Source organism: Drosophila kikkawai, chromosome 2R, assembly GCF_030179895.1.
Source record: "Drosophila kikkawai strain 14028-0561.14 chromosome 2R, DkikHiC1v2, whole genome shotgun sequence".
Taxonomy (NCBI): Eukaryota; Metazoa; Arthropoda; class Insecta; order Diptera; family Drosophilidae; genus Drosophila; species Drosophila kikkawai.
In genome coordinates this window covers 6,487,879-6,631,450 of record NC_091729.1, presented here as the reverse complement: position 1 = coordinate 6,631,450, position 143,572 = coordinate 6,487,879, and the positions used below count along the sequence as shown (strand labels likewise).

General features: G+C 37.9%; 9 protein-coding genes, 1 long non-coding RNA gene and 1 pseudogene across 22 annotated transcripts; 5 read left to right on the top strand and 6 right to left on the bottom strand.

Moving 5' to 3' along the window:
- The first annotated feature begins 25,973 nt into the window (after positions 1–25,973).
- Positions 25,974–33,993, top strand: LOC108083407 (nuclear valosin-containing protein-like). The gene is made up of 6 exons (XM_017179164.3): positions 25,974–26,821; positions 28,169–28,496; positions 31,753–33,171; positions 33,234–33,566; positions 33,632–33,856; positions 33,922–33,993. Exons 1-6 carry the CDS (start codon positions 25,974–25,976, stop codon positions 33,991–33,993), a joined length of 3,225 nt encoding a protein of 1,074 aa, XP_017034653.2.
- Positions 33,994–35,721: 1,728 nt separating this feature from the next.
- LOC138928037 (tyrosine-protein phosphatase 99A-like) lies at positions 35,722–36,799 on the bottom strand. Its single transcript, XM_070284134.1, has 3 exons — positions 36,586–36,799; positions 36,368–36,528; positions 35,722–36,299 (listed from the first exon to the last, which is right to left on the bottom strand). Exons 1-3 carry the CDS (start codon positions 36,628–36,630, stop codon positions 35,861–35,863), a joined length of 645 nt encoding a protein of 214 aa, XP_070140235.1. The 5' UTR covers positions 36,631–36,799; the 3' UTR covers positions 35,722–35,860.
- Position 36,800: 1 nt separating this feature from the next.
- On the bottom strand, positions 36,801–40,298 carry LOC108083399 (kinesin-like protein KIF21A; annotated as a pseudogene).
- A 44-nt stretch (positions 40,299–40,342) lies between these two features.
- On the bottom strand, positions 40,343–44,455 carry LOC138928153 (uncharacterized). The gene is made up of 3 exons (XR_011444637.1): positions 44,291–44,455; positions 44,056–44,226; positions 40,343–40,470 (listed from the first exon to the last, which is right to left on the bottom strand). It is a non-coding gene; the product is annotated as an uncharacterized lncRNA (long non-coding RNA).
- Positions 44,456–44,748: 293 nt separating this feature from the next.
- On the top strand, positions 44,749–46,965 carry LOC108083428 (E3 SUMO-protein ligase ZBED1-like). 2 transcript variants are annotated; one of them, XM_017179187.3, is made up of 4 exons: positions 44,749–44,768; positions 44,817–44,903; positions 44,963–46,566; positions 46,628–46,965. In XM_017179187.3, exons 2-4 carry the CDS (start codon positions 44,870–44,872, stop codon positions 46,808–46,810), a joined length of 1,821 nt encoding a protein of 606 aa, XP_017034676.1. In that variant the 5' UTR covers positions 44,749–44,768; positions 44,817–44,869; the 3' UTR covers positions 46,811–46,965. The 2 variants fall into 2 exon arrangements, with proteins under 2 accessions (XP_017034676.1, XP_017034683.1); XM_017179194.3 differs by having other exon boundaries at positions 44,755–44,768; positions 44,824–44,903.
- Positions 46,966–47,927: 962 nt separating this feature from the next.
- spag4 (sperm-associated antigen 4) lies at positions 47,928–49,328 on the top strand. Of its 3 annotated transcripts, none has more exons than XM_070284059.1 (4): positions 47,928–48,173; positions 48,230–48,789; positions 48,863–49,012; positions 49,069–49,328. In XM_070284059.1, the coding sequence occupies exons 1-4, from the start codon at positions 48,021–48,023 to the stop codon at positions 49,094–49,096; spliced, it is 891 nt and encodes a 296-aa protein (XP_070140160.1). In that variant the 5' UTR covers positions 47,928–48,020; the 3' UTR covers positions 49,097–49,328. The 3 variants fall into 3 exon arrangements, with proteins under 3 accessions (XP_070140160.1, XP_041632977.1, XP_017034631.1); XM_017179142.3 differs by having other exon boundaries at positions 47,930–48,173; positions 48,230–48,793; positions 48,846–49,012; XM_041777043.2 differs by lacking the exon at positions 49,069–49,328 and having other exon boundaries at positions 47,929–48,173; positions 48,230–48,793; positions 48,863–48,999.
- A 4,456-nt stretch (positions 49,329–53,784) lies between these two features.
- LOC108083418 (uncharacterized) lies at positions 53,785–59,999 on the top strand. Its single transcript, XM_017179175.3, has 5 exons — positions 53,785–54,151; positions 54,227–55,672; positions 55,747–56,034; positions 56,105–56,231; positions 59,463–59,999. Exons 1-5 carry the CDS (start codon positions 53,828–53,830, stop codon positions 59,618–59,620), a joined length of 2,343 nt encoding a protein of 780 aa, XP_017034664.1. The 5' UTR covers positions 53,785–53,827; the 3' UTR covers positions 59,621–59,999.
- A 1,133-nt stretch (positions 60,000–61,132) lies between these two features.
- On the bottom strand, positions 61,133–62,638 carry CycK (cyclin K). The gene is made up of 2 exons (XM_017179208.3): positions 62,587–62,638; positions 61,133–62,524 (listed from the first exon to the last, which is right to left on the bottom strand). Exon 2 carries the CDS (start codon positions 62,408–62,410, stop codon positions 61,190–61,192), a length of 1,221 nt encoding a protein of 406 aa, XP_017034697.1. The 5' UTR covers positions 62,411–62,524; positions 62,587–62,638; the 3' UTR covers positions 61,133–61,189.
- Positions 62,639–66,381: 3,743 nt separating this feature from the next.
- Positions 66,382–120,039, top strand: LOC108084782 (serine-rich adhesin for platelets). Of its 9 annotated transcripts, none has more exons than XM_041777082.2 (9): positions 66,384–66,933; positions 83,440–83,885; positions 84,776–84,934; positions 84,993–89,008; positions 102,528–103,114; positions 107,381–107,581; positions 110,007–110,230; positions 111,402–111,552; positions 115,193–115,356. In XM_041777082.2, the coding sequence occupies exons 2-9, from the start codon at positions 83,807–83,809 to the stop codon at positions 115,206–115,208; spliced, it is 5,433 nt and encodes a 1,810-aa protein (XP_041633016.1). In that variant the 5' UTR covers positions 66,384–66,933; positions 83,440–83,806; the 3' UTR covers positions 115,209–115,356. The 9 variants fall into 9 exon arrangements, 8 of the variants coding, with proteins under 8 accessions (XP_070140592.1, XP_070140593.1, XP_041633016.1 ...); XM_041777079.2 differs by having other exon boundaries at positions 66,385–66,933; positions 111,402–111,542; positions 115,193–120,039; XR_005991123.2 differs by lacking the exons at positions 111,402–111,552; positions 115,193–115,356 and adding an exon at positions 107,801–107,873 and having other exon boundaries at positions 66,382–66,933; positions 110,007–110,082.
- On the bottom strand, positions 97,379–98,371 carry dunk (disrupted underground network). Its single transcript, XM_017181110.3, has one exon. The coding sequence runs from the start codon at positions 98,280–98,282 to the stop codon at positions 97,515–97,517; it is 768 nt and encodes a 255-aa protein (XP_017036599.1). The 5' UTR covers positions 98,283–98,371; the 3' UTR covers positions 97,379–97,514.
- A 16,516-nt stretch (positions 120,040–136,555) lies between the features above and the next one.
- Positions 136,556–139,622, bottom strand: Clamp (Chromatin-linked adaptor for MSL proteins). Of its 2 annotated transcripts, none has more exons than XM_017181085.3 (7): positions 139,338–139,622; positions 138,841–139,011; positions 138,571–138,771; positions 138,066–138,504; positions 137,739–138,015; positions 137,485–137,688; positions 136,556–137,416 (listed from the first exon to the last, which is right to left on the bottom strand). In XM_017181085.3, exons 2-7 carry the CDS (start codon positions 138,994–138,996, stop codon positions 136,981–136,983), a joined length of 1,713 nt encoding a protein of 570 aa, XP_017036574.1. In that variant the 5' UTR covers positions 138,997–139,011; positions 139,338–139,622; the 3' UTR covers positions 136,556–136,980. The 2 variants fall into 2 exon arrangements, with proteins under 2 accessions (XP_017036574.1, XP_017036576.1); XM_017181087.3 differs by having other exon boundaries at positions 136,557–137,416; positions 137,485–137,673.
- Between the last annotated feature and the right edge of the window lie 3,950 nt (positions 139,623–143,572).

Here is a 143,572-nt window from a genome sequence, read left to right as displayed (position 1 = left end):
AATGTCCTTTCCAAAGGCTTCTTTGGTTTCCTTGTTAATGGTATTTATTGCTTGTAAGGGTCTGTTGCTTTGTTTATTTGGTGGGTTTATGTTGTGTGTGTTATTTGGTTTATTTGTAAATAGTGATGAAAAGCTCCTATCCTGTGTTATCTTTTCTGTTCCAATATTTTTTAAGATTTGTGTGTTTACTGTTTCTTTAGTTTTGTTTCTTTTCTCTGACAGTTTTTTAACTATACTGATTCTAATGGGGCATATTTTTGCGTTGGCCGTATGGTCTCCCTTACAATTGATGCATTGGGGTTTTGTGCTTTGTATTTCATTATTGTCTGGTTTTTTAATTTCACATTTCCCTGGGCCATGCGGCTGGATGCATTTAACGCCTCTGTACGGCATATTGCAGTTACTCGCTACATGCGAGAAACGTTGGCAGCGTTTGCACTGCTTTATACTGTTAGGATGTGGTCGATTTTTTAATGACTATTAGCCAGAATTTTTCTTTGAATGGTTCTACACTAATTATTTCTAGTTCTGGCACCGCTTCATTAAGTGCCTCTTTTACTTCAGTTTTATTAAATACTTCAGGGGGTAATTTCTTAAGGATAATGTTGTGCGGTTTAAGTTGTTTAGGGGTGTAAGTAAAAAATAACATGTTCTTTTTTGTAAGTGTATCCCTTGCCATATCTAGGCTTTCGATCGTATACGTTTTTATATGTATTATGTTTTTGCTAATTATGTTGAGTGTATGCTTAATATTAAGTGTATTTCTAAGTGTCTTAGCATCTACATTATATATTACGATTACCGGAAGATTCTGAAGATGTTCGTTTTCTGTTGTTTCTGCTCCGTCTGTTTTTTGCGCTGATGTTGACGTTGCTGCTGGCGACGTCATCTTCGTCTTTAGGGCTGGAAAATCACGAGGTATGTCGTGCTCTGCTATGGGCAGGTAGTAGTTTGTTGAATTTGTGTTGTTGTTGTTTTTGATACTGCTGTTGTTGTTGTTGTTTTTGGTACTATTGTTGTTGTTTTTAGCATTTTTGTTTTTATTGTTGTTTTTGGTGTTGTTGTTATTGTTGTTGGTTTTATTTTCGTTTGCTTTGAGTTGGTTTTGAAGTGTTTGGTTTTGGTTTTGTAATTGTTGGTTATTGTTTTCCATTTGTTGCACTGTGTGTTTAATTTTTTTGAGTTCTTCTTTTAATAGTTCGAACTCTTCATTTGGGACAGTTTAATTTTCAGTGTCCATTTCACTGTCACTGGAGTCATAATTTTCATCGCTCTCTTCAGAAGTCGTCTCATAAGGACGCTTATTTGTATCAATATCCACTTCCATTATATGGACTGTGGGTTCAGACTCAGAGTCTTCACTATTTGATTTTGTTTTTAGAGATGCTTTTTTTGCATCTGTCATTGTGTTGCATTTGTTGCGGCGCTTCCCTAGCACTGTTTTAGTGCTGGAATTGCCTAAGGCACTTGTTGTTTTTTGCTGTTGCTTTAGCAGGAGGAGGGGGATAATAGATAAGCTTGTCATTTTGATCATATATTATGCCTTTTTGTTTTAGGTGCTCTAAATGATGTGGGGTGGCTAGTTCTGGTGGGTATCTGGGCGATATTTGTGATTGTTCTATATTGTTGAGGTTTATGAATGTTTCTAGTGTTTTAAAAGCTAGTTCATCAATTGGCTTAATGTTTGTTAGTTTGTATAGTTCTGTGTTTTTTATATATCTATGGTTTGTGGTTACTGATTGTTCTCCTAATATTTTTTTAAGTGTTTTTCTTTCAAGTACTTTGAGTTTCTGCATCTCACTGGAGCTCACGCTCATCCATGCTGTATGTCCATAGGTGAGGGTTGGTTGTATTAGTTTTTTGTATATTTGGGTTTTTATTTTGAGTATTTTATTATTTTTTATATTATAAATGTGCTGTATATATTTTGTTTTTATTATTGTTTTATTTATGTGGGAGTGATTTCACATTATCACTTCCTACCTCACGAATATTGACGACGCCCTGGACAACGAGAACGAGAAGACGACCCAAGTAAGAAAAACGGCAACGACGCAAAAAGACGACGACGACGATCGACAGGGAGAGGCCCTGCCCCAAGCAACGACGAACAGGGAGAGGCCCCGTCCTGAGCAACGACGAGCAGTACGAGAGGCCCCGTCCTGAGCAACGACGAGCAGTACGAGAGGCCACGTCCCGAGAGAAGACAGGCAGTACAAAAAGCCCTCTGCCGAGAGGGTGAGGGAGAGTTCTGCACAAGTGAAGACGAGAGTAAGACGTATTTATCCAACGACGCGACGACGATTATTGAAGCTGAAGAAACAAACATTTGTATTAACCTAAAGTGAACTTAATATTAAAACTAAATAAAACTATCACTATAAATAAAAACACCCCACATTTATTATTTCTTTTATGTGTGTTTTGAAGTTTAATTGGGTGTCATATGTGATTCCTAGGTATTTTATTTCTTTTGTTTGTTTTATAGGTTTGTTATTGTTTATGTAGATTTTTGGCTTGTAATGTCTGTGGTTTTTATATAGGTTTTCTAGTTTTCTGCCTTTGAGAGTGCAGCAGATGCATTTGCTCGTGTTGAATTTGAGGTGCCATTTCGTAAAATATTCAGAGTTTATCTAGATGGCTATTTAGTTCATTTTCAACACTGGTCATGCGTGCTCCTGATCCTAGTATTAATATGTCATCTGCATATATTAGTTTCATTATTCTAACTGTTGTGTTTTGATTTATTACGTATTCGGGGATGTCGTGCAGGTAGATGTTATATAGGATTAGTCACAGGATTGATCCTTGGGGAACTCCTGCCGTATGTCTCTTCTGATAGAGTTTTCATTGTTTGGGGTTGTTACATAGAATGTTATATTTTTTAGGTAGCTAGATGTTATTTTTAATGTGTTTTTGTCAAATTTTAGTGTTTTCATTTTATGGATTAGCCCATCAATCCATATTGTGTCGAATGCTTTTTAGAAATCTAAGGCGCATGCTATTGTGCTTCTTTTTATGTGTATATTGTCGAATATGAATTTATTTGCGTCCAGAAGTGCGTGGTTTATTGAGATACTTTCTCTGAATCCATATTGATTGTTTTTTAGTATGTTTTTTTCTTTTAGGTGTGCCCTGATTTTTTGTGCTATTATTTTTTCCAGTAGCATGCCTATTGCTGAGAGGATGGCTATGGGTCTATAACTTTTTAGTGAATGTGGGTCTGTTTTTGGTTTTTGGATTGGTATAATTTTACTGTTTTTCCATTCTTTTGGATAGTAAGAGTGATTTATGCAGTGGTTAAAAATGCTATTTATTTCAGTTATTTGTGCTATTGATGTTTCTATTTCTGTTTTGTGGTTTCTTAGTGATGTACTGGCTAGTGTCATGTTGTCGTTTTGTTTGTGTATTTTTTCAAAGGACCAAGCTAATCCATTGATTTTTTCAAAATTTGTTGTTAGATGGGTGCTATTTGTGTTGAAGTCAATTTCTTGTTTTTCTGTGTTATCTAGTATGATGGTTGTTTGTAGTTGTTTTTGTGTTCTTATGTGTGGGCTTGTTTATTATTTATTAGAAGATTTCTTCCTAACGCTACAAGTACAAAATACTTATAAGTTAATGCGCTTGTCACACAGGACAAGTTCCTTATCAGATCACATCTATATGTTATACAATTTTTAATTATTCTTATACTAAAATTAAAAACTACGGTCGCTTTGCTTTATTTTATGTCACATTTTGTTATTGAAAGTGTGCAATAAGTTTTGCCTTAAACTGTGCGGCACTGCTTATATTTCTTAGATAGCTTGGTAATTGGTTCCATAATCTTATAGCATAGATAAAGTACTGTCGTTCAGAAAGCAGGGATCTGTGCCTTATTTGTATAATAATATTTGACCTTCGTGAAGTGGAGAATCTAAGTGTTTCATACAAATAGATTGGTAATTTGGAAAAAATTATTTTTTGTAAGTAAACTAACACTCTCATTTTTATCCAATCTGCCAAGTGGAGTTCAAATATATTGTATGATAGTCTAGTTACGTGATCAAATCGTCGCAAATTAAATACGAATCTTGTAATGCTATTGAAGGCCATTTTAAGTTTGTGCTGGCTGTTTGAGTCGCAATTAGCAAATAATTCGATCCCATAGAATAGTGTTGGGATCAGGCAAGATTTCGCAAGCAACATTCTTATATTTAGGGGTAGAAAGTTTCTAACCAAATAAAGCGACCTTAGCAATCCATACGTTTTCCCAACCGCGGTGTTAATGTGATCACTCCAGTTTAGCGTATTATTAAAAATAAAACCCAAATTGGTCGCTCTCTCTACGTATTCAATAGGACTGTCATTTAAAAGTAAGGGCCCAATGTTAAGACTGAGTTTCTTTTTATAAATAATTTGTTTGTTGTAATATTTTATGGTTTATTTTATTTGTTTTAATATTTTTTAGGCGGTTGCTGATTATTTCAAGTTCTTTGTTTTCTATTATAATCAGCGTTTGAAAAACTACGCTACTCCCGTAGTATTTCGTTTTGCTATTGCTACCGCTCTCGCTTTGACGAGAGCCGTAGCAGAGCCGTAGCAGAAGATCGGCAAAGCCTATGCTCTGCTCTGCTCGTAGTTTTCTCGGATCAAAAACTACGGCTTTTATGAATTTTGCTGCTATGGAGTAGTAAATGCAAACCCTGGTTGTTGTTGTAATGAACAGGTCTATTGTTGTGTTATTTTTTCTACCGGGATGGGTTGGTTCTTCGGGTGTGCATATGATTAGGTCTGGATTATTTAGAATCCAGTTGTGTAGTATTTTTTCTGCTTGGTTTATGTGTTTTATATCGTAATGTGGTTTATTCCACGTGGGATGTTTTGCATTTAGATCGCATCCAATTATTATTTGCTTTATTTTTGGAATATTTTTGAGGCTATTGTAGATTAGATCCAGGTCTTTGGTTTCTAGGTGGTCTTTTGGTCTATTGTAGAGGGTTGCTATTATTATGTTTTTGTTATTGTGGAAGAGTTGCAGGGCTATTACTTCCATTGTTTCTGTTTGTTTAATGTATATTTGCTGATATTTTATATTATTTTTTATGCAGATTGCTACTATATTATCTTTTTTATGTTTTTTTGTGATCGTGGTTTGACTGATAAATTTGTAGTTTTTTAGCATGGCCTGGTTGTTTTTTTGTAGATGGCGTTCTGCTATGTGCATGATATCCGGGTTATATTTATTTAAAAAATCATTTAGTTCTGCTCTTCTTTGCAGTTGCTTTAGTCCGTTCACATTTAGAAAAATGCATTTCATGCATTATTTTTGTGCTAAGATATATATAAATTCTAGTATTATTAGTTTCTTGTCAGCACTATTGTTCGTTTTCGGATAGTTCAATAAGGTATTTTTCATGATTTCTATGCACGTGATTAGGTTTTTTCCAAAGGCCTCCTTTGTATCATCATTTATTGTATTTATAGTTGTTTTAGGTGTGTTTTTATTTTGTTGATTATTGTTGTTGTTGTTTATGTTAGTGCTATTATTGGTTGGGAATAGAGAGGAGAAAGATCTGTTTGGGGTTATTCTATTTATTTGGGCTGTTTTGACGATTTTTTGTTTCATTATTTTTTCTCTTTTCGGCTAATTTTTCGACTAGGCTTTTCCTGAAGGGACATATTTTTGCGTTTGCTGTGTGCTCTCCTTTACAGTTTACACACTTAGGTTTTAAAGCTTGTGTTTCATTATTATTTTCTGGTTTTTTGACCTTGCATTGCCCTGGGCTGTGTGGCTCAAGGCATTTGACACACCTATACGGCATGTTGCAGTTGCTAGCTACGTGCGAGAAACCTTGGCAGCGTTTTCATTGTTTTATGTGATTGGGATGGGGTTTATACCCTTCTACTTCTACCTTGCAATTTAGTATATATTTTATTTTATATATGTTTTTTATGTTTTGTGATTTTTTAATAGTAACTAGCCAACATTTTTCTTTGTAGGGCTCTACTGTTAGTATTTCTAGTTCAGGTACTATGTCATTTAATGCTTGTTTAATCTCATTTTTGTCAAATATTTCTGGGGGTATTTTCTTAATTATAATGTTGTGTGGTTTTAGTTGTTTTGGCGTGTATGTGAAGTACAGTGCTTTGTTGCTTGTTAATATATTTTTTGCTGCATTTAGATTTTCTAGCTTATATGTTTTAATATGGATAATATTTTTATTTATTATATTTAGGGTGTGCTTAAATGGTATGAGGTTTTTAATTTTCTTAGCATCTAAGTTGTAGATAACAATTACCGGCAGGTTCTGCAGGTTCTCTTCTTCGGCTGGTGCTGTGTTCGTTGTTGGTGTTGTTTTAGGTGTTGTAGCTGATGTTGATGTTGTCTTCTTTGGCTGTGGCTTCGATGCATTTGAGGTTGAGGGTTCTTCTTGGTCTGCTATTGGCAGATAATAATTTGTTGTATCGTTGTTGCTATTTTTGTTGTTATTGTTGTTGCTTTTGTCGTTTTTGGCATTTTTGTTTTTATTGTTGTTTTTGGCGTTGTTGTTATTGTTGTTGCTGTTCCTGGTTTTGTTTTCGTGTGCTTTGAGTAGCTGTTGGTTTTGGTTCTGTAGTTGTTGGTTTTGGTTCTGTAGTTGTTGTATTTCACTTTTCATTTTTTTAAGTTCTTCTTTTAATAGTTCGAATTCTTCATTTGGGACAGTCACAGTTTCAGTGTCCATTTCACTGTCACTGGAGTCATAATTTTCATCGCTCTCTTCAGAAGTCGTCTCATAAGGACGCTTATTTGTATCAATATCCACTTCCATTATATGGACTGTGGGTTTAGACTCAGAGTCTTCACTATTTGATTTTGTTTTTAGAGATGCTTTTTTTGCATCTGTCATTGTGTTGCATTTGTTGCGGCGCTTCCCTAGCACTGTTTTAGTGCTGGAATTGCCTAAGGCACTTGTTGTTTTTTGCTGTTGCTTTTTGTTGTTTTGGGTTGCTGAGTTTGTGTTTTTTGTAGCAGTTGTTGTGGTTGCTGTGTTTGGGTTGTTATAACTTCGATTAAATCATAGTTTATTTGTTGTTGTTGCTGGTTATTTTTTATTGTTTGATTGTTTGGTTGTTGATTATTTATTTTTGTTGTTTCTGTTGTTATTGTTTTTTCTTGTTCGCTTTCCATTTGTTTATTAATGTTGACTTTTGCTTTTGTTTGGTGGTTTGCGGCTGCATAAGCAGCCATTTGCCTTTCGGCGGCTTTAATTTCGACGTCTTCCGTCTCACTCACTTCGCTTTGTTTTTCTTAGTCACTATCTGAATTAAGGATCCTCTTGGGGTTCCGTTCACTTCACTTCACTGTTGTCTTTCTCTTTCTTTTTCACAAGCCTTTGCCTCCTTTATGCCCATATGATACACTAATGCAGTTTTCATTAATTAGCTACTTCATTAGAACCTTGAAAGAGACCACTATATGTGTAATTTTGTGTAATTTGGCTTGAATTTTGCTTGGATTATTTTGGTAATACGACTACGGTCACACCGACCGTAAAAGGTAAACAAAAAAAACGGCCGCCATTCGAGGCGTATTACTATGAATTTCTGAATTCCTCGTCGAAGTATTCTTGCATAAATAAATGCAGAATCCTTTAAATTTATGTTTTTAACCTATAATGCTTAATTTTTTTTAAATTATTACCAAAAAAAATTTTTTAATTTATTTTACAGCGTAAGAACCTTGCCCTCGCAAAACATATTATTTTTGCTAATTTTTATACCCTTGCAGGGTATTATAATTTCAGTCAGAAGTTTGCAACGCAGTGAAGGAGACGTTTCCGACCCTATAAAGTATATATATTCTTGATCAGCATCAACAGCCGAGTCGATCTAGCCATGTCCGTCTGTCCGTCTGTCCGTCCGTCTGTCCGTCTGTCCGTCCGTCTGTCCGTTTCTACGCAAACTAGTCCCTCAGTTTTAAAGCTATCTGAATGAAACTTTGCATATAGTCTTCTATATACTCTCACTGCTATATATGTCGGAACGGGCCGGATCGGACGACTATACCATATAGCTGCCATACAAATGTTCAATAAATTTTTAGAAAAATAATTTTAACTTGGCTGTTTTTCAATATTATTCCATCATTTTTGAGATATAGCCTTTTTATATTATTCCAGAATTTTGGTAAAAATTTTATGACAATCGGACGACTATATCTTATAGCTGCCATAGGAACGATAGGGAAAGTAATAGAAAAAATTATAACTTCGTTGTTTTTCAATGTATTTTCATCTACTCTGAGATATGAGCTTTACTTATTATTATAGAATTTTGGTATACATTTTATGAAAGTCGGACAACTATATCATATAGCAGCCATAGAAGCGATCAGATGTAGAGAAAATGTAAAGCTGGGAATGTATAACTGTAACTGTCAAACTGCAAACATAATAAGTATAGGTAAAATGGTATGTAACTCAGTTTAGTGTCTGTTTTCGGCATTATAATTTATGACATAAATATGAAAACCAATCTGCAAGGGTATACAAACTTCGGCGTGCCGAAGTTAGCTTTCTTTCTTGTCTAATATATTTTCAGTTCAAAAAACAAGCGAAATGATATAAAAATAAAATTCTCATTGTGAGACCATACTGTCAATGAGCTGGCTAATACATTTTTCAATTACAATTTTCTTCATTAAACCCGTATTTTGTTATCGAATATCTAGTATATAATATGTAGATCTATCGATTATCGCGGCAATGAAGTAGCTAATGCATTATTCTAATGCATTAGAGCGCCATATAGTCGTCTTGCTCGCACTTGTGTAAAACGCTATAGCGATGTCAAATCTTTAATGAAGTCTCTAATTAATGCGGCAGTGTCATGCCAGTATTACCGCGACCAGTCATTTTGTACTATTTTATTTTTACACTTCGAAAGTCACCACTGAACTAATTTCTCCAGTGCCGTGGCCCGCTTTATAAAGGGCTCGGCGAGGCCCTAGTGTGGCCAGCTCCCTTGCCGGTTCTTGGCCTCCGTTAGTGTGCCCAGCCGTCGTATAGCCAGTGTGGCCGTTCGTCGAAAGTGCGCGCGCGCGCGCTTTTGATTTAAATTCGCGTGTGTCTTCCTTTTCCCCTCTCTTCGAGTTTGTTCGATTGAAATACAGTGCCGCTCAACTGAATAGGTTTGACTTTTCTTTTAAGTTTGAAACGGTGTATCTCTGCAACAAGCCCTCCGATTTGATCGAAATAAATTTTTTTGTATAAAGAAAACTGTCTTTTGTGAAATAATAAAAATTGTGTCTTGTCGGGTTTGTTGTTATATTATTTTTATTATTTTTTCAAAAACATAACAAAATGGCTGCATTTTTTTTTGGCTCAACTGAATAGGTTTAACTACTAAATTTATTAAATTTACATGTATTAAACAAAATTTGAAGGCACTAGGTAATTGAAGTAATAAAAGACACTGTTTTAGCAATATTTAATATTTAGTCTGCCCACCCTTGTTCTTAATTATTTCAAACATACGGCTTGGTAAAGAATCGTAGTATTTTTCGATTTCATTTAGTAAAATTGTTGACCATGCTTTTTTAATTGCATCAACTAGGGCTCCAGAGTCACTAAATTGTCTTCCTCCTTCGTATACTCTCCAAGACAAAAGTCTCCAAATGTTCTCCATGATGTTAATGTCAGGAGAGTAAGGTGTCCACTCGAGCAATTTGACATATTGGTCCTTAATCCACTGCTTTACAACCCGAGCGGTATGGATGGGAGCGTTGTCGTGTTGATACGTCCATGGAATATGACCATACGTCTCTAAAAACTGGGGAAAAGCCGTTTGGAGCACAGTTATGTAAAGATTTGTGTTCATCTTCGAGGTGCCAAACTGGAGATAGCATGTTCTATAAAAAGATAGGGCTCCCCATACCATTACTCCACCGGCACAAGTGCCATAATGACTTAAAAACAATTCTTTTCTAATATCGTGAAAATAGTAGTTATAGCCGTCTGATCCATCGAGGATAGCCTTCTTTTCGTTGGAGAAGACCACATTCTTCCACTCCTTCTTCCACGTCATGTGTTCCCGAGCAAATCGAAGGCGTGCTTCCTTACGAGCATCATTGAGAGGTGTTTTTTTTTATATTTGTAATCTCTTTAGGTGTTCGGCGCTTCGAATAATTCATTTTACCGTAACCACACTAGCATTTACAGCGCATTTTTCCCTTATTTTACCAGCAGAAAGGTGGGAATTTCGGGCAGTTCGAAGGATAAGTCGCCTCTTATATGCTGTGGTTGCATAATTTTTTTCTCCTTTAATTTTTTTTCCATAGTCTGCTTCATTACGAAGAAAATTACTAAACGTTTTAACTTCGACCTATTTTTTAGGGTATTTCATGGTGTTTTAAGCCAGATTCAATATAACCGTTTATGTGACCCTTTTCAAAATCGGTTAAAGGTTTTCCGCGGCCCATTTTACAAAAAACTGATAAAAAATGCTTTAAATTTTGCAATACAAAAAAATTTACTTCTTTTCTGTCACGCAGTCAAACCAAAAGCAAAGTCTAAAGAGTTAAACCTATTCAGATGAGCCAAGAATAGAGCACGCATTTGGCGAATTTTACGTTAAAAGTAAAATTCTGAATATGCGTTGCATTTGTCCCGTTAATTTTTTCTTGCATACAGTGCCTAAACAAATAAAGGTTCAAAATAAAAAGAAATAATAATAGTTGGAATAAAGGGAGAGTGAAAAATGTGAGAACGATTTTTCAAACCTATTCAGTTGAGCGGCACTGTACTTCATATTTCCGTTCTTTTGTGTTTATTGTTATACCCTTGCAGGGTATTATAATTTCAGTCAGAAGTTTGCAACGCAGTGAAGGAGACGTTTCCGACCCTATAAAGTATATATATTCTTGATCAGCATCAACAGCCGAGTCGATCTAGCCATGTCCGTCTGTCCGTTTCTACGCAAACTAGTCCCTTAGTTTTAAAGCTACCTGAATGAAACTTTGCATATAGTCTTCTATATACTCTCTCTGCTATATAAGTCGGAACGGGCGGATCGGACGACTATATCATATAGCTGCCATACAAATGTTCGATAAATTTTTAGAAAAAAAAATTATAACTTGGCTGTTTTTCAACATTTTTGCACCATTTTTAAAGATATGGTTATTTTTTATTATTCCTGAACTTTGGTAAAAATTTTATGAAAATCGGACGACTATATGATATAGCTGCCATAGGAACGATCGGGAAATTATTAGGAAAGAAATTATTGCTTCGTTGTTTTTCAATGTATTTTTATTTACTCTGAGATATAAGCTATTTTTATTATTATAGAATTTTTGTATAAATTTCATAAAAATCGGACAACTATATCTTATAGCTGCCATAGAAGCGATCGGTAAATGTATAAAATATTTAAAGCTGGGAATGTAAAACTGTAACTGTCAAACTGTAAACATAATAAGTATAGATAAAATGTAATGAAACTTTGTTTTGTGAGTGTTTTCAGCATTTAAATCTATAATATAAACCAATCTGCAAGGGTATACAAACTTCGGCGTGCCGAAGTTAGCTTCCTTTCTTGTTTTATTATTCTATTCTGTTTTCTTTTCAGTTTAGTTTCTTCATTTCCTTTTTGTTTTCTTCTCAGTTTTGTTTACATTTTGTGTTCTTATTGACTACTATTCATTTCCTTTGTGCGCGCAGCGTCACAAAATGTTATTGGGAAAATTATCAAGGCCGTTAGGATTACTTCCACCTTGTGAGATAGAAAACAAAGTTGACCTGGCAAACGTGAGAGCGCAAGCTGAAAAGAATGTTGTATCTACTGCAGTGTATGATAAAGAACGGTTTGATAAAAGTAAGGCGAAAGTACGTAGACACAATGTTGGAGATTTTGTTTTACTAAAAAACGAGGACAGGCATCAAACTAAGTTGAGTCCAAAATTCAAGGGGCCTTTCGAAATAACAGACGTATTAGAGGGTGATAGGTACGTTTTAAAGTCATTAACCAGTAAACGAACTTATAAGTAAGCGCATGAAGATTTAAGAAAGTTACCAGAAGGGAAAGTACCCGAAGAGCTGAATGTGTTTGATGACTATAATAATGAAAATAATGAGAATATTGAGAATGTTGGAAATGTTGAAGTTATTGATGAAGGAGAAGTGTCCCAAGGGTGGCAAAGATATGTTGGAAATGGCAGAGTACTTGGATGGTGTAATGTAAGCACAAAAATGAAATGTTTGAAAAGAGAATGTAAAGAATGTAATATTAATGTAAGCACAAGTGCAAAATAATCTGATGTTTGTTTTGATCGTGTGGTGCATTAGATATTTGGAATATTGAATTGAGTTAAAGAATTGGATTAAAGAAAAAGAAAAGAAGAAGTCTGTATGTGTGAACATGAAACATTATTTTTGAAGACCTGAAGTATTAAAGAAACCCAAACAGAATGGTAATGTTTATGCTAAAGTTTGTTTTAAGAAAGTTTGATACTATTTTGATTAGTTGACATTAGTTAAGAAAGGTAAACGTTCAGTTAATTATACACGAGGTCGTGTTAGAGTCAGTATGGACGTGTCGGCGAATGCATATACCATTCGTATACCAGCGTATGCAGAATGCTAGTTCCTGGAAAGTTTGTCTTACGCGGAACTTTGGCATTCTTGGTTCTCTTCTTTGATTGGTCCTCTTCGTTCGTTGTGGCGCGACACAGCTGCGCTGTCAGTTCCCTTTTTCATAGGAATCGTTATAGCGAGGCGGCAGCGTCGCGTCGCTGTCGCCGTGTGTGGTTCGAAGCAGTTCTTAGGCAGAACGATCGGTCGTCGCGATCGTCAGCCAGTCGAAACTCACTCCGCTAGAAAATGGACCACTAATCGACATATATATATGTACAGTGGATCCCATTAATATTCGGTTTTTTGTTTTCTCAACTTTAAACCCAAATAAATTGTATAAGACTTAGAAAAAACACTATTTAAAAAAATGGAAAATTAAAGGTTTTTTTATTACCCATTCGTAAAGGTGCATATATATAAGGTTTTAATTTAAAATAAACGAAAAACATACAAAAACAAAAACAACTTCAAAATATGAGTATCATTAATATTCGGTTTTCTCTCATAACACTTAAAAAAACATAGTTTTTCTTAAAAATGAAGATATTTTAATATTTGGTATGATACCCATTATTTTTTAGGGTATCGTTTAGCCTTTTTGGCATATTTTCGATAATTTTTTTTGTGTACTCTGCGCCTATTTTGGCCCACTCCTCCTGAAGCCGTTCCTTTAACTCCGGTATGGACGATATCGGCGTTTTGTGGACACGGCGGTCCAACTCACTCCACAAATTCTCAATCGGATTGAGATCAGGCGATTGGGGCGGCGTTTCCAAAACTTTGGGGCAGTTGTAGAGCAACCAGGACTTCACTTTATGAGCCTTGTGCTTCGGGTCATTGTCTTGATATAGTTTAAATGTGTTGCCAATGCCCATTTTCTCCGCCGATTGTTTTAAATTTTCTTTTAAAATTTTCAGATATTGATCCTGGTTCATTATCCCATCAATGAACACGAGATTCCCGACTCCTTTGGTGGAAATACAGCCCCAGATCATAACACTTCCACCGTCGTGTATCACGGTTGGCCTTAGATGCTTCCTCTGCAGCTCAGTATTTGCCTTCCGCCAAACCATGGTCTTGCCGTCACTGCCAAAAAGGTTAAATTTGCTCTCATCCAGGAAAATGACGTCTTCCCACCAGCTTTGGTCCTTCTTGGAGTACTCCTGGGCGAAATTCTTCCTTATCATCCGGTTGCGCTCAGACAGCAACGGCTTTTTCCTAGCCACTCTGCCGTTGTACCCTTGTTTTTTTATGGTACGGCGAATGGTTTGCGCGGAAACGGTCTTCCCGTGGTCATACTGGCATGACACTGCCGCATTCATTAGAGACTTCATTAAAGATTTGACAGCGCTATAGCGTTTTACACAAGTGCGAGCAAGACGACTATATTGCGCTCTAATGCATTAGAATAATGCATTAGCTACTTCATTGACGCGATAATCGATAGATCTACATATTATATACTAGATACTCGATAATAAAATACGGGTTTAATGAAGAAAATTGTAATTGAAAAATGTATTAGCCAGCTCATTGACAGTATGGTCTCACAATGAGAATTTTATTTTTATATCATTTCGCTGGTTTTTTGAACTGAAAAAATATTAGAAAATTAGGAAAAATAATATGTTTTGCGAGGGCAAGGTTCTTACGCTGTAAAATTAATATAAACATTTTGTTTGGTAATAATTAAAAAAAATTTAAGCATTATACGTTAAAGCCTAGTACTCTGACGAGAAAAATCCGCTGTATAAATTTAGACAGCGGCCAAACTCCATATAAAAAAAACGGTGTCGAAAAAAAAGAAGAAGAACTTTTAGACACGTCGTTTTTTTCGGTACTCTGACGACGAAAATGAAGCCTGCGAAAATTGAATGGCGTTGCCAGATCAAGATAGTAAACAGCTGATATCGCGCTGTCTAAATAATTCATTTGATTTATTTAGACACCCCTAATGGAGGGAAAGTTGAAGGAAAAAGGTGGCATTGATAGGGGCTGTCAAGAGGAAGCCCATAATATGGAATTTAACCCACAAAGGACATTTTAATGCCATATTTATTAATATTTTTAATATTTTTTTTAAATATTTGTTTACAAACAGCTGTCCAGTGTGACCAAGGAAAATCCTTAAACGCCATAAAAAGTACATTTTCATGGAATTTCCTTAATTTTTTTGGTCACACTAGCTCGGGAGCGAAATAAACAGCGATTCCGCTGTCTAATTTAGACAGCGGGTTTTTCTCGTCAGAGTACTAGGCTTAAAACATAAATTTAAAGGATTCTGCATTTATTTATGCAAGAATACTTCGACGAGGAATTCAGAAATTCATAGTAATACGCCTCGAATGGCGGCCGTTTTTTTTGTTTACCTTTTACGGTCGGTGTGACCGTAGTCGTATTACCAAAATAATCCAAGCAAAATTCAAGCCAAATTACACAAAATTACACATATAGTGGTCTCTTTCAAGGTTCTAATGAAGTAGCTAATTAATGAAAACTGCATTAGTGTATCATATGGGAATCAGCAAAGAGTTCCGTCTTCAATTCCGGAGCACTTAGTCGAGGATTCTTCTTCACTTTGCGGACTATTTCGGCTTCTTCGCGATCAGTTAGTTTTTTTGGTTGTCCCGTTTGCTTAATTGAAGCCACTCTTCCACTCTCTTAAATCTTCGGACAATGTCACCGACCGTATTCGGCTTCATCTCCAGGATTTGGGCAGTTTCCTTATATGTCTTGCCCTCTAAATGTAGCTGGAGGACAAGTTTTCGCTGCTCCAAGGAAGAATTTTTACTTTTGCGGCCCATTTTTAAAATTGAGGATAAAACTAAATGATTTCCGTTTATTTTTCTCCCAGTAAATGCTTGTCGATGTTGGCTTTTCTGGGAAACCCATTTTTTGCGCGAATTTTGGCTTTTTAGAGTGGCTACGTGGCTTTGTAATACGAAATCCCAATAATACCGAATATTAAAGTTACGTTAATTTTGAGCTTTTTTTTGTTTAAGTATTTTTACCATTTTTTAAATGTTTTATTTACCTAATTTTATACATTTTATTCGGGTTTGAAGTTGAAAAAACAAAAAACCGAATATTAATGGGATCCACTGTATGTATATTTATTTAAACTTTTATTATTTACAGAGCTCCGAATTATAGGCAACTAAAATCTTAATTATTTATAATTCGTTTTTTTTTTTTGTCTAAAAAAATTGATTAAATTTGGTAAATTCTTTAGAATTAATTTATTATTTTTTAAAATATTAATTTGAATAATTTTTTAGTGTATTACGCGTCGACTAGAAACATTCCGTGGACGCGAACCCCTCGAAGGACCACCCACAGCACAGTTATTATCCGCAGCCTGGAACGCTTACCAGTTGACCATCCAAAAATGATGATAAAACTTCAGCTTCCTTGACCACCAGACGCCCTTTTCCAGCCTTGTTGTTTTTCCCTTATAAATAACAGGCGACCGAGCGTGTCCCAGCTGCAAATAGTTATCAAGACTACTGACAAAGTTTTAAAAGTTCTTTTGCTTATTGGCCACCACCTAGAACTCGCTAATACACCAAACCTTTGCGAAAAGAAATAAAAAAAATCTATGTGGGGTTGCAAACAGTAAATATATTTCGAGTATACAAATATAAGCAAATCACGTATTTGTTGTTGTTTAAGCCTGAGAAAGCGGGTGGATTATAATAAAAGTGGACGGGGATGTCTGAGAACCTAAAGAAATTTGGAGATAAAAATGAAATTAAAAAAAAAAGAGGAAGAAGACTAGGAAAAAGTAAAAAATACTCGCGGTAATGGAAATAAAACTTCGAAAGCACAATTTTTTCACTCGTATGTAATTACTGACCAAAATATGTCTAACAAACCTAATAACTCTAACTAAGGCACCTGACTGCCTCCCTTGTCGAGTGAATGATTTATAACGGTATTTAAAAGTTATTAGATATTAAACTGAAGGTGAAAGCAACTTCGAAAAGTAGCGCCTCTAGAACAAACACCGTTGCAAAAATTAAAAAAGTCGTCGTCACAAAAACGATTTTAACCATACTTATTCGACAGAGCATTTTCCAAGGATTCAGAATCTGCAATATAAATCAATTGTATGATTTTTTTGTAGAACATACGAGCACTTAAAGTTGAACTTTGTTTCCATTTTTGTATCATAAGAAAAATAAAGGGGAAAATTAATTGGCTTGCAGGTAAAATAACATAAAAATAGATTACCTATCGTCATGTTATTTGCTTTAAATAATAGATACATTCATAAACTGTAAACCAAACCAAAGGGCAGCGACTACACATAACTACGACCTCCGTGGATATTTTCTGGACCAAAATCATCAACTGCGATGCTTTTGGGGAAATTCAATGGCTTAAATCAAAACTACTACTACTGGGAACCCAGTAGATCCCCAATATTGGTTTGTGACTATCGCACAGTAGCGCCTCTCGAACAATTAGCGTTGCAAAAATCGAAAAAGTCATGTTCGCAAAAACGATTTTAACCATACTTATTCGACAGGAAATTTAACTAGGATTCAGAATCTGCAATAAAATCAATTTTAAGATTTTTTTTTGTAGAAGTTATGAGCATTTAAAGTTGAACTTTCTTTCGTTTTTTGCATCATACAAAAAAATGTGTAAAATGGTCGACTTTCAGGTAACATTACAAAAAACCCATAAAACCAATGGTCTTGGTTTTTCTTCAAATTATAGATACATTCATAAACTATTAAAGTACCTAAAAAAAAAGACACTTTGATTTGGGCTTCTACAGGTAAATCGCTACCTGCCAGGTGTCCATTTTTTTCACCTTTTTCTGCCCAAAGTAGTCTATAACTTCTGAAGCCGATGAAAGCTTCTATGTCTACAAGTTACGTGGATCTTTCCTGGACCAGAATTAACTTTTATCGGCTGCGTCTGCGGAAATGCAACGCAAAAAACCAAAACAGGGTAAAATATACCAAAATACCGACATAATTTCATACATTCCAAGAAATATACTAACTGTAGCGCGTGGCGGTTACACTTTGAATTAAAAAAAAAAATTTTTTTTTGTTTTCAAATTATTTTTATTTGAGCAAATACATAAAAATAAACATAAAAAATTAAATAAAAAATATTTTTTAAAAATTGTTTTCATTGAAAAACAATTATTTTTTCACTTTGATACCCTTTAAAAGGCGTATTTGTGGGCGTGGTGCATTATGCAGTACATACACATGCCAGAAAAAGTATGCGTACAAACTCGATGCCTAACTATGATCGCTAAAAAAACATATATATATATTTGATATCGACTTAATATTTTTTTTATATTGTTTACACGTTTATTGATTATATATATTTTTAGTTTTTATTGTCATAATAGCTTAACTTTATTTATTAAAATTAAAAAACGAAAAAGTGACGAATTTTTAGCCAGAAAAAGTTTGCGTACAAATTTGAAAAACGATTTGTATTTGCTCTGTATGCAGCTTTGGGCACCGTTAGATTACTAAAAACGGTAAACAAAGCTCTAAACACTCCTTGGCATTCGTCCTTTGAGTTAATTTCTTCACTTCGTGGAAAAAATCGCAAAGGGCAAGAAGACAAAAGAAATTGATCCCGATTTAAGGATATTAATTGTAAAACTCCGAGATAAGGGGAAAATTCTGCGGGAAATCGGGAAAATTGTTGGCAGAGCTCATTCCTCTATACAAATAGTGCTCAAAAACTTTGTTTTAAACGGGTCAATTAGGTCAAAGCCACGTTTTGGAAGGCCAGCTAAGCTGACGGATCGAGAGAAGTGGGACGTTTTGAACGGCGTGAAGCTGAATCCTCGATTAACAGCTTTTAAAATTAGTCAGGACATCAAGGAGAAGTACAACAAAGATATTCATAAGGATTCAATCCGAAAAAATTGGAAAAAATAAGACTTACATGCCCCTACTGCGCGGAAGACACCCTTGATATAGCCGGCAAATAAGAGAAATCAAACGGATTTGGCCAAAAAAAATTTTTAGGAGCCTGTAGTGCTCTGGAACAAGGTCCTATTTAGCGACGAGAGTAAATTCTGCATTTTTAGTATAAAACAGAATACTATATATATATATATATATATATGTAAAGAGTGGTAACACTGGTTAGCGGCAGGCACACACTTGCAGTGTGGCCAGAGTTTGTGGAACCCAAAAACACCACAGAACGAAAGGCGAGAAGAGATAGCAGCGTTAGAAGGAAGTTGGTCACACTTGAAGTCGTCGATCGTGAGAAGTTGCAGCAGAAAGTCGTAAAATAAGTCGTCGCAGTTATTCACAATTAAACATCATTTTCTATCATTGTTAATACTAATATAACTAAACATACTTTTAATAATAAATACTCTACATTTGGGGGCTCGCCGGTCCAATGAACTAGAAGGTGATTTGTGAAAAGAAAACAGTTGAAAAGTGGCAGAAAAAGCTGAAAGTTGTCGGAGCCAATTAATTCGTTAATTTTTCCATTAAGTTGTGAAGTTGATCAGTCGGGAAATTATGAATCGAATTCTATTGACCGAACAGTCGTAAAAGTTGCCAAAAAAGTCGGAAACGAAGTTGCAAAGCTGAGTACAGTTCCAGTGAATTTTAGAATTCTCGGAAAGTGTGAGTGCACAAATCCATTCGCAGAAAAAGCCGAGCGTCGTTGTGAAATTCTGTCGAGTTTTCTACATTCGTAGAAAAAAGCCGAGCGTCGTTGTGAAATTCGTTGGCGTGAAAGAGACGGCAAATACGTAGACAGAAGCGAGCGTCGTTGTGAAATTCTGTTGCGGGAAGTTGAAAAGTTCAGTACAGTTCCAGTGAATTTTAGAATTCTCGGAAAGTGTGAGTGCACAAATCCATTCGCAGAAAAAGCCGAGCGTCGTTGTGAAATTCTGTTGCGGGAAGTTGCAAAGTTGAGTACAGTTCCAGTGAATTTCAGAATTCTCAGAAAGGATCGTGCAAATACATTCGCAGAAAAAGCCGAGCGTCGTTGTGAAATTCTGTCGAGTTTAAGGAGTGCACAAATACATTCGTAGAAAAAAGCCGAGCGTCGTTGTGAAATTCGTTGGCGTGAAAGAGACGGCAAATACGTAGACAGAAGCGAGCGTCGTTGTGAAATTCATTCTTGGAATATTCACGTTTAAACAAGATCGTTTGTGAGTTGTATTGTGAAAAAAGGCATGACGCGAACAAGGCGAACACCAGCCAAGAACAATCAAGTTAAAGCTGACGAAGAAGAAGACAACCAACTTAATTTGCTGGATATTGAAGTGCCAGACGAAGAGGGCAGCAAAATAATGGCGGCAAACAAAAATAGTGAGGTGAAAGTGACAAATAACAGCGGTGCAAGTGACCAATTGCAGCAGTTAATTCAACTGTTGGCATTAAAAATCGAAGTTGATGAGCGCAAAGAAGATCGCAGCACCGGAAAAATCTCTGTAGACAGTTTCGAAAAAATTATCAATGAATTTGACGGTTTTTCGGTTCCTGTTGATAAGTGGTTTGAAATTTTTGAGCGCAATGCGGATGCGTACGAGTTGTCGGACAAACAAAAATATGTGCATGCCAGAGGAAAAATGTGCGGAGCTGCCAAACTTTTCCTAGAATCCGAGTGCGTGTGCGATTTTGAGGAACTGAAGACCAAATTAAGCGTCGAGTTCAAATGCAGTCGAAACAGTGCCGATATTCACCAGTTGTTGCGCGAACGTAAAAAGAAAAAGTCGGAATCATTTCATGAGTATTTGCTTCAAATGAAGAAGATCGCGAACATCGGTAGCGTGGAAGAATCTGCTTTAATACGGCATGTTGTGAATGGGCTACAAATAAAGAACGAATATAAAGTTGCTATGTATCGTTGCCACTCTCTGAAAGCGCTTAAAGAAGAGTACGACATTTTCGAGTTGGTACAAGATTCGGATGAAAAGAGCAGTGAAAAAAGCAAAGTTAACACGAGTGTCAAGCCGAAAGTGTTTGAGAAGAAGAAGGACTTCTGTTTTAATTGTGGCTCTGCGGAGCACAAAAGAAAAGACTGCCAGTCGCAAACAAAATGCTTTCGTTGCAACGAGTTTGGACATATTTCACGGGAGTGTAAAAAACAACAGGAAAACACAGTTCGGGTTGTGACAAGCAGCAGCCGCCTCAAGAACATTACAATAAATGGCGTTGATGTTGAGTGCCTAGTCGACACGGGTTCAGATGTCTCGATAGTCAGAAAAAGCGTGCTTCAGAACTTAAAAAACGTAAAAATGATGGAAAGCGAGTCGGTTTTGCGAGGCCTGGGTAACAAAAGCACCAAGCCAATCGGATTTTTCAACGCTTGCGTAGTCGTTGATCAGCTGCAGACTGATCACAAGTTTCTGGTCGTAGACAACTTTACAATGGACTGTAATGCGCTTCTGGGCTACGATTTTCTTCAAAAGTTCAAGTTTTCGACCGACTCCCGTGGTTTTCTTTTTCAATCCCTTGAGCAAGAAACTGAATCAGTAGGTGAGTGTGATGCAGATGTTTACAGCGTATTTGAGAGCCAGCAAGTAGTCTCCGCTCCTCCCGAGTTTCAAAAGAGCGTGGAACAGTTGATTGAAAAAAGCTATGAGAGTCCAGTAGAGCGATTGCAATGTCCTATCGAGTTGAAGATTATTCCGGATGGAGTCGTCAAGCCGTTTCGCCAATCACCAAGTCGCCATTCTGCAGAAGAAGCAGAAGCTGTAAAGAAACAAGTTGAGCACTGGCTCCAGCAGGGCATTGTTACCAAATCTTCGTCGTACGTAGCAAGTCGAGTCGTCTTTGTCAAGAAGAAGGATCAATCACTCAGAGTTTGCGTGGACTATAGAAAGCTGAACAGTATGGTGCTTCCAGATTGTTTTCCAATTCCCATGGTCGAGGAAGTTCTCGAAAAGCTTCAAGCAGCGAAGTTTTTTACAGTACTGGATTTGGAAAATGGATTCTTTCACGTGCCAGTTGAGAAAAGTAGTCGTGCTTATACAGCATTCGTTACGCGTGAAGGGCTCTTCGAGTTTAATAGAGCTCCGTTTGGTTTTCGAAACTCTCCAGCTGCTTTCATACGATTTGTAAACCACATTACCCAAGGCCTGATAAACGAAGACATCATGCAGCTTTACATGGACGACATAATTGTGTACGCAGTCTCCGAAGAGGAATGTTTGCAGAAGACTCAGCAGTGGGCTGGGAAAAAATCGATGTCAACATCGATTAAATCGATTCTTTCTTTTCGGTCGATGCATCGATTCGGTTTAGAAAGAATCGATTAATCGACAAGGTCCATGCTTTGCTCTATCTGTGCGTTTCAGCTAGCTCAACAGAAGCAGAGCGAGTATTTAGTAAGGCTGGATGTATTATAACCGATAAACGTGCGGCTTTAAAACCCAAAACTTTAAATAAGCTCGTTTTTGCCAACAAAAACCACTGGCTAGTCGAATTTTGATATTTTTATAATTTGAAAATATTTTTGGTTTTTTGTAATCTCATTTAATTTAATTTAATTTTTCTGGAAATATCCAGTAAATAATTGATTTTGATTTTTTGTTTTTATATTTATTTTGCTTCTTATTTTATGAACCTTTATTTTAAATATTTTTGTTTAAAATAAGTTACTATATTTAAAATAAAGGCTTTGAATAATTTTATTTAAAATAAAGAAACAAAATATTTTTATTAAAACAAAAAATCAATTAATCACTGGTTATGGCCAGAAAAATTAATTTGATTTATTATGAATACATTTTGGGTTTATTGTTTAAGAATGATTATGTAAATAAATTTAAGTTCTGGTTTTTTCTGAATTTATTTGAAGTAAAAAATAAAAAAGTTTTGTTTTCGATTTAATCGATTTAATCGATTTTATTTTCTAAAAAATCTAAAAAAATCGATTCGCTGAGAATCGATTTTTTCCCAGCTCTACTCAGCAGGTTTTGGAAACAGCTGCCAAATACAATTTGAAAATGAAGTGGAAAAAGTGCAGTTTTCTTCAGCAGCGAATATCTTTTTTGGGTCATTTCGTCGAGAATGGTAGAATTTGGCCGGGAACGGAGAAAACCACTGCAGTAAGCCGCTTCCGTATGCCCAAAAACATCAAAGCAGTCCAATCTTTCCTGGGTCTGACCGGATTTTTCAGAAAGTTTATGCCGAATTATGCCCAAATCGCTCGTCCACTTACGAACCTGTTGAAGAAAGACGTCGAATTCAAGATCGGACCAGAAGAAGTACAGGCGATAGATCAGCTGAAAAGTTTGCTCACAAGGGAGCCAGTCCTTCATATATATTCACGAAGTGCCCCAACTGAATTGCACACTGATGCGTCGAAGGAAGGTTATGGAGCCATATTGTTGCAGAGTTTCGAGGGAAAGTTGCATCCTATTTACTTCTGGAGCAAGAAGACTTCGGCAGCAGAATCCAAGCAGCACAGTTACATCTTAGAAGTGAAAGCAGCATATCTGGCGTTGAAGAAGTTCCGTCACTATCTTCTTGGAATCCGTTTTAAGATGGTCACAGATTGTATTGCGTTCAAACAAACTACAACAAAGCAAGATGTACCAAGAGAAGTTGCACAGTGGGTCCTCTATCTACAGGATTTCAGCATTGACATGGAACACCGATCAGGAAGCAGTATCAAACACGTCGATCACCTGAGCAGATATCCCTTGAACGTGTTTCTGGGCAAATCTAACTACCAGCAGCAGAATCGCTATAGACAGACTTAAGTGCTTTATTCACTGGCTTTGGGACTGTGGCATCGTTACCAACACTGCCCTGAATGACATTCAGCTTGGCTACTAAGGAAATATACAATATTATACAAATATTTGATAAACAGTAAAGTTATAAGTCATACCTTTCTTGGCAACCACCTGCATCTCTGGCTGATCGCTCATTAAGCGCTTCAATGCGTTGCCCTGGGTAGGTGCTGCTACTGCTGCTGCTCCCGATGCAGACGCAGTCAAAACAGGAGGCACATTTGGACCCGTAACTTCATTTACAGTCTTAGCGAAACTGTCGCCATTTAGGTTCTTTGTATCAATGTTATCGAGGTCTTCATCTCCACTGGAAATTTCAATAAGTTCACCCTCTGAGTCCTGATCTTCATCTCCACTGAATATTTCAATGGGTTCGCTAAATGATGGCAACCTATTTATCATGTTGCTCATCACACAATTGTTTGTGGTGGGTTGGGCCTCGGAGTACTGGCTGGAAATGCCTTCATCAAAGCTTTCCATCTTGCCAACAATATAGCTTTCCGAGAAAAAATGCTCTCAGGCCCAGGCCACGTTTTTTAACACTTTTTTTTCTCTGACCTACGAAGATTTATCGATGTACAAGTTATCGCCATAGAATAGTTTCGAACTGACTTTACACAGCCGGCATTTACATTTGCGATACATTTACACAGCAGCATTAGTAGCATGTAATTTTCCATATATATTATTATTATAAAGTCTGTTTAAATATATAAGTGGCTTCAGTTGGGAGGAAGAGTTAAGAATGTTGCTTAAAACTTAAATTAAGGATATATTAAAAAATTATATTTATTTGATATTAAAAACTGTTTCAAAACGAGTTTAAAGATTTAAATTTGAGGAAAATAAATTAAAAAAGTTGAACAATATAAATTTTTTTAAATATTAATAAAAAAATACATTTTCAGATATATTTTATGATATTATTATTAGTATTATTTTAATAACAAAAAATGTTATTTATTTTTGCGACATATATACATTATATACCCCTTTTCCCTAGATACTTCTCTACGCATCGATTATTTTGTACTATTTGATGCTTTCGGTTTAAAAGAACTCGAGTTGTATCTCATATACTTTCAAGTTTCAAATAGAAATTAGATCATATCAACCATGTCATCATAACCCCGCCGCCAAGGGACGATTTGCAGCAGCAGCAGCAGATACACCAACACCTTCACTCTCTTGACCGACACCCTGTACTCTCCCTTGGCACCCGAGCTGACCTCCAGTGTGGCTCCTCTGCACCATGACTTTTAGTATTCTAGTAATTACGCGGATTGTTTAATTTTATCTAGTAATTACGCGGATTGGTTAATTTTGTCTAGTAATTACGCGGATTGGTTAATTTTATTTAGTAATTACGCGGATTTTATCTAGTAATTACGCGGATTGGTTAATTTTTATCTAGTAATTACGCGGATTTTATCTAGTAATTACGCGGATTGGTTAATTTTATCTAGTAATCACTCGGATTTTATCTAGTAATTACGCGGATTGGTTAATTTTATCTAGTAATTACGCGGATTGGTTAATTTTGGCTAGTAATTACGCGGATTGGTTAATTTTGTCTAGTAATTACGCGGATTAGTTAATTTTATCTAGTAATTACGCGGATATTGTCTAGTAACTACGCGGATTGGTTAATTTTATCTAGTAATTACGCGGATTGGTTAATTTTATCTAGTAATTACGCGGATTTTATCTAGTAATTACTCGGATTGGTTAATTTTATCTAGTAATTACTCGGATTTTATCTAGTAATTATTGGTTATTTTATCTAGTAATTACGCGGATTGTTTAATTTTATCTAGTAATTACGCGGATTGGTTAATTTTGTCTAGTAATTACGCGGATTGGTTTATTTTATCTAGTAATTACGCGGATTTTGTCTAGTAATTACGCGGATTGGTTAATTTTATCTAGTAATTACGCGGATTGGTTAATTTTATCTAGTAATTACGCGGATTTTGTCTAGTAATTACGCGGATTGGTTAATTTTATCTAGTAATCACTCGGATTTTATCTAGTAATTACGCGGATTGGTTAATTTTATCTAGTAATTACGCGGATTGGTTAATTTTATCTAGTAATTACTAAGATTTTATCTAGTAATTACGCGGATTGGTTAATTTTATCTAGTAATTACGCGGATTGGTTAATTTTATTTAGTAATTACGCGGATTTTATCTAGTAATTACGCGGATTGGTTAATTTTATCTAGTAATTACTCGGATTTTATCTAGTAATTACGCGGATTGGTTAATTTTATCTAGTAATTACGCGGATTTTATCTAGTAATTACGCGGATTGGTTAATTTTGTCTAGTAATTACGCGGATTGGTTAATTTTATCTAGTAATTACGCGGATTTTATCTAGTAATTACGCGGATTTTATCTAGTAATTACGCGGATTGGTTAATTTTATCTAGTAATTACTCGGATTTTATCTAGTAATTATTGGTTATTTTATCTAGTAATTACGCGGATTGTTTAATTTTATCTAGTAATTACGCGGATTGGTTAATTTTGTCTAGTAATCTGTCTAAGAATCTGCTTTAATACGGCATGTTGTGAATGGGCTACAAATAAAGAACGAATATAAAGTTGCTATGTATCGTTGCCACTCTCTGAAAGCGCTTAAAGAAGAGTACGACATTTTCGAGTTGGTACAAGATTCGGATGAAAAGAGCAGTGAAAAAAGCAAAGTTAACACGAGTGTCAAGCCGAAAGTGTTTGAGAAGAAGAAGGACTTCTGTTTTAATTGTGGCTCTGCGGAGCACAAAAGAAAAGACTGCCAGTCGCAAACAAAATGCTTTCGTTGCAACGAGTTTGGACATATTTCACGGGAGTGTAAAAAACAACAGGAAAACACAGTTCGGGTTGTGACAAGCAGCAGCCGCCTCAAGAACATTACAATAAATGGCGTTGATGTTGAGTGCCTAGTCGACACGGGTTCAGATGTCTCGATAGTCAGAAAAAGCGTGCTTCAGAACTTAAAAAACGTAAAAATGATGGAAAGCGAGTCGGTTTTGCGAGGCCTGGGTAACAAAAGCACCAAGCCAATCGGATTTTTCAACGCTTGCGTAGTCGTTGATCAGCTGCAGACTGATCACAAGTTTCTGGTCGTAGACAACTTTACAATGGACTGTAATGCGCTTCTGGGCTACGATTTTCTTCAAAAGTTCAAGTTTTCGACCGACTCCCGTGGTTTTCTTTTTCAATCCCTTGAGCAAGAAACTGAATCAGTAGGTGAGTGTGATGCAGATGTTTACAGCGTATTTGAGAGCCAGCAAGTAGTCTCCGCTCCTCCCGAGTTTCAAAAGAGCGTGGAACAGTTGATTGAAAAAAGCTATGAGAGTCCAGTAGAGCGATTGCAATGTCCTATCGAGTTGAAGATTATTCCGGATGGAGTCGTCAAGCCGTTTCGCCAATCACCAAGTCGCCATTCTGCGGATTGGTTAATTTTATTTAGTAATTACGCGGATTTTATCTAGTAATTACGCGGATTGGTTAATTTTATCTAGTAATTACTCGGATTTTGTCTAGTAATTACGCGGATTGGTTAATTTTATCTAGTAATTACGCGGATTTTATCTAGTAATTACGCGGATTGGTTAATTTTGTCTAGTAATTACGCGGATTGGTTAATTTTATCTAGTAATTACGCGGATTTTATCTAGTAATTACGCGGATTGGTTAATTTTATCTAGTAATTTCGCGGATTTTATCTAGTAATTACGCGGATTGGTTAATTTTGTCTAGTAATTACGCGGATTGGTTAATTTTATCTAGAAATTACGCGGATTTTATCTAGTAATTACGCGGATTGGTTAATTTTATCTAGTAATTATACGGATTGTTTAATTTTATCTAGTAATTACGCGGATTGTTTAATTTTATCTAGTAATTACGCGGATAAATATATATAGCTTTCACTGTGATTTAAATTTATTTCTTCTAGATGTCACTGCGAATTAATTTTATTTTTCTAGTGAATGTCACGGGGGATTTAAATAGTTCTAGTGAAAGTCACGCGGAATTAATTTAAATTAATAATTCCAGTTTCACCAAGACGACGGACTCCGGGCAATTGCCCTCGGAGTGCTTGGTCACCAGATTCGCCGTTGCGTGTGTTGGCCACCGGATGTGGCCTGCAACTCTGCGAATTTGCCTTGTGAGAAATGGGTGTGTTAACTTGTAAAGGTGGTATTATTAGGTAGGTCGGGAACAAGGAGATTTTCAAAGCATTTTGGAATCTCAAGTCGACTCGTAAGTCTTCATTAAATTGCAATTGCAACGGCCTCCTCGTAGTGTTCCCTGGATACAGATTTAAATACATATATTACTTACATACACCTGTGTTTACAAAAATATTAACAAATATTGGTACAATTTAAATTATTAAATTATTTTCATTAATATATTACTTAAATAAAAAATGAAGATTTGTATATTGTTACATTTACCTTTACAAAAATATAAAAAGTATTTTGAAAATTTTATCTAAATTAATTTCTTTTAAGTTTTGAAAAAGTTTAAAAACTACTATTTAACACAGGTTTATATGTATGTATATTTATCGGTAACTAATTCGAGCAGCGACTTTTAAATAAAGAAAATATTACAAAAAACAAACATACATACAAATATATACAGCTCGATATAAAATAAATAACAATAAACCAAATTCATATTTCCATATTGGCCACTCTAATCTGAAATGTGTGCACGAAGAACGAATGAACTTGAGCGCGCGGCATTATTCTGATATAAAAAATAACAGTGCGATCTGCAATTATTGCAGTAGGAATAAAGCACTTAAGTCTGTCTATAGCGATTCTGCTGTTAATTCGGGCAAATCTAACTACCAGCAGCAGAATAATCATCAATCGAATCGAGGCTCCTCCAACCGACACCGTAAGTACAAAAAAGAGATAGATGTGCAGCACATCACGGAGTGTTTCCGCGAAATTGGCGGCATGGAGGATACGCTTAAGGAGCTTTGCGAGATGTTCATACACATTAAGTCGCCGGATTTCTATTTTCAATTGGGACTGATGCCCTCGAGGGGTATCCTGCTGCACGGACCACCCGGCTGCGGCAAGACCTTTCTGGCCCGTGCCATAAGTGGAGTGAGTTTTGTAGATACTAAGCCTTTATTTATTTATTTATTTAATGCTAATTAATAGTTATAAACTAATAGTTAACAAAAGATTAATGAGCAATGGCTACCAAGGCCTTCCGCTCTATAGTGTATTAACAAAGATATGTGTGTGGAATATGTTATAATTAAATTTTATGTATGAGATTCGTTTTGTGTAGAAAGTATATGATTTTATTAGAGTTTGCTGCTGTTGGATTCGCAAGGAGATGGATTGGGTTATCATTGGAAAAGCAAATTGTTCTAACATGTGAAAGTGCAGTCTATTAAAATGTGTTGGATGTCTATCGCTGAGGTGTTGCAAAAGGGACAGATACTTGTTAGGGAACTATTCATATAATGGGCGTTTGTGAGTTGTGTGTGTCCTAGTCGTAGTCTATTTATTATAATTTGTTGTTGTCGGTTGAGGTTTGTGGTTTTGAAAGAGAAGTTTGTTGGGGTGTTTAGTAAGATCTGTTTGTACCATTGGGTAGTTTGTGCTTGAAGACTGTTCAGTTTGTCGGTATAGTGTTTTTTAAGGAGTTGTGTGATGTCTTTGGTGTTGAAGTTGTCTGTAAATATTAGCGGCTATTTGTGTGTTTCTTTTGCTGCTGTGTCTGCTCTCTCATTGCCTTGTATACCTGTATGGCTAGGGATCCAAATTAGTCTGATTTTGGGAAAGAGTTTGGTAATAAGGGATCTTATCGTATTGGGGTAGTAAGAGTAATGGTTTACGTTTGAAATGGATTTGATTGAGGATAAGGAGTCCGAGCATATATCATATTTGCCAGGTGATCCAGAGCAAATTTTGATAGCTTCATGGATTGCAATTAACTCACTAGAGATTACGGAGGAGTACTGGGGAAGGAGTCCAGATTTGATTATGTCAGTATTGTTGGTTACACTGTAGCCCACAGTGTCATTTGTTTTTGAGCCGTCTGTGTAAATGAATTTGTGATCGTGTAGGGAGTTTTTAATAGAGTGGAAGAGCTGGTGGTATGTTATAGGTGAAGTTGTGTTTTTGTTGTATAGGGAAAGGGAGGTGTTTGTGGCTTTAAGAATTATTCCCGGATTGTATTTTTTTGATGTGTAGAATTTGGCGGGAGAGAATGGAATGGAAAATGATTTGCAGGAGTCGATGATTCTGTCTAATGTGCTGGGGTATCTGTAGTTTCTTTTTGTTTTGCCTATGGATTTGGATAGTTTGGGATATTGGGAAATCATGAGAGAGAATAAGTTTTGTTCCGAGCTTGCTTGTTAAAAGTTTACATTTGTTTTCTAGAGTATTAATTTTAGCTTCAATTAGCAGGTTATTTATAGGAGTTGTTCTAAAGGCCCCGAGGGCTGCTCTTATAGCAGAGTTTTGGGTCGATTTAAGGCAGTTTAAGATGGAGGTGGGAGCTTTCCCGTATATAGGTAGGCAGTAATCAATTTTTGAGATGAGGAGAGAGTTTACAATTTGTATGAGGGAAGTTTTGTTGCAGTTGTATTTTCTTGAGGAGAGGTGTTTTATGATATTTAGGGGACGGGAGAGGGATGTTTTCAGGTTGGTAATGTGATGATTCCAGCTGTATCGTTTGTTTATCGTGAGTCCTAGGATTTTTGTTTGATCAGTGGTTGGGATGTTAATGGAACCAGTGATGATGTTTGCTCTGCAACTTCTTTTCCGGCATATGTGGAGTAGTTGACATTTATCAATTGAAAGTGAAGAACCTGAGTAAGAACACCATTCTCCGATTTGATGAAAAAGAGTTGAAAGGTTGACTTGGGGATTGTTGTTACGGTTATGTTGCAATATTAGATGAAAGTCGTCAGCATAGGCTGTAAAAGTAAGATTATTTGGGATGGAGATAATGTTAGTTAGGGAGTTGTAGGCGATAAGGAAGAGGATAACGGATATAGGGGATCCTTGAGGGATACCATTATCTAGTGGGAAGTTTATGGAGAGAGATGTGCCGTTTTTAACTATTATTTTTCTGTTCGTCATGAAATTCGATACGTATTTTATAATTCGGGGACCAAGTTTCCATTTTTCTAGTTTGTGAATGAGAGAATGAATGCCTATTTTATCAAAAGCTTTTGCAAAGTCGAGAGAGATAATAGAGATGTGTTTTTTTAGAGACAATGATCTTGTTGCAAGGTGGTCCACATAAAGTAGACTGTCTAGAACTGATCTGCCACGCTTAAAACCAAATTGATTATTATGAAATAGTTTATTTGAAAGGACAAACCACCACAACCTATTTGCTACGACTTTGTCTAGGACTTTGGCTAAGCATGGGTTAAGGGAAATGGGACGGTAGGAGTTGGGGTTGGTTTTGGGTTTATTGGGTTTAAGGATTGGTAACACAAGGCTGAGTTTATAGGATTGGGGGATGTGGGAATCAAGAATGTCGTTGAAGTGTTGTAAAATTCTAAATTTAAATGAGATGGGAGTGTTTTTAATCATGGAGTAAGAAATACGGTCTAGTCCTGGTGTGTGTCCCTTAAGTGAGTTAATGGCAGAGTTTAGTTCTATTAGATTTATGTGTTTTTCTATTTCTATGGCTGTTGGGGTTAGGGCATATGTATTGTTGGGAGTAATAAGCATTTTGTTAGTGCGGAATTCTGGGGAGAAGTTGGAGTCTTTTGCCTGTTTTGACCATAGGTCTCCGAGTGTGTTAGCTATCTCAGCTGGGTCTATTGTTGTTGTTAGTGTTATGGGGTTGTGGATGCTGTGTATATGTTTAGTCGGATAGATACCGCAAAGTCGTTTAATGTTTGCCCACATTTTTGCAGGATCAGAGTTTGGCTGGATTTCGGAAGTGAAGTTTATAATAGAGGCTTTTTTAGCATCTCTAATTGACCTCCTGAATATGGCATTAGCTCTTTTATATTCAATCATGTTTTCTGTATTGATATTGTTTCGAAGGTTTCTCCATTTGAGGTTTTTTAATTTTTTTAAGAGGGTTAGGTTTTGGTTCCACCAGGGAACTTAGCTATTATGTTGCCTCTGGTATTGGCTCTAGGGGAGCCCCAATATGGATGCCAGCTGTTAAAGTCGCCCAGGACGATAGCATATGGGGTAGATGGGGCTAAAACATTTTCAAGATTTTTTAGGTTAAATTGTTTTGAAGGAGAGATGTATGCTGATATGAGATCTATATTTGTTTTTGTTTGAATTGAGATTTCAACGGCTTCAAAGTCCGTGTTAAGAGATTTTTCTGACTGGTTATAGCTTATGTCTCTCTGTTTACCGTCTCCTGTAGCAACTGAAGATGCCGCTGCTTGAAGTGCCGGCCACTGAGCTAGTTGGTGGCATATCCGGTGAGTCCGAGGAGCGCATACGCGAGGTCTTTGAACAGGCCGTGTCCTTTTCGCCTTGTGTTTTGTTCATTGATGAGATCGATGCCATTGCCGGTGACCGCCAGCACGCTGCCAAGGACATGAATCGTCGCATTGTATCGCAGCTGATAAGCAGCTTGGATAACATGAGGATGAACGAGCTTGGCCACTCAGTGATAGTGATTGCTGCCACCACGCGTCCTGATGTCCTAGATCCCGGCCTGCGTCGTATTGGTCGCTTTGATCACGAATTTGCTTTACGCATACCGACGCGCAAGGAGCGTCGCGAGATCCTCCGTCTTCAGTGCGAAACCTTGACCGTTGATCCTAAACTGAACTATGACAAGATAGCTGAGCTAACACCAGGATATGTGGGCGCCGATCTAATAGCCCTCGTTTGCCGTGCCGCCCACGTGGCGGTGAAGAATAGGTCCCTCAAGAAGTTCCGGGAACTTCACAAGGCCAATGAGCTGAATATGACCACTGTGACGCTGGATGACGATGAGGAGGCAGCGGACAGAGTTTCCGAAAAGGAAGTGGATGTAAAGCCAAATGGTGACGTCGAAATGAAAGTCGAAGCTGATGGCGAGAAGGAGGAAAAGGAGAAAGAGAAGATTGAAAAGGAAGCCGGTGCTGAGAGCGATAAGGAGGAAAATAAGGAAGCGGAGAAGTCGAAGGAGGTCGAAATAGTAGTCGCAGCTGAAACCAAGAGTCCCAAAAAGGCAGCGCCAAAGAATGACAATGAAAAAGATAAATCTAATGAAGATAAGGAGGAGGAGATGGCAGCTAAAACCGAAACTAAAGCCTCCAAGGAGGCCGCGCCGACTAATGGCCAAATAAAGAAAACAACGGACTCTAAAATGGAGGTGGACGAGAAGAAGGACGAAGATGAGAAGGAGGACGAAGACGAGAAGGAGAACGATCCTTCCAAGGAGAGCTCCTCCGAAAACGAATATTACGAGCCTACACTGGCTGAGCTAACCAACTTTCTGGACAATCGCCCCGACGACTTCTCCGATCCAAACTTCTGCCTCACCCTGGCCGACTTCCTGGAAGCCATCAAGGGAATGCAGCCATCCGCCAAGCGTGAGGGCTTCGTTACGGTGCCGGACACTACTTGGGAGGACATTGGAGCCTTGCATGATATTCGCGAAGAGCTGAAGCTGGCTGTGCTGGCGCCGGTCAAATATCCGGACATGCTGGAACGCCTCGGACTGACCGCTCCCTCTGGAGTCTTGCTCTGCGGTCCGCCGGGATGCGGTAAAACTCTCTTGGCCAAGGCCATTGCCAATGAGGCTGGCATAAACTTTATATCGGTGAAGGGTCCAGAGCTGATGAACATGGTGAGTTACTGGAAATCGAAATACTCTTCAGGTCAAAGCTAATCCATCCTGGAATTTTGCAGTATGTGGGTGAGAGCGAACGTGCTGTGCGCGCCTGCTTCCAACGTGCCAGGAACTCGGCCCCCTGCGTCATCTTCTTCGACGAGTTCGACTCGCTCTGTCCCAAGCGTTCCGAAGGCGGCGATGGCAACAACTCAGGGACACGCATTGTCAACCAACTGCTGACCGAAATGGATGGTGTGGAGGAGCGCAAGGGTGTTTATATTTTGGCGGCCACCAATAGACCCGATATAATCGATCCAGCCATTCTGCGTCCAGGTCGTTTGGACACAATTCTCTACGTGGGCCTACCGGAGGAAAGCGAGCGTGCCGATTTTCTAAAAGCCATCACAAAGGTTAGTTGATTGGAATCTCTGTCAGGATTCAAATATCTAATAAACTTTAACCTTTTTTTTTATAGAACGGAAAGCGTCCTTTGCTGGCTGATGATGTGAATCTTGACAAGATTGCTGCACAAACTGAAGGCTACACTGGTGCCGACTTGGCGGGATTGGTTAAGCAGGCTTCCGTGTTCACCCTGCGTCAATCTCTGAACGATGGCAACACAAACCTTGACGATTTGTGTGTGCACAACCAGCATTTCAAAGAGGCTCTACTTCAGCTTCGCCCCTCAGTTAATGAACAGGTAAAAAAAATCATGGTTCTTGAAAACTGCTTGAAACTAATTTTTAACTTTATTTTTCTCGATAGGATCACAAGATTTACAAGAAACTGCGCGAGAAATACGCTGCACCCAGGGTGCCAATCGTTAATAATAAGTAACTTTCTCAACAATAATGGATTTGTTGTATTAGTCTTTAAGTATTTTCGCTATAAAGCATATACATTGTAAATTTGAGCGACTTAACATATGATTTTCAATATAAAACACTATGTCGTTACAAAGAAACCAAATCTGAGTTAATTTTATGGACATTACCCGCGCATAAGGCCAAGTGCGAACTTGTACAATTATATTAAAAATAAAAACTATCGTACAAAAGACACTATTAACAAAATGAGTAAGTTTTATAGACATTTCGGCTAAGGTTCTTGGACTATAATTGGTGCAAGTGTTGATTTTGAAAATTTAAGATAATTTTTAACAAATTTAAGAAATTTCATGCAACAGAAGCAGAATTGGAACAACTCTTAATGCCACTATATTAAAAACAAAGATTTTAGAGAAGTTAATTTTCTTTGGCCGCGGTTTACATTTCTGCAGAAATATCCTATGTACTCATTTTTGAAAAAGAAACTGCTCTATTATTCAAAATAATTATCCGATAAGAGCCCTAAAGTTCGTAGACGTACTGCCAAAAGGCAAGATCTTATATTTGGTGACACGGAATTTATTTATCAAAATCTTTACTTTAATTTAAAACAAACATTTAGGCACTAATCACGAACAGGCTCCCGTTTAGAGAAACACACCCAACGGTATTATCGAGGAAATGGGCGGCTTGCCATTCGTCGTTAGAAACAAGTCATCACCACCGCCTTAAGGGGGGATGTACATGTAAACCAAAATTTTTTGGGAAAATTTTTAATTTTGTTTAAAAAATAGCTTATTACTTAAAGAATATACTGCGTAAGTTTCAATATCGAATTCAAACTTAAAGTGTCTCAAATCAAGTATGCACGCAAGGTATACAAGTGTTAACGTGTGCGCATCAAAAACTTTATACGTATTTTTCTCAGTTTTTAATTTTTGCATTTTTACCTATGCTTTGGACACGATTCACAAAAAACTACGTAACATATCACAATGAATCAAAAAGTATTATGATCATCATGAAATTATCTTCTATTTAAACCTAAATGGTTGTTATAAAACTTAGTATTACTATTTTTTAAGAGGGTGGGAAGTGAAAACTGATCACCTGAAAATGACATTTTTTCATTCAAATCTACATTTAATTTTTTTGTCTTGATTTCTTTTTGGTTTTTTAGGTTCAAATAGAAGGTAAAGGTGTAATGAATACAAAAGTTTACGAATTTCGGACAGGAGTTACGAGCTCTATCGTGTCCATAGTACGGCAACTCAAAGCTCGAGGCGCTACGGCATATGTTCCATAAATCCACCATTTTGTAAAATATTGTTTATAACAAATTTTTTTTATCATCTCTGATTCTACTTTTAACTATATCAAAAGTTTCACGACGATTGCTCGACTATTTCTTATAACAAAAAATTCACGAAAAATGGCCAAATTTGGACCGCTTACATGTATATCCCCCCTTATAACTACTTTCTAACTTTTGATATTTTTTTTCGATAGCATTGCAAGTTCTACAACAAACTGCCAACCGTCAATGATAAGTAACATTGTTTATAGACAATGTCCGGTACTTCTTGCCATTGTTCATTGTTTGTACCCAATAACAAAATGAATAAAATTTAAAAAAAATTTCTTGATATAAAATTTATAATTCAATTGCCAGATAAAATTTAAACATAAGTATGTATATACTCAATTTATAAAATTTAATTGATTTTATATTGAAATGACTTAAATGTTAATAATTACATCGCTATGTAAAGCGAAGAAAGCAGCATGACAGTCTGTGCATTGTGGTCCCAGACCATCTGCCAGAAGTCTTTTATCATATGAGCCATTGGATGTTGGGTGACTATAAAGTCCCTCAATCAGTTGAAGCCATGCAGCCAGAAGGCGTTGATATAGTCATTGCCATCCTCGCCCGACTTCGGAGTCAAATGCACACGACTGCTCTCAACGGGGAAGATTGCACCGCGATTCTTGATCGAGTTCACTTGCTTCCTGGCCGATGCAACGTGTATGTCCTTTGGTTGGAATTGGATAATGTTCTTGTACTGCTGCTCCAAGTATGGGGTATAGTTTTTCAGCTCCTCCACTTGCTCGGCCAGCAGGTTCGTCTCCCGGGAGGCAATGGCCTCCATCAAAGCATCGTGCAGGGATATGTACTGCTCCTCGGTCTGGACGAGAAAGTTCCTTTGTGCTCGAATGTGGCGCAGAAAACTAAAGACATTTACAATATATTTCTGTTGGATTTGCTTGAGAATGGCGTCCAAGACGATGTAGGTTACAGTGCGACCAACACCAGCGCTAAATTTAAAACCAATTTAGAATTTAGATAAAGTAATCAAAGTAAATTTTAAATATTAAATATTCACCTGCAGTACACGACTATGGGCCCAGCCTCGGCGGGATTGGCAGCCGAAGATTTCTTGATAAAATTCAGTACGGGCAGGGGGTGATCCGGGGTGCCATAATCCGGCCAGTTGGTATAATGATATTGATAGACCAGCTTCTCCGTATTGCAGTGTTTCTTATTCTTGAGGTTTAGGGTTTAATTTTAATTTATAAAAATAAGTCAATTAGAAATACATACGTTTGAGTGCCTGATCTGCAGAGTGCAAACCGTGAAGGTGAGCATCAATTCCTACTCAATGAGCTTGACCTGGATCTGGGGATCTGGGGCTCTTGCCACTTCCGGTGCTTGTAGTGTCCAGCATATGGTCAAAGCCTACGGCGCAGTGCTGATCCTCACAAGTCTCATTTCTTGGGGAAATGAAACAAAAATTTAATTATTATTAGCCTGCTGAGTTAAATCATTGTGTTCTTTAAAAGGTAATGAGAATAATAATAAGAATTATGATTTTATCAGATCTTGAAATTCAGTGTCACCAAATAGAAGATCTTGCCTTTTGGCAGTACGTTTACGAACTTTGGGGCTCTTATCGGACCTGTTAAGATCAGAAAGGAAATTTTGTAAAAAACATGTAAAAATGTGAAAGCAAATAACTGGAGGAACAAAGTCAAATAACAAATTATTTGCGTAATTTAAATATCGTTAAAAAAAACTCCATATTCGATCAAATGTAAAGGTATGATTTATAATTTATAATATGCTCTTTCTTTAATAATAAATAAAAAATAAAACAAAATGCTTCTGGTTATTTAAATCGTATTAAAATGCGTTTTACGTTTTCATCAATATGCTGAAATAAAATCCTCTTATGTTTATTCTTACGCGTCTGTGTTTCCAAATGGCGAAGGGCTTCTACTCGACGTCCTGTGCAGTTCCACATTCGAAGAGTCTGAAAGCTTGTCATCTTGCGGTATGCCGTAGGTTGCATTGCTATCTAATGACTTTTGAGAGCTCGGATTCGCAGTATTTAAAACACTACTGCTTTTGAGATTTAACGAGTCGAATATCTGTTCCGAGCTAGGAAATGTTGTATTATTTGCTGTTGGATGCTACTCTCTTGTTGGGCTTCATTCAGGAGCGATTGGTGCTCCTGCAAATGAAATTGTGCTATTGCAAAATTACACGTCATTACGATGGAATCGTCGGCAAGCTTTTCCAAAATGATGTAAAGGCGTTTTGCTGGCGACGCTGCTCCTTCAATAATTGAGCGATTTCTTTTGTTTTTCGGTTGTCTTCCTGTTTGTGACGACTTGTTTGTGCCGACATTTTTTTCAATAATTTTACCTAGAATTATTATTTATATTATTATAATTGTAAATACGTAAGGAAAACTCCATTTAACTCGAGTTAACAAGCCTAAATATGACATAAATACATATTTTACTCACTTTTGCAAACTTCAATTCAGCCACCTCGCTGCGTAACGTGTTCATCCGCACAACGTTGGACTTGAGCTGTCTCTGTTGCAGCTGGTGTTCCCGCTGCGTCATCTGTAACCTTTTCAACTTGTGTTGCATTTGCGAAATTCAACTTTACTCTTTTCAAACTGTCCTTTGATGGGACTGAAACAGAGGCACCTACAAAAGAGTTAATATAATTTATATTTTTAAAGAAACCATGAAATGGTAAATACATACTCATATTTGTCAACATTTCGTCGCGTTCCTTTTCCGTATTCGCAATTTTGTATTTTAGCATCGTCAATTGTTCTTCATATTGCAATTGCATACACTTTAATCTCTCCTCGCTCAGCTCCAACTGTTCGATTAATTTCGATTTGGTCTCAATATCATAATCAATCTCCTCCATGTCTCTGGCTGTTCGCTCATCTGTGTATAGGCAAGATTTAAGGTAAATAATTAGGTAATGCTTACCAATTCAAATTCAATATGTTTACCTTCTGTATCGCTACTACAAGCTTCTGCTTCTTTCAAACCGATGTTTGGTTATTGATTTCCTGACAAGGAACGAGACATCAAAAGCTCTTTTTCCCGTTCCAAGCCCCGTTTCGCTTTGCTTTTGATATCTCCTGTAGATTTTGGAATATGCAACAACTAAATTCAGATATAATTTGAGATATTTTAGTATATACAAACCATCAAAAACAGGCGGTTTGAGGCTTCTGGGCACAATTTGGCGTTGTATTTCCATAGACTCCATTAGCTTAGTCTGAAGTTGCTCAATTTCCAATACATATTTTCCCATCAGTTTGGTTGTTTCCACATCGGAATTATGATCACTAGACCACTTTTTGGAATCCATTTCAAGCTGCAAATGTGGCATTGCGCATTCCCAGCTGCGCAGCTGGGAAATTGTTCGGGATCTCTGATCCTGGTTGATTTCAAGCTTGTTCTTAATATTTCGTGCTCGATTGGCATACTTTATGGTGTTTTATGTCTTCATAATGTCACGATCACTGAATGAAACACAAGCTATCATCAGAGTCTTACTATTTCCGCCCAAAGAGTCTTGCAGCAGGCGTGTCAGCTTTGAATCTCGCTTTAGAATGTGCAAGGCTCGCTTGGACTTGTCCCCTAGAGAGGAAATACAATTATCCAGGGCCAGCAGACCATAGTTGATGGATATGCCCTCGCGTGTCCTGTCGCCCGTGGCCTGGGTCCCCTTGAGTCACTCGGAGCCCGCTGGAGATATCTAATCGTTACATAAAAATTAATAATAATATTTTTTATTAAAAAAAAAAAAAAAAAAAAAAAAAAAAAACTTACTTTAATGCATATTGTTGATGTGAAATGGGTTTGATCGACGCTTCCGATATAGTTATCTGTCCAGTGGCATCTTCGTGTATTCGATATATTGAACCGCTAGACTGAAGTGCGGCGGACTGCTAGCCTTTCGATGCCACTGAAGATGTGACGAACAGAGTGTGGAATAATGCCGAGTGAAACGGACACATACATTTGGCATAAGTTTTTCCTTGCAGGTGATATTGCAGTCGTTCTCATCGCGTGGAATTTGGCATCTTGATGTCCTTTTTTATTATAATTTCTGTACCATAACCCGTGAGGTAAGAGCGCTGAATACAGGGCAACTCTTCGTTCTAGTTGGTCCAGTAGATCATGCCCAGGCAAGGTTCCACGGCAATTCCCCGCGGTTTGTCCTTCTCCCGGAAATTTAGAACGTTTTTCACATGCTTCTGGTTTTGATCCGCCTGCTCGGCGAGGTGACGCAGCTCAATGACTCAATGAACATCCCCAACGTCTTCTAGCAGCGCACCTAGGGTCCATGCCCGTACCGCTTCTGCCACCTCCCTTCCCATATAATGGGCGTTCGTTTGGGAGTTCAACTTGAGGCCCATGGCCTCAAGTTTGTCGTTGTTGGCATGTTGAAATGACAGGATTCTGTCAGCTTTTAATTGAAAATAAAGTTGACACGCTTCCTGTATACATTGCAGCTGTTGGCGGCATAATATATATGCGGATTCGCTGATCCTGCCTGATATATTCAGCTGGTGTTCGAGCTTTTCTATAAATTTGATCAATTTTGATTCGAAGTTGAATGCTTCGAATGTTTCGTGGCGGTATATTGACCGCAGGACCTCGCCAGCGTCCTGTCGAGATGTGTATAATCACACAGGACCGGCATGTGCAGCTGCTTTATCATCGCTTATTATCGCGATAAGTTGGCAAGCGCTCCCCATATTGTTGGCCTCTGAAATGCACTCTGCAACAGCTAAATATGTGTCGGTAGCTGTGCAGTATGGATGATTATGGAACTGTAAGAGAAGGGAAGGAAAAGTTACAATTATTAAAAAATATTATTAAACGATGTATACACAATTTCTTACCCATTTCAGATAAACAACTCTGTTTGTTGACCCGTCCATGGTGGCCGCCATTACTGTGAGGCACTGCTCCTGGCCGAAATGAAGCGCATCGACTGTCAAGAAATATGGTACACTTAAATTAAGTCTATCATATCTATTGACAGTCGATGTTGACTCCATTCCGTCCAGGCTATTGGCGTACACATTGGCCCTGCCTCCAAGGTTGCCTTTCTGAATGCCAAATGGTGCCAAATTGGCTATTTCTTTAAATGTCCTCATATCTAAATATATAAATGTAAAATATGAATGTTATTGACTTCAGGTTAAAGGGGCAAATTGAAAGAGTAAATAGAAGTCTAGGTCCAATAATAGCGAAGCTAAAGAACCAATGATTCATTAAACAAGAAAACTAAAATTTATTCATAATAAATCAAATAAATTTTTCTGGCAATAACTAGTGATTAATCAATTTTGTTTTTTTTTTATTTTATGAAAATATTTTCTTTCTTATTTTATTAAGCTTTATTTTAAATAAAATTATTTAAACCCTTTATTAAAAATTTATTTGATTTATTATAAATAAATTTTAGTTTTCTTGTTTAATGAATCATTTATGTAAGTAAATTTAAGTTTTGGCTTTAATTTTTAATTTATTTGAAGTAAAATATAAAAAAAAAGTGTTGTTTTCCATTTAATCTATTTTATTTTCTAAACAAATCTATTTATAATTATACATAGATAAAACAATGCAAAGAAAAACTAAAAATGTATCAAACGAATGAAAAACCAATTTTTCCTTCTTTGATCAAAATTGTAACCACTGTAGTATGCACATATGTGGAAACATGTAGCGAAGGTATACTGTACATAGCAGCAATACATTGTTGCAATAAATGCAAATAAATAAACTCAAGTGAGTGCGGAAGGCAAAAATGCCATCTTTATCGTCGTGGGAGGTATCTGTTCTTGTTGAGCAAATGGATGCACCAAGTCTATAAGAAGCTTTAGAAGTGTGTCCAAACGATGGACCTCGCCCCCTCACAATAGCTGAGTACAGGGCGCGCCAAGAAAATAAGAAACCAGCAACAAAAAGGAAAAGGAGCGGTCAGAGGATCAAACTCCTTCAACACAGGAGACTAATCAAAAATTGCGGCCACAACCGAAGAGCAGGAGGCACATCATATGAACCTAGAGGTCATCGAATCAAAGCTTTGCAAACGGGCAAAGTAACGCAACAAGGGCTGCATTTATGCCAATGCCTGAGGTGCCATTAATTTTTAATAACTTGAACCTCAAGCCGATGCGCGAAAGCGCTGCTCGATAAACACTAACCATTGTTAGTGTTTTACTAAAAACATGTAACTGATATTCAATCATATAGTGCAAAATATTGTAAATCAGTTATATGTAAATTAACACATTTTTTTTTCTTCCTTTTCTTATATATATTGTAAAACCAATATTTAGTTAAATAAAGTTTGTATTTTTTTAACTTATGAATATCGCAAGTATATAATTGGCGCAGTTGGTAGGATCCTAAACTAAAAGAGTCCTTAAAGTACGGTACTGGTGTAACTAAAAGGATATGCTATATAACTAGCAGCCCTAACACTAGCGAATTTTAATAGTGATTCTAAAATTTAGTGATCCACAGAAGAATCTACGTGATTCAAAGTGTCAAAAAATCCCGTGTGGACGGAAAAATAATATCGACAAGAAATTATTTAATTCTGAGAAAAACTGAAAAATCCCGTGTGGTCAGAAATAAATTCTGCAAACAACTAATCTAACCAATCAAAAAATAAACTATCACAACTGTACATAACCCATTAATAGTTGCACAGAAGCAACAGGACACGCCAATAGTGTCCTGTACTTCAGAGGTCAACAAAGCAATAATAGAGGTAGCCGTGGAAGCTACCGGGGAAGAGCCAGTTACCACAACAACGGCAATTGCCGATACTATAACAACAACAGAGGCAGAAGTCAGTACAGAGGAAATAACAGAGGTCGCGGTAGTTGAAGTCGCGGTCACGGTTACAATAACTCCTCTAACTCCCAAACGAACGCCCATTATATGGGAAGGGAGGTGGCAGAAGCGGTACGGGCATGGACCCTAGGTGCGCTGCTAGAAGACGTTGGGGATGTTCATTGAGTCATTGAGCTGCGTCACCTCGCCGAGCAGGCGGATCAAAACGAGTCACAAAAAACAGTTCGGAAAACTGCCAGACACCTTTAGATACTCAAAATTAAATAAAAAAGTATACACAGTAAACACATACACCACTATATACCCTACAAGGGAAGACTGGAAGAGAGGGAGAGTAACCGAACCGGACGAAGTATCACTCTACACCGACGGCTCAAAGATGAGCGACGGAGTAGGGGTCGGAATCTACGCCGAGAGCTGGAAGGTGGAGGAATACTTCCACCTCCCAGAGTCAACGACGGTTTTCCAGGCGGAGGTTCTCGCGATACTGAAAGCTGCCGAACTTTCGCTAGACCGAGGCCTCCGGAATACCAAGGTGAGGATATACTCAGACAGCCAGGCGGCGATCAAATCCCTCGCACAAGCACGGACGAATTCAAAACTAGTGGCCAAATGTAAAGGGGCACTAAACAGACTAGCAGAAGACAACAGGGTACAAATAGCCTGGGTACCCGGACACAATGACATAGACGGAAACGAGAAAGCAGACGAGCTGGCCAGAAAAGGGTCAGAAGAACACTCATCAACAACAGACATACAGATCTCCCTGAACTCAGTCCAGACGGAAATTCATGACTATTTCAAAAAACTAGCCAGCAAGGAATGGTCGACGAAGGCAGAGCACAGAAGATCGAAACTATGCTGGCCAGAATTCAATAGGAAGAGAACCGCAGAACTGATCTCCAAGAGCAAAAAGGACATCAGGAGGATAGCGGCAACCATCACCGGCCACTGGCCAATAGGCACGCAAGCCTGCAAGATGGGTCTACCCTACAACCCACAATGCAGAAGCTGCAAGGAACCAAGCGAGCAGGAGACACCAGAGCACCTGTTGTGCCACTGCCCGGCACTCAACAGACAAAGAGCCCGACACTTCGGAGCACACCAACTCGAGTCACTAGGTGAAGTTGGGAGGCAGCCAGTAGCGGCCATCCTAGCTTACCTGAATGACACGGGTTGGTACTAAGAAGGGCGCAGACAACAGCAAATCGAGGGTGTGGATCAAAACGGAGCTCTGCTCCAATTGGAGGCGGCCAGGGCTGCCTCACCACTTTACCTACCTACCTACCTATACACAGTAAACCTTAGTCTGAATATGTTTATAACTTTTAAAAACATTTCTACAAATAGTACTCTTACATTTCTGCTCGACACAGGAGCAGATATATCACTAATTAAAGAAAACTCAGATGTCTTTGATAACATTGAGAAAGAAAAAACAATAAATATTGAGGGCATTGGACATGGCATTTTCACGTCCAATGGCTAAGTCCAAATCCATCTGTCTGTTTGTAGCTCACAAACAGACAGATATATTATTCCACATAATTTCCATTTAGTCCCCAAAGATTTTGCAATACCATGTAATGGAATAATAGGAATTGACTTCATAAAAACCTTTAATTGCAAACTAGACTGTGAACCAGAAAAGGATTGGTTCATATTAAGACCAAATAATCTAAAATACCCCATATACCATATGTCCCCATAAAATTCAGTTCCGGTAATAATTTAATACTATTACAACAACAATATGTATATGAGTATAATAGCCCTCTTCTATTAGTATTGAGTTTGATTATTTTAAAGGTTATTTGACAAGAAATAAAATATTTTTAATGAGGATAACAAATTTATTATTTTCTCATTTTCTTACCACTGTGCGCTTTAAGGGTTGGGCTTCGATTCTTGAGCGTTTTTTTAAAACGAAAGAAGCAACTCGGAGGCGGATTGCAAGATCCCAGAAATGCTTAAGCTTTTTCCTCGCTTTGTTGTTGCTATTTCCGCCGCGCGCACAAACACACACTGATGCTGCCGCACACGCACACTAAAACAAGAAATAAAATATTTTTAATGAGGATAACAAATTTATTATTTTCTCATTTTCTTACCACTGTGCGCTTTAAGGGTTGGGCTTCGATTCTTGAGCGTTTTTTTAAAGCGAAAGAAGCAACTCGGAGGCGGATTGCAAGATCCCAGAAATGCTTTAGCTTTTTCCTCGCTTTGTTGTTGCTATTTCCGCCGCGCGCACAAACACACACTGATGCTGCCGCACACGCACACTAAAACAAGAAATAAAATATTATAAGCTTTTTCCTCGCTTTGTTGTTGCTATTTCGATGTGGTTTTTGTTGTTATCTGCCGCACACGCATACTAAAACAATCACGCAATTTATTTTTTATTCCGTTTCGCTTAAACACGTCCGTCTTCTACGAAAGTACTTTTTTCAAAGCAGTAGAGCTGGAAAAAACATCGGCGATGTATCGATACATCGATGTTTTTCGAAAATCGGGAAACATCGAGGTTTCAAAACATCGATGTTCGATGTTTCCTCTTTACCCATCACTACTTGGCAGGAAAAAATCTTGGTAAGCTGAGCACGTTTTTTGTAAGAAACTTAAGTAAATAAATTATAGATTACAGTCTGATTCCGAAATTGGTTTGATATTGGTGTTGGCGGCGCTCAGAAATGGAGAAGGCTTTGAAAGAGCAGAATAACAATGGTAACTAGAGCTATTATTTACAATCATATGATTTGTAATGTAACTTTTGTCCAATATAGTTGCCTGTCAAGAGGAAGAAAGAGACAGTACGGTCCCAAGTAAGCGGAAAAAATATGGGAAGTCTTCTGTGTGGAACTTTTTTAACAAATCGGCTGATGGCAGGACAGCCAAATGTATTAAATGTGGCAAAACGTACCAAACAAGTGGCAATACGACAAACTTGTCTTGCCACTTGAAAAACATTCATCCTAATTTAACAATTAGTGAATTGCCACAAATACAACAGCCGTCAGTCCTTTCATTTATGGAGAAAAAGTACGAAAAGTCGTCGAACCGAAAACAACAATTGGATAGTGCCTTGTTCTATTATATTACATCCGACTTGCGCCCTTTCACAGTGGTGGAAAATAAAGGCTTCCGCAATTTTGTAAACCTCCTCGATCCAAGGTATGAATTGCCTTCACGTACCACCTTAAGAAATGTTTCGATGGCAAATGCATACGAAGAAAAGAAGGCCAGGTTGTACGCCTTTTTACAAGACGTCAAGCACTGTGCAATCACTTCAGATTGCTGGACGTCAAGGGCCAACGAGTGCTACGTTACTGTGACGTGCCATTTTATAACTGCGGATTTCGAATTGCGCAACGCTGTTTTGTCCACTGAGAAGCTCCTCGACGAAAGGAGCCATTCTTCCGAGAGTATTGCAAACTCAATACGCACAGTACTCGAGGAATGGAGCCTTTTAGGAAAGGTCACCGCTATGGTCACAGATAACGCCAAAAACATGATAAAAGCATGTGAGATACTGCAAATAAGACATATTCCATGCTTTGCGCATTCAATTAATTTGACTGTCCAGGACTGTTTGGCTTCAGAAAAAATTAGGCCCATTCTTGAAAAATGTAAGCGCATTGTTACATTTTTTAAAAGTAGCACAATTGCGTATGCCAAATTTAGAGAGGCCCAGGAATGCGATCGTCCCTATAGTCTTAAACAAGAATGCCCTACACGGTGGAACAGCGCCTATTATATGGTGGAACGAATTTTAAACACCAAGGTTGCCATCGCAAGTGTGCTTTTAAACACGCCCAAAGGGCTAATGCCCCTAACTTCAGATGAAATATCCATTCTGGAGGACCTTAAAGAAATACTGTCACCGTTTGAGCACGCAACGGTGCACACATCCGCCAGTACTTATGTCACAGTGTCTTCAGTGATTCCGGTTATTTGTGGAATTTTACACAATTTAAACTCCACAAAAACCAAACTCCAGACTAAGGTGGGTCGAGATGTCTGTGATGACATACTTCAAGGGGTCAATACAAGATTGGTCCCCTATGAAAATCATACGGTAACAAGAATGACCACGATTTTAGACCCTCGCTTTAAAAAGGAGGGATTTTGGAATCCATTTAATTCCTCCCAAGGAGTTAAATCATTAGAGGATGAACTGTCGCACATCAATGCTCAATCAAAAGCTTCCACATCTTCAAGCCCGCCAACACCAGAATCCACAGCAGAGTCCAACCAACTATTCAGTTTTTTACAAACAAACAAAATTCAAAAAATCCAAACCGGTCGCGTGGATTCCATATTAGCTTTGAGACAATATTTAAATGGTACTAATTTGGAGCCTGCACAAAACCCTTTGGATTATTGGAAGGTAAAAAAAGATAACAATTTAGATGGTAACCAACTTAAAATCCCATTTCTTCTTTTAACAGATATCAAATGACAACGCTTTCAAAACATGCGTTTTTAAATACTTCTGCGTTCCGGCCACCTCTACTGAAAGCGAGAGGATGTTCAGTAAGGCCGGGCTTATTATCAGCGAAAAGCGAAGCTCGCTTAAGGCTAAAAACGTCAACATGTTATTATTTTTAAACAAAAATGACTGGATTTCTTAAGTTAAGTTATTCTTTTGAGTAGAACTCGATATTGTTTTTTTTATTTTAATTTTCATTGAATTGTGATTTAGTTTTTATTTTGGTTTTTGAAGGAAAGAAAAGAAATATAAGCTGAATATATGGATCTCAAATAAAGCCTCATTATTTATCAAGACCTTTAACAAATTTGATTTATTTATGGTATTGATTAATAATATGATATGGAGAAAAATACATTTTTTCAAAATCACACCTTAAAATAATTCGATGTATCGATACATCGATGTTTTTTTCTGAAAAACATCGAAACATCGATGTAGGGAAACATAGATTATTTTCCAGCTCTACAAAGCAGTTCTGACGTAGCGTCGCAGGCTTTTTATAATTACTGGCGTGAGAGAAAGAGAGGCACATATGTATGTTTCATAACCTTTCGGCAGTAACAAGAACGCGCAAGCGCAAGCAACTTTTGAACAAAATTTATGAAATATTTGCAGCCCTGTAGTTTGGCGGTTAAGGAGGATCTACTGCTGCAGGAGCTGGAGCAGCAGTTTTCGTCTTAGGAAACACCCGCACATGGGTAATGACGAAACTTGAGCCGGAGGAACTAGCCCGTATTGTCCTGCCCCCGAAAAAAAATTTCACTTTTTTTTTTTTTTTTTTTTTTTGAGGGGGTGCAGACACGCATTCATTAAATTAATTAGTTTACTTACGTTTTCGTCCATTTTTAAGAGTTTCGACGAATTTCGACGTATTTTTAAAGCTTCTTTTTGTTTTCACTTTTTAAATTTTAAAGCCCTTAAAGCGTTTCAACGAAATAAAGTTTTTTTGTTTTCACAAAGAACATTTGAATATTTACTTGTTCAAAATGTGAACACCTTGCGAATTAGTGCGGCAAATATAAAATAAATTATGTACAGTCACAGGGAAAGCTTAAAATTGTAAAGAATTTAAACATCTAATAAAACTAATAATATTATGGTCATAATAGCTTATTTATATATTGTAACAAAAGTGCTCTTTATTATACAAAATCTTATATTTTGATTAGCGTCAGGAAGCTGTCCAAGTGCTTGCTGAGTAAACGCTTTCCCAAATATTCATACATATGTACGTATGTACATATGTGTGTATTCTGTCAAATAGAGCTACCTGTCACTTTGATTGTCTGAATTGTGAAAGGAGAAAAAATAAAATAGAATACTTATTAAGGAATAATACAATTAAGCCAATGGACTGCTACCGACGAGCCGGCAGTCGAGTCTGCCTCACCTATTTGGTGTCATTTGTCCTGCTTTCAGTGTTTTTCTACTACTTAATGGCGTATAACGGTAGTAATAAAAGGGGAATAATAAGGCTGCAAGAGGACCTGGACCATTTATCAGTAAGGCAGTATGTGTTTACTTTTTCATAGAGGAGTTCCCAAGATATCTATTTCAGCACATGCTCCGAAAGCAACAGGTTGATTGCAAGGAAGCCCATATCTCTCAACACGACACGAACGAAAGACCGAAAGCCATCGCGTCAGGGAGATGCGACAAGCGGGATGTCACCGAATATGTGGACACGCTGATCAAGCGTAAAATCGGACACCTCATGGACGACGTGTACAATTTAAAAAATCAGATCATAAACGCTGATTGTATGGCTCGGAAGGAACAACCCATTTCTGCGAAAGAGTTCGCACATGTGGTTCCGAATCGCATTAACTTTGCTTGCGAAGCGATGGGTGCCAGAATCATTCATGTGATTGCACGCCCCATTGGTGGCACCAATATGATCAAGAGGTTTCTGGGCCTAGAATTTAGTGCAAATCCACCGGTAAATATGCTGCGTCCCAGCCTAGCTCCAGGAGCGTGTTTCGGCTTTAGTGGCAGCCAAGCAACGGTGGTCCTGCACTTGGCCAAACCTATACTTGTAGAGGCTATTGCCCTGACTCACGTATCTAGAGAAATGACCCCAAGTGTGTGTGTTGACAGCGCTCCCAAGGACTTTGACGTGTATGTGAGTCTTAATCGTCCTTGTTTTAATTTACAATAACAATAACTTGCACAAGGGTTTGCCCGCGGATAGCTCCAAACGGAACTTATTAGGACAGTTAACCTTCAACAACGACGCCAATAGGCGTACTCAAACTTACAATGTCAACAGCAACAGTTTCTATCCGAAGTTGGTCTTAGCTTTCCGCTCCAATCACGGCGCCAATTCTACTTGCATATACCGGTTAGTAGACCAAAACGATTATAAGCTTACGAAATGCATCGTATTCTCATTTGCAGCTTAGAAGTGTACGGAAGACCACAGTAATTCTAACTATTCTAAGTACAGCTCAACGATGGATATATGTGTTATAATTTTAAAATGTAAGATTGCCAAATGTCATTAAATATAACGCAATCGTTTCAATGATTTAGGGAAGCTTTATAAGTGGATTATAAAGAATCGATCCAGTTGCACCAATTCACAATAAATGACAATTTTTTAAGTATTCAGAAAAGTGTAAAAGCTACCTTAAATAAATTAAATATTTTTTTATATATGTTATTAGAAAAGAACTTAATCTGGTTAACTATAGAAAGGCCTATTTCCTATCATAAAAAAATAGTTTATATAAGAATTAAAGCTTAAATTCATTGAAATGTTGTTATAAAACAAGATTTGACCTTTTCTGAGAAAACCAATAGAAAAAAAAAAAATATTCAAGTTATCGAAGATTTTTTTACAACAAAACTTTAGCGCGCATATTTAAATTATAAAATAATCAATAAAAAAATTAGCTTATTGATGTTTTGAGGCATCAATTTGGAAACGGCAAAATAGTAATCTTTGTGTTGTCGAGATGTATAGATAATATGCACTTAAAACTTGACATTTTGTACATGTCAGCGTATATTGAAGAAAAAATAAAATAATATGGGTTTCCCTTGACTGAGGGGAACTACACAAAAAAAGTCAGCCCCTAAATTTTCAACCAAAAATAATCCCATGCCCTTGCATTACCCTACATATAAAATCTTAAAAAGGTTTTAAGCTACTGGACCTTTTCTTTAGCAGTCTAAAACTTCGATTTATCCGACATTTTTAGCTTTTTCAATGACCTGAATATCTTGCTAAAAAATAAGGATGGCATCCGCATAGTTGTTATCTTGATCGATATGAAGCATAACTCGACCAAATACAACAAGAAAGGAAGCTAACTTCGGCACGCCGAAGATTGTATACCCTTGCAGATTGATTTTGATATTTATATTAAAAACTTAAATGCTGAAAACACACACAAAACAGAGTTTCATTAAATGTTACCTATACTTATTATGTTTACAGTTACCGATCGCTTCTAAGGAAGCTATATGATATAGTTGTCCGATTTTTATGAAATTTATACCAAAATACTAAAAAAAAAAAATAATAAAAAGCTCATATCTCAGATTATATAAAAATACGTTGAAAAACAACGAAGTTATTTTTTTTCCTATTAATTTCCCGATCGTTCCTATGACAGCTATAAGATATAGTCGTCCGATTTTCATAAAATTAAAACCGAAATAATACCTTGCAAGGGTATAAAAATAAGCAAAACATAAACGATTTAACACAAATGTTTACACAGGCTTTACATAAGCCAAATTTCTATAAATTAATCAATATTTTAACAACTGAAAAAAAAATTATTTTTTTAAATTTATATTTTATTATTTAAATCCAATATCTAAAGAGTGTTTTATAAATGTATACACAGACCTTAGCCAAATTGAAGAAGTCGTGGGTAATTGAACAGACAGCTCTCCTAAATATTTGATATTATCGGATCACCCAGTTCCCTTTAGCCTCATTGTTTTTATTACATTTATTAATTCTTCAATATTTTTAAATTTTCGAAATCGGCCCACCCAGTTCGCCAAAGTACGTTTTTTAGTGTACTTCGGCACCCTGTATCTCGGAAAGTTTATCGGACCATATTGTTTATCCGGATGTTAAAAAAGTTGATCCTCACGCTGTTTCTTGCGCCCGGCCGTAGTATCCCTTCTAAAATGTAGATGGCGACACCTGCATATCTTGATTGGTAAGCGATGGCAAAACGCCATCTAGAAGTACATATTCAAACTGAAATCTTGAGTGGTAAGCGATGGCAAACCGCCATCTAGAAGTACATTTTCAAACTGAAATCTTGAGTGGTAAGCGATGGCAAACCGCCATCTAGAAGTACATTTTCAAACTGAAATCTTGAGTGGTAAGCGATGGCAAACCGCCATCTAGAAGTACATTTTCAAACTGAAATCTTGAGTGGTAAGCAATGACAAAACGCCATCTAAAAGTACATATTCAAACTAAAATAGTCGTAAAGAGGCTCATAATAACTGTTCCCATTTTATGGGTTTTCCCCCAATATTGAGTGGGTTTTTTGTTTAAGTCCTAAGGTGAATATTTAGGTGGAAAAATTTTTAGGGGGAAAGGGAAAGGTGGCTTCAAAACCGAAGTACAAATTGTTTTTTTTTTTTAATTTTGGGGACATTTGGATTTTTAGGGGGAAATTTTAACTATTTTAAATAATTGTATTTTTACATTAATAGAAAAAAAAACTGAAAATATAAAAAAGTCGTACATTTATACATAGCATATAATAATTTGAATTTGATAAAACTAAAACAAAAAAAATTTAATCGTATAAAATGAACTATCAGGCCTGTTCTAGTTTCCACTCGGAAGTGAATTTGATAACATTTGCGGATTTCCCTTTAACATAAGCGAATTTCCCTTGGTGATTTAAGGAAATTTTTTAAATTTCCCTTAAATTCCCAAACAAAATCAGCTGGTCGCTTTCAACAAAAGGAGATTCCCTTGTCTAAGATTTGCTAAAAGGGGCTGATAAAATTTTGGCCCGCTGTAGTCTCCAACTCATAGATAGTAATGAAGCACTAATTTAAATAATAAAATCTAAGGAATAAGCATTAAGACAGGAAATAAACATTTTGAAATATTTGTAATTGCAATCAGCTGTTCTGGTGGCAAAATGCTCGAAAGTAGAGTTGCCGAGGGTTTAGAAAAAATTCCCTTCGCATAAAATTTAGTTCAGTTTGTGGATTGAATTGGCTGGTATTTTAAAGAAAAACACTTTTTCTTATACTTTACCTAATAGCAGATATTTTAATTGTAAAACAACATAAAAAGTAATTGTTCGAAATTAATCTTAAATATATGTCGTTTTTTTTTTTGAAACGCTGACAACCCTTAAATGGTCCCTCTCAAATACGACACAGCGGCAGCGGATTTGCAATAATGTTGAAGGTTAGAATCGAACTGATTTTAAGGTGCACCCACAAAATAATTATTTATAAATCAAGTACTTTAGTATTAGCTAATTCAATTATGCAATAATGTTCCCAAAACCTCTAGGAATATATTACAATTAACATTTGTAATATACATAATCGCATTGTATTTTAAAATAATTAATTTCTGATTTTGCGGATTTGAATCCGCCGGCCAAATGGCACACGGAAAGTTTCCGTGCGTTTCGTCTGCAAATTAACAGAGACTTAACAGAGGGAAATACGAATCCGTAAAAATTTTTCGGAAGTGAACACTAGAACAGGTCAGGGAAATCCGAATCCGAATAAATTTTGCGGAAGTGGAAACTAGAACAGGCCTGTATATTTTCGATTTGAAATATCTTATATAAATATATGTTATGCTGAAAAAAAACAAAGTAATACCAAGTTTCATTACATTTACCTACACCTCTTATATCTACAGTTTGACAGTTACAGTTTTAGATATTTCTCTGTTATATACAGGCCTGTTCTAGTTTCCACTTCCGCAAAATTTTTTACGGATTCGTATTTCCCTCTGTTAAGTCTCTGTTAATTTGCAGGCGAAACGTTCGGAAACTTTCCGTGTGCCATTGGGCCGGCGGATTCAAATCCGCAAAATCAGAAATTAATTATTTTAAAATACAATGCGATTATGTAAATTACAAATGTTAATTGTATTTTATTCCTTAAGGTTTTGGGAACATTATTGCATCATTGAATTAGCTAACACACTTGATTTATAAATAATTATTTTGTTGGTGCACCTTAAAATCGGTTCGATTCTAATTTTCAACATTATTACAAATCCGCCGCCGCTGTGTCGTATTTGAGAGGGACCATTTAAGGGTTGTCAGCGTTTCAAAAAAAATCATATATTTAAGATTGATTTCGAACAATTACTTTTTTTGTTGTTTTACACTTAAAAGATCTGATATTAAGGTAAAGTATATGAAAAGGTATTTTTCTTTAAAATACCAGCCAATTCAATCCACAAACTGAACTAAATGTAATGCGAAGGGAATTTTTTCAAAACCCTCGGCATCTCTACTCGCGAGCATTTTGCCACCAGAACAGCTGATTGCAATTATAAATATTCCAAAATGTTTATTTCCTGTCGTAAATGCTTATTCCTTCGATTTTAATAATTAAATTAGTGCTTCATTACTATCTATGAGTTGGAGACCAGCCGATTTTGTTTGGGAATTTAAGAGAAATTTAAAAACTGTCTTTAAATAACCAAGGGAAATTCGCTTATGTTAAACGGAAATCCGCAAATGTTATCAAATTCACTTCCGAGTGGAAATGAGAATAATTATTCAAGTTCTAGTTTCGTCCGCAGCATGTTATCGACAGAGAAAATGCAATAAATAAGGAAAATTACCAAAAGTAGCCGAATCATTTTAAAAATAAGCTAGATTTCTAGCTAATTGCATTTCACTAAATCTTATAGCTTTTGCATTTTTAAAATAGCTAAATGTGGAATAAAATTGCTAAATTGGCAACACTGATCGAAATCAGTGATCGTGTTGTTTTGGTGTGACCGTAGTCGTGTTACCAAAATAATCCAAGCCAAATTACACTCTTTCAAGGTTCTAATGAAGTAGCTAAATAATGAAAACTGCATTAGAGTGTCATACGGCCATTGATGGCTACAAAGTAATCGATAGTATGTACAATCGACAATCGAGTTCCAACTTGGTATCGTTATTGCGCTGCCGTCAAGGGAATGGATTTTCGTGAAATAAATAGACTAAACTGGCGCTTGCATCTGACCAACAACAACAATCTCGTTCAGTACACTGCGATCAATAGGTACAGCGATCCTGATGCTGATGCATCGGGCGAACGCCACGCAGAGGAGCTCCTACGCAAACAAATCGATTGTGCGACGGGGGCAACAGCAAGAATGGGTACTAAACAAAAACAGCCAGCAACAACTCTGGTGCAGTCCGTAGAAGCAGAGGATTGTGGGGGTGGGTGTGGTATCGGAATTGGAGCAGGCGAATGCGCCGCGGCTGCAATAGTTGCAAGCGAATGCGGCGGTGATAAGGTGAATGTGATTTTCTTCTTTTCCATGTCTATATGTATGTGACAACTTATCCATACTTATTCCTTGTTTCTGCAGGTTGGAGGCGCGACCTACTGCGATTTTGAAATAGACTTGGCTGATGGATATGGACAGGCTGCCGCAGCTCTCTCGCCCACCGATGCGGTAGGAGCCGGGGTCGGGGGCCTTAGCTCCAGTCGCACCTCTATTAACAATTCAACCGAGAATCTAAGCTATGCCAGTGACAACTTTTACGGTGACGACCTTATTTTGCTGGATGATGACGACGATGTCGAGGCGGAGGAGATATCACTAAACTCAGACGATTGCGTTTACGCCTATCGAGGTGACGGGGCGGAGTTCGACCAAGCCCTGGAGGCCACTGCAATGGGCCGGGGAAGGCAGCACCAGCTGGAAATTGGCCTTGGGCCCAGCACCACTGGTGGTGCAGGGTGTGGCCTGATATGCGGAGACGACGAGACAGAGTTCCTAGAAATGGACTTTGAGCCGGACCCATCGTCGGAGCTGGAGTTTGCCGGCGGAGGAGCTCAGAATCTGGGATCAGCCTTGCCGCAGGCCAATCTACTTTTAATGCAGCGAGACTACAGCCAAATGAGTGGCGTCGTAGGGGCGACGCCCACGCACGGCAGGCAGCTCTACAGCTCCCCCATTGACGATTTTCCGCTGCAAGAAGATATCCTGCAGCAACAAAAGCAACGCCTGAGTAAAAAATTTGCCCGCATTAGCTTGAACTTGGATCAGATCAAAGACGGAGGGAGAGGCGGTGGATGCGGGGAGCATATCGACGAGACAATGAGCGGCGGCGAAGAGAAGAAAGTGGACACCAAACCCGGGGGCGAGTCATCGTCCCAGGCGCACTCTCTGCCAAGCACATTGTACACGAGTGCTAATTTCGGAAGGAGTACCAGTGTCCCCAGCCACCATGCAGAACCTAAGTTGACGGGAGCAAAGCCAAAACGGCTGTCCCATTCTTCGTCCGTGATGTCGAAAAGCAGCGCCAGTGCCTCCACGAAGTCGCGCCGCTCTCAAAACTCGGCCAGTTTCGATGAACGCTGTTACAGCTGCACCGATTTTCGGGCCTCTTCCAATCAGCATCACCAGCAGTCAGCAGCAGCGCAGCCAGGTGCAGAACAAGGTGCAGCCACCATGCTTATGGCTGCTGCGGCCATGGTAGCGCTAGCTTCTTCCCCCTCGTCTATAGCCCACTTAGACAGTGGTAACGAAGAAAACTGTTTGGACTGTCTTGAAAAGGAGTTTCTGGCAAACACCATCGGCAAGGCCCTAGATCCGAGCACGTGTCCGAAGTGCCGGAGGCGAACCGGAGCCCGTGGAAGCTGCATGTCACTCTACACCCGGGCAGAGCAGACACGATGTCGCAGCGGTTCGCCTGGATACTTTGATGAGGGCGGTAGTCTATTTGCCGGCTGGCACAGCTCTTCGGGTGTCGGAAATAGCAACCAAAGGTTTATTTCGTGTGATAATAATTTCTCCAGCGGCGTTCAGGTGAGAGTGTGCTTTGTGAACCTAAAAGAATTAATTTGCCAGGAAAAAATGATTTTCCCTTATTCAAACCGCAGATGATTAAGAAAAAAATTTCGGCCGCGCCTCTAGTTACTCGTATATCGACGGATGGGACGTGCAACGAGGAACACCTAGTGCAGGCACTAGACAATCTGCACGTGTCATATGACCAGGCGCTATTGCGAGGCTACTTTGAAAACTTGGTCGCGCGGCGTCACGGCGAAGGCAGTGGGAATCTCAAGCAGTTGTTGTTGCAGAACTCAAAGCGCCAAGGGAATCATCGCAAGCTCAAAAAGCTTATCGAGCTGGTGACCCAGCACCAGCTAATTGTGCAATTTAAGCCGGTTCGTCTTCTATTATTGTTAAAACATTTCAACATTTTTCATCATTGCTATTCCTTACCTACTTTTACAGGCCAAGGAATGTCAAACTGATCTTGTGCCTGTAAAGGTGTCTGATATACTGGAGGCCTGGGCATGCAAGCGCGATCTTTCTATGTTGCGGCAACTAGATGCGCGCTTTCATCGCGCAAATGTGATAGGTAAGATTATTTAATAATAATAATATTTAATAATAATAATATTTAATACCGAGCTTAAGAGTTCAAACCAACACTTGACGTATTTCTTGAATTGGTTCTTCACTCCGTTTTTCTCATTTCCTAGTAATATAATGGAAAGTTTAGCGTGTTGATGGTTATAGTTATTTTATAAAATAAATTTACAATACGACAGAAACATTAAAAAAGTGCGCGAAAAGTTCGGTTTACGGAAAATCCGTCTCTATTGCAAGGATTCGGATGTGTGTTCGCGATCGCGAGAAATGTCCATATGTTATTAAGGGACAAATAAATATTTGTTAAGCTGAAAAATAATTATAATTGGCGTCTTACTGCCCTTATATACTAAGTCTTGCGTCTTTGTCAGCTAATTATTAGGTGTACAAGTAGATAACCGCCGTTTTTTTCATAATTTTATTCCCAAGCTTTTTAGGCGAAGGGAAATTGATTGCTGAGTCACACCCAAGGAAACCGCGAGTTCTTGTTGTATCTGACAAGAATCTTCACCCAGCAGAGGCTCCAAATCCGCGCCTTCAAACTTTTCCACAGGACCCGGTCGATCCTTGTCTTCCACGTCATACTCGTCATTTTTAAACTTCTCACCATGTTCTTTCACTCACACACGATTCACCATAAGTTTCTACGAGCATTCGACGCGCTTCAGATGCCGATTTTTTCGAATTGAACGCGAAAAGCAAAATCTCCCGCAAATGACGCTTATTCGGTTCGAATTTCGACATTTTCGTGCACCAACAAAATGATAGACAATAAGAATACACGAACGAGACAATGTAGAGTTGTTGACCGATATTTTAGCTCGCCATTTGGCGTTCCCGATCAAAATTTCTCACCGTTTTGTGAAGGTGGCACCACCTAGTCGAAAACGGCGGTTTTCTACTTGTACACCCAATAGAAAGACGAATTTCATGGTTGCATTTGTATTGCTAAAAAGCATCAGTAATAGGCTAAATATCTTTTATAAATATTATAATTTATTATATAATCGGGATTTACAAAAAAACTTTCCCGATTTTCGTAAAAAAAAAAAATATATTCTAAAAAAAAAAAAAAAAATTAACACCGTGCCACCTAATTAGAAAGATTTGAAACTTGTAGGGATATGTAGTGTTTTCTAATTATTTTCCACTTTTTTGTCATACTATTATTTATAAAGCCATTTTTGATTGGTATTAACAATTTTTGTTGTTAAGAAGTCCTCAAACCTGGTCAGGATTAAGTCAAGTTTGCTGACTATGTATTTAGCGAACATGTTCGCCGAATTCTTCCAGACTACATACTCACAAATTAATTTCGATATTAACTCGGAGTATTTTTTTCCACTTTCGCGCTCCAATTGCATTTTTATGCCTGTAATCAGTGAAGATGATGATGATGATGTTCTTCATAATCTCAGAACAATCAAACTTTCCTTCTCCTCTGGTCCAGATCTTGTACCTAGCTGTGTTCTGAGAAATTGTGCCAGCGCATTATGTAGACCACTGTCTAGACTTTTTCAGTCATCATCATTCAAGCATTCGTTTTTCCCCGAAGTTGGGAAAGAATCTTTTATTATTCCGCTTCATAAAACGGGCAGTAAATCTAATATTGAACACTATAGAGGTATAGAAAAACTTTGTGCATTTCCCAAATTATTCGAATTTCTAATTACTACTTAGCTTCAGCACCAATGTAGCTCAATAATGTCCTCCTCACAGCATGGCTTTATGAAACGCAGATCAACGTCTACAAATCTCCTTGAGTTTGTGAGCGTTGCCTTTTGTTGGCAAGCGTCTCCTCCACCTTGTTGGCGAATCAGCCAGTCGAACTCATGTGGGGGAGTTTTCTCCTCAGCCCAGGTAAGCTTTGCCTTCTCCTCTGGGGATAGGGCGGCCTTTTCCTGGAGCCGATCCTGGATGCGGAGGGCAGCCTTGTACAGCGCCTTGGCCTTCATTCCCTCGCTTGACCGCTTTGGCCTGTCCCTGCGCTGGGAGCTGGTGCCTGGTTTCGGTGAGTGGAGAAGCTGCAGGCTCTCAAGGTCCGAGTCTGTATTGACTATGGCACGTGAGCGGCTCAACTTCCCCTGCGTAGTTTTTTCGGCAGTAGCGTTGCAACTGACATGACCTGCTCCCGTTACATCAGAGGTGTAACCGCTGGCGACACGCTGAGAGGTAGCGAATGGTATCTTTTATGGGGGTACCGCCCACTTGCGTTTTATGCCGTCCGCCAGGCATCTCCACCCATGGCTAAGGGCTCACTTCCTTAGGCTTTTTAGGGCAGAAGGAGTTGAACCGTGGCCTTTGCTAGACACTCTATTATCGCGGACGGGAGAAAATGTAAAACTGGGAATGTAAAACAGTAACTGTCAAACTCTAAACATAATAAGTATAGGTAAATTGAAATAATATCTGCAAGGGTATACAGACTTCGGCGTGCCGAAGTTAGCTTCCTTTCTTGTTATTCGTGGATTTCATTAGGGTACATTTTTGTCAAAGCTCAAACTTGACCCTTTGAATTAAAATAAAAATATTCTACCGGTTTTGAAATATACAATAAAGTAGATAATCGATTATCGAATTAGATGGTAATCTGGTTTTAAAAATACGCGACATTGCGTGACAATCGAAACACAACAATTAATGCCCCAACAAGATCGAGTTTTCAAATTGGCTGGTAAGAATTAAGTATTAACATAACAATAAAGAAAATCGCAGCTTAACCATCTACCTATAGCTAAAACAGATTCTACAAATTCGGCTATTGTGCTTTCATGCATGAACATTAGCATGAGCATGAGCCTAAGGTATGTACATACAATGTATGCAAATGCAATCAATGCAACCAAAGTTAAGGGTGACAACAATTTCGCTTACGCGTAAACGTTCACAGATCTCTGAAGCCTACATAGAATCCGACATTATTTTTCCGGTGTCTCAATCGATTCTTGCTCTTCCTGGTTGATTGGAAACGCTGCCTCGCAAGGATAATCTGTCAATCATCCTCAACTTTTTCTTCATCCGTACCAATGTCAAAATCAATCAAATTCAAATCCGAAAGAGCTGACAGCATCACTTGTCGTTCCATAACTACAAAAGCAATTATTTGCACTTATGGATATACAACTTCCCTTTACCCTATTATGTCTATATTTTTATTTTTTTTAACAGAACAAACACTAAATATTCATATTTGGCTTTTCTTTATTTTGGCTTTCAGGAAAAGTCGGTCACATAGTGCGGCAGGCTACAGCGGCGACCTCCTCGACGGCTCTTGGTGCATCTTCCTCCTCAACATTCAAACGCGTCTTGCCCGAGTTTCTCATGATCCCACAGTATTACGAGAGTGGGGAGCTGACGCTTACCCGCAAATGTTAGGATAAGCTCGTCGCATACTCACTTCCAGTACACAGATTCGCAGTCACAACATTAAATTGTTCATTTACCTACATATGTACTATGCTAGATTGTTTTTTGTTAAGTTACTTAATGAACGCAACATTTCGGAGAATATTTACTCTGTACCCGCAGGGCTCAAGACTGGGTCGAAGCAGCTCCGAAACTATACAATTACTGTTAAATGAACAATATATTTTAGCATGTGTACGTTCATGGAGTAACCGGCATTGCAATATTTATATACTCTCTTTATCCATGTATGTATATGTCAAGAAACAAATACCCCGTCTCGTATATGCATAGCCTAGCTTGTATACAAGAAATCTAGATCTGAATAAATGATAAGTGTCTAAAATTACCACCAAGTACTCCACAACTTAAAAGGGGGTACCGTTCGGTACAAAACTAACCACTTTATATAAATTTTGTTGTGGCGAAATGGCTATTAATTGGGAAACCTACAACAAAATCAAGTATGCAGAATCGAAGCTCAATGACACCTGCTTAAAATGTGATTTCTTTATCTCTGATTGGATCTCGCCTGAGTTTTTGAAATTTGGTGATAAGAAAACGCGTTCTACCAATTTTTCGCATTATTTATTCTTAGCTTTTTGTCGTCGGATAACAGGCGCTTTATTTAAAATGTATTAAATTGTTTTCAGAAATATACAAAATTTATTTGAATCCAGAACTTGCTATCTAGCCGGAATAGTTTAAACATGGATGTCGCCGTCTAATTAGACCGCATTCGTTTCACGTGCTTTGTTATTGTTTCCTTTACGTTGAATGCTCTACAGTTTTAATTTCAGTTTAATGTTCAAAGCAACAAATAAATATTGTCAAAAATCAAAGATAAGCAAGGTAAAAACTTGGTAATATACCATGTGCTTGCAAAAGTGGCAATCATTTCCAATATTCAGAAATAAATAAGTCCTAAAATAATATACATGTATTTAATTGTAAAGTAGCTATTGTTCATAATTTTCATATTCTAAGCCGAATTTTTTAAGCTTCAATTCTGCATACAGATATATGCATACAAGTGTATTCTATAATTGTAAAGTCCTTGGTACAGGTGTATGAGTTACAGAGAAGCTTGTGTTGTCCTTTCATTCTAAATGTTCACAAAATCAACCGATATGAAAAAGAATATGTATTAGTTAAAAGGCAACTGTCCTAAGGTACTCCGTTGTTTTGCATTTTAATTATTAATGAAAGTTGGAAGTCAAAAACCAAATTTCGAATGGCTTGGCCAACTAAATTTTGAGTTAAAGTTTACCGTCTTGTAAAATGACAATTTCAGAAGAGCGCTTTAAATTTTTAGATGCTCATGCATCGAGTAAAAACGACCTCTGTTCAAAAATGATCGATGCTTAACTTTGACACGAATTTTCTAATAAAAAATACAAATGTTAAATACCTTACCCCTGGTGGCGCATCCCGACTACAAAGAATTTAATTTGGACCATTTAATTTAGCTTTTTAATAAAATTGTGTTTTATTAATTATTAACCTTCTATAATCTGCATGCCGATATTAGTCTGATCTCTAGTATCGGTTCTGGCGTCCGGTGGCATTGTAATAGCCGCCAGCACCGGGTCCAGGCGGTAGGCTGGCAGGAGGTATCGGCGGAGGGGGGGCCGCTGTTGCGGCGCCGTAGTGCGTCAGCAGCGGTTGCTGCTGGACGCTCCACCCTGGTGCGCCGGGGTAAGGGGGCATAGGCACTACAGGTGGTGGCGGTGGAGGAGGAGCGTGATACAAATGGTAACCGCCTGTTGCCTGACCATGTGGAAGCGACGGCAACGAGTCGCTAGAGGAACCCAAGGCGGGCACTGCACAGGCCAGCGACTTTATGATCTGAATATTGTTGACATCCAGCAGGCTTCCATTGCCACTGGCTGCTGGTGGAGGCGGCGGTGGCTGTGGCTGCGCGGCAGGTGCTAAGAGACCTGCTGACTGATTTGTCGGTTTGCCCAACGTGGGACTGTCCGCCCGACTGGGTGGCTTCTGAGGCGGACTGCCAGGCTGGTGGGCTTCCTTCTGGGTGGACTGATACAGGTCTAGCACCTGGTGGCAAATGTCTTCCAGTATTTCCATTGTCACGTCAGAGACGAACATGTCCCACCACCGCTGGTGCTGTGGCTGGCGGCCGTCCCAGTCCTGCACGGTGAACTTGCTGAGCTTGCTTGCCAAGTGGATAAGAGCCACAGCAATGATCTCCGGTTCCCATTGTAGGCAGACAACTGTGCTGAGCGAGTCGTTAACAAAATTCCACGCCATCTGTACCATCTTCTGAAGCTTTTGCTGGTCTCCCTTAAAGCACTTGGCGTACTTGAGCAGGAACGTGTACGGATGCTCCACCTGCAGATCGAATTTTATGGTCTGTAGCAGGATTCGCTCCAGCGTCATTACTTCCTCCTTGGGATCCTCACCGAAGGAGTAAAAGTAGTTGTCACTTAGTATTCCACGCGCCGTTTTAATGATGTCGCGGCACTTCTTAGGAGTCTCCTCCACCTTGCCGGCGAAGAACAGGCAGCAGCAGGCTGTCACATAGCGTGGAAAGCTTCGGAACGAGTGGAACATGTAAAAGCGGTGAAAGTACACTACACCGGTGGCCATTGTGTTGTGGCCCAGGCCCATTTTCGTGCCACACTCCATAATGAAGCGGGCGCCCTCTTTCCGGTAGCGCCGCTCAGTCTCAAAGGTGATTCCATCTAGAATCGAAGGTGTCTCGCGAAGTTCCTTCTTGTCGTAGTACCAACACGGCATGTCGTCGGCCGATAAGAGTTAGATTCCCGTTTGTGAAAATGCGTGTTAGGGGTGCAGCCAGGAGAGCAAAGTTAGCATGACAAGGTTGGTGAGGCAGTCGGAGCTCAGAGTGGCCTGCGATGTGCAGTATTAAACAAAAGAATTAATTCTATGGCTGGAATAAACTATATTATTACTTGTGTGCGACTTTAGAGATGGGTCGACTTCTGCCGATAGTATCGATCAATGGAGCTGCAAGAATATTAGGCGTATTCCATAAAGAGGTGGAAAAACATCGACGTTCATTGGCAACTATCGATGTTTTGCCGCAATACTTAAATCCATTTTTGGGACTGGGTTTCGGTTGAAAATTTAGGGGTGACTTGTTTTGTTTGTCCCCAATTGTAAAAGAAAAGTAATAATAGGGCGCAAATTAGTTATATTTATTAAATTATAAATAAAATACAAAAGGAATATAGTTGTGACCACTGTAGTTGTAATACTGGCATGACACTGCCGCATTAATTAGAGACTTCATTAAAGATTTGACAGCGCTATAGCGTTTTACACAAGTGCGAGCAAGACGACTATATGGCGCTCTAATGCATTAGAATAATGCATTAGCTACTTCATTGCCGCGATAATCGATAGATCAACATATTATATACTAGATACTCGATAACAAAATACGGGTTTAATGAAGAAAATTGTAATTGAAAAATGTATTAGCCAGCTCATTGACAGTATGGTCTCACAATGAGAATTTTATTTTTATATCATTTCGCTTGTTTTTTGAACTGAAAATATATTAGAAAATTAGCAAAAATAATATGTTTTGCGGTAGCAAGGTTCCTGCGCTGTAAAATTAATTAAAATTATTTTTTTTGTAATAATTAAAAAAATTTTAAGCATTATAGGTTAAAAACACAAATTTAAAGGATTCTGCATTTATTTTTGCAAGAATACTTCGAAGAGGAATTCAGAAAATCATAATAATACGCCGCGAATGGCGGCCGTTTTTTTGTTTACCTTTTACGGTCGGTGTGACCGTAGTCGTATTACCAAAATAATCCAAGCAAAGTCCAATCCAAATTTCACAAAATTACACATATAGTGGTCTCTTTCAAGGTTCTAATGAAGTAGCTAATTAATGAAAACTGCATTAGTGTATCATATGGGCATAACTGGATAAAGCTGGCAACCGGAATACAATGAAAGTTCAGATATACCAAATTAATTTTAAGAACTGTATTTGCTCTTATGAGCTATTGTTTAATTTGTTGCAAAACGGGACGTTTTTCAAAAAAATTTTGTGACGAAAAGGATAAAGTTAGCTTATTAAATTTAACAACTTATAATAACATAGGGACTTCATTAAAGATTTGAAAGCGCTATAGCGTTTTACACAAGTGCAAGCAAGACGGCTATATGGCACTCTACTTCATTGCCGCGATAATGCTGATATGACACAGCCGCATTAATTAGAGACTTCATTAAAGATTTGACAGCGCTATAGCGTTTTACACAAGTGCGAGCAAGACGACTATATGGCGCTCTAATGCATTAGAATAATGCATTAGCTACTTCATTGGAGCGATAATCGATAGATCTACATAAAATATACTAGATACTCGATAACAAAATACGGAAAAGTGTATTAGCCAGTTCAATAGAGCGCGAAACTTAAAGTGGTCTCACAATGAGAATTTTATTTTTATATCATTTCGCTGGCTTTTGAACTGAAAAAATATTAGAAAATTAGGAAAAATAATCAGGCCTGTTCTAGTTTCCACTTCCGAAAAATTTTTACGGATTCGTATTTCCAGAGGGAAATAACAGAGGTTAAGTCTCTGTTAATTTGCAGACGAAACGCACGGAAACTTTCCGTGTGCCATTTGGCCTGCGGATTCAAATCCGCAAAATCAGAAATTAATTATTTTAAAATACAATGCGATTATGTATATTACAAATGTTAATTGTAATCTATTCCTAGAGGTTTTGGGAACATTATTGCATAATTGAATTAGCTAATACTAAAGTAATTGATTTATAAATAATTATTTTGTGGGTACACCTTAAAATCGGTTCGATTCTAACCTTCAGCATTATTGCAAATCCGCTGCCGCTGTGTCGTATTTGAGAGGGACCATTTAAGGGTTGTCAGCGTTTCAAAAAATATCATATATTTAAGATTAATTTCGAACAATTACTTTTTATGTTGTTTTACAATTAAAATATCTGCTATTAGGTAAAGTATATGAAAAAGTGTTTTTCTTTAAAATACCAGCTAATTCAATCCACAAACTGAACTAAATTGTATGCGAAGGGAATTTTTTCTAAACCCTCGGCAACTCTACTTTCCAGCATTTTGCCACCAGAACAGCTGATTGCAATTACAAATATTTCAAAATGTTTATTTCCTGTCTTAATGGATCTCCTATGAACAATAATTTGCGGAAAAGTTAATGTAATTAAAATGCAATTACAATATTTTTGGAATTGGGCAATTATATTCATTCGCATGGAAGATGGAAGGGCTTAAAATAATACATATGTATAAAGAAGGCCATAATGGATAAAATGGGACAGATCCACAGTTCATTTATCGCCTTGCCGATTTCGAAAATCTCGATGCACCTGGCACAGGTTGTTTAACTGCCAGGCATTTCCCAATTTATCAACAAAGTAAGACCGCATTCTTTTTCCTCATAAAATTTCGAAGAACTAGTAAAAGGACTTTGCGGCAATGGCCTCCCAGCCATTGTTAATACAATTTAAAATAAAATGCCTTTTGTGGGCTAAATCCCATTTTATGGGCTTTGCCTTAACTGAATTTAATAATTCCACTTTCTTCACGCGGGAAGACAATTTTTGTATTCTAGAAATATTTTGTTCTCTCAATTTTCCCTTTATAACACCTTTAAAAATAATTCGATTGAATTATTTTAAGAGAAAATTCACAGCTGTTTAGTTAAGTGGTTCGCAACTAGAAATATTTTGTTCTCTCAATTTTCCCTTTATAACACCTTTAAAAATAATTCGATTGAATTATTTTAAGAGAAAATTCACAGCTGTTTAGTTAGTATTCGAGAAAACCCATCATAAGAATGTTCCTTTTCTTTCTCTCTTCGCTGCGTTTATATACCCTTGCCGGGTATTATAATTTCAGTCAGAAGTTTGCAACGCAGTGAAGGAGACCATTCCGACCCTATGAAGTATATATATTCTTGATCAGCATCAACAGCCGATTTTTCTACGCAAACTAGTCCCTCAGTTTTAAAGCTATCTCAATAACTTTGCAGATATTCATATAGAAAAAAAAAAAAATTATAACTTGGCTATTTTTCAACATAATTTGATCAATTTTTGAAAATATTATACTATTTTAGAATTTTGGTTTTAATTTTATGAAAATCGGACGACTATATCTTATAGATGCCATAGGGAAATTAATAGAAAAAAATTATAACTTCGTTGTTTTTAAACGTACCGGTAGATGTAGAGAAAATGTTAAGCTGGGAATGTAGAACTCTAACTGTCAAACAGTAAACAGCCGTTTTCGACGAAAACTATAGAATGTAGTTGTCTGATCTGGATTAGCCTAGGGATATGGAATTCCGATGGGTAAAACCTTATATTTAACAGATATTATCTACTAAGCTGAGAGAGCTGTTATTTTATTTAAAAAGGTCGAATGCCCAATAGTGCTGAGTGAAATTCATAGCATGAGCACAGGCTAAGGGTGCAACGACGCTGAGAAAGCCTTCATAGATTTGTTGCATTGTGGGCCCGATTCTTTGGGGTTTCTTTCAGTCGCTCCCCGAAGATCGCAGTATGGGATCTGCAAGTAGCTTAACCAGTTTCTTTGTTCACCTCATTCTTAGCTTTTACTTCGTCGTTTTTTCGCTGCCGGTTTCCCTTACTCGGCGTTCTCTCAAACGCGTCCAAGACACGTTTGCAGCTCCGGTGCGCTCCGCTCAGTCGCTCTTCGTTCGTTGCCATTGTCAGTTTGCCAGCGGAGATCGCGCGCTCTTGGCTAATAGCTTGGCTTGTTAACGTTAACTGTTTTGTCTACTTGTATGTATACTGGCAAGCTTTCTTGCCTCTCTCTGGCATAATATAATCCGTGTTCGGGCCGCGTTCACCTTTTGCTACAATTGTACACATATACAGAAAATGTAGCTCTAAGTGTCAAAGAAACCATCATCACAACTACAAAAAGAAAAAAAAAAAAAAGAAAAACGGGCGTCGTAGGAAAAGTGCTTACCATTTCATTTTTGTTCATTTTCTAATACACATACGTATGTACATTTGTATATATGTACAAAGAAAACACGTTCGAACGTAAAAAAATTGCCCTGAGAAAAGTTATAAAATACCAAAAAGGTTATGCAGATATCTCCCCTATGTATACTCCCACGCTAAACTTTTACCTCTCTTCACACATACATACATATGTATAAATAATGCATACGGTTTCTGATTATATTCGGATCACAATTGGAATACTTTTTACGTTATACCCTGACTATAACGCTAAATAAGTAAGTATGCCCATGCATTTATACAAACATTTGTTAAGAATAAACCCTAATTAAAAAGAAGACACCAGTGACTATAAATAAAAATATATTAATAATAATTATAAAAATATATTTTTTGTGTTTTTCGTTTTATCTGTAATATTGGATCTTCGTCGTACAAATAATTTTGCAGATTGAATCGTAGATACACTTAGCCACGTTCACCAACTTTTGCCGAACATCTCATCTTTCGGTTGATTTTTGTACATATGTACATATATATATATTTATACATCGTTGTCTATGTTATTTATAATAAATTGAGGAATCAAAATAACAAAGTTATGATTATAGACATCCTTAACATGAAAAGTAAATTGGAATTAAGAGAGCAAAAGAAATTTTATTACTTATTAAATGGCTCAACATAATTAATTTTCTTCTGATTCTTGAAACTAATTTATTTAGGGTTAGTAATTGAGATTGTAATTTTTCTTTTCCCATAATGGCTTTTTGAAACATGTACATAAATGGTAAAGACAATGAATTAGTCTAGAGAGCAAAGACTAAATTTTATAAATTTGCATTACAGTACATAAAAATTGAATGCAAATACGTCGTTATAATACAGGTATGAAAAAATGGTGTAAAACCACAACTTTTTTCTTCATTAAGTATGCTGTGTTGTTCATTTCGCAGGCTGCATTAAAATTTTACTGAGGGTTGTTTCACAATATGATAAAAAATTTGATTGCGTGGTACTTGCATTGTTTTTGGCTCGGATTTGTTGCATGTTGCAAATCGTATTTTTGGCCGTAACACCAACTGACTCTCGGAGGCTTCGTAGCATGAACGATTTAAAAACAAGTACGAAAGTTGCAGTCATGTATGCACGACTGTGGGATACCCAAGTGGGATAAATCAAGTACAAAAACAAGATAGGAAACTGCCTTCGGCACGCCAAATTTTATACACCCTTTGCAGTGATAACATTCACCCTCGCCATATGTTATTAGATCTCAAACAAAAATCATTTTAATGGGTTCCCTACATTTTTCAGTATAGGTTTTTTCTTGATTACCTTTTAAGAAAATGTAATATAGAAATCAAAAATGTGTTCCATAAAAAACAAAAAAAGATAAATATATATATTTTTTAATTTTCCGTTTCTGGACACACGGATATGGCTAGATCAACGCGGCTGTTAATGCAAAAGTAATTTTTATTGGTTGTCCCAAAAGCTGCGCTCTTCAGGGCTTAGCGCACAGAACTATTAACTTTTTTAAGCCCTGTTGTTATAGGGTCTACAGGAATTCCCAACCGATCTTAATGAAATTTTAGAGTGGGGTCCCGGATACAATTTACCACATTTTGGATTTAACGTCATTCGTGTTAAATCCATTATTTTTTTTATATTAATATTAAATATTATAAATATCGTCTTTGGCATTTCGCCCTTTTAAATATTAGTTTTTTATAAATTAGAGCACAACTAACCAAAGTGAATTAGTGTCCATGCACGTTTTCCTCCAAAATGCTTGGGTATCTCACAGATGACAATTCACATTTATTCCTAGAGCACGCCGGAAAGGACGTGCAGAGTGTTTAATGTTGTTTCTTAAATAATCAGTTGAAACAGAAATATTTTAGCTAAATCGGTTTGCTATTTGCAACTTCTCCGTCAGCTTAGAAAACCGGTGCCTAAAGCATTCCCTCCAAATGACCTTGTTCCCACCGAACTTAATTTGCTAAAGTCAGCAACTGCCAACGGAAGAATGAAATGAAACCAGAGAAAAACTAAGAGCGACTGAAAGTCTGAATCAGAGCTCAGTTTAACTTACGATCTGGGTGAGCAAAGCTAGCTTTCTTTGGATCTGGAATACCTTTTTTATACCTTTATGCCATATTCCGCGATCCTTAGTGTGCCTTAGTCTGCTGCTTATATACATATACATATGTTGGCTTGGCAACTTCCTTCGTCTGATCCTCTATAAATCAGAAATTGAGGTTGAGAATGCATAATCGTCTTCTTTAAGTTCTACTAGCTGAACTTCAAAAAAACGTTATTTACATCCTGCAAGATACAAAGAAACAAAATAAGAGATAAACACAAAGGGAAGTCAAGTTCGGGATGCTTGTATTCCCTTGCAGTTTGCAGCTCAATACAGCTTAGTAGAAGGAGGAAGCTTCCTTTGGCTCGTTCCGACATATGTATGTATATAGCAGTGAGAGTATATAAATGACTATATGCAACGTTTCATTCAGATAGCTTTAAAACTGAGGGACTAGTTTGCGTAGAATCGGACAGACGGTCAGATGGACAGACGGACATGGCTAGATCGAATATATATACTTTAAAGGGTCAGAAAGATCTCTTTCACTGCGTTGCAAACTTCTGACTGAAATTATAATACCCTGCAAGGGTATAAAAATTCAATTGTGAACAATTTTTATAATAGTTGGAGTAGGTTTTTAAAATAAAAGCGAGTCCGACACGAAAAAGAAAGTCTGGAGTGTGAAAAAACCTAGCGAGCGTGTGACTTTTTGTTTAATTTTTTGTGAAACGCTCAAGTTTATTACACTTTAAACTTTGACTTGTGGTGTATACAAAGCTAAGCAACCAACAAAACCATGAAAGGCTTTAGGGGATTCTTTTACTTTAAAAATAAGGATGTGAAAAATAGAAAAAAAAAACATACATTTACATTTTGCCCAATGGGAACAAAGTTAGTTAAAACCAAATATATCTATGTATGCAAGTAACGGTAGAAGGAGCCATCTCCAACCCCATAAAGTATTTATATTATAAGCTAAGAAATCTCTCAGTTTTGGAGCTATCTAAATTAATCTTCTCAAATAGCGCTATTTATTATAATAGTATATAAGAAGGTTTGGAAGGGCTATATCGGACGAAAATAACAGTTTTGTACTTTGTATATATGTATGTACGTTACCTGTAGGGCATAATGGTATTATAGCTTAGTATGAAACGAGAATGTAAAAGCAAGACTATAAAGTACACGTCGTACAGTAGCGCCTTTTCTCAATTAGCGTTGCAAAAACCAATATCTTTTGAACCAAATAAGACAATCGAATAATTAAGAAATATATATTTTTTATTTAAGTTTTTATCTTTATTTTTATGAATTTACTCAAATAAAAATAATTTGAAAACTGAACAAAAATATTTTAGTTTATTTTTTGGAATGTATGAAATTGTGTCGGTATTTTGGTATATTTAACTCTGAGTAATCTTGGTTTATGCCGCAGACGCAGCTTGACGAAAGTTAATTCTGGTTCAGGAAAGATCCACGTATGTATGTATGTAACTTATAGACATAGTGTAGTCGATGGCTTACATCGGCGTCAGAAGGTTTAGACTACTTTAGGCATAAAAAGGTGACAAAAATTTACACCTGGTAGGTAGCGATTTACCTGTACAAGCCCAAACCAAAGTGTCGTTTTTTTAGGTTCTCTAACAGTTTATAAATGTATCTATTATTTAAAACTATGACCATTGGTTTCATGGTTTTTGTGTAATATTACCTGAAAGTCGACCAGTTTACCCATTCTTTTGTATGATGCAAAAAAAAGGAAAGAAAGTTCAACTTTGAATGCTCATATCTTCTAAAAAAAAATTAAGTTTATTTTATTGCAGATTCTGAATCTTTGCAAAATTTCCTGTCACAATATTTAATCCTACGAATATTGTAGATTACACTCTGGGTGCTCATCGCTACATCGTACTCTTCTTAATTTAAGTACGAACACACTTAATTTTTTGTATCCCGAAAATGCTTGATTCAATCTTAAGTTGGCTTAAAATAAAATAAAAAGGAAAATTCGGTTTAATCCAAACTAGAACGACTTCAAAATCGTAATACTAAGAATTATTAAATTAAGATCCTGTTTTTCCTAAACTTGTTGTGAAAGTTTTTTTTAATCTGTAATTATAATTATAGTTATATAAATTCTTATAAAATCACATAAATTAGTACACAATTCTTATTAAAAGGAATTTACATTTCTTGAATCCCGGTCAGTCCGCTTAAGGGGGGGGGGGGTAAGGTATTTAATTTTTTTTCGTAAATTTTTTAAAAAATTTAAATTATTTTAAAGGCTCAGTATCTTGTGTCCAAGTTTTACATCGATCGAAGGAAAATTGACGAAGTTATGCAGAGTTGAACGAAGGTCGTTTGGTGTTCAATGCATGAGAATCACAAAAACGCTATCCTGAAAAATGCCATTTTGAAAATAGGTCCTGGACCAATCGGTTTGAAATTTAGAACATAAATTCTATAGGTAATTGTATAGATACTCACGTCGAGCTTTTTTTAATTTTTTATTTTATTATATTTTTTATTTAACAAATTAACTAATATTTTAAGTCAAAAATCGGGGTTTTGACTTCAAATTTTATTAAAAAATAGGGAAAAATGTTTAAATAAAAACGCTTAGTGAATACCTCGGGACACTTATCCTTTAACGAATGAGGTATAATTTTTTTAGATCGGATGTTTCTGTGGACAGTTAGGATGTACACCGCAAACAAATACAAAATTTATCAAAAACTGGCCGCTGAGGCGAATCTAACACTAATGTCGCGAACATGAGTCTTACAATTTCAGTGAGAGAGCAAAACAAATATGTAATTTTTTTTCTCGGAATTTTTGGGATTATTTCTAATTTTTTAAGAATTTTGTTTAGTTTTAAGAATTTTCATACTTTAATTAAAAATGTTTGGAATTATTTTGTCGTTTCAATTCCAATAAAATCATGCCAAATAAGTTTAATTTTTTCGAGTAATATTTTTATCTGTGTATTTATTAGACAATGAAGTTTCTGTGTATTAAAATAAAAACAAATATAATATAATATAATATAATAATATATTTAGAAGGACTTTTTCGATTAACGATCAGATATACATACATAGCTCACAATCAGACCAATTTACACAATGCTATGGCTTTTGTTATTGAACTTTGGGTGACCAGTCTTGTCAAATCGCAAAAGCATACCAGTTCCTGCAAAGCTGCCCTCTAATGTTTTCATAATAATCTATTTCTACCTAAATACCAATTTTTTTACGCAGTTTCATAACTTGTTAAACATTTTCAAATGTATGTCATGATAATACAATTTAACAGATAAATATACAACATATATAAAAGGCTTTTACTTATGCACATATACATACATATGTACGCCTGTGTCTTTTAACCATTACTGACTTAAAAACATCGAATACACGAAAATTTAGTCGATTACACCATATTTTCCTCATTACCTGTGCTTTGGAAACTACGAGGATCTATCTCTTTTATAAAGGAGTATGTTTTCTCTAAAATATTTGAAAATTTTTCATTTTTAAGCCCCATGATGGGGTATAAAAACAGAAATACGTTCCGATAGCGTTGCAGGCACTGGCGAGCAGGTGATTGTAGCTAGTACTCAAGCGTACCTCAGACGCTACGGTCGGCGTACAGCGGTGTCGTCGCCTTTACAGTTGGAACATGACCGATCGGTTGTTCTAGGGGCCTCGGTAACCGTTCACTAATCGGACTTACTTTTCGGTCGAAAGCAGTGGTACTAAAGGAACAACGAAATGGGAAGAAATTGACAACGAAATCGCATATACCATGTACATGCTTAAGTATATAAGTAGTTCGCGGTAACCGACATTCGAAGCCGTGCGTAATATACTTACAAATGTGTGTGTGTGTGTGTAAAGAGAGCGCTTATCAGGCGCACGATAACCTTGCCCATTAAAATATAACGTTTTGTGTTTCTCTATGGCCCGTTCCCTATCAACCCACATAGGGTTTTGCCTGAGTTCAAACACATTCAATGAAATGGTAATGCATTAACTAAGAAAATCGGTAGATTTTAAAGAAATATTTGAAAACCAAATTTAGTACAATCAGAAAATTACTGCACTAATGCACTAGATTAAATTGAATATAAATAAATATAAATATAATTTATAAATATAAGCCATCTAATATACTTTTTATATTCAATCTAATACACTAGATAAGATTGAATATACAAAGTGTATTAGATGGCTCATTACAGCCAGTGTTTTTAAAGTGGGCTTACAATATGCTGCACAATATGCTTTTTGATAGTGTCTTAAAATTATTAGCAGAAAGTACATTTACCCTTGCAGTACATAATTACATATACAGTGGTGCTCATAGACTTAAGCCACAAGACTTCATCCAAGAATTTTAACGAAAATTAAGAAAAGTTTTTATTCCACAGCTCCAATTATTTGTGTCACATTAGTTCTATATATCAGTGTTCTAATAAAAGAATAACCAAGTTATAAAAATATATATTCAACGAAAAATTAAAAAAATCTGAGACCAACCCCAAAATGTCCTGCTCACATACTTAAGCCACCTGGAAGAAAATGATCCAAAAAGTTAAAATTTGCCCAATATTCCTTATAATTTTAATAAATTTAGTTTAATATTAAGTGGGATGACCTTTCTGATTAAGAACAGCGGAGCAACGCTTTGGCATTAAGCCCACAAGACGTGCGCACTGTTGAGGGGTGATTTTCTTCAACTCTTTCTGCAAAATATGCCAAAATCGTTTTTTTTTTGCTGTTTTTTTTGGCCAACGACTTGTTTAAGAATACCCCACAAGTTCTCTATAGGGTTCAAGTCGGGGATCTGCGGTAGCCATTGCAAAACATTGATTGTCTCTTGGCTAAGCCACGACTTGACTATCTTGCTGGTGTGTTTCGGGTCGTTGTCCTGTTGAAATATCCAGGCAAGTGGCAAATTATCGGCATATTCTCCAGATAAATTGTTAATAAGGATGTCCCTGTACATTTCGCCGTTCTTAATGCCTTCTATCTTCTTTTGGAGACCTACGCCCGATGCGGTGAAACAGCCCCAGACCATAATCGAAGCGCCACCATGTTTAACGATCTTTTTCGTGTATGTTTGATTGTTTGGAGCGACGAATCCAAGTTTAATGTCTTTGGGAGTGATGGTAAACCATATGTACAACGTCCTCCCAACAAACAATTGGACCCCAAATACACGAGAAAGACCGTTAAACATGGTGGCGCTTCGATTATGGTCTGGGGCTGTTTCACCGCATCGGGCGTAGGTCTCCAAAAGAAGATAGAAGGCATTAAGAACGGCGAAATGTACAGGGACATCCTTATTAACAATTTATCTGGAGAATATGCCGATAATTTGCCACTTGCCTGGATATTTCAACAGGACAACGACCCGAAACACACCAGCAAGATAGTCAAGTCGTGGCTTAGCCAAGAGACAATCAATGTTTTGCAATGGCTACCGCAGATCCCCGACTTGAACCCTATAGAGAACTTGTGGGGTATTCTTAAACAAGTCGTTGGCCAAAAAAAACAGCAAAAAAAAAACGATTTTGGCATATTTTGCAGAAAGAGTTGAAGAAAATCACCCCTCAACAGTGCGCACGTCTTGTGGGCTTAATGCCAAAGCGTTGCTCCGCTGTTCTTAATCAGAAAGGTCATCCCACTTAATATTAAACTAAATTTATTAAAATTATAAGGAATATTGGGCAAATTTTAACTTTTTGGATCATTTTCTTCCAGGTGGCTTAAGTATGTGAGCAGGACATTTTGGGGTTGGTCTCAGATTTTTTTAATTTTTCGTTGAATATATATTTTTATAACTTGGTTATTCTTTTATTAGAACACTGATATATAGAACTAATGTGACACAAATAATTGGAGCTGTGGAATAAAAACTTTTCTTAATTTTCGTTAAAATTCTTGGATGAAGTCTTGTGGCTTAAGTCTATGAGCACCACTGTATACATATAGAAAAAATATTTTCTTCTTAAATAAACTGCCATTCTTAATTATTTTAGTATTTTTGTTTTAATTTTTATTAAAATCGCAATATTATATCATAAGGTTCATAAGGCCATAGGTAAGATTTCTAAATGTAGCGGATCCTGTAAATGTGAAATTGGAAAACTGTAACATATATATTTACAATCTTTTTATATTATATACATATATCAACTGTGAGATAGCTGTTTTAAAAAATGCTGTAATTTGATTAAGCCCGAGCTTATATGATATGTGTAGATGTTTTATAGGGTTTAATGCTTTTATTTCTCGGATTAGTAGCAAGTCGCAATCAAAACTCAACACTTAACAAACCAATTTGTATACCGCTGCATGAGAAGTTTTTATTTGACCTGACTGGTAGGAACTAAAAACAAAAGCTGAAATTTGATTATGAAAGATACAATTTTGAACAATTCTAAACACGTAAACATTAAAAACTTCGAAAATTGCTTTTACTTATTTATTAATTACTACATTCCCAGGTTTACAAGCAGTATATTTAATCAAACAAGTATAACCTTGAATTTTGGCATTGATGCACTAATAGGGTCTTCCCACACAGCATTAAAGCGCATTTAGCATCCGTTGAACAAATGCTCCATAAGGTTTTGCCGTTCCGAAATTTCCCAAATGGCCCGGCGTTAGTTCAGCATTAAAATCTAACCACCGTTTGTTTGGCGATAGTTAGGCGATAGTTTTTCGGTGCAACTCTGATTCTTTTTCTTGATTTGACCATTCACCACGAAAATGTAAACAAATTGGCGAGGAACAAATGAGATATGGAATTTAAAACGTGGCGCCAAAGCTACAAGCATGCCCAAAATAGTTGTTGGCGTTTTTTCTGTATATTCTTGCCCCAATATGTCTCCAATTGTTACTATTTAATATAAACCGCCTACCTCTACCTTATTTTAAAGATTTTGAATGCCTATACCACCTATAGACACTCTTCGGGGAATTTGCTCTTTGTTAGAGAAAAATCATTAGAAAAACTAAAATTCCTTGTCATTTAATTCATTTAAATTTATTGCGGTTAAATTCTGACGCAATCTCTGCCTTTTGCTGTTGTACAACAGCCAAAATAGTTGGTAAATGCTCCATTTCAAATTTGCAACTGCCAATTCGATAGCCTTTGTTTACGTTTTCATGAGCCACAGCTGATCGATCAGCTGTTCGGATGCTAAATGCGCTTTAAGGGGTTATATACAGATGTGATAGTCGAAAAAATCGATTTTTTTATTTTTTTTATTGCATATTCTTAAAGTATATACTGTTGAGAATACTCTCACAAAAATTCATAACGATCGGAGCATTAGAACCGAAGTTGTAGCTCTTTATAGCGCACGAGCTGCACGTCGGCCGGAACAAACTTGAAACTTTAAACGCGATTATCTCAGAATCTTGTTTTTTCGAAAGTACCTTTGCGGTGGACACGATTACTAAAAAACTATTAATCCGATCGACACCAAATTTTGACCACTTATTTATTATCTCAAAAACTAGTTCGTGAACGAAGGATTTTCAATTTTTTTTAAAACTTCCTTTTTTAGAGCATAAAAACCGAAAATTTTACCCCTTAAAAAGGACATTTTTTGTTAAAATCGTCGCCATTTTTTTTTTAATCAAAATTTTTACAAATCCTTCGTTCACGGACTAGATAATTCAATATACTAACGAAATGTTTTTGAATTTTTGATTTCTGATGAACCGTTCTCGGGACATGATGTCCACCGCAAGTCACTATCGGAAAAAGAGGGTATTGGAATTCGGCCATAACTTTTTTATTAGTTAATATTTTTTTATAAAAAAAAATTTAATAAGTACCCAGAAAGATGTACTAAACAACCCCGCCAAAACATTTTTAATAAAGATTCTTTATGATGTCAAAAAAAAAATCGACAAAACTTCATATTTTTGTGGGGTACAACTGTATATAACCCCTTAATGTTGTGTGGGAACACGAGTTTCACATTTGTGAAAAATCCCAAACGTTCCTCACAAATGCGCTGTGTGGGAAGACAGTATAAGAATCGATGCCTTTAATTAAATAAAAAGACAAATAATATATACATGTAGGATTGGTATATTTGTATTTAAGTATATCCTTAAAGTTTGTTAGTATTTAAGTAATCCATTAATGTAAGATTAGTATTAAGATTCGGGATGGCATGCTTTACTGAGATGCGGCCACACTACACCAGAGAGAGAAGAGCTGAGCGGTTGTGAAGTGAACAAGTTTGAAGTAAAAAAGCGCGACATATATGTAAATGGTTTAATCGTTAAGAAATTCAGTTAATAATAATAAATAAACATTTGTGGGAACTCAGTAAAGTTATAACCCTACATACCTAGATATATTTATGCAAAGTAAATAATAATTTAGTTTTGACTTGAATATAATACATTTACATTTACATTTTTCTCTAAAAATTTGTTGATCATTTCTACGGCAGTTATTTGATATAGTCTCCCGATCCGGCTAGTTCCGACTTATATAGTAGTGACAGTAGTCAGAAGAATATCTGCAAAGTTTCTTTAAGATAGCTTTAAAACTGAGAAACTAGTTAACGGATAGACGGACGGACAGACGGGCATGACTAGATCGACTCGGCTGTCGATACTGATCAGAAATATATAGGGTGTGCTTTGTTTTGATAACAACTTTTAAAACGGACATTATGGATTGACTTTTGCTTTTTTATACCCATGTAGCATATTATAATTTCAGTCAGAAGTTTGCAACGCAGTGAATGAGACCTTTCCGACCCTATAAAGTATATATATTCTTGATCAGCATCAACAGCCGAGTCGATCTAGCCATGTCCGTCTGTCCGTCTGTTTATTTCCCTCAGTTTTAAAGCTATCTGAACGAAACTTTGCATATGATCTTCTATATGCTCTCACTGCTATATATGTCGGAACGAGCCGGATCGGACGACTATATCATATAGCTGACATAAAAATGTTCGATAAATAAAAAAAAAATTATAATAATATTTCAGAATTTCGGTTTTAATTTTATGAAAATTGGACAACTATATCATATAGCTGCCATATAAACAATCGGTAAATGTAGAGAAAATTAAAAGCTGGGAATGTAAAATTGTAACTCTCAAACTGTAAACATAATCAGGCCTGCTCCGGTAATCGAAAACGGCAAGAATTTTTCGTTTTCGTTTTTGAAAATGAGAAATTGGTGCTCCGGTAATCGAAATCGAAAGATTTTTTCGATTTGAAAAACGGGCACCTTTTTCTGGCCGGAATGAAAAGTAAATGGCTTTTTTTATATGAAATCAGATCTTATTTACAAAAGGAAAAAAATAGTTTACTCAGTGGTCTATTGATGTTTATTCCACACCACAAAAACATCATTCTGGCAGGTAGTTATTTTATAAAAAATGTATTTCTGACCCCACCTCAGATTTGACAGCAAAATTTTTGCCGTGTTCACCCAGTTTTCTCGTTTTGGCGATAGGTCGATAAGTTCACCGCAAAAAGTTATCGCTAAGGTTGCCATACTGTTGGTGGAACGAAACAGCCAGTTAAAAATACTTATAAAATATAAATAAATTCATTAATAAATTTAAAGGACCGCCAAAATGGTTGTTTATAATTAATGCTATTTAATGTGATTACTTAAATGGTCCAAATTAACCAAATAATTATTTGAGACCACCGGAATTAAAACTGTGAAAAGTGTGGCAGCATCTTAGGTGCCTGGATTTGCTTAATTCTACCATTTTTTGCCTTTTTCTGGCTTAGAAAAAGGGCAATTGTAAATATAATAGGCAGTACTTTACGTTGTTTGCTTATTACCAACAATACAAGTTAGCTGCTTGAGCAGTGAGAAACGATTAGAAAACGAAACATTCCGATAGCAGAAATTTGCCGAAAACCGGAGCAGCTAAAAACGAAAACGGTTCGTTTTCGCCCAAAACGAAATCGAAAAAATTTTACGATTACCGGAGCAGGCCTGAATAAGTATTTGTAAAATGTTAAGAAACTCTGTTTTGTGTATGTTTTTAGCATTTTATTTATGCTATGTATAAATACACAACTTTTATGTACATTTTTTTTTTTCTTTTTAATTATTCAACCAGAATGGCTCGATTCCTAATGATCCAATCGCAATCTGCAAGGGTATACATACAAACTTCAGCGTGCCGAAGTTAGCTTTCTTTCTTGTTATTTTTCTATTCATTTAACCAGAAGGATCCAATTAAAAACTGCAAGGGTATACAAACTTCGGCGTGTCGAAGTTAGCTTCCTTTCTTGATTTTACTAATTTTTATAGCTACTATCTCGAAAGAGCGAGATGTGTGTTATAAAGCAAAAGTAAAGCAATCTCAATAGACAGATAGAGAAACAGACAAACAAGAAAAGGTTTTCATTTGAAAAAGGCCCTACTTTTCCAAAAGTTCAAGTAAGTACAGATTGTTTTTGAATAGATACAATTAGATTGATATATATATATATATATATATATTCAGGCCTGCTCCGGTAATCGAAAACGGCAAGAATTTTTCGTTTTCGTTTTTGAAAACGAGAAATTGGTGCTCCGGTAATCGAAATCGAAAGATTTTTTCGATTTGAAAAACGGGCACCTTTTTCTGGCCGGAATGAAAAGTAAATGGCTTTTTCTATATGAAATCAGACCTTATTTACAAAAGGAAAAAAATAGTTTACTCAGTGGTCTATTGATGTTTATTCCACAACACCATAAGATCATTCTGGCAGGTAGTTATTTTATAAAAAATTTATTTCTGACCCCACCTCAGATTTGACAGCAAAATTTTTGCCGTGTTCACCCAGTTTTCTCGTTTTGGCGATAGGTCGATAAGTTCACCGCAAAAAGTTATCGCTAAGGTTGCCATACTGTTGGTGGAACGAAACAGCCAGTTAAAAATACTTATAAAATATAAATGAATACATTAATAACTTTAAAGGACCGCCAAAATGGTTGTTTATAATTAATGCTATTTAATGTGATTACTTAAATGGTCCAAATTAACCAAATATTTATTTGAGACCACCGGAATTAAAACTGTGAAAAGTGTGGCAGCATCTTAGGTGCCTGGATTTGCTTAATTATACCATTTTTTGCCTTTTTCTGGCTTAGATAAAGGGCAATTGTAAATATAATAGGCAGTACTTTACGTTGTTTGCTTATTACCAACAACACAAGTTAGCTGCTTGAGCAGTGAGAAACGATGAGAAAACGAAACATCCGATAGCAGAAATTTGCCGAAAACCGGAGCAGCTAAAAACGAAAACGGTTCGTTTTCGCCCAAAACGAAATCGAAAAAATTTTACGATTACCGGAGCAGGCCTGATTGCCTATTACCCTTTAAAGAAAAAGACAACATTTTTATTCAGGCCTGCTCCGGTAATCGTAAAATTATATTTACAATTGCCCTTTTTATAAGCCAGAAAAAGGCAAAAAATGGTAGAGTTTAGCAAATCTATGCACCTAAGATGCTGCCACACTTTTCACAGTTTTAATTCCGGTGGTCTCAAATAATTATTTGGTTAATTTGGACCATTTAAGTAATCACATTAAATAGCATTATTTATAAACAACCATTTTGGCGGTCCTTTAAAGTTATTAATGTATTCATTTATATTTTATAAGTATTTTTAACTGAATGTTTCGTTCCACCAACAATATGGCAACCTTGGCGATAACTTTTTGCGGTGAACTTATCGACCTATCGCCAAACCGAGAAAACTGGCTGAACACGGCAAAAATTTTGTTGTCAAATCTGAGGTGGGGTCAGAAATAAATTTTTTATAAAATAACTACCTGCCAGAATGATCTTATGGTGTTGTGGAATAAACATCAATAGACCACTGAGTAAACTATTTTTTTCCTTTTGTAAATAAGATCTGATTTCATATAAAAAAAGCCATTTACTTTTTATTCCGGCCAGAAATAGGTGCCCGTTTTTCAAATCGAAAAAATCTTTCGATTTCGATTACCGGAGCACCAATTTCTCGTTTTCAAAAACGAAAACGAAAAATTCTTGCCGTTTTCGATTACCGGAGCAGGCCTGATTATAATGGTAATGCTGCCAATATATATACATAAATATATGCAATCTTCTTCCTGTTAAATAAATTCCTGGTTGGATATAATGTATTATTCACTTGTAGTCAATGGGTACTGAAAGTAGGAAGTAAAATCATCTGAAGGGATTTTCCAAACTTTTGTATTAAGGGGGTCTTCTCATTGGGCAACTTTTTTTTCGATTTTTTTTTTTCATTTATTTATAGCTTGGGATGTTGTGTATATGTCCCCAAAAGGATTTTTAGAAATTCGAAATACTTTAGAAGATACAGCCTTTTTTGTGAAGCAAGATCTATGCAAAATGAGCTTTTTTCAAACTTCAAACGCGTTTATCTCGAAACCACGTTTTTCGAACTGGCGGCCATGATATCTCCAGTTCAACTGAACCGATTTTCATGAAACAAAGTGAAATCGACGCAGAATTGTCACTAAACTACAAAAAAAAAAGCCCGAAATCGAAATTTTTTTTTTGAATAGCCGCCATTTTGTTTAAAAGAATTTTTTAAAAAATCTGTTCCGTCACCCGAAAATGACATCTATTCTGATTATAAACCCGTTTTTATTTTTCATTTCGGACGCTCTGGAGACCCTGAATCGTGGCCGCCGGGACGACACCTTTTTTTTTACCACTAAGTTTGAAGTCTCATTACTCTTTGAACAACCCTCGTATCGATGCAAAAACAATTTTTTTATTTACTTTGAACATTTTTTAATAAATAATTTTTCAAATAAGAATTTTTTTAAAAAGGGTCCAAAAAACGGGGTTTAAATGAGAAGACCCCCTTAAAGGGAAAATACTGTCTGAACTGAAACAGGCGAGAAGAGCTATTTGTGCATGGTTGGTTATAATAAAGGTGTGGCTTACAATATTTAATTAGTAAAAGTAAACATTTGTACCTACGCTAAGATAAGATTCGTCGATATGCGACTGCTTAGAGATAAGTTATAGTGGTAACCGCAAAATGTTTTTTAGCCAGGCGGTCCCAGAGATCTGTTGTAGCAACTTTAAGGACAAACACAAACAGTACAAACTTTTCGAAGCGTTTGTTTTTTTCCAACCTTTTTCAAGCTAAATAAAGAAATGAATAATTCTTTAACAAAAAAAATTATTTGAATAAAGGTATAGAATATTGTTGACATTTCAAATGTTTTTTTTGCCTTTTAAACATTAATGAATTGTTTTCTCCTTAATCTTGAATATATTTTCTATGTTGGGCATTTGGTTGTGCAATTGTGTGTTTTGATTCCGTTTATAAATAACTTCAGTTTACGTAAAACTAAAAGAGAAATAAACACAGACTCGGAATAGGTCAGATTGCCCCAGTGACGTTAGCGCGAAAATAGTGTTCCCAAGTTTTATTTTGCATCGGGGGTTCAAGACTTCAGATTGACTTTATTATTTTGGTACTGAATTCTAAGTAGTTCAATAATCCGTCTATTGCTTAATTTAATAACTGAACTAAATTCAGTCAGCTGTAGAAGTGTATTTTTACATCAAATTCAACCTATAACTATAGACCCATTTTAAATGTTTCTTAAACAAATAAATACTTTTTCCCCTTTGCAGGCTATTCTAATTTTAGTCTGACCCCATAATATTCTTAATCCGCATCACCGGCCGGATGAAATATCCTATTTATGAGGATATGAGAGCGAATTTGGGCAGATTGGTGTCATTCTTATCTTGGCCATGCCCACACCTTTCCAATCATAAAACTCATCTATATAACCTTGATATTCGGTTATATATTATTATATTCGGTTAAAAAAAATATATAGAATAAAAAGCAAAGAAAGAACTCAACACAAAGGAGAAAGCTGAAAATATATTCAACAATTTTTTTTTATATTTTTTATATTAATTTCCTGATCGTTCCTATGTAAATATTTAAATTGAAAATAATTTTTTTTTAAGAACAAGGGAATTAAACAAAATTGGCTAAGCTAATTTGAATTCTAATTATTAGAGTTTATCACTACGAACAATAATATCAAAGAGGAGGTTGTAATCAGCCGGGTTAATGTACGTCAAACTCCCGCCTACAATGATCATGTAGTCGTCCGATTTTCATAAAATTAAAACCAAAAGTCTAATATAACACAAAATTACCATATCTCAAAGAAGATCAAAATTTCTTGAAAAACAATAAAGTTATAAATTGTTGTCTACGAATTTTTCGATCGTTTTTTATGATATATGTAGTTACCCGATTAGGCCCGTTCCGACATATACATATGTACATATGTATAGTAGTAAGAGTAGTCAGAAGAGTTTCATTAAGAATGGTTGTATTCCAGATCCCGTAACGCGTCTAGCAAAACCTTTCAGTCATTACAATCTTAAGTTTAAAGGATATTTCATAAATTCGATTTGGTCGGTCTTTTCCAAATAAAATATTGTTCTTTTTTGTCTCTCTCTACTTCGTTGTTTATATTATTTATTATTAGTTTATATATTGTTTATTTATTTCGCCAACATATACATAAATATTACTTTACATATTTCAACCCTAATATGTTGGTATTTTATATGATTTTAATATATTGGTATGGAACAAAACCTAATTATTACATTATAAATTATGTTTTTCAGGGTAAAATTGTTTTGGTTTCGTTTCAAAGTTGGTCAATAAGAAGAAATGACTAACGGAACAACAGAAATCTTAAATCAAAATATTTAACCAAGCACGGTTTCAAAACTTATTAAAGTAAAAGGAATAAGGATATGTACGACAGTAATAAAATTCGAAAGGTGCAATATGCCACAGATGCATTTACGGAGGATAAGCTAAACGACAACGATAACGCTCATGGAGACGAACTAATGTGATACTACAACGATACATGTACAGACATATCATATACATACATACACAAATCATTAACTTTGAGATATTTACAACCGTTTGAGATTTAACCAAAGACTTTTCTGAAAGACTTGTCAAAGACAATATTTTGAAATGGAACATCTGGACCTGGCGGGATATCTGGCTAACACAGCAACATGTTGGAACAGCCTTGGTGCATTTGAACAGCAAGGTGAGTGTGGTGGACTCTAATCTTGAATCGATAATAAGCAGAATATACAAATAATGTTTTTTTTTTTTAATTTTCTAAGTGTTTGGTTTGCTTAAAGTGTTTTTTATTTATTTATTTTTTTTTTGACTAAATTTCAAGGTAAATAATAACTGGTGAATTAATATTTTTAAAAACTTACCCTATTCATTAGGTTTTCGCGCACAATATAGTATGATTTACGACGTCCTATTGGATTTTTTTTTACTAAATTTTCATTTTATACCCTTGCAGGGTATTATAATTTCAGTCAGAAGTTTGCAACGCAGTGAAGGATACCGATTCGATTCTGTAAAGTATATATGTACATCTATTCTTGAGCCAAGTCGATCTAGCCATGTCCGTCCGTATTACCGTCCGTCTGTCCACCTTTCCGTTTCTACGCAAACTAGTCCCTCACTTTTAAAGCTATCTGAATGAAACTTTGCATATAGTCTTCTGTCGGAACGCGCCGGATCGGACGACTATATCATATAGCTGCCATACAAATGATCGATAAATTTTTAGAAAAAACAATTATAACTTGGCTGTTTTTCAAACTAATTTTATAATTTTTGAGATTTTTATATTATTTCAGAATTTCGGTTTTAATTTTATGAAAATCAGACGACTATATTTTATAGCTGTCATAGGATCGTGCCGAAGTTAGCTTACTCTTTTGTTTTGTTCTTTAATATGCGCTTGTTATTATGTAAAATATTTATAAATGTGCTGACACCTAATTATAATAAAAAGTTAAAATAAAGTTAAAAGTTACAGACTTTAACGGTTGCCACCAAGCTAACAACCTGGGTTGGTATGGGTTATACAAGATTCTAGAAAACTGATTCGGAATTTCTCCCCTTCCTTTGCAGAGGCTGTCTTCTTGTCAAGCTCGCGGCAAATGTTAGAACCTATCATAGAGGAGACCAGCGAGGACGAAGAGCATGCCCAGGTCAGTTGGAACGGCCAGGAGCAGCGTAGCAGCTTTTGGAGCTCCACGGGCTCTGTCATATGCAATGAAGTAACAAAGGGTGAGGTGAAGTTATAGACTTTGTGTTCGGACTCCAAGATATCTGAATTTTTTTACAGATGTCGATGCCATTTCCGAACGGGACTTCGCTTGTCCACCAAAACGTCCTCGCCGTTGCCAGGAAATAGAGCTTCCACAGGTTGTGGAGGACATTGTCCAAATGCGACGCACTCCTCGCCATGAAACAGAAGCTCACAACAGCATGGAGCGTTTTCTCGCCGCGGAGGGCTGTACGCGAGACAGCTACGGTAGCCAAGGGCAAAGGAACAGTACAGGCAGTCGGCGCGGTGGCGCAACTTTTGATGACTACTACTCGGATAACGACTCGTACCATTCACTGTCTCGCAGCTCGTCCTTGGTGCAGTTCGAATCCCTGGAGCGGCAGCTCACGCTGCAGGAGCAGCACCTCAGCTTGAATAGCCTGGGCAACAGCTCCCCTTCGCTTCTCAGCTGTGACCTGGGCGTCGGTGCCAGTACCGGTACCAGTGATAGCAATCCAGAGAGCCGGCGGGGCTCCGCATCGTCCTTGTCTTTAATGAAGCGCTACGAGTCAAGCGACGGACGCCTGCACCAGACTTACTATGAATTGAACAAACTGGATCTAGAAGACCAGCACCAGCGACAGTTGTTCTCTAAGGGCCTGCACCAGGCTGGGAATAAGTCCGACTTGGAGTCCTGCTCAAGCTCCACCTCTAGTTCCAGCTCCAGCTCTAGCTCTGACAGAAGTGGCCACAGTATGTTAAACGCGGGGCAGGGCACCGGGGGGAAAGTGCAAGCTGGCAGTAAAGATGTGGACGAAACTGCCTCCAGGCGAGTGCCGCTCAACTCAGCAGAGAATTTGTCTGAGGATTCTGGCTACTGCGAACCAAGCACGCAGCATCGTAGCGAAAAGCCTATAGCAATACCCAAGAATTTTGACAAGCTTTGCGAGGAGAGGGAGGAGGAGCTACTGCTGCTGGAGGAGATCTCGCATCATTCACGAAACTCCAATGGCGGACATGATTTGTATCAGCCAAAAATAGAGCAGACAACGGACACGGCTGCTATGCCCTGCTCTCCGTCTTCTCCATCGTCTATAAATAGTTCTTCAGAGAGGACCGGCTCTCAGCCAGAATCGGTGGCACCGTCGCCGTCTCCGAGCGGATCTGTAGCCTCCTCTTCGTCATCCACCGCATCGTTTACGTGGCTGCGCAATAGTTTGCCCGATATACGCGAGCCGCGAGGTTCGCCGTCGCCCAGCAGAGCAATTGTTGATACAGAGGCACACACCCACGGCTACGTGCTGGCCACCACTAGCAGCAACACAAACGAAATCAGCAGCGGGAGCCGCAGCAGCAGCTCATCCTCGGGCCACTGTTCGCCGCTCCTGGGTGTCACCACCAATTCGCTACCCAGCGGGCTGCAACAGTTGGGCCGTCGGCGTCGACCCCGTCTCAGCCGCCGCAGCCAGCGGAACTGCCAAAGTAGTGGCAGCAGCTCCAGTGACGGGTTGGATTTGGAGATAGAGGAGAGGCGTGACGACTTCTTCCTCGACGGACACAGTCTGCCGCGAACTGGGCGCAGCTGCAGCTGGACTGATCGCAGACCAACGCAAGCCTTTACAGAGAGAGCTGTGTTGGGTGTGGCCAGCGCGGGATATTTAAACGCTAGCTATCAAAACCTCACGCTTCTCGACTACACAGGCCAACAGCCAAAGTCCGAGCAGCTCCAAATGAATCACAAGAGAAACCAGTCAGCTGAAACTAAGATGTCCGACCACGACGGCAGAATCTCTGGCGGGGATTATGAGCAGATTATATGCAAAGGCAACTTTTTGCTCGATGAGATCAGCAAGATATACGACAAGAATGTTTCGATCTTGAACGATAAGCCCGTTGTGGAACCGGAGGAGGAGCAACCACATGACCAGGTCGATTCAGAAGCCGTCCCTGAGGAAGTAGAACAAGCTCAGCATATTCAGCTGACGATAAGAAAGGCACCGCCACTGCATAAGTTTGGGGATAAGCATGGAGATGAAAGGCTCCAGCTGGAACCGTATCTGGAGGCACAACCACAGTTGACTTTCAGCAGCTTCGGCAAGAAGACATTTGACCAGGACCCCACTAACCTGCGGACCTCCTATACCCAGAGCTTGGAGCAGTGCAACTTCACTGCTCAAGAGGTGATTCCGGCCAAACCTCCGCCTCCGCCGAGGTCCTCATCTGCTCAAAGAGCTCTTCCCAAGCGGCGCTTCCTCCAATCGCAGGCAGCGGCCGCCAAGCAGCGCAGCCTGGTCAGCAGCACGCCAAATCTCTCCGCTTACGAAGACCTGCGGCAGGAGCCGGAGGACGACATTTATGTGAGCAGTGCCCACACTTCTATGCACCAACTGCCTCAGAATTCCACTGAACCAAAACCACTGGGCATATTGCTGCCGGCCGGCTCTCGGAATTCCTTCAGCAAGGAGGTGAGTTTCTGCCCCGTGGTTAGCAAGTATTGCTGGCAGGAGCAGTCGTCTGAGGAGCCGCCAGATGGCGGCCTTTCCGGCGAGGGCGAGCAATCACTTTCGAGTGACGACGAGCTCCTGGACAACGCGGACGCCACTGTCATGCACAACACCAAAGAGAACGAGAATGTCGCCGCACGGTACACCGAAGAGCAGATGCGGCTGCAAAGAGAGGTGCCAAGAGAAGCGACAAGAGAAGCGCCTAGAGAGGCGCTCAGAGAGCCGGCGATCGGTGCCGAAGAGAGCGACGAGAACAACGAAAACATCGAAATTAACAACGCCTCACCCGAAGGCCAGACGAGTGTCGAAGCTAAAACCGAGGCCGGATCGGAATCCGAACCCGCCTTAAACAGGGCCGCTCTGGGAACGAACAATGTCGGCCGCTTAGTCGACGTCGCGAACTCATCATCGTTGGTAAACCAGCCACCACTAGCTCGTTCTAGTCGATCGGTAATCGCCGCAGCCGCAGCCGCACCTGCCAGCGCCCCCGCTCGACCTTTGAGCCTCCATCTGCCCATTCTCAGCGAGCCGCCCACCAATCGCGCACACCACATCCTATACGCCTCCCAGCAGCTGCTGCAGCGCTACGAGACGGATCCAGATCAACAGATCCGCGAGATGACGACACCGGATGACCCAAAGCCGAAGGCTATAACCATGGCCACTGGCAAGACGGATGACAAACATCCCAGCTCCAAGAGTTTTCTCTCCAGATTTGCCAACGGCCTGCGCTTTTCGCTGCGCCGCAAGAAAAAGCAACAGAAGGTGGAAAAGCCGGAGCCCAAGGAGGAGCCGAGGCAGCCGACGATAATCAAAGCAGCTTCTGCTCCAGTGCCTCCGAAGACCTCGAGGGAGAGCGGTGGTAGGGCAGTAGACTTCATACACATACCACTAAAGCCTCCACGAGCTGTGCACTCCAGCCCACTGGAGGAAAGTCAGACCGCCTTGCAGCCGGAACAGCTGACAAAGACATCAACCCTCCAAAAGGTAGTCACCGGCAAGCCCCCGTTGCCAAAACAGACTCGCAGCAGCAGCCTAGCGCATGCGCCTCATGGAGTCACCAGTGCTGCCCATGCCAGCGATGCACTACTAAGCGCCGAACGGGAGGAATACCAGCAGTTCGCCGGTCAGTTGACAGCGGGAATTGATGCGACCAGAATGCGGGACAGCCAGTCTCCGTCTCGGGCGAGTGTCGCCCAAAAAACACAGATGTTCAACCAGCTGGGCGGAGTTAGGCCCACCATGGTAACCGCTGTGCCAGTGGCTGTGTCGCCCGTGAACGAGGACGGCTTAATGGGTCTAATCGAGACTAATCTGGATACCCACGAGACGGTTATCTCTGGCAAGACTCGCTCTCTAATGGACATAACTTCCAACCCGCTTGGGCAGCCGCACAAGCGGTATATTGTGAAACGTCTGAAAGTTACCAGTGCGGCATACAACACGGACGACCTGGATCTGGATGGAGAGGACGTTGTCAAAACAGCGTCAAGAGGAGGAGGAGCAGGAGGTGTTCAAATCGCATCTATTCGAAGGCCCCACAAGAGCATGGAGTTTCTGCTGGACAAAGAGAATCAGAGAAATACATTGGTAAGTGACGACACATGCTCATATAACGACAACAAAAATATTAAGCGCGTTGAACAAGCTCATCGGAAGTTTTTTTGCGTTTAAAAATGCCTTTTCTCCGTTAAAGAATATAAATGTTTGACTTTTAAATTAATTAGCAAAGCGTTTGGTACCGCGTATCTGCGCTTTTTTTTCTTGTATTTCCTTTTTCACTTTGCTTCGTGGAAAACTGTTGTACCTGAGTTAGTTCTTACCATTTCCGTCTAGAATTCTATGATAGGGCGTTTGATCTTCTTCATGGGACACGTTTATTGATCTGGGCGTCAGTCGCACCCACCTGACCTGTTCAGTGAGCTGTAACAGCGCAGCGACAAAGTAAATAGTGTGTTTTCCAGCTTTCCCTTTTCTTGTCTAATTAGTGGCGTACTTACTCAAGCTTCCAGAATTTCCATGTCTAATTATCGTATTAAAAAGCCATTCAACTTACTAAACGCCTAGTTTCGCTGTCTCTCGGCTCACATTTTAAGCTCTGGACTGTGGCCCTCAAACACCGAAATCAATCCAAATTCATTACGAAAATAATGGATACAAATAACGAAATATATTAAAATAAAGTAAGTTTTTTGTTCCATCTGCTTAATATAATAAAAATAGTCATAAAAAGCTAAAGCAGCGTTTAGTTTCAAGCAGACAACCAGGAAAGGCTTTTATTCGGAAAACTTAGACCACTTCTTTTCAAATTTTTAATTTTTCAAATTCTTAAATTTTTAAATTCTTTTCTACAACTTTTTCTAGAGCGTTACCTTTTTTAACGATCCGCATTTTGGTTATATGTTTGTATAAAAAAAAATCATGAGTTTCCAATTAATATCGATAACAAAATATAAATCCAATCTTTTTTAAAATTTTTATTAAAATTGGACAATAAATCTAGAAGTTAGTGGGCAATAAACTAAAACGCTTCCAAAGCAATCTTTGGGACGACCACATAGCGTGTTCGAGCTCTGCCCATATTTTATTTTATTTTATCTTTTTGGTCAGCTTCATTTTAAATTATAATAATTATAATTATTCAAAAATGTATATGAAATATATACATGTGTAGTCAATGTACAACAGCAGAAAATATAATTGGCTTACGTCAATGTGACTATTACACCTAAAATAAAAACGAAAGATATTTAAACAAAATCGTAACGGAAAGGAGAAAATATAGTAATATATTATAATAAAAATAAATTTGGTTAAATCCGAACTTAGTTGTATAATGTATTGACAATACACATACGGTTCTTTTTAGAATGGGCAGCGTAGAGAGACAGTAAAATCGCAATCTTCATCAGTGGTTTTTGTACTTGTACGCAGAAACCATATGGTACCGGGTATCTCGCACTCCACTGTGGTTTTTGGTATTTGTGGTTCTTAGTGTACTCTCTTCTTTTCTGGTTTCGCCCTGCTGTTTTATACCCTTGCAGGGTATTATAATTTTAGTTAGAAGTTTGCAACGCAGTAAAGGAGACCTTTCCAGCTCTATAAAGTATAAATATGGTCGGATCGGACGACTATATCATATATGTAGCTGCCATTGAAACACGGAATATTTGTCTCGAAAAAATTATACGTTTGCTGTTTTTCAATTTATTTCGTTTTTTATTAAGATATGGTAATTTAATTAAATTTCAAAGTTTCGGTTTTGATTTTATGAAAATCAAACGACCGATAGATGTAGCTGATGTAACTGAATAGGTAAATGTAGTTATCCAAAATGTAGTTATTTTATACTGCAAGGGTATACAAACTTCGGCGAGCCGAAGTAGGCTTATTTCCTTGTTCCTATTCTTATTGCGGCCTCCACAAATTACTCGCATGTTCACAAACAATGACCACTTGACCTTAGTTTTTTAAATTGTGCGAACGCCCGCCCGCCCCACTCCTCCATTGTTCACGCCCTTTCGGTGATAATTTTTATTTGCTGTTTTTATACCCTCGAAGGTATTATAACTTACGTACTTATGTACATATAACTGCAAAACGAGATTTCATAAGTCAGACAGACGGAGGCATATCGAACCCCATAAAGTTAATCTTGAAGAGCATCTCTAGTCTAGTGACAGTCTGTCCATCTATTTACATATGTGTACATATATGTACATACGTGTATAAAACAACAAAAATATGCAATCACCAATCTGGAGATCAAGTTAACCTTTCAAATCTATTATTTATTTGAGAGGTGAATTTGATCAGCGTATTGCAAATTTAATGCGCAGTCGTTTTCTAATTCTAATTTAAATCGGACATTTAATATGGAAATTAATAAGCAATAAAGTTGGAATTTTAGGACAGCACCTAAAACGCCGCCAAATCATACTTATCATCATGTACATAGCAGACTTTATGCATTAGGTTACAAATAAATAAATAAAAGATAAATGAGTGCATTTAATTAATAAAGAAGGAAAACTTCTATGACAACAATTTTTGTTTAAAGCTTACTTGGTACATTTGTATTTTGCATCGTTTTTTTGCATTTATAAGGTTTTCTTTGCCTGCATATTTTTTAAAATCGATTTTTAATAGCTAAAGTAGGTACAAGGCGAATTCCTATTAGTATATACATACTTACATACATATATTTTTTTTTGTAAACAATGAAGGCGAAGGAATAACGGACTAGTCAGAAATGATGTTTGAATTATAGGTTTCTCTTGCAATGCGAGGGATGACCGCATGATCGGCTCCCTTACTCACTGGCAATGGCTAAGGAGAGTATCTGCGACGCACCCGTTCACTCTTGGATTTTCCCTCTCTTTGGGCACTTGAACGAATTTCTCTTAATATTTTTTCTTCACCACTCCCTATTATTGTGCCAAAGACACATATAAATGTGTATATATTTATAAAGAGTCAATAAATGAGCACTGAAGTACGTACAAGAGTGTGAATGTTGTTAAAAATTGTGTCATGCAATAACCGCTTTCTAATACATAGTACCTCATAAATGTCTGTCAGCGCTAAAGAATTTGCTAAGCCACTTGAAACAAGTTAACATCTTCCAGTTGGCTGAGATCACTGCTGAGGCATTTTCATCGTCTGAACAAGATAGCTACTATTTCAGAAATTTATTCAAATTAAAGGTTCTCTCTGTTCTCCAGCATTCGGTCATTCGAGCAGACAGCAGGAAATTTAATTGACTAAGTATGTCTGCTTGTGCCAGTGGCGGGCAATTTATTTTTAGAGTTACATGTGTACATACTATATATGTATGTATGTATTTTTGCAATATTTTCTGTGCACAGAATAGTTTGTTACGTTATTATGATAAGGAGGTAAAAGTAGGTTTTATTTGCAGATATTTTTTGCTATTTTAAAATAGCAAATAAATAAATAAATAACTCAAATCCCTTCTATCAGGGACCGTAAACATTGATTTTCAATGTTTTCTTTAAACAAAAAAATTATCTACTTGGAAAACCGCAAAAAAAAACGAATTATTGCAATCGGCTACAATTTGGATGCTCTTTCAAGATAACAAATGATTGCTGAAACCTATTATTATGTATTGAGCCATATTATTTCGCTCAATGTGTTTATTTGGTTCGTCTGTTTTCAATTCCTAGGATTTTCAAGGAAACCTTTTAGAAAGAAGATTACACATTGAGCGAAATTTTGAGCGAAAAAATATTAATAATTATTCTTGGAGCGATTATGTAAATATAAAATTATAATTATTAATGGCAAGCAAAATATATAATGTATATAAAGCTGAAGTCAAACTATTAAGAGTATGAGGAAATATGATTAAAACCAGCCAATTATAAAGTAATCTAAACTATAACTTTTGAGCTAAAAAAATATGTATTAAAGAGGCATTCTTTTATCTCTTCTATCAGATATGTACATACACATCTATGAATGTATGTATATGCTAAAAAATCTGACTAAATGTGGGACGTCATTATCGACATAGGAAGGCAAGAGTAAAATAAAATGCTTATACGTTTTTACGTATACATAAAAAAAACATTTCGAGTGTGGCAGGAATTAAAATTCAATTTAAAAAAAACAATTTTTAAGTCAAACCACATACATTACTAAGACCAATTGATCGCATTAAAATCAGTACTTAAACTTGATTTTTGAAATTGCCCCACCTGTTTCTGTAGAAATGTAGAATTGATATTTTGCAGGCCTGTATGGTTAAAGATTGAAATTTCCAATAACCATACTTCTTTCCAAATACATGCAGTTTTAGATTTAAAACCATGCAATCTTAGATTTAAATCCAAGAATGGGTAATACTATAAGACAACTGTTTCTGTAACCAAAAGAGTATTTTATTTGCAGGTCTGTGTATTTTGTGTAGCGTCAGCGAAATTTTGTATAAGGCATCTGTGAAATTTTTCTAAAAATAATACAAGGCATAGAACAGTATACAAACAAACAAAAATCGATGAGCATAAAAACTTAATTTTAAACGGTCAGCAGAATTTCTGTTTATAAATTGTGTATTTATTCCACCAAAGGGAAAAGCTTCACAGCCATACGTATGTACATATATTGTTATACTCGCAATTCCTTTCTACTTTGATTCCTCTTTGTTTATAAGGCGTTTCAAATCTGCATTGGGAGCGATAAATATATATTCGTTGGTATACAAATGAACATATATTAATTATTCATACAGGACATAACTGGGGATAGAATGATCTTATTAATTTGGTTTTCATCACCTTGACCTAAAATCTATATTAGGTCAATGGGTCAAATTGCAACCTTGCACGGTATAGGTAAGTGAAGGTGTCATTTCGGGCACTATCACAACCGAATAAGCGCAATGAAACTACTATATAGTATGTATACATACACACGCAGTATTGAAAATCAGCTTAACCCTTTTGGATTTTCTTACAAATTCCCCAGGTTTTTTACTGGAGTGACTTTCTAGATTTTCCGCTAGCACCCTTAACGTCTTAACCACTGGCAAAACGTGCTATATGTCAGTTTTCGGCACTTGGCTAAACTAGAGAGACTTCTACAGGCATGCCGAATTATAATCTAATTAAATATTGTATTATATTCAATTTAAAATGTTTTTGAGTTTCAGTATTTGGTTGAGTTAAATGACAAACTAATGCATTATAAGTATTATTATTATTTTTGTTTTTAAGTATCAACTATTAAAGATATAAAATCTATCTGTATAAAGGAGAGAATTATGAAAAAACGACAAAGCAAGGTCAACTTCATTTTTATTGATGCTTATAGTTATTTTGCAATAATTTATATTTGCTAAACTCTAGGGCCTTTCGTATAGCCATTGGGAATATCGGTCAAATTGAATTCAGCAAAAGTTAGGTTATTTATATAAATAGTATTTTTCAATCGAATTCCGATAAAAACTTCGGTGTTTCTATGTAAGCTTACTTTCCTTTTAATATATATTTTTTAAGTTATTTTGACGTTATATACGTACATACATATGTATATTTAAGGATGCCAGAAAATTAACATACGCTTTTCGAGACTCGAAATAGTTGATGTAAAAGTGGGCTTGGCCAAATTGTAAAACAAAATGATTTGTTTGCAGAACACATTAACATTTATACATCATCGGTAGGCACCAGCCATAATACCCTTGTACCTTGTGACTCGGGTCTAAAAACACTCCGTGAGGAAAAGTCAAAAGTGCCAGCTGTCGATAATGCACACCTGCTACAAGAGGTTGGCTGCAGAAATCAAAGAGAGCGACGCTAAAAGCTAAGGCACAGAACACCCCAGCGCCGGGGTAAACAAAAACACATGCATAGTTCCATTTCCGTTCTGTGCTGTCCTCGTCTCTCCCTCTTGCCATCGAGTTTCCTCTGCGGCTCGGATACATTCCGTAAATAGCCACGCTCACTCCGACAGACCTGGCATTTTTTTAATAAATCACATTTTAATGTGCCCCGCCCCCCTATTTCGTCGTCCAACTGCTCTTTCTGCTTGAAGGCACTTCTGTTTGTCGCGACCCAGTGATGTAAACCGTGGAAGAACTATGAATAATGTACTACAGGTCAAGCAACAAAACAGCAATAGTTACAAGAAAAACACACTTTTTCCATACGATACTCTGCTCTGGTCTTCTGTGTACAGAATAAAAGAGGAACTGATTTCGCGGCAATCAGTTGGATTTACTGTTAGATTACATAATGTCCGAAACGTTTATCCAAATGATTTAGCTCTCTGAACTTGGCGTCTCAATTTCATAAATTGCCTTATATCCGGTCTCAGTGCTGCAGCATTGCGAATACGTCGAGTATTAGGACAAGGAACAACTGGTTGACAAATTTTGTTTTCTCAGTGCACTCTAATTTTGTTGTCTCCATTTGCTTTTATACTCTATGGACATCCTTCCCTTTTCTTAGGACCATATTAGAAATGGTATAAACTTCATTAATTTACAAATTTAAATTACTAAATGTGAAAGTGAAACTATTGAGTTATTGACCAAATACACCTCTGCAATGTATTTAATTGTGTCTACAAAGTGTATTATGGTAAATATATGTATATAACAGTATATGGTAATTATCATAAACGGTGTATATCATCAGATGTCGAGTATTCAGATTGGTCTCACAATATATTTATATATTTGTTTTTTGCTAGTGCCCTGCGATTTTTTGCACATATTGCGCTGGACAAAAGTGTGAAACTCAAGTAACACCTATGTATGCATCAGTGTGCTCGCAGCGAGATATCGGGTATGCCTTGTGGGCTCAATAAAAACTATTACGTAATAATAAAAACAGAATGCGATCATGCTGTCCCATTATTACACACATCTATCTGATTTGCAAAATCGCACTCTTTTATCAAAATGAAGTAACATAGTATACGTTCTGTATGGTAAGAAACATGTTTATGTGAATACTACTTAACAATTAAAATGTTTTCTCACAGAGAAGAGTACTCGACTGTAGCTTTCTTACTTGTTTGAGGGGGTTTGGGCTTTAACACTTGGGCCTTTCGAATTATCTACGATGATGTCAGCAATTAGGCAATTACGCTTAATTGTCCCATCGTCAATTAGACTTGTACACAAAACAATACTTCTTCAATTCACACGCACACGTTTGTACATATGCAGCTATAATTAGTCAAGAAGTATAGGTCGGAATACATTTTTTCGAAATGTTAAGTGGCTACGAACTTTCACTGACCGAATGGCCTAACGGGCCTTGCAGGGTATTATACTTTCAGGGGAGGCATTACCGTTGATCAACAAAAACATCAACTGCCGAGTCGATTTAGTCATGGTCGTCCTAACGATACATTGAAAACTTGTTCCTCAGTTTTCATTTTATAAAAGATACTTGGAGATAGTCTTATTTTATTATTAATATGGATGATTATGTTATTTATTTGCCATAGAAAATATTGGTCAATTTATTTGAGTACTCCGAAAAATCAGCCAAACTTCGATATTTTTATTTATTATACAATTGACAAAGAGTTCTTATTGATTTCAAATTAAATAAAACTTATTAAAGTAGGATCGCCTAGGGTATACAAATCTCGCATGGCAAGCAATTTTTGAAGGTTCAGTGACCGTCGCAAAGGTTCGCTTGGCGCGTTGCCAGTAGAAAGCGAGGGCCTTACCAAATAAACGCTACAAATATTCAATTAAAATAAAATTCTTTAACCAATTCACTGTTGCTGAGTCATTTTATGCAGATCTCTTGTGTGGGCTTCAATTAAATATGATAATTCATGTTAAGTATCTACATATGTACATGCATATCTACTGTACTCGATATTCCCATGTGCCATCGCCTACATTTGTTTCCTCAGACGAAAATCGCGAACTGACGTGCTAACACTTTTGCGGGGGATTTTGGTTCAATATCCCAATAATAGACATTTAAAAAATATATATATAAACAATAATGGAGCAATTTGGCAAATTTTTAAGAAAAGTATCTACATATAGCTTTAAAAAATAAGGGAAGCTAATTGTGGTACGCCGAAGCTTGTATAATCTTGCAGATTTTATATTATTTCAAGTTTACAGATACTGTTGTACACTCACAACTTTACATTTTTCTTTACATCTGCCGACATTTTCTATGCTAACTATATAATACTGTCATCCGATTTTCAAAAATGTAAACAGAAATTCTGAAATAATAAAAAATGGCCATGCCTCAAGGTTGAAAATATGTTGAAAAACAGCTATAATATATAATAATTAATTAATTATAATTTTTTTCTTAATATTTTTCGATCCGGCCCGTTTCGACCTATATACCAGTGAGAGAAGTCATACGACTGTCTACATAGATTCATTCAGATAGCTCCTAAGCTCAGGGCGACAGTCCCTTCTCTATTAACCAAAAATCATAAAATTATGTTTGTTATAATCAGTAAAACATGTCTTGATTTTTGTTATTAAAATTTTAATTTTTCATTGTTTTACAAACAATCTTACGCTTATATGTGAACACTAATATTAAATATATTTGGTCTTCTCTCGTGACAAAAATCACAAAGTCAGGTAGCGCAGGGCCTTGTCCAGAAAGCGCTCTTCCGGGGACCCCTGCAAACAGGCAATGCCGCGCCGAGATTTGCTGAAGAGCCTTCCATACTGGCGACTGATGGTGTCGCTGAGTGGGCGATCGTAGCATTTGGCCTTCTCGTGACGTTCATCTAGCGGAGCCTTGGCAAACTCCCTCTTTAAAACCACGCTGATTATACGGGATCTGGTGGAGCGGTGCTTTGGCTGCGTGATCACCTGAGAACGCGGTCGCAGGGGCGGCGGCGAATTGATGTCGCAGACCCCCGACTCGGCGGAGTCGGAATCTAGGCTCGAAATGCCTCCACAGCTGCAGTAAGTGACGCTGCTGCGCGGTGACTGGGAGGCACTACTGTAGGCTTCGTCGTCGCAGGTGTAGTACTCTGGCATACCAGAAATCGTATGTGCAGGCGGAGCACTAGAAACCGCGTACGGAATGCACTTGGCCTCCAAGTACATCACTGGCTCGTCGACGGCTTCTTCGGCACTGGGCGTTGGGCTTGTGCATCGCTCATCCTCCAGCTCGGCCATTCGCTCCTTTTGGATCTTCTGCTCTCGCCGACGTTGGCGGCGCTCGTGCCGTTCTTTCTCCAGTTTGGAGATGGTCTCCAAGCTATCGACGAACAGGTTTAGGTCACATCGCCCGAAGTGGGATGCGTCCAAAGTATAGGTGGTAGCCATTTTCGCAGGAGAAATTTCGCCAAGGTTCAAAAACTGGGTGCACGTGAATGTGGACATATCTGTGTGAATCTTGTGATGGAGTGCTGAGCTGCAGAGACAATCTTGCTTCTGGGCGTGTTGCTTGGCAACTGATGCTGGTACCTTGCCCACACACCGCTTTTTATACACAACAGGTAGTAAATCTTCGCATTTTTAATGACCGCGTCGCACTCCCAGGCTTACCTAGAACTAAAACCCTTATTCAGGTAGCTCATAAACATTTGACAAAATGTCGGCTCCATGATTGGTTTTTAATGTACGTATTTCCCTAATCCACCCTTTTTAATTTGACCTGCCGTACAACCATTCCTGTCGATCCACCTTGGGTAATCCCTGACATAAGCCACCGTTGTAAAATTCACGACTGCAAATTACCTTCGCGACCTGTACCTAGGGTGTACTTGACACCTGGTCATATATACATACACATACATGTTTCAGACTCTTTATGTTCAAAACCCATAAATAATTTTTACTTCAATATTTGCCGCCAGAAAAAGTGCTGAGCAAATTTAATATAATAGCTGTAATTGGAACTTAAATTCAAATTGTAGCTTATCGAACTTGACTTCTTAATAAGTATGAATTCCAAATATTGGGAACTTTAAATAATAATTGCTTAGAATGTATTAAGTCAATGCCTGCTGGATACCCGGTAGAAAAAACCTTTTGAGCTTAATATATCAACAATGTCATATAGTTTTCGCTTGTGTGATATTGGCAAAGCCATGAGTATACACTTTTCGGCTGTCAAAAGCTAGATTTATTTTGGGTTTCATTCTAATTTTTGATGTTTTTGTAAAATACTTTAACAAACTGGAAGAAGACGTAAATATATGTTACCTAAACAGTAAAATGAAACAGTTCCTTTCCACAAATACAAATGCATTCCATTGTTTGGGTAAGGAAATGGTGTTAAAAATGGTGATCTATAAATATAATATTTTTTATTAAAAATCACAATATAACACACATAAAGCACTAAGAATGGAAGGCATGGGCATAGTCAATCCGTTTATGTAAAGTACTGTTATTTTTCCCCCTAGTGGACAACGTCCTAGTGACCTGAATATAAGCCCGAGTTCATCCATCTGACTAACTAACCCTCATTGATTAACCGACGGATTCCTCCTCATGCATTGCGCTTTTATCTTGGCTGAAACTGGACCGAACGCCAGACACTCTGTCGTCTGCCTGTTGCTGGTGCTTCCGTTTTGTTTACACCGACACTACGGGACGGCAAAGGGTGTAGAGACCGGGTTACACAGGGTGTGCTGTTCGTCCATCTCCTGAAGTCTGCAGAGGTCCCATAAAGCTGCCGTCGGAAAGCTCTCGTTTTGGGGTAGCACTTGACATGCGCCAAAGCTGCCATAATAATCGAATCGCAGCACATTGCACTGGCCATGTCGTAGGTAGGCCAGTATCTACAACAAGCCGAAACGCGACACATACTCCTTCGGCTGCCGGAAATGGCAAATGACGCATAGTGTTTGCTGCCCGCGCCGCCATAGGGTGTGTGCGTGTGTACGCGTACTCGGTACGTTAGTGTGGTTGTTGCATGTCGCGTACAATGTTTGAGCAAGTAAGAGCAACATTTGATTTGTTAATTTCAGCTAAGATGTGAACGGAAGTGTCGAGTCGGAGAAGCCCTAGAAAAGCCTATACCAAACTCTTCTGCCGTTGGCAATCAAATTTAACTGTGTCGTACGTGTGCTTTGCCATGTGTCCATGTGGTGGTGGGTTAGGCGTGCGTTTGCCACTTTTTCGCCAAATTTGTGTTTCTAAGGTTGTAGCCCACTTTTCTGGGTCTGGGGGTGGGAGAATGTTAATATAAATATAAGCATATAAAAATAACTTTAAAGACCGACCTATTTTCATCGATTATGTATTCCATACCAATGGGCCGCATTTTTTGCTTTTGGGTGTGACTGCCTAGCCTAGTCCGTAGTTGACTCCATCGTCTGCCCGGTTGCTCCTTTCTCTTCCGTTCTCTATGGTATATGGGTGCTCTACTTGTTCCCGAGTCCGTAAATCAGGGCATGCACAGTTGATTTGTTGTTCTTTCTGATTAGACTCACTAAGATCAGACACTGTTTAAACAAGTCATTTGTTGAGCATTTTCAGCGAGCTCAGTGTTGTATCGTATACTGTAGAAGGCAGTAAGTTGTAACTGAATTCATTAAACAGCACTTCCAATAACTTAGTTATACAATTTTGCGTTTCGTAGGCTTTTTGCCGCAGTGCTCCCTAATTTTGTAGGCAATTAGTAAAATCGAGCTAAAAGTGCTTCGACAAGTGTCTAGATAAAATCGTTTTAGGCTTTCTCAAACAAAACGTCAAACATGAAAAACAACTGCTTTAGCTAATTACGTTTTATACGTTTTTTTGTTTTATTTGGCCTTTGAAATTCTTGTCCAGTTATTTAAATATCACATTCTTGCCTTCAAAATAATGCTATTTAGATAAAATGCTGCCCCGCAATGGAGTAAGTTAGAATGATGTTGACGTAAAATCAGAAGTCAACTTTTGTTGCCAATGATTTCCGCTTCTCTACAGTCGCATCAGTAGCAACAGAAAGCGCAATAGAGGCTGTAGCGAAATTGTTGTCTCACGTTCACTCTTCCTTATCGGAACCTTTGGGTCCATCAACTCAGGTGCTAAAGTGCCCAACCCATTTTGTGTACCAATGTTAAATCCTAGCACGCTGCCCCCCGCGGCCAATTAATTGATAGTTCTGAAAAAATGTCTTGTTCTGTATACTTACATTAAGTGTTACATAAAGTTCTAAAACAGATATCGAAATATTCTAATGCAATGTTGCTTTCTAACATCATTCCGAGAATTCAAAGACTCTAAAATAAACGTAACAGGAAATATGTGATTACCAATAGCGATACCGTGCGCGATGTCCCGTGCAAATCAACCTAACTCATAACTATTTTTATTTTTATTTTTTCTGTAATCTCAGGCAACAAATATAAGATCTCTAACTCCCAAATTTGGTGCCGACATTCCTATCTTCTGCGCTCAAATTAAGTTTAATACCCTTGGTATTATGTTTTAATCAGAAGCTTGCAAGTCAGTGAAAGATAGTCTGGACTCTTGTCAAAGGCTGAGTCGATCTATCCATATTTCTCTGTCCGTCCGTATAAATCAACAGATCTCATAGGCTATGAGAGCTAGACTTAACAATATTTTTTGACAGCATGATCGGATGATAATCAGGGAAGTTGATACACAATAAGGTTTCTGCTATTCCTTTTGCAGTTGAACTAAACCTTGCCGCGGACTAGGGACTCAAACAATGGTTTTCACCTGTTGCAATCAAAAATAAAACGATTTTATGACAAAAAATCGTACTCTTTGAGGTCTTTTTGAATGGACATTTCCAGAAGTTTTTTCTTTTCCAGGTAGTGTCTAAGATTTGATTTTTATTATTTTAGAACTTCTGTTTAAATTAAAACAAATCGACCGACTCAATCATGTAGCGTATTTAGGTGCTCAGAACCTTATATAAAATTAGTTTATACAATATTATAACAATATTTTAAATGCTAGTAAAATCAGACTAATATGTCATATCAAACAAAAATACCTCCGGCGAGGTGAGGTAAAAGTGACAATGGCACCTTTAACTTCAAAAGTTTCTGATATAACATTTTGTAACGATTAATTTATTAATTGAATTATTATCATTAACAAAGAATAAATGGCCTAGGATATACCTAGTTTATTTTCCGCATGCTGAAAAAGGCTTTAGTTCAAGGCCAAATATTTTGCAGCTTAGTGCTTAGAGTTTTATGTCTTTCCATTTGACTGAAATCGATTGATTCTAAATGATCCAATTGCAGACTGTCAGGGTAAACAAGCTGCGGCATCCTGAAGATAGCTTTTCCTTACTCGTTATTATTAAAGAATTAGGATTTTAGCTTTATAAAAAATACGGACGATTAGAAAATCGACCGATAAACATATAAATATCTATAATTATTATTTTTCATCTTTACCTTCACATATAGTTCACATATTTAGTAATAATTTAAATCTGAGCAACCGTAAAATCCTGTTTTAAATATAGCATTTTTATTTCATAAACATCATAGAACATTAATACGAACTTCAGCTTGGCGAAATTATATGATTTTTTTCCTTGACTTAAATTAAATTATTGAAAATAATATAAAATATTTAATACTAAAATATTGTTAAGTAATAAATTCACTTCACGAAATTGTTAATTTCCCTCCTATTTTTTCGAAACAGCCTCCAGAGAACGAGCTGCAGAAGCTTCATGATCAGAATCCTGCTGCTTTAAGCGAGCACCAGTTGCGTGTCCAGGCATCGCTCCAAAGGCTCAATATCCCCGACTGGTTCCGACATTATAATCAGGGCTCCGGACATGTTCCAGCAGATGGATGCACTACCGCTGGCGGCTATCGGCCGGGCAACTTCACCCGAAAGCGCACACAGGAGTCGGGACGCTGGCAGGGGCTCAACTCGAAGACGACGTCGCTCAGCTCGCTGGGATCACATCGCTCTGACCGGAGCCCCTTGCTCCTGAGTCCCTCAGCGCATAGTCACCACGGCGGGCAGAGTGGGTCGGCGGCGGTTCACGGGTCGGTGCACGCACAGACCAGCGCGGGATCTACTCGCTGGTCCACATCACAATTAAACTCAACCCAGACGTCGCCCAGCGTCTCGCAGCGTAGCAGTTTTGCTCGAGGCGCACCCATTAACAGCAGCTTTATGTCGGTAGCAAGTAGCTCCGGAGTGCTGCGCAACTCCTACCGGCAGCCTTACCTCGGCTGGCGCAGCACTGAGAAGCTGTCGCAGCGGACGCCCCATGAACGGTGAGTTGACGCCTACATACATAAGAGTTTTGATATGAAATGGCATGGTTACCATATATACACTCCCGCCCACAATTGTACATCCCGAAAAATGTACTTTCTACCCTCGTAGGAAAATCGGGAAGCATATTACAACAAAATCAAGAGTGCAAAATGTAAGCCTAAACAATTCTGCTGGAAATCTGTAGAATGCGACTCCCAATTTCTTTACTCAATACTACGCTTCCATAAGAGCTTTGGGATCACTCCTAGGTACTAGACTTCTGCATGAATGCATCCAAAACGACAAATGAATCACTTATTCTAGAAACGGGAACACACTTTTTACTGCACAGTATACTTGGATGTGAGTGAGTAGGGTAGTATTCTCTGTTTTGACAGACAGTGTTCTCACTCATTCCATAGTTGTACAGCTGTTTATGAGTACAGCAAAAATGGTGTGCAGTAGTCAGGCACTGTACAGTGTTTTGGTGTGCAGTTGACTTATTGTACAGTGAGTGAAACTTCATGACTGGTACATGCACACATATAGAGTTCTCGTGTGTACTATGTATTTCTTATAAACAATTTTATTTTATTAAAGCATTTACATTTAAATTATTAATATTCGAATGGAGAAACATTATTTTATGTACCATGTCTTCAGTGGTGGCAATTTTTGAACGTTTTTCGCAAATTAAATTTTTGGCAACAGAAAATGCCCTTTCCGATGCTGCACTGCTCGCGGGAGCTGATAGTAACTTGCAACTAACTTTATACAGTAGAGGAAAACGGTCTTTATTAATTGACCACCACTGCAGAACATCAAAATCTTCACTATACGCTTTATTTATATTTTTATATGTTTGAAGTTCGTTCTCAATATATTATTGAAGAATACTGAACTCATCTGCACAGTTGTACACATACAACTAACAAGCTGTACAACTAAAAAGCTGTACAGCAAATATAGTACTCACTCCCGAAGGGTACAACCATATACTGCACTCACGTAAAGTGGGCACACTAAAAGTGTTGTGCTATCTACTTCTGGCCTATAGAGTATACTGTACAGAAAGGATTGGGTGCAGTATTTTAAGAACTCTACACTACTGTACAGATCTGTTATGCTACAAATGAGTACACTCATGCAGAAGTCTACTAGGTACTTACTCAGCTCTCCCAGCTGTATTATTAACTTGGGATCTTTGACCTCCCTGTGAATAGCATTAGTTCTATTTTGGTTGGGTTAATCCCTAATCCACAGGATTTTGCCCAATTATTTAATCGTTCCAAAGCTCCCGACATTACGTTACTTATGGTGGCCGGGAAAGGACCTGACACTAGTACAGCTACATCGGGACTTGCTGTTTCGGTTGATCGACCTTTACGGTATGCGTGTTGGGCATCCGATAGGTGATAACCCTCTGCCCCTCTTAGTTTGCTTTCCTTTGCTGCCTGTAGCCTTGCCGGGGCTTTTATACTTGTCAAAGGAGTCTATCGTCCACTGTATCTTTCAATGATGATGGTGCCTCCTATTGACTCTTGTGCCTACTCATTTATCGATCACTTATAGAACACTCCTTAACTCCACCACTTATAGATCACTCCTTAACTCCACCACTTATAGATCACTCCTTAACTCCACCATTGTGGAAACTGCTTCTTTGAGAATGATATCTTGAGGTCCTCGACTTCTTTGTCGATTGCCCTTGCTCAGGCTTCTACCTTTATATTTGCTGAATTTGCTCCAGTTTGTTTTCCGTGGATTACGTCTAGGTACCGTTTTAATGATCGATGCTTATAGCTATATATCTGAATGCTAAGATAACACCTCCTTCCACCCTTGAAAGACCTCCGTGCTCGGAAATACAAAGGTTGGTATCAGAGATCGGGTCCGATCGAATCATCTTGATCCAAATGCAAACAATTTCACTCAATTCATCTGGCTTCACAATTTCACTTAAAATGCTCTAAACTAAGCTTCGTCTTTGTGTTGGCCAGCCACTATTTAAGTGTCAATTTTTATTTCTTCAAAAATGGTTTAATGTTAATCCATTGCCAAAAATTTCGAACGACGCGTGTCAGACAACTGATTAGAAGTATAATCGAGAAATGATCGATCATGCTCAAGTAGCGAGCGATCGCTACGATCAGACATTCTCAATACTAGCATGTGCCCAACGATCAATCTAATCAGCTGATCTGAACGCCGGATTGTTATGGGCCATGGATTTTGCGCTTGACGACATTTGGTAACCAGATGCGAGCTCTGGGTCTCCTCGGAATCTCTCAGGCGTGCACCAACCTTAACCTAAGGCCAGCCCTATCTTAGCAACCCATTCTTCCAAGAAGCGCATCGAAAATTCGTCGTTGCACCTAATTATCCGGTGCCCCCTGACCATGTCCGAAGAGTCGAAGGAGGGGATAGGACCAGGCAACCAACCTGGCACCAAGTCGGCCAACTTGTCCTCTATCTCCTCCCACTTCTCTGTTAGCAGGAGCCCGTCGTGATTGAGCTCATGCACCAGCGCCATAGTCAGACTATCTCTGGCCACCTCACTAAACTTTTTCGCCTCTTCGACGAATGATGTCTCTCTGCCCTTTCCTTGGACGTCCGTAGCCCTCTTTGGTGCGCTCTTACTTACGCTCTGTGAGCGATCACGCTTCACCTTCGGGGGCGGGAATGCCTCTGGGTGTGCCTTCGCGTATGCTTTAAATTCCGTGATCTCCGCAAGAAATTTGGCTTTGTCGGCAGCGTCTCTGGGGTCAACTTTACCCTCAGCTTCATTCCTAGCTGTCTTGCTAAGTATAAAGCTCTGTTGGGCGTAGCGCTTTCTCTTGATAATAGCGCTCTATTTTATGATAGCGAGTCTATTGTGCGGCTGTTAAAAGAAAATTTGGTGGTGCCCAACTGAGACATACCTGCATCAACTTTGACTTGTGGAGGGCTGGTACTAGCCTCCCCCTCGGATCTCGACTGAGCTGTGGAATTGGAATATTGGCATCAGCAGTTCACCCTCGTAAATCTCCGACGTCGACAGAGATGCTAAACCTAAGCAGGCATTAGCAGTTTCTCCACGTCCATCTCTGACTTATTACAAAGTTTTACCTCCCCCACGAGGTCCGAAGCACGGCGTTTTATATTCATTTGCATTCATTATCGGCCTGGCGAGCGGAGCGGGGCAGATGGGTTGTGGGGCGTTAAAAAGGTCGACGACCCAGGGTTTCCCGGCCCCGGGAAGGCTCTCTCCTAACACAGCTGGATTTGCCTGCTTACCTGCTTCCAGCCTCCCTCGCTTTTGAGAGTATACAAAAGATAAGGCAGACATCTCTTATATCTCCTATGTAGCCTATCGGCTGACGGCTTTATTAATATATACATACATATATGTGGGATTGGTCCCACTATTTTATAGTAGTATAAAGTGAATCAATCATTTACACGTATTTTAATAGGTCTTGATCGCGTCGTAATTTTCTGTTAATCGTTTAATCTTCTTTTTGGCCGTCTTAAGCTCACGCGTCTTTCCGTCTTCGTCTCTCGTTGCGAACTCTATGTTTTTCGTTCGCGCCTTCCCTTCTTCTGCAATGTAGTGGGTTAGATGGACCAAAGATGCCAGAGTTTTAGTTACTTAATTTAATCAAAAGATTGCAATGCAGTGAAGGAGACATTTCTGACTCTTTAAGGAATATTTATTTTCGATCAGCATCAACATCCGAGACTATCTCTCCGTCTGTCCGTTTGTCTGTCCGTTTCTACGCAAACTAGTCCCTCCGTTTTAAATCTGAATGAAACTTTGCAGTTAGTTTTCTACCTATCTCTCACTAGTATATAGGTCGGAACGGCCGGAACATATAACTGCTATAGAAACGATCAGAAAATTTTAGAACAAAATTATAGTTTCGCTGTTTTCTTGATATTTTCATCTACTTTGAGATTTGGCCATTTTGAATTATTTCAAAATTTCGGGTTTATTTTTATGAAAATCGGAATGATCAGTAGATGTAGGGTAAAACGTAAAGATGTTAATATAAAACTGTAACTGTAAAGCTGTAAGCATAATATGTATATTATTTACTTTGATTGGTTCAGAGCCTATATTTATTATTTAAATATTATATTAGATATTGCTAATCCAAAATATAGCTATTTTGAACGATTAAAATTAAATTGTTTGATATTTTAAGCTAACAACTATCAAATAGTTGACATAGAAACGATCGAAATAAAACCACAAGACATTGTAGAAGATTGCGCTAACTTAGATTTTTACCTTCTTTCAGACTGGCGAACTCTCTGTTGGCACAACGCACTACCCCGTCCCCCACATCGACGCCCAACGGCCCGCGAACCCAACGTCCCGAGGCGCCGGATATTCAGAGTTCAATAAAGGAGGTGACCTCCGCCATTGTGCATTTTGTGAACGACCAGCAACAACAGCAAACACAGCATCAGAACAGCCGTTCAGTCAGTCCAAATTCGAGGTAGGCAACGGCTTTCAGCGCGTTGCATAAAGCCGAATAAAATAGACATATACCTAGCTTTGTTCATGTTGCTGTCGTCCGATCCCCTACCTTAAGCTCCTCCCTACACATCCGTGTGCAGTGGTTGTCTTAGAACCTCTCCGCCCATAGGAATACATTTCCCTTTTAGATGCGATGATTCATTTTACCTTTCTTCTTTGACAAATACACACCTCGCAGCTATCTTTAAAATGCACCGTTATCAGCACCAGAAAATTATCAAACCAAAACAAGATCACAAGCTTTTCCAAAGGTAAGACACCCACAAGTTGGGTTGCTCGTCTACAACACTTTCCATGTGGCTAACATCGATTACTAACATAGTATGGTACTATCCTAATTGGCCGTACAAATATCTTAGGTATAAGGGTTCTGTGCTTTCTCAAAAACAAAAAAAACAAAACAAACATGTGGCTTTTATTCGTTTAAAAGGCGTATTACAACAGACACATATTTCGGTGGGTTCTGTCAACGTAACATGATTTCCCAGATCGATTACATTCATATCATTGGAGCCTGAACGGCTTAAATTAAACCTAAACAAGAAAGGAAGCTTACTTCTGCACGGCCTTGAAAAATCTACACTTAATTGTGTGACTTTTTCGAAATAGATTGATCTGAAATGATGCAATTTTAAACCACGAATATAGCTCCCTATCCTGCTTTGTTTTGCCGTCAGATGACCATTACCACCAACAAGACTGAAAATCTGCCTTAAGTGGCTCAAAATACGGTAGCTGAGAATTTAAATCTCATTAAAAATATTAGCCGGGAGCTGCTTTAAATTCACCAATTTAAAAATTAAATAAATTGTCGTCTTCGAAATAGTACAATTATTATTCCCTATTCGACTAAGGGCACACTGGCCAAGTGCCAGTTAGCTAAGAATGCATCCGATTGTGAAAAAATAGCTCAGCGCAGTACTTTATCTATGATTTCTGAATCACAGAGAATCACAGGGGTTATCACAGGATTACCTTTATAACTTCCGATAACTAGCTGTTATAGTTATGTATTTTTTAGCCGAATCAGAATTGCCATGGAGTGCGGTTCTCTGTCGCGGTAGCAAACTAAACTCTTTTTATACCCTTGCAGGGTATTATAATTTCAGTCAGAAGTGTCCGTTTCTACGCAAACTAGCTGCCATAGAAACAATAGGGAAATTAATAGAAAAAAATTATAGCTTCGTTGTTTTTCAACAAAAATTCTTATACAAATCGGACAACTATATCTTATAGCTGCCATAGAGGCAATCAGTAGATGTAGAGAGCTGCGAATGTAAAACTGTAACATAACATAATAATAATATTACTTATTTTTTCCAGCATTTATATTGATAATGTTTATTATATTAGATAATCTAAAATACATTTATTTTATACAATGTTTTCTATTCATTTTCTATTAATTTAAACAGAATAGATCGATTCTTAATTATGCAATTGTAAATTTCAAGGGTATACAAACATCGACGTGCCTAAGCTAGCTTCCTTTCTTTTTTTATGTTATGTTATGCTTAACCCTCTCATGCCCGCTGTTGCATATACGAAACATTGTATTTATGAGCCTCAAACTTTTATTTCAATAACAAAATAATATAGAAGGGTGTATGGTATTTAAAAAAAAAACCCCGCATGAAAATATTATTTTGTTTGACTGTAATAATTTTGTAAATGTCGTGTTGCCGTATCCTGTAACTCTTCAACCAAAAAAAAAGTCATAGCCTCGCCCATTTTAATTCGGGCATGAAATAGTTAAATATGTAGCTGCTGTATGGGTCGGCGGTATAACTTAGTTATAGTCATATTTAGTCTTATCATTTTCATAAAATAATGACAGTTTCCAGTGCAATCAAACAGAAAAAAAGGTACCATGATAAAAAGTACCTTATAGCTCCAGCTATAATCAGCAATTCCTATTTATTTATTATTAAAATAAGGATGAGAGGGCGCAACTAGCTGCCTCTCTGTACCATTCACGCTGCCTGCTCTCCTTGTTCTGTTGGCCACCCAACATCCCTTTCGGACTCTGCCATTTTTCGTTCACATCTGTTTTCATTCGTGTTGAACGTCTGTTCTTGTTCTTTGAGCTTAGGTCAGCAGCGCAGTGCTCGGTGTTTTAAGGGAATTACATAAACTAAAGCCTATGCACACAATTCGAAAGACTACATTTCCTAACGATAGTTTTGGGATTTCATATTAAGTAACTAATCAAAATAATTTGCCGCAACAAAGGGAAAAACGGGACTTCCGCAAAGCGGTGCTTTTGTGTGCAAATGACGCAGCAACGTCACTTATTGATTAATCTAACATTTCTGTCGAAGGGTTTACAGTGGAAAAGCAATTAATTCCATCTTCGTTTTATCACTCTTTGTTCTGTTCCATAGAAAATGCTGGCTGGAGAGCAGCTTTGTCGGCACCCGGCCCCTAGATTCGCCCCAGACTCCCGACATTGACCGCAGCCCGCCCGCGTCGGCCCAAGCCCAGCAGCAGAATCCGCAGCAACTTCACACGCACAACCTACGTCTGGATGGCAGTCTGTCGCCGGTGAACGCAGCTGGACAGCCGCCACTTCGCATGAACGGACTCAGCCGTGTCGGCGGCGGTGGCGGTGAGTCCACCATTTATATCTGAAAAGTCGCCGGAAAACATGTAGCCGTAGTTTTATTGGTAGTTGTACCCGTAGCGATGCGTGCTTAGTTCTTGTTTTTATTTAGAAACAGCCACAAATACATCCATACATATGTAAATATATTTTGTATTATGACAATCGCTATAAAGCGGAATTACGTTTACATATGTTTATGGCCACAACATCCCGACGCACGATTACCCAATTTCCGTTACCGACTTTTTTAAATTTTGTATCTGTTGACTATGCAATGTATTAATCGGCAATTTTGGTGCAATGTTAGTGCATTTAAATTTCATATAAGGAAATATTAAAGTGCTTCGAAATACCGGTTTGACCTATGTATTTTAATTTTGTCAAGTGTAGTAATTTTATTAAATATTTTAATTTTATTTTTAGTTGAATAAATATCATTGGTCTAAAATAAATATTGTATTATTCTTATTATACTGATTTTTATCAGTTCCCGCATTTTTCTGTAAAATGAATGCTTATGGAAGCATAAGCTCCTCATTGTGACTCTGCTCGTCGTTAGCTTCAAAACTGATTTAAGCTATGAAAGTATACATATGTATGTACCTATTTATGAATGTCTTATCATTTTGGAATTTTCTATTTTAGGCTTTGTTTTTAAAACTAGATAAATTCAACAACATAAATACTAATCGGGTAGCTCACAACCTAAAACCGAAACGTGCTATATAATAATTATCATTAAGCAACGAACAATTAAAGATGTTTTTTATATTTTATATAATTTATATTGATAACCCCGTATTAATTTTGATTTGTATCTATACGTGTTTTCCCATACACGATTTGTGGCTAAAATAAAATCGATTTGTGTACAAATTTATTTGTTTTTACCTATTTATTTATAGGCACGATTATACTTTAGTTAGCCCTTTATTACTCACATGCACAAACTATAAAAATAATTTAAAATTACAGTTTTTGATTCATGGTAACATTGATCGCATTTAGACAGTAAGACCATAAATTGTGGCTATACCTAATGAGTTGCTTACATTGTGTTCTATTTCTATACATGTATGTTGCCATGCCCCCGTCTTATGTAATCCAAACTGTTACAACCATTTCCGTTCTTGGCTTGCCCAATTTACGAAAAACCACAAATTCGCTATAGTAGCGCCCGAACGCTCGTTGAGCAGCGCTTCGTTAGAAGACGTCCTTGCCTCGCTTTTAGGACTACCGGCTAACTCTTCATCCAGCCAAAACAGCTACCGCACCACTAACAGCAGCAGTACCCAACCAGCGCCTACGACGACAGGTATGCACCTGTAAGTTAATGTTCCACAAAACCCAAAGCGGTATACGTTAAAACAAAACGAAAAATAATAGCTACAAGGAATTTAATAAATAAATTGGTACAGGCAAAACGACCAATTAAAACTGGCTAAAGTAACAAACCTTCGAACTTTCAAAACTTAAAATAGATTAAAAGTTTCATGTTTTAGAGCGTTTTAAGATTTAATACATAGCCCAGAGATGGGCTACATCTTTGATCTACGTTTAACAATATATTTATTGATTTATTTTAAAGTTTTCCTTTTACCACTTTATTTAAGACCCTGGCAAAGTATAAAATATTATATCTAATGGGCCTTGTAAAAATGATCGACAAATTTGTGGAAACTAAATTATATCTTAACATATTTTTTTCTACTCGAAACTAGATTTTCATGCTTTCTGAAATTCAACCTTTTCCCACAAGGACAAATAAAGTTCGTCAACAATAATCCCGTCAATGTTGCATTGATTTTTCTTTCAACTTTAAGAACATTTGTTGAGTGGTATTGCTATAATCCCACCACAAGGTTGGCCAAGTTAGCTTCCTTTCTTGTTAAAAATTAACAATAATACAGGCACAATATCACAGTTTTCGGGTCCCTGTGGTGCACCCACCAATTTGTACACGTTAAATACGGATCCGAGGTCCATTTGGTACCATACAGTCCAATGCTCACATACGAACCATACCGATACCTAAGTAAAGTTTTATAAAAAGTCCTCAAATTAACAAAGAAAATTCGTTTATTATCACGGACCCTACAAAGTATTTATATTGTTGATCAGCATCAACAGCAGAGTCGATCTAGCCATGTCCACCCGTCGACCGTCTGTCCGTTTCTACGAAAACTAGGCCCTCAATTTTAAAGCTATTTGAATGAAACTTTGCAGAGAATCTTCTATTACTCTCACTGCTATACATGTACGTCGGAATGGAACGGATCGGACGACTATATCATATAGCTGCCATACAAATGCCCGATACATTTTTAGAAAAACACATTTCAAAATTTTTGCATCATTTTTGAGACATGGCCATTTGATATTATATTATTTCAGAATTTCGGTTTTAATTTTATGAAAATCGGACGACTAATTCTTATAGCTGCCATAGAAACGATCGGGAAATTAATAGAAAAATTCTATAACTTCGTTGTTTTTCAACGTATTTTATCTACTCTGAGATATTAGCTTATTTTATTATTTCAGAATTTTTGTATAAATTTTATGAAAATCTGACGACTATATCTTATAGCTGCTATAGGAACGATCGGTAGATGTAGAAAAAATGTAAAGCTGGGAATGTAAAACTGTTACTGTCAAACTGTAAACAAATTAAGTATAGAATTTCGGTTTTAATTTAATTAAAATCGGACGACTATATTGTATAGCTGCCATATTAAGGATCAGAAGATGTAGAGATAATTGTAAAGCTGTGAATCTAAAACTGCAACTGAAAAACTGTAAATATAATTAGGCGTGTTCTAATTTCCATTTCTACTCGGATTCGGTTTTCCGTAACCTGTTCTAATTTTCATTTGTATTTTTCTATGTTAAGTCACTGTTAACTTCTGAGTGAAACCTTTGGGAAAACTTTCTGCCTTCCATTTGGCTGGCGGATTCAGATCCGCAAGACCAGAAATTAATTATTTTAAAATACAATGGGATTATGTAAATTTCAAATATTAATTGTATTTCTTTCTTTTATGTTTGCATAACTGAATTACCTAAAGCGAACAACTTGATTTATAAATAATTATTTAACCTTCAACATTATTGCAAATCCGATGTTTATGTCCTAGTTTCCCCTATTCTGATTTCCGAACGGAAAAGTCGGATTTGAGAGGGACCATTTAAGGGCTGTCAGCGTACCAATACAGATCGACATCAGATTAATTTCGAAATATTACTTTTTAGTTTGTTTTTCAATTTAAAAATCGGCTATTAGTTTGAAGTTTATGAAAAGTGTTCTTGTTTTACAATTTAATCTACAAACCAATTAAATCTACAAACTGAACTAAACTCTATGCTTAGGGAACTTTTCCACAACCTCGGCAGCTGTTTCTCAAGCATTTTGCCACCATTTTGACTGAAAATACAAATATTTTAAATTCTGGCCGCAAATGATTCTTTCCATTAATATTCATTAGTTGGAGACTATAGCAAAATTTGATCAGCCCCTTATTAGCAAATCTCAGACAAAGCAAACACAATTGTTGTTCGAAACGAAAAATTTAAAAAAATGTCCTTAAATCAACAAGGGAACATCTCTTATGTTAAAGGGAAAACCGCTAATGTTATCAAATTTCCACTTCCAATTTGAAACTGAACAGGCCAGATCCTAAGTTAGTGTAGGTTGAGACGATAGTCAGAATTTGTTCTGACGCACTTAGACCATTGAGGTATATTTTGATGTTGTGTTGATCTATACCGTAATTCTCTGTGGATGTTAGCAGTTGGCCCAGCTGAAGGTCTGAACAAAGTTTCATATTCCGGGTACGGAATATGAAATACTGGTTATAAGCCCGGCTCTTAATTGGGTTTGCCTGCATCTGCAGGTAAGTCCTGGTTTCGCTAGCGTAACGTGGATCCCAATCTATCTATGACTTATTAAGTACCCTAATAATGCAGTTTTTGAGAAGATTTTTCCGCTGTAAATGTGGACTCTTGCTGTCCCCTTTTAAATAGAGAGCTGCATTTGCTGCAGTTTTTTTATCTCAAGCTTAATTCTAAGGGTATGATTTTTGGAAAGCCTTATCGATTAGCCTTAGTTATCGAATTAATGGAATTACTGGAATTCCTCTTTAAGTTTGTTTCTTGGATTTCGAGAGTATAAAAATTTGGATTGGCATTTGTATAACAGGGGTTCGAGACTAAATGATCATCCAGTTACTCACCGCGTGGGCTGAGATTGATCCTGTTACCAACATGGGTGACGGGCGGTGCTCATTGTTAATCCATTCCATTGATTGCTACCACAGTGCCGAAAAGGAAACTAGTTAAATTATTTGCAGCTTATTTTCAGTTATTAGTGTTCTTCGTCACAAATGTTTATACAAATGTTTGAGTAAAGGTGCCATTGTTCCTTTTATCTTACCTCGTTAAGATGTGTGTGTGTTTTTTTTTTTTTTTGTATAAACAATCTGTATAAGTTAGATTTTTCATAGGTTTTCATAGGTACGATACAGTAACGTACAGTACAGTAAAATGCAAAGCTTTGGGTCAAAGCCTGAAACCCTGGACTTTCTATATTCTATTCTGCCTAGGTTATTTTCTTGTTCAAGGTTTTAAAAGTTATTGTATTCTACAATTTTATTTTTTATTTCTTTATTTTACAAATTGTTTTGTTTCTTGTTCTATATTTTAAATCTTATTATCTATCTATTATTTTATCTATTATTCTATCTTAATACATTTTTTTCCAAATTGGTTTGTAACATAAGTGACATTGATAAACATTGAATTACACTGAGAAATAAAACTACAATACTTGCAGTCCTATCTTAAGTTCCGTTTTAGTCCAAGTATGAAGCATGAGCCTTAGCCTTTGAAGTAGACATAGTCTTCGTTTTTGTTATTGGTGACTTGCATTCCTAAATAGTTAACTCCGATCTGATCTCTTTTTCACAGCACCAGACGTAGCTAGTCGGCAACAGTTGGATGCGCTATCCGTGTCTGAGCAGCAGCGACTCCGACGTCGCAGTGAGGGGGACTCCCCCCAGCAAAAGAAGTTGTCCCAAGAACAGCCGCAATCGAATTCCACTACCCAGTCGCAATCGCAGTCCATTGGAGCAGATTCAAGTAGCAAGCCAAATGTCTCTGGGATCCGGCGCGTCTCGCTGGACGAATCAGAGTCCAAAAATCAGCATGCGTACAAAGCAGGAGGCAGTAACCAGGTCAGCTGGGAGCTGGGATCGGGGTCTGGGTCTAGGCTACAGATCCGCTGCCGGAACACCAAATGCGAGCAGAGCGCCTCGCCCAGCGACGCCAAGAAGTTATTCAAGTCTTGCCACAATTGTTCCCATCTATACTGTTCACGCGAATGTAGGCGAGCCCATTGGGAGAAGCATCGCAAGGCATGTTTGCACTCACGTGCCTCCAACCTGTGCCGCCAGGTGTTAGCCACCTGCAAGGACGATCTGGACTCTCAACGCCATCTAAGCCTGTTGGCGCGGAAGGGCAGTCTCTCGCAAGGAAGGGGTGTGGTGCGGGTGCTCTTTCGGAGTGCCGAGGCTGCGGAAGGGTTTATTAAGAACGGGTTTCAGTGCATGGGCGAGGCCTCCTACGTGCGCTGGCCGGACCTGATGCCTGCCGAGATGGGCCTGGAACTGTACTCGGAACTGCTTAAACTCAGTACAGAGTATAAGCCGGAGTCAAAGATGCTTATTTATGTAGCCATATGCGTAGTCTCCGAAGCGCCGGGCATGGGACAGGCACCAGTGCGGTGGGAGCGTCAGCTGGTTAGCCGCTGCGCCAAACTGAAGCTCTGCAAGGTGGTCCTGTCCGCGCTCGAGCAACAGGAGCAGGCTCAGCAGCAAACACAGTCTGTGTCGGCTGTGGCCGTTCCTGAATGTACCGAGATCCTCATCCTCACATTTAACCCCGGCCAGCGCTCTTTGCACGGAAACCGGGAACTGATTCTTTGCAACATCCTGGATATTTTATCACGTCGGGGGGTCTTGCTCCGCAAGCACTATCCCGAGATCTTTCAGCGCCTACAAACCTACACCGAGGGCCAGAGCGATAAGTTTAACCCAGTGACGCTGCATCCTCGGGACTCACAATCAGGCCAGAGCTTCGTCTGCATCATCATGCCAGTGCACACGGATAGCGAGTTTATCAAGCTGCCTTCGGCGGCAGATGGCGGCAATCGGGTGACCACTATCGACGTAGGGTCACCTGCCGCCTTGGCCCAGATGGACGACGATGAGCTGCTCTTGCGCACTACAACATCAAGTTGATTGAAGGCAAATGACAATTTCTGCGGCGGCGGTCGACAAAGAAGCAGCCGCTGCAGTAGTGCCTCGCCTCCCCACATACTTGACTATGGTGACGCCGTAGGATGTGGCATTGAGAGCACCCGTATGTGATGCGATGCGTCTTCTATTTGCCCCTCTAACACATATGTCTTTATCATCGGCATCAAAGAACGCTTAAGCATAAAATCCAAGTTTATAGCCGTTAACTGGTACGTTTCCGAAAATCTGCTTTATCATAAAAAATTACTGGAGTAAGAAAAATTCTTAAAAATAAAACTAGATAATTTAAAAGTCAAATTAAAACCCTGAAATTTACCAATAGGGTACTACGGTATTATAACTTAGTGCCCACCGAGAATGTATGTATGTATATAACAGACAGACAGACAAAGCTACTAAGGTGGGTGACGACTTGTTTGCATTCCTCACGCCTGCCACTGCTGCAAGAAATCATGAAAAACTTGTAATGAAACTATAACCAAAACTTCTCTAAAAGTTTATAGATATTGATTGAAATCAACGGAAAGAATAATGAATTATCATTTAAGATTAATATACTTTTTAATCTTTGACTGTTTTGAGAATTTCTTTATAAGTTAGTTATAATTGTTACAATTTAAAATAATTTATATTTTAAATGTGTTAAAGTGCATCGAATGCAAGTCTTATTACATAAAAAGTTCAAATGACAAGAAAGTATGGTTAAACGAAATGTCGCGACAGAGATTCAAATTTCATTAAAAAAAACTACTCAATACTTTTAAGTAAAAAAAAACTTTATTAAGATATCAATACATTTTAGAATTACCTGTATAAAAATGGTCGATCACATTTGGCTAACAACAAAAAGTTAATTCTGTCTGGTCACGTGCAAAAAACTTACATTTCGCATCAACAATAAGGCAACGTAGGAGTACCGTTATTCGAATGTTGTCAAAATAAAAATTGGTCTTCGGTTTTTTTTTTCACTTGTCGCATTTTTGTAATAGAGTACGGACGAACTTGGGGAGTTATTAGACAATAAAGCTGATTAGTCGGGCCTTTGACCTTGGCTTAATCCGAATGAAACTTTTTAAACGGTCAATATTTCAATTATAGGTAGAATATGTATGTGTTAATCGAAACAGATCAGGCGTCTTGTTTTGTTTGTTTCCATTTCTATTATTTAGAAAGCTAAAATTTCGACTGCAGAATGAAAGCATAAAAGAATTAACCCTTTTTATGTTTTAGAGGTAACGAAACTACGTTTTTTTCCTATTTGGCTTATCTAAATTTCGTAAATATTTAAAATGTAATAAAATATCCAACCTTTGAATCCCAGAGCACATATACATATGTACATTTGGAAAATTACATAAAAAGGGATTTTCATACCCTTGCAGAGATGACCCTATACATTTTTGAAGCAATCTGAACTTTGCAGATAGTCTGCTGACTATTCTCACTACTAGATACATATATCGGTACTGGCCAAATCGGTCGACTATATTATATGGCTGCCATAGGAACAATCGTAAAAAAATTAAAACTTCGCTGTTTTTCAACATATGTTAATGTGAATGTTTAATGATGTTAAAAAAAAAAAACAATGCTTTAATTTTGTTTCTAAAAATGTTACTGCAATTGTGTGGCAACCATAAGATATAAGAATGAGAAAAAGCAAGTGTCTCACGGTCTAAGGTACGAGTAACCATCTTGGGTGTGTTCGATTACGAATGAACACGACTGTGTTCACCCGGTACCCAAAGAATCGTTCATGAAATTATGAGAAACATAGATATGGCCACATAAACGTATCCTGCTAAGAATATGTTGCACAACACCCAAATAAAGGCAAATGTTTCCAGAAACAGCCATTGGTGCTGCCAACACAAATGTTGCAGAAGTTCATAGAAGCATACACAGGAACTTCATTGTCTCATAACTCCCACGTTTATATTCAAATTATACTCAATGACAACACCATTCATTAATTCGACAACACTTATTTCCTTACACAAAAAATCACTAATTTATTTTAGTTACGGTTTTTCATGATTTGTGAGGGCGAAAATGACCTTGCCCACATATCAAAATAAACTTGATCTGCGTGCAACTGAATGTTGTCAAGAAGTGTATCACTTGGTTAATCTCTGAGATCTGCTGCTGTAAACCGGCTAACATGGAAAAATGACTTGGCTGGTGATGACGATCTATGTATACTACGTCTGCCTGTTAAACATATTCTCTCTTCTGAAAACAAACTTGATCCGTGTGTAACAGATACACATTTTGGTACTGGATGCAGGGGAATGCGGTAATAAGTTATAGGCACATAACTCAAGATATAGTTTATCTATATATCCGGATTGTATACACATGTATAGTATTATAGTATTATCAATAAATCATGTTTTTAATTTGCTCACATATGATCATTATGTTAAACTATAGAACAATTTTAAACCGGCATGACCTCAGAGCTTTCATACCATGTAGCCTAGGTACACAATTACAAATAAATTCCAACCGATAATGTATATCTGACTCTCGGTTCGTGTGAAACAACAGATCTCTATAGGGGGTAGGGTACCGCATCCCACACAGGTCAAGTTAAACGTTTGGATGTATTCGCTACCAATAAACCATGGTGATTAATAAATCCTCTGTTCTGTTGAGTTCAGTAAAATTGTAAATTTTGTAATATGTGGATAGCCCCTTAAATCCACCACTAAAAAAAAACATTTTCCTTTAAAATTAAAGCACAAACGCCTTAGTACCTGGTGTTCCACAGTCGAGAGCGCTTCTTAATTTTATATATACTTACGTGCTAAAAACACCTCCAGTAATTTGTTTTTTTAATTACCTTTTAAATTTACCCAATTATTTATTGATATCAGGTTAATATTTTTAAAATAGTGTTTTAGCAAAGTGACCAACAGATGCGCAAGTGGTCTAAATTCACTTCTCTTGTTATGTTGGCAAAAATATATACATATATATAACTCTTATGTCTAATGAAAATTAAAATTAGAATATTAGCATCAAATCCCCTCACAAAAACGCTTTATTCGACAAATAAAACTTTTGAACGCAAAGTTGGAAAAGTCTAAAACAAAGAAAAATAAATACAAACTTGTAAATGAAAAAGATATGAATAAAAAAAAACCAACGCTTCGCTGGACGGGTGAAAACAAAATTCTTGTGTATAAACATTGAATAAGCCAATTCTTACTGCTTTTTGCAATTTAAATTATTATATAGCATTTAAAGCAAAAATCTCTTATTTGTTTTACTTTTTGAAAAAAATTGTACTTGGTTAATAATACTAAGCAAAGAAATATGTTCACTGTTTTAAATTATACTAGTCAAATTTGATGTTTTATCCAATGTGTAATAATTTGCAAAAGAAAGCCGTTTACTTAACTGAATATTTTGAAAATGATTTAAAAATCACATTTTAATAAAAACTGAAAAAAAAAATATTTCAGAAGTAGCCGACAAAAGTGCTCTCTTCAACCTAATCTATCTTTAAAAATAAACATACATACAGCGAATTTGCTGTAAGTCGCAGCGTACACAATATACTCCAGTTAAAAAAAAAAAACAAAAATTTATTTTATAAAAACAGCTTACAGGAAGATTATCTCCTCTCCCATTTACACGCTAGACAACATTTTCGTAGTAAAGGCTATTTGACACCGACTTTTCGATAATGAAGAAAGAAACCAAAAGTCGGAAGAAATATATGTACTCCTTTAACAGGATAGACAAATCTTCGTCAATACCGGAACTCGATTTAATATGTTTTTTATAGAAACAATCGAGTCTAAAAATGTTTTTATATCTGGGCAGCATTACGCGTTTCCATACAAAAGGTCAGGATCGAAAAATTTTGGCTTCAAAAAAATACAGCACATAGGCACAAGATGTTCTGAATTTATTACTCAAAAGACTAACTGAAACAATAGAATTTTTTGTTGTTGATGACATTTTAATTCGAAGGCTCAATAAACAAATGAACGCTTGCAGCAGCTAAGTTTATTACTAGACCGTTCAGTTAACATTAAAAAAAATTAAAATAAATACATAATAATACATGCATATAATATAATAAAAACAAAAATTCAAAATCACGCGAAGCATGCATTTATAGAGCTGACTTTGAGGCTCAGGAATTTGTTTTTTAACTGAGCTCAGACACGTCAATATCACCCACTATTACACACAAATTAGTTGCAACAATGATGTTCTTATGTATATATTTTTGCTTACAATGTAATAACCATAATAATACTATATTTTGTATTCAACAATATATCAAAGAATAAACTATTGAAGGAGTAGCCCAAGGAAATTAGGTTAGTTAAAAGAAAACAAAAGATCACTTCCTATATAGTCGTTAGCGCAGCTCAGCTCATATGTCTATCTCTATTTGTAAAATTCAATATTATCATGAAGTCATCACTTGTGAAGTACAGTTAACTATCCAACATCAATTTTCTGATTAAATTGTAAGATCAATAAATATTGCAAATGGCCTTATTTACCGTCTTAGTTCCAGTATGGTGTGAAAACCCTCGCGATTCTAGGTTAATCTTAGTGACATTTATTAACCACTTGAAATAGAAGATATCCCGATTCCTACCTTATAATAATACAGGCGACAAAATTCGAACTTTTTTTACCCGGATACAAAGCGCTGATTCTAAAAGATCTTGATCTGTACATTGCTAATCCAAAAACCAAAAGTCTCAATCACGTACCAATTTTGAGAAAATTGCTGTCAAAGTATGGAAAACTGCTTGTTTTGACACTTTTCAAAGCCTTTAAATGTGCTATGATGAAGCCCTTAATTGTTTAAAATGCTGTGAAAGTCTCGGCTATGGGTTGACGGCGTGATTGTGTTCTGGAATAATTTTAAAGCAGAGATACATAACTTTTTTTTAATTTTAGTGCTACAACGTATCAAAAATATGGAGCAAAGGAAAGTTCAGAAAAAATAATATAGCAGACAAACGTTAGGTTTTATTTCTAAAAATTAAAATAGAAAGATTAAGCTTTTAATTAAGCCCAATATCTTTCCTAGTTACGTATAGCGTTTTATAAAGTTTTTCAAAGTACAAACAAACGGCTTTCGACGCGACTTTTTTAAAATTGAAACGTGATGGAGGCTTTACGATTTAAATTTAGCAATGTACAGATCAAGATCTTTCAGAATCAGTCGCGTTTTGTCTGCACATTTTTTTTTTTTACTTTGTCGACCTGTGTAATACAAATAATAATAGTTAAAATTTCCTAAATGATTGTTTCTTATATATGTAAGTTAAGACAAGTCAACAGGCCAGAGCCCTTAAATCCACTTTATAACATAACTTCGGCTAAATTGCTGAGCCAGCATTTGACCGGATGTTCGTGCACAGCCATCATGGCCGCTGGGAGTCGACTTTGTTAGATTTAGGTTTTTATATTGTATTCAGTTAACATTTGCATTCTAAAAATAAAAGAGCCATCGCTCAACAACTATAACTCCAGCACCTCGCAGATAAATCCATTTCATACCACACCACCACAAATAACAACACTAGTTTCAAGCATAAATAGATCATGATGCTAGAGAGCGGAAAGAACCTCCATTTGGCAGCTTCCTGCTTCTAGGCACACAACAGGATGGCCCCACCAGAAGAACTCAGGAGCCTGGTAGAAGCCAGCCCGAAGGACCAGCAACTGCTCGTGGGTGAAGTCGCCAACGCGCACCACTGCGTGTGGAGAAACTACCTTTGTGGGTCCCACCTTCTCAAACGTGCTCTTGTAGGGGGACAGGGTTCTTTGGTATCAGAATGAAGAGTCCTTGAGAGACCATTCTTCTCAGTTCGTAAGTACATACAGTTCCAATACGTATTTGAACACTCTCCAAAATAGTCAATCTTTAAGAGCCCCCGTAATACTAACTAGGGAAAGTTCAAGGAGACTATTACGACAAGGCTCGCAATCTCTCCGGGCATAGTAGAATCCGCGGAAGACATAGGAAAGTCCCTAGAGACCCTCTCCAAAGAACTACTACATTGATGGGCACCACGCATCATGCCCAATATCGGAAACGAGGAAGAAGACCAGGCTACCCTGGTGGAACAAGGTCCTTTTACTCCGACGAAACAAACTTAACTAATTCTTCAAAATCGCCAATCAGGCGAAAGATGATATCATCCATGAGGAATACAAAGTCAAACTAAGGGACTGAAAGAAGAAAAAACGCAAGGCGCAGAGCAACTCGTGCAGAAACTTCTGCTCCAATATAGAGACTGTCCCAGAAACGGCTAGACTCCGGAAGCTGCTATCGAAGCAGCCAACCATACAGAGCCAGTTCAAACGCGACGACGGTCGATGGACTGAGGGCAGCGAAGGGGCCCTAAAAGCACTAATGCAAGCTCATTTCCCAGGTTGCACTGAGGTATCCGATGCCAATAAGCACCAGGACCTAGCTACTGGAGAAGATCATCTCCCAAAAGATCTAATATCCTCTAGTAGAATACACGGGGCTATAGACTTCTTTACAGGGATAAAAGCACAGGGACTAGATGAAATGTTTCCAGCCATGTTACAGGTGACCAAAGAAGTGATCACCCTATGGCTCTACGCAATATACACAGCTTGCCTAAGAACGGGCGATATCCCTATCCAATGGAGGATCTCTCTGATTGTCTTCCTGCCCAAAGCAGGAAAGTGCAGCCATGTAAGCCCCAAGGATTACGCTAGAAAAACTTCTGGACTTGTACATTAGGAACGATGTAGGGAGACTACTGTCGACCTACCAGCATGTCTACACAAAGGGGGAAGCATTATTACGGGAGTCGACCCTCAGATCGATCATGGAAAAAACGCTCAGGGAGATATGTGAGTGGGCGGAACTAAGTCCTTAGCAGCCGACTGCGATTGGGTCGAGTTAACCTCCCCAGTAGTTAGCAGCGAAGTCAGTTTTTGGGAACTCTGGTTCCTATTTATAAATCGTAGTTAGGATCTCTGCTGACTTTCGAGTCCAAGCTCTGCTGACTTGCGAGTCCAAAATACTGCCGACTTTCGAGTCCAATTCTCTCTGCTGACTTGCGAGTCCAAAATACTGCCGACTTTCGAGTCCGATTCTCTCTGCCGACTTTCGAGTCCGAACTCTGCAGACTTTCGAGTCCGAACTTCTCCGAGCTGACTTTCGAGCCCGAATCTGCCGACTTTCGAGTCCGAACTTCTCCGAGCTGACTTTCGAGTCCAACAAACGTCGCTGGGCTGACTTTCGAGTCCGACCATAACGTCTCTCTGCTGACTGTCGAGTCCGAATCTGCAGACTTTCGAGTCCAAACTTCTCCGAGCTGACTTTCGAGTCCGAATCTCCAGACTTTCGAGTCCGAACTTCTCCGAGCTGACTTTCGAGTCCAACAAACGTCGCTGAGCTGACTGTCGGGTCCGACAACTACTGGGTTCGGTTGACTTTCGAGTCCGAACGCATTCTCTTGTGGATGACTTTCGAGTCCGAACGCATTCGCTATTGGGTGGCTTTCAAGGCCCATACCCTGGCGGGACTATCGGCATCTCCCTACCGGACAGCCGCATTCGGGACGAGGAGGACGAATCGGAACTACGGCGTAACCCCAGAATCGAGATCCAGCATCAAATTATGAAGAATTGTACCTTTTAAATAAATAAAGATTAAGATACATTTAACGGCATAATCCTCTAGCGTTCTACTCTGGGACGGGGTCGGAATCTCTTACAGCAACCACGCCTGAATCAAACAAATATTCCTGCACGAATCCTGGACGTCCCGCTAGCTATCCACGGACGACAGGACGTCACAGGTGGCTTAGGACTTAATATCAATGCAGATAAGACGAACTCCATTCTCTTCACCAAGAGGTGAAGAAGAGGTGCCGCAATGGATCCCCCAAAAATTATCATAACCAGGCTGACCCTAAAAACACAAGTCAAATACCTCCACATTGTTCTTGACAGCAAGCTGGTGAAAAAGGCGACCATAGCGCTATATACATCCACGGGCCTCTCACCCGCTCTTATGCATTGGGTCTACATATCGGTGGTGCGTCCGACTCTGCTGTATGGAGTCTTAGTGCGGTGGCAAGCCATGGAGAAGAAAACGTATAATAAGCTTATGGAGAGAGCCCAGCGGCAGGCACTGCTCTGCATATCAGGGGCGCTGAGGTCAACCACCCCCAAAGCACTCGAAACCATAATCGGTATATATCCCCTAGATATCAAAGCGCGACTGACAGCAGGAAAGGCGGCATAACGTCTGGTTGCATCAGGAAACTGGTCGCTACAAGGATTCGGGCACAGTTCAATTGGTCGAGACATGAGCAGTACATCTGACTACATGATACCCAGAACGTGCCCGGATGTAAACACAATAGTATTCATGACTGGAAGTCAGGCCAGGACCATACTCAATAGGAGTTGGAGCGGGCATATACTGTTCAGACCCTGAAATGAGGCTGTCGTATAAGCTACCAAGCTACTGCAGTATATTCCAGGCGGAAGTATTCGTCATCAGGAAAGCAGCAGAACTTGCTCAGAGCATAAACCGTCCACATGAGGCGGTCAATTTGTTCGTAGACAGTCAAGCGGCGACAAGATCCATGCAATCATCAGCGGTCAGTTCCAAAAATGTACTGGCAAGCAGGGAGTCACGAGATAGCCTGAGCACGACTAAGTCAGTGAGGATCTACTGGGTTCCCAGCCACCAAGGCATAGACGGTAACGAGACCGCGGACGAACTGGCAAAGGAAGGCGTCGGACTGGCGAGTGCAAGAGCAGAAAACGTTCCTGTCATCCTAAGAACGCTTCAAAGCGAGCTAGAGAGACGGGCTAACGCAAGCGCAAAAAGCAGGTGAAGAAGTAATTCTACAATCTGTAGAATATCAAAAATTATGTGCAAAAAGCGCAACGAGAAACGCAGTCACTACGTGCTGCATCTTCCACGGAAGGATGTAAGTGTAAGTGGGAATTCTAACAGGTCTACTGCACATGCAGTCAAGCTGGGTTTTACCGACAATGCTAAGTGCCGGAAATGTGATGAAGCCGAGGCATCCGAAACCTTGGAGCGTCTCATTTGCAAATGTTCGGCCTTAACGAGAGCAAGGATAAGATATCTAGGCTCTGGCGTCGCTAACAGATGCCTCCAGAAGGAAGCCAGGCGAACTACTACTACTTTGCGAAAAATACCTCGATCTTTAAGGACCTTGAATCCCGAGTTAATGGTCTCTAAGTCCATCTAGAAATTTTGGCCTATGCATGGCCCCGTGAGTGCCGTCAGCTCTAACCTAATTTTATATCGTACCTCTTAATATGGTACCTCTTCCTCAAAGTCAATTTCAGAAGTGTGACATCCATCATCGTTATCATGTTCTTCATCTCTATGTATAATCTCCGTTTGTCGACAACACCTAACGATATGATTCTGCTGGCAGGCTCGTCTTTTTGGTTTTTGTAATGCATAAACCAGATAGTAACCGATCAAACGAATTCTTAACTCTGTAAAACACATCTGACACATATTATTAACCCGGCTACATTTTCTTTTGCATAATATGTTTTCTTTCTGTCAGCCTTGAAAAGTTTGTGTCTTGCTTCTGATGTACTTTCTGATAAGGAGTCAACAGGAACAATTACAACTTATCGGAGTGTTTTAGAACTGAATATTTTGAATTTCTCAGAATTTATAGGGTATTAAAAAATTAAGCGCGATAGAAAAAAAAATCATCTAAGGATGGACTCTACAATGCTTCAGTTTTGTTTGTATAAACTGTGACTAGTAGATCCATCAAAACCATAGCTAAATATAAGTAACGTCTATAAGTATTTCACAGAATTCCTCTTGCATTAATAATATTCGAGATGCAGAAGATTCAGTAAGCTTTGCAAGGGAACTTTGGCTTCATATTTGGTCCTTGCTATTCCATCAGTAGACCTGTTATAAATCTATTTTTTTATAATTTCGCTGCCATGTTGCTGACTAAGATGTTTATCTGTTTGGTTTGTTACTTAGCAAAACCATTAGTTTGCTGAAATGTAAGCTGCGTGTAGTAGCAAACGAGTTCAATTTTGTTATTCTATCGCAAGTTCAGATGCCAACATTAGTTTAAGTTTGTTGGGGCCGCGATTCCCTCCTTGGAAGTGGTTGGAGTTTAAAGACGGAGGTAAATATTCCCACGGCGCAATCGTTAATGTTGTTGTCGGGATAAAAAAAAAAGAAGGGGGCGTCGTAGGTCATTTCAATCGTTAAAACCTGTCAACTGACAGGTTTGTGTTCTTAAAACAGAAGTTTGTTGGGTTTTTTAGTGAGATCTGTTTAATGTAATATATTAAGTTGGCAGTTTTGTTTGATCTGGTCTATTGTTTTGCTTTGGTCATCGTCATTTATTGTTTTGTTGCTGGGGCAACACTACAGAGTTGCTATATAAAATTCTTAAAAAGCGTTTCATATAAATGTATTGATTCGATTAGTATGAGCCATTCTTAAAAATGAGTTTAAAAACTAAAACCGAGAATAGATGGTTTGTCAGCGCATAGAATAGGTTTTGCTTGTTAGGCTTTTTACTCATGTACTAAGTAAAAGGTATAAATATGTAAAAGAAACGTGATATTTGCAAATTTTTAATTTTTTAGCATATTGACATTCTTTAATGTAATATCGCACTTGGTGGGCCAAGTTTTAGGATAAGGCTAGTCCACGCCAGGGCAATCCCACGGAGACACAAAGTCGGCATTTGGTTACCAAAGGGGCATTCTGATAATGAAAGGGATAAAGTGTCCGCGAGCCCAGAATTCGGATGTCCATAAAGGGGACTGGGCCATCCTGAAGGCTGAAAAAAGAGATGAAGTCGAGCCATCCGTTCCTCCTCCTTATAAATCAACGATACCTGGCGCAGCTAAATGCCCTGGATCATAAGATCCGGTATGACATAAGAAAGGCCAAGATCAAAGTCTTCCTAGCCGAGCCGGACGAGATTTTAGAAGAGGTCGAAGACTCCAACAAATTGGTGGAAGACATGGTCTTCGACGAAAATCCCGCAAACCCCACAAATATCAATGTCTATCTGATCTGACAATTGCAAGATTCGTAACAGCGGATGGGAGAGGTATGCTAATTACATCAGCGTACATGGCTCATGAGCATCTGGCTCCGCCAGAACCGATGGTCAAACTGCTCCAACGGGTTGAAGATACAAGGACGACCCTGATGCTCGGGTGCGACGCGAATGCAAGGCGTACACTCTGGGAAGTTTGGAAACCAATGATAGAGGGAGTCACTTCTTGATTATATTATATGTCGTAACGTTATAATATATAACAAATACACCAACCATTGTATTTCCGAGCAGGGAGGGTGGAAAGAGGTGTTAGATCTCACCTTACTAGTTGAACATAGTCACTATAGGGTCGAAAGCTGGAATGTGTCGTTGGTTTTGGTTTTTGTAATGCATAAACCAGATAGTAACCGATCAAACGAATTCTTAACTCTGTAAAACACATCTGACACATATTATTAACCCGGCTACATTTTCTTTTGCATAATATGTTTTCTTTCTGTCAGCCTTGAAAAGTTTGTGTCTTGCTTCTGATGTACTTTCTGATAAGGAGTCAACAGGAACAATTACAACTTATCGGAGTGTTTTAGAACTGAATATTTTGAATTTCTCAGAATTTATAGGGTATTAAAAAATTAAGCGCGATAGAAAAAAAAATCATCTAAGGATGGACTCTACAATGCTTCAGTTTTGTTTGTATAAACTGTGACTAGTAGATCCATCAAAACCATAGCTAAATATAAGTAACGTCTATAAGTATTTCACAGAATTCCTCTTGCATTAAGGGGGGATATACATGTAAACCAAAATTTTTTGGGCAAAATTTTTTTTTGTTTAAAAAGTAGTTTTTTACTTAAAGAATATACTGTGTAAGTTTCAATATCGAATTCCAACTTGAAGTGCCTCAAATCAAGTATGCACGCAAGGTATACAAGTGTTAACGTGAGCGCATCAAAAACTTTATACGTCTTTTTCTCAGCTTTTAATTTTTGCATTTTAACCTATGCTTTGGACACGATTCACAAAAAACTACGTAACATATCGCAGTGAATCAAAAAGTATTATGATCAGTATGAAATTATCTTCTATTTGAACCTACATGGTTGTTATAAAACGGAGTATTACTATTTTTTAAGAGGGTGGGAAGTGAAAACTGATCACCTGAAAATGTCATTTTTTCCTTCAAATCAAAATTTAATTTTTTTGTCTTGATTTCTTTTTAGTTTTTTAGGTTCAAATAGAAGATACAGGTGTAATGAATACAAAAAAATTTAGTTTACGGATTTTGGACAGAAATTACGAGCTCTATCGTGTCCATAGCACGGCAACTCAAAGCTCGAGGCGCTACGGCATATGTTCCATAAATCCGCCATTTTCTAAAATATTGTTTATAACTAATTTTTTTTATCATCTATGATTCTACTTTTAACTATATCCAAAGTTTCACGACGATTGCTTGACTATTTCTTATAAAAAAAAATTCACGAAAAATGGCCAAATTTTGACCGCTTACATGTATATCCCCCCTTAATAATATTCGAGATGCAGAAGATTCAGTAAGCTTTGCAAGGGAACTTTGGCTTCATATTCGGTCCTTGCTATTCCATCAGTAGACCTGTTATAAATCTATTTTTTTATAATTTCGCTGCCATGTTGCTGACTAAGATGTTTATCTGTTTGGTTTGTTACTTAGCAAAACCATTAGTTTGCTGAAATGTAAGCTGCGTGTAGTAGCAAACGAGTTCAATTTTGTTATTCTATCGCAAGTTCAGATGCCAACATTAGTTTAAGTTTGTTGGGGCCGCGATTCCCTCCTTGGAAGTGGTTGGAGTTTAAAGACGGAGGAAAATATTCCCACGGCGCAATCGTTAATGTTGTTGTCGGGATAAAAAAAAAAGAAGGGGGCGTCGTAGGTCATTTCAATCGTTAAAACCTGTCAACTGACAGGTTTGTGTTCTTAAAACAGAAGTTTGTTGGGTTTTTTAGTGAGATCTGTTTAATGTAATATATTAAGTTGGCAGTTTTGTTTGATCTGGTCTATTGTTTTGCTTTGGTCATCGTCATTTATTGTTTTGTTGCTGGGGCAACACTACAGAGTTGCTATATAAAATTCTTAAAAAGCGTTTCATATAAATGTATTGATTCGATTAGTATGAGCCATTCTTAAAAATGAGTTTAAAAACTAAAACCGAGAATAGATGGTTTGTCAGCGCATAGAATAGGTTTTGCTTGTTAGGCTTTTTACTCATGTACTAAGTAAAAGGTATAAATATGTAAAAGAAACGTGATATTTGCAAATTTTTAATTTTTTAGCATATTGACATTCTTTAATGTAATATCGCACTTGGTGGGCCAAGTTTTAGGATAAGGCTAGTCCACGCCAGGGCAATCCCACGGAGACACAAAGTCGGCATTTGGTTACCAAAGGGGCATTCTGATAATGAAAGGGATAAAGTGTCCGCGAGCCCAGAATTCGGATGTCCATACAGGGGACTGGGCCATCCTGAAGGCTGAAAAAAGAGATGAAGTCGAGCCATCCGTTCCTCCTCCTTATAAATCAACGATACCTGGCGCAGCTAAATGCCCTGGATCATAAGATCCGGTATGACATAAGAAAGGCCAAGATCAAAGTCTTCCTAGCCGAGCCGGACGAGATTTTAGAAGAGGTCGAAGACTCCAACAAATTGGTGGAAGACATGGTCTTCGACGAAAATCCCGCAAACCCCACAAATATCAATGTCTATCTGATCTGACAATTGCAAGATTCGTAACAGCGGATGGGAGAGGTATGCTAATTACATCAGCGTACATGGCTCATGAGCATCTGGCTCCGCCAGAACCGATGGTCAAACTGCTCCAACGGGTTGAAGATACAAGGACGACCCTGATGCTCGGGTGCGACGCGAATGCAAGGCGTACACTCTGGGAAGTTTGGAAACCAATGATAGAGGGAGTCACTTCTTGATTATATTATATGTCGTAACGTTATAATATATAACAAATACACCAACCATTGTATTTCCGAGCAGGGAGGGTGGAAAGAGGTGTTAGATCTCACCTTACTAGTTGAACACAGTCACTATAGGGTCGAAAGCTGGAATGTGTCGTTGCAACATTCATTTTTAGATCACAGGTATATATTTTGTTTTCAGTTCCGATCAGTAAACCGGTACCTATACGTAATCCACGGAAAACAAACTAGGGCAAATTCAGCGAAGTTATCCACTTCAAGGTAAGCAACAGGAGGATAGAGGTACAATCCTCAGCAAGGGCACTCGACAAGAAAGTTGAGGACCTCAGGAACATACTTAAAAACGCCTTTAATAAGACTTGCAAGAAATCATTCTCAAAGCATTTTCCACATGTTGGAGTTAAGGAGTTGAGTGATCAATAAATGAGCAGGCACAAGGGTCAATAGGAGACACGATCTTCATTGAAAGATACAGTGGACGATAGACTCTTTTGACAAGAATAAAAGACCAGACCTAGACGGTACCATACCGGCAAGACAACAGGCAGCAAAGGAAAGCATCAGCAGGTGGCTCAAAGCCATCTATGAGGCATACATTAAATTAAGAGGGGCAGAGGGTTATCACCTATCGGATGCCCAACACGCATACCGTAAAGGTAGATCAACTGGGACACCACTTCACGAAGTGGTAAAACACGTCGAGAAAACACTCAATAAAAAACAATACACCATAGAAGGTACATTCAATTATGTGAAGGCCGAATCCATCCTAGGCTCCCTCAACTTGATAGGCATTGAGAACGACATCAGGGAATGTGCAGGAGTAAAAGCATTAGCTTTTAGCTAGTATCAGGACCTTTCACAAGAAGAACAAAGATCCCAAGATACGAACTAACACTATTAGAGCAGGCGAAGTATCTGGGAGTGATACTGAGCCCAAAGCTGACAAGGAAGCGGAACATAGAGAAAAGAGTCAGGAAAGCATTACTTTTTACTCTTGCAGGAATATGTTTGGCAAAAGTAGGGACTACACCCAAAGACTATAATGTATCTCTACACAACAGTAAAAGACAATCCTGAGGATATGACTATAAGAAATATTTGTTTGTCTTTATATTGCACACAAAGTTTGACATCGTCAAGGTACATAAGTACTTTGGAGTTAGTCAGAACTTGGCCGGCAGCCGACTGGGCACACAGGGGGATTAACAGATGACCTCATCATCTACCGTAACTGTGTGCACCGTCGGTATTGCGACTATACTTTCCAAGCGAGAGCGGCTGGAAGCAGGTCCTCGGTCGAATTCGACGGGGAATGCTGACTAGTGGTAGTCGGGCGGACCTAGGCAAGTCTTAAACAGGCCTTCCCTTAAGCCAGGAGAGCTACGCGACCCGTGTTCACTGAGTTCCAGGTTCCCAGCTTCGGGTAAATCCAGCCTTCCCAGAACCGGGCAACCCTGGGTTGTAAGATGCCTTGCCGTGGCATTGGGGCGAGGCCACGGTCGACTTCTTCAAGGCCACACATGACTTCTCAGCGCCTTGCTTCGGACCTTGTGGTGGAGGCTAACCCCAAAAATTGTCAGATATAGACAAGGCAGGCTCGATCTCAACCGACATCAAATGTTGAGGAAAATAAGCTGCTGATGACAAGTCCGGTCATCAACGCTCCGCCAAAATCTGAGAGAGCTCTAGTGCCAGCACTCCCCAAATCAAAGAGCAGGTGTGGCTCAGTTTAGGCACCTCCGCAGTCAACACCAACAGAGGCGAAGACAAGCGCTCTCACATCAAAAAAGGCTTGCTAAGGCTTCTTTTTCAACAAGATAGGTAAGAATGAGGCTAAGGGCAAGGTGGACCCGAGAGAAGCTGCAGATAAAACGGAGTTTTTTGAAGAGAATGCGGAATTCAAGGAATATCAGAATGCCAACCCAGAGGCGTTTCAGCCCACGAAGCGTGATCGGACACAGGATGCGAGCGATAGCGCACCCCAGAGGGCCATGGACGCTCAAAGGAAGGCCGATTTCCTTCGCCAAGTAGGCGAAGATATTTAGTGATGTGGCCAGAGACAGTCTGGCTATGGCTCTGGTGGATGGGCTCAATGACGACGGGCACCTGCTGACAGAGAAGTGGAAGGAGATAGAGTCCAAGTTGGCCGACATGGTAACCGACAGGTAGGTTGCCACGCCGGGTGGCCCTAGTCCTTTCTTCGACTCTTCGGACATGGTGAAAGGGCACCGCGTAATAAGGTGCGACGACGGGTTCTCGAGAAGCTTCCAGGAGGAGTGTGTTGCTATTATTAGCAAAAGAAGATTTATGACATTTTCGGAAAGTTTTGGGATGGCCGACAACTTAGAGATTCCTCAATAGTTGTTGGCATCCGATTTGCTACCTTTTTTGTGGAGAGGAATAACAAATGATTCCTTTCAAATAAGTGGGAAGTGGGAGGTTTCTACGGATAAGGTAAAAAATTCCAGAAGGGGAATTTCCACAGGTCGTCGGCACAATATCTAAGCACACAGCCAGGTATTCCGTCGGGACCTGGCAAAAAAAACAGCCTTAACAGAATAAAGACCTAAGAAGAGTGCCTTCGTTTAAGGTAGGGCTGTAAAAGGCGTTCTGCTCGGTAGAACATGACCGACCCGATAAATAGCTAGATAGCGGTTAGTTTAAATTTGGCATACAGTCTCGTAACTCTCGCCAGATTAGGGACAAAACAAAGATCAAGCAAAATCTTAGGTACATGGTCAACTTGAAACAGCAAAATGTCGAACAAGCCATCAATAAAATTATGATGTGTTGTGGTAAAGTGTTTTTGTTGAATTATCCGAGGACCAAATAGCCCCTGAGATATTAAAATCACCAAGAACTAATCATTGGTAATTCGGAAGTGAGAGTGGATTTAAAAACTTTAGGGGCACCTAAATATAAAATAAATTAAATCTTATCATCTAAATGCAAAATTGGACCGTGTTTAATGCCGACAAAGCTCAAAGAGGAATTTGTTTACTTACATTTTAATACTAATAATAAATTATTCACGACCCTAGCATCATCTACTAAAGTCGTTTTATGACCTGTCTTTAAATTCTACATTTATTGTTAAATAATTCCCATGTTTTTTTTACGATTTTGCTCAAAGTATAGGTAATTACCAGTTTAATAATATTTATCAATTAAAACCGAAATTTGGTTTTACATAATTTGTAAGGGTGGTCAAAGTTAAAAACAAAGTTGCCTGTGACTGGTATGAATGTTGTTACCGAATTTGGTAGTTTTAACCATAGTAGAATTAAACACGGTAGTCCAGTCTGGTCCCAAATGTTCGAGTTTTAGGGCTTATTTTGACAGCTTGTGTTTATTCATTGAGATAAGCTCAATGGTTTTAACTGTTTAGTATCCAAGATCTGACAGGTATAAATGTTGTTACCGAACTTGGTAGTTTTAACTGTCATAGTATCCAAGATCTCTATTTGCTATCGCCAATGTGTGTTGTGTGTTCATGGCCAGCAGGAGCAGAAGTTCCCATGCATACTCTTACAGGCTTTTTGCGAAATATGTTTAGTTTATTTATATTATTTTTTATTCACACGGCGCACAGTAGCGCCTTTTCTCATTTTACGTTGCAAAAATCATAACTTCTGAACAAAATAAGATAACTAAATAATTTAAACGCCATTTGATTGTTAATTGTTGTAAAATTTACATATGTATTGGAAAATCTGCCAGGCCACTCATTCGCCTTTTTAAAGGGTATCAAAGTAAAGAAATATTTTTTTCTCAATGAAGACAATTTTTTAAAAATATTTTTTATTTAATTTTTTATCTTTATTTTTATGTATTTGCTCAGATAAAAATAATTTGAAAACTGAAAAAAATTTTTTTTTTTTTATTTAAACGTGTAACCGACACGCGCTACAGTTAGTATATTTTATGGTTAGTATGAAGCTGAGTCGGTATTTTCGTATATTTAACCCTGAGTAGTTTTGGTTTATGCTGTTGCATTTCCGGGGACGCAGCTCGACGCAGCAGATGTAAGTTGATTTTGGTCCAGAATAGATCCACAAAGGTCGTAGTTATAGTGTGTATAGTGGCTCAGCCCATCCAAAAAGGATATAGACTACTTTAGCCAAAAAAAAGTGAAAAAAATGGACACCTGGCAGGTAGCGATTTACCTGTGCAAGCCCTAACCCAATTCTCCTTTTTTTTGGATTGGGTTATAGTTTATGAATGTGTCTATTATTTAAAGCAAAAATCATGGCGATAGGTAATATAGTTTTTGTGTAATTTTACCTGAAAGTCAACAAATTTTTCCTTTTTTTTTCTTATGATGCAAAAATGGAAACAAAGTTCAACTTTGAATGCTCATATCTTCTACAAAAAAATCCGAAAATTGATTTTACAGCAGATTCTGAATCCATGGGAAATTTCCTGTCGAATAAGTATGACTAAAATCATTTTTGCGACAACAACTTTTTCGATTTTTGCAACGGCTTTTGTTCGAGAGGCGCTACTGTGCACAGTAGCGCCTTTTCTCATTTTACGTTGCAAAAATCATAACTTCTGAACAAAATAAGATAACTAAATAATTTAAACGCCATTTGATTGTTAATTGTTGTAAAATTTACATATGTATTGGAAAATCTGCCAGGCCACTCATTCGCCTTTTTAAAGGGTATCAAAGTAAAGAAATATTTTTTTCTCAATGAAGACAATTTTTTAAAAATATTTTTTATTTAATTTTTTATCTTTATTTTTATGTATTTGCTCAGATAAAAATAATTTGAAAACTGAAAAAAAATTTTTTTTTTTTATTTAAACGTGTAACCGACACGCGCTACAGTTAGTATATTTTATGGTTAGTATGAAGCTGAGTCGGTATTTTCGTATATTTAACCCTGAGTAGTTTTGGTTTATGCTGTTGCATTTCCGGGGACGCAGCTCGACGCAGCAGATGTAAGTTGATTTTGGTCCAGAATAGATCCACAAAGGTCGTAGTTATAGTGTGTATAGTGGCTCAGCCCATCCAAAAAGGATATAGACTACTTTAGCCAAAAAAAAGTGAAAAAAATGGACACCTGGCAGGTAGCGATTTACCTGTGCAAGCCCTAACCCAATTCTCCTTTTTTTTGGATTGGGTTATAGTTTATGAATGTGTCTATTATTTAAAGCAAAAATCATGGCGATAGGTAATATAGTTTTTGTGTAATTTTACCTGAAAGTCAACAAATTTTTCCTTTTTTTTTCTTATGATGCAAAAATGGAAACAAAGTTCAACTTTGAATGCTCATATCTTCTACAAAAAAAATCCGAAAATTGATTTTACAGCAGATTCTGAATCCATGGGAAATTTCCTGTCGAATAAGTATGACTAAAATCATTTTTGCGACAACGACTTTTTCGATTTTTGCAACGGCTTTTGTTCGAGAGGCGCTACTGTGCGGCGGAGCGATATAAAAATACGTCTGATGCCATTGATATTGTTACGAGTAAAATATAATATAAAATAACTAGTAAATTTAATTTGAATTTCGTTACATAGTCAAAACAACTTTTTAAATACAATTTGTTACCTTTATTCAAATATTTATTTGATTTATGTATTTTAATACGCACTTATACATATTTAATTTTGTAAATTAATGGGTTTAGGCTTAAAACTGATATTGTTTTCAAACGTTATAATGCATATATTTTTATGGTATATATATACATATGTATATGTTTTTTCCTGCTCAGATTCGTACGTATTTTCCATTCGGATTCTGTATAATCCCCCCATACCCCACACTCCTATAAATCCGATTACTAAACCTACTATTTCTATACTGATTAAACTATAACACTTAAAAATACCTAATTTATATATATATATATAAATATATATATATATATATATATATATTTATATATATATTTATATATATATTTATATATATATATATTTATATATATATATTTATTTATTTATATGTATATTTTTTTTATGTATAAGTGTTTATTAATTAATGTATGTCTAAGTGTATGTTACAGACTACCAAATAAATTAGGTTCATTCGTTTTTGTTTGACTTAAAAAGCGTTTATGGTTTTGCCCTAATTTCGTAGAGCCTACCGAAAAGCTAGAGTAAAAAAAATATTTATTTAAATGTATACCTATGCGAAAACGGTAGTGCCAAACTTCTCCGTGTTTAGCTGTTCAATAGCTGATCTCTGGAGAAAAAGTAGTGCTCAGTTGTCCTGAGGTTGGGAGCGAAGGCAGCTGGTAATAGTAACCAGCAGCGTATTGCTCAGAGTGGTGACATAGTCCAGGCTGATGGCCCGTATATGGTGACCCTCCTTGACCTGCTGTCTCTGCTGAGATAGTGCTTGTCGACTTGGCACTGACAGTTGTTGCTCTTATCTATAATCCTCCAATAATCACCTCCTGCTGGGCTTCATCATCCATATCGGGTATTTCTTGTTTGTGAACTATCATACCGTCGCTGCCAGATTGACGTGGAGCCGTCTGGCCATACTTCTGATGTATACCGCGATGACGCTTCAGCGCGAACCGATCTGCAAATGCGGCTGAGCAGATTTCGCATTTGTACGGTTTTTCGCCGGAGTGCACCTTTGCATGATTCTTTAGGTGAGCCGCCTGCGAAAAGGCAGAACCGCATATCTCGCACTTGTACGGCTTCTCGCCGGTATGGATGCGGCGATGGTTCCATAAAGTAGCGTGACGCGCGAATCCTTTGTCGCAGACCCCACACACATAGGGCCGTTCACCGCTATGCGTGCGCTCATGATTCTTCAGGTGCGGTGACTGGGAGAACTGCATGCCACATGTTTGACATCTGTGTTTAGAGAGAAATCAGTAAGTATCAATATAATCATATGGGCTTATGGTTCATGGTGAATTTACTTGTAAGGCTTTTCGCCCGTGTGAATGCGCGCATGATTCTTTAGATAAACGGCCTTGGCAAAGGCCAATCCACAGATACTGCACTTGTAGTTCTTTTCGCCGCTGTGCAGCTTTTTGTGCGACCACAGACTTGAGTAGCGTGAAAACAGACCGCCACAAATATTGCAACTGAAGGGTTTTGTTGGATTCCTGCAGGACGAACACCTTGGTTTTGTTAGCGTAGGATTGGCTTGCACTATGTTATATCTACTCACTCAGTTTTAACGGTAACGCCTTTGCTTATCGAGCCTCCTCCGGCTCCGCTATGACCGGCATGTGAGTGCTGGCCTACCAGGACGACACCGGAACCATTGCATTTTTGGCACTTGGTCATCTGCTGAGAGTTTCGTTTTTTCACTGGATGATGGCCGGACCCAGTGCTTGGCTCGCGCTTGGGTGTCGTACCGCCGGTCTGGGCGGCAACTATTTGCTGCAGCTGGGCCTGTGCCTGTGGTGTGGTTGATATGATCTGCACAGGATGAGCCATTTGACCTGCAACCAAAAGTAGTAAAGGTTTTGTCTTAATTTGAGCGATTACTCACCATCTTGCGCCACAAAAAGCTGCTGCTGCTGCTGCTGTTGCGCCACTTGCTCCGCCTGCATGCAAGACTCGCATCGCACCTGTTTTGGTCCTTTACGTTTGGACTGCTGCAGCAAGGGGCTACCACAGTTGATGCATTTGCTCGCCTTTGACTCGTGTTGTTGTTGATGCATCACAGATTGTTGTACTGGCTCTAACGTGTCTGAGGCTACTATCTGTATTTGACCCATCTGTCCGTTATTGATTATGTTCTGCGCCTGTACTAGGCCCTGGGCATTGACTACAGCTATGGATTCGCTTCCACCCTGCTGTGTAGTGTGTTGCTGCTGTTGCTGCTGCTCACCATCTGTGTGCATCCGTTTATGTGCGTTTAGCAGGGCCAAATGAGGAAACATATCCGAGCAGACGTCGCACTTGAAGCTGATGTTAGATATAGTGTTCTAAAAAAGTGGTTAACGTATTAAACTGTGCTCAACGCTACAAGTTGTGGGTACTCTCTATCTAACCGTTGCTATTGGCTTGTTCTGATTCACTATCTGGATGCGGCCCTGCGCGTCGACAGTGGCGATGCCCAACGCAGCACCCTGGTTAAGCGGCATCCCATTAACCAGGGCGTAATTATATCCGCCAACTGGTTGAGCTATGTAGCAGGTTTTGTTGTCGTCCGTGGTGGCCAGCTGAGCGAGATTGACAGTGCCGCCGCTGCCCTAAGGGTTGATAAAACATGTCAGTAAGTTAACGGGGAGATGTAATACTTTCGGTTCTTGTACAATTACATTTGTCGTGTAGTAGAAGGTTGGCTGCTGCTCTGCTTTCTGGCCCTCGATTTTCGGTTGCTTGAGAATGGTGCCATCCGCTGTCTGGTATTGAATTGTGGCGGGTTGCCCATTGATCGCATTCGTGAAGATGATATTTTTGGTGAGGTCTTCCATCGTTACAGCAGTTTACTTGAATAAATAAGAAACGTTGGTCTTTATTGTTTATTAAAGGCGGTCAAAGCCGCTGGTCGACGCTTTCCAACACTAAATCACTCAAAGCATACTTGTCGAGTGTGCAAAAGGGATGCATATAGTGTACACACGTCACCCAGGCAGTGAAAATCAACTGATTAAAAATGGCGACGGTGAGACAAAAAATATGTATGCTATACACGACGTACATATCACTCTGAACTGCTAGCAGTGGGACCTTTTCTACCCTTTAACAAACAACACTTACTTTAATCAATTATTTGTCACTTTTATTCAATCTGATTTCCTACTTCACAATTTACCTTTTACGCAACCAGACCACACCACACCATACACCAAATATTTAGGTTTGGCTGGGTCTCGCAACGCCCAACGCAATACACAAAATGTTCACGATTTTAAAAACAAGAGCAATGTGTTAGATTCGAAAAGTTGTTCACTAAGGGAAAAGTTATTGTGCTTTCTAGCACTAATATTTTGTTTAGAATGAAAGCAAAACTCTTATTATTGTTTTTTCTTTCTCTAACAAATTCCAGCACAAAACTCTGTGCCCGTTTGTTCTTACGCAGCGCACAAATCTGAATGCTGAAGAGAGATAGAAAGAGCACAATGCTCAGGGTGAGAGGAGTCAAACACCAGTTCCATACGCCAGAGCTGCCGATTAATACCAATCGATTGTTGGTTCCGCCGGTATTAAACTATCGATAATGCTGAATTTTTAAATACATTCAGGGTATTCCTGTGGCGACTATTAGGGTCTTCACACACACCGTCAAAGCGCATCCACCGTCCGTTGAACAGACGGACCATAATAGCCATATGATACTCTAATGCAGTTTTCATTAATTAGCTACTTAATTAGAACCTTGAAAGAGTCCACTATATGTGTCATTTTGCTTGGATTATTTTGGTAATACGACTACGGTCAAACCGACCGTAAAAGGTAAACAAAAAAACGGCCGTCATTCGCGGCGTATAACTATGAATTTCTGAATTCCTCGTCGAAGTATTCTTGCATTAATAAATGCAGAATCCTTTAAATTTATGTTTTTAACCTACAGTGATTAAAATTTTTTTAATTATTACAACAAAAAAATATGTAATTAATTTTACAGCGCAAGAACCTTGCCACCGCAAAACATATTATTTTCCTAATTTTCTAATATTTTTTCAGTTCAAAAACCAGCGAAATTATATAAAAATATAATTATATAAAAATATTGCGCTATAGCGCTGTCAAATCTTTAATGAAGTCTCTAATTAATGAGCCTGTGTCATATGGCTATAAGGTTTTGCCGTTCCGAGTTTTCTCAAATGGACCGGCATCGAAGCGCATCTAAATCTAACGACCGTTTGTTTGACGATAGTCATTCGGTGCAACTCTGATTTCTTTTTCTTATAGCCGTATGACACAGGCGCGTTAATTAGAGACTTCATTAAAGATTTGACAGCGCTATAGCGTTTTACAAGTCCGAGCAAGACGACTATATGGCGGTCTAATGCATTAGAATAATGCATTATACTGGCATGACACTGTCGCATTAATTAGAGACTTCATTAAACATTTGACAACGTTATAGCGTTTTACACAAGTGCGAGCAAGACGACTATATGGCGCTCTAATGCATTAAAATAATGCATTAGCTACTTCATTGGCGCGATAATCGATAGTTCTACATAAAAATACTAGATACTCTATAAAGCCTAGTACTCTGACGAGAAAAACCCGCTGTCTAAATTAGACTGCGGAATCGCTGTTTATTTAGCTACCGAGCTAGTGTGACCAAAAAAAATTAAGGAAAATCCTGAAATGTCATGAAAGTGTACTTTTTATGGCGTTTAAGGATTTTCATTGGTCACATTGGACAGCTGTTTGTAAACAAATATTCAAAAAAAATATTTAAAATATTAATAAATATGGCATTAAAATGTCCTTTGTGGGTTAAATTCCATATTATGGGCTTCCCCTTGACAGCCCCTATCAATGCCACCTTTTTCCTTCAACTTTCCCTCCATTAGGGGTGTCTAAATAAATAAAATGAATTATTTAGACAGCGCGAAATCAGCTGTTTACTATCTTGATCTGGCAACGCCATTCAATTTTCGCAGGCTTCATTTTCGTCGTCAGAGTACCGGAAAAAACGACGTGGCTAAATGTTCTTCTTCTTCTTTTTTCGACACCGTTTTTATATGGAGTTTGGCCGCTGTCTAAATTTATACAGCGGATTTTTCTCGTCAGAGTACTAGGCTTAACCAAATACGGGTTTAATGAAGAAAATTGTAATTGAAAAATGTATTAGCCAGCTCATTGACAGTATGGTCTCACAATGAGAATTTTATTTTTATATAATTTCGCTGGTTTTTTGAACTGAAAAAATATTAGAAAATTAGGAGAATAATATGTTTTGCGGTGGCAAGGTTCTTGCGCTGTAAAATTAATTAAATTTTCTTTTTTTGTAATAATTAAACAAATTTTAAGCTCTGCAGGTTAAAAACATAAATTTAAAGGATTCTGCATTTATTAATTCGACGAGGAATTCAGAAATTCATAGTAATACGCCGCGAATGACGGGCGTTTTTTTTTGTTTACCTTTTACAGTCGTGTTATCAAAATAATCCAAGCAAAATCCAAGCAAAATCACACATATAGTTGTCTCTTTCAAGGTTCTAATGAAGTAGCTAATTAATGAAAACTGCATTAGAGTGTCATATTGCTATTAACAGTGAAAATTTGACCAACACTACGAAAGTGTATACACACTTGGCGAGGAACAAATTAGATATGGAATTTAAAATGTGGCGTTAAAAGCTACAAGCAGGCCCATAATAGTTGTTGGTGTTTTTGTTTTTTTGTATATTCTTGCCCCAAAGTGTCCCCAATTGCTACTATTTAATATAAAACGCCTACTTCTTCTTTAATTATAGATTTGGGAAGCCTATACTACCTATACACACTCAACGGAGAATTTGCTCTTTGTTAAAGAAAAATCATTAGAGAAACATCATTAGAGAAACTCAAATTCCTCGTCATCTAATTAATGTTAAGTTTTAAGTGCGGATATTTTCTGACGCAATCTGTGCCTTTTGCTGTTGTACAACAACCAAAATAGTTGGTAAATGCTCCATTTCAAATTTGCAACTGCCAATTCGACAGTCTGTGCTTACGTTTTCATGAGCCACAGCTGATCGATCAGCTGTTCGGATGGTGAATGCGCTTTGATGGTGTGTGGGAACACGAGATTCACCTTTTTTTAAAATCCCAAACGTTCCTCACAAATGCGCTGTGTGGGAAGACAGTATTAAATTGCATGAATAATGAATTATAAAAACTTTCCACAATTCAATATTTTGTTTTGGCACTGTATTTTATTAGAATCACAGTTTTTCTTAAATTTTATTGGATATTTATCAGCATGATTATACAGACTTTGTTATAGCGTTTAAATGGGCATACTTATATGGGGGTCCCAAAGTGTGACCTCTCAGAGCCCCAGTCCTGTTCCCAGACCGCTGTCCCAAGTCAGGCTCGGACTAACGGCCGAAATCAGTGTTGTATCACAATGAGAATTTTATTTTTATATAATTTCGCTGGTTTTTGAACAAAAAAAATATTAGAAAATTAGGAAAAATAATATGTTTTGCGGTGGCAAGGTTCTTGCGCTGTAAAATTAATTAAATTTTTTTTTTTTGGTAATAATTAAAAAAATTTTAAGCATTATAGGTTAAAAACCGATTTTCAGGGTTTGCTTTTGCCTTTACATCGAAGCTTACGATTCCCAACGGGTCTAAGCTAAGATTGAAGTTAAAGTACCAAGAATATTAGCAATAGTTAGCAAGTGGTCTGATGAGTTGGGTAGCGCTAACGAAACGATCGTCACCACAGCTGCTACTTGTCTATTGACAAGTTCTTTTTGTTGTTTTTAGCTAAAGCCGAGCCTTTGATTTTTCTAAAATCGAAGCCGGCTATGACCTCAAGTCTGCAATTACGAATGCTAACAAATATAGGTCGATGCTAATAAAAACAAACTAAACCAAAGGGGAGATTCGCCCCAAAAAAGCCCACGCCTCCATACGTAAAAGCTTTAAAGCTTGGCTTATGGCACTAACCATACAACATATAGACTGGTCATTTCATACAACGAAAATGGACACAAAAATTTCTTAGCGAGCGGTCCCATGTTAACTGTTTGCTGCTAGCGACAGACCGTCTGTTAGATTTTAGCTGTTAGCGACCGGTCCCATGTTAGCTGTCAGCTGTTAGCGTCAGGCCTTTACATGTATGCGTGTTCATGCATTCACGTACACGGGTGCATGTGTGCGACCATTTCATTTCGGGCCAGCAAGAATATTTGGTCTTTTGCTACTTTTCGCTCTAGGTACCCTAACAATATATGCATATTCGCTATTGGGTTAATGATACAAATAAGAGTGTTATATGTTATAATATATTTCTTAATGTTTCAGCATTCATTTCATATTTGTTGCATATATGTAGGGTAAGGTGGGGTAAAGCCGACCTAGTAAATGGTTTTGGCTA

Bases quoted from the DNA above. Each gene is read 5' to 3' on its own strand.
- LOC108084782 (XM_041777079.2), top strand. From the start codon at position 83,807: ATGGAACATCTGGACCTGGCGGGATATCTGGCTAACACAGCAACATGT. The intron at 83,886-84,775 runs GTGAGTGTGGTG...CTTCCTTTGCAG, and splicing joins TGGTGCATTTGAACAGCAAG to AGGCTGTCTTCTTGTCAAGC. The intron at 89,009-102,527 runs GTAAGTGACGAC...TTTTCGAAACAG, and splicing joins AGAATCAGAGAAATACATTG to CCTCCAGAGAACGAGCTGCA.
- dunk (XM_017181110.3), bottom strand. From the start codon at position 98,282: ATGTCCACATTCACGTGCACCCAGTTTTTGAACCTTGGCGAAATTTCT.
- CycK (XM_017179208.3), bottom strand. From the start codon at position 62,410: ATGCCGTGTTGGTACTACGACAAGAAGGAACTTCGCGAGACACCTTCG.
- LOC108083418 (XM_017179175.3), top strand. From the start codon at position 53,828: ATGGATTTTCGTGAAATAAATAGACTAAACTGGCGCTTGCATCTGACC. The intron at 54,152-54,226 runs GTGAATGTGATT...TTGTTTCTGCAG, and splicing joins GCGAATGCGGCGGTGATAAG to GTTGGAGGCGCGACCTACTG. The intron at 56,035-56,104 runs GTTCGTCTTCTA...CTACTTTTACAG, and splicing joins TAATTGTGCAATTTAAGCCG to GCCAAGGAATGTCAAACTGA.
- spag4 (XM_017179142.3), top strand. From the start codon at position 48,021: ATGGACTGCTACCGACGAGCCGGCAGTCGAGTCTGCCTCACCTATTTG. The intron at 48,794-48,845 runs GTGAGTCTTAAT...AACTTGCACAAG, and splicing joins CCAAGGACTTTGACGTGTAT to GGTTTGCCCGCGGATAGCTC. The intron at 49,013-49,068 runs GTTAGTAGACCA...TCTCATTTGCAG, and splicing joins AATTCTACTTGCATATACCG to CTTAGAAGTGTACGGAAGAC.
- Clamp (XM_017181085.3), bottom strand. From the start codon at position 138,996: ATGGAAGACCTCACCAAAAATATCATCTTCACGAATGCGATCAATGGG. The intron at 138,772-138,840 runs GTAATTGTACAA...ATCAACCCTTAG, and splicing joins CCTTCTACTACACGACAAAT to GGCAGCGGCGGCACTGTCAA. The intron at 137,689-137,738 runs GTGAGTAGATAT...AACAAAACCAAG, and splicing joins GGCGTTACCGTTAAAACTGA to GTGTTCGTCCTGCAGGAATC.
- LOC138928037 (XM_070284134.1), bottom strand. From the start codon at position 36,630: ATGCTCACCTTCACGGTTTGCACTCTGCAGATCAGGCACTCAAAC. The intron at 36,529-36,585 runs GTATGTATTTCT...CTAAACCTCAAG, and splicing joins TGCAGATCAGGCACTCAAAC to AATAAGAAACACTGCAATAC. The intron at 36,300-36,367 runs GTGAATATTTAA...TTTTAAATTTAG, and splicing joins CCCATAGTCGTGTACTGCAG to CGCTGGTGTTGGTCGCACTG.
- LOC108083428 (XM_017179187.3), top strand. From the start codon at position 44,870: ATGGAGAAGGCTTTGAAAGAGCAGAATAACAATG. The intron at 44,904-44,962 runs GTAACTAGAGCT...TGTCCAATATAG, and splicing joins GAAAGAGCAGAATAACAATG to TTGCCTGTCAAGAGGAAGAA. The intron at 46,567-46,627 runs GTAAAAAAAGAT...TTCTTTTAACAG, and splicing joins ACCCTTTGGATTATTGGAAG to ATATCAAATGACAACGCTTT.
- LOC108083407 (XM_017179164.3), top strand. From the start codon at position 25,974: ATGTATCGTTGCCACTCTCTGAAAGCGCTTAAAGAAGAGTACGACATT. The intron at 26,822-28,168 runs GTTAATTTTATT...CAATTATTGCAG, and splicing joins AGTCGCCATTCTGCGGATTG to TAGGAATAAAGCACTTAAGT. The intron at 33,567-33,631 runs GTTAGTTGATTG...TTTTTTTTATAG, and splicing joins TTCTAAAAGCCATCACAAAG to AACGGAAAGCGTCCTTTGCT.